The 105,214-nt window shown below is 36.1% G+C and overlaps 5 protein-coding genes across 8 annotated transcripts; 1 reads left to right on the top strand and 4 right to left on the bottom strand.

Annotated features, from left to right (window-relative positions):
- Positions 1 to 341: 341 nt before the first annotated feature.
- On the bottom strand, positions 342 to 12,730 carry ppef1 (protein phosphatase, EF-hand calcium binding domain 1). 2 transcript variants are annotated; one of them, XM_067387217.1, is made up of 17 exons: positions 12,676 to 12,730; positions 12,399 to 12,431; positions 9,511 to 9,638; positions 9,343 to 9,403; positions 5,886 to 6,055; positions 5,069 to 5,183; positions 4,578 to 4,624; positions 4,239 to 4,405; positions 4,004 to 4,040; positions 3,109 to 3,258; positions 2,470 to 2,844; positions 1,747 to 1,932; positions 1,281 to 1,423; positions 1,067 to 1,173; positions 822 to 985; positions 634 to 718; positions 342 to 541 (listed from the first exon to the last, which is right to left on the bottom strand). In XM_067387217.1, exons 1-17 carry the CDS (start codon positions 12,728 to 12,730, stop codon positions 342 to 344), a joined length of 2,223 nt encoding a protein of 740 aa, XP_067243318.1. The 2 variants fall into 2 exon arrangements, with proteins under 2 accessions (XP_067243318.1, XP_067243319.1); XM_067387218.1 differs by lacking the exon at positions 12,399 to 12,431.
- Positions 12,731 to 17,533: 4,803 nt separating this feature from the next.
- rs1a (retinoschisin 1a) lies at positions 17,534 to 21,216 on the bottom strand. Its single transcript, XM_067387219.1, has 6 exons — positions 21,162 to 21,216; positions 20,882 to 20,907; positions 20,681 to 20,804; positions 19,065 to 19,206; positions 17,879 to 18,074; positions 17,534 to 17,686 (listed from the first exon to the last, which is right to left on the bottom strand). The coding sequence occupies exons 1-6, from the start codon at positions 21,214 to 21,216 to the stop codon at positions 17,534 to 17,536; spliced, it is 696 nt and encodes a 231-aa protein (XP_067243320.1).
- Positions 21,217 to 26,039: 4,823 nt separating this feature from the next.
- On the bottom strand, positions 26,040 to 61,583 carry cdkl5 (cyclin dependent kinase like 5). The gene is made up of 18 exons (XM_067387220.1): positions 61,510 to 61,583; positions 60,207 to 60,485; positions 60,036 to 60,070; positions 42,478 to 42,523; positions 41,706 to 41,842; positions 41,486 to 41,606; positions 40,068 to 40,127; positions 38,987 to 39,077; positions 36,834 to 37,023; positions 35,079 to 35,159; positions 34,727 to 34,893; positions 33,415 to 34,443; positions 32,857 to 32,962; positions 32,058 to 32,163; positions 31,256 to 31,379; positions 30,557 to 30,662; positions 27,277 to 27,492; positions 26,040 to 26,685 (listed from the first exon to the last, which is right to left on the bottom strand). The coding sequence occupies exons 2-18, from the start codon at positions 60,268 to 60,270 to the stop codon at positions 26,308 to 26,310; spliced, it is 3,057 nt and encodes a 1,018-aa protein (XP_067243321.1). The 5' UTR covers positions 60,271 to 60,485; positions 61,510 to 61,583; the 3' UTR covers positions 26,040 to 26,307.
- Positions 61,584 to 67,927: 6,344 nt separating this feature from the next.
- Positions 67,928 to 96,055, top strand: scml2 (Scm polycomb group protein like 2). 3 transcript variants are annotated; one of them, XM_067387221.1, is made up of 13 exons: positions 67,928 to 67,965; positions 68,073 to 68,143; positions 68,446 to 68,680; positions 69,755 to 69,843; positions 70,109 to 70,352; positions 81,918 to 82,216; positions 83,091 to 83,202; positions 83,458 to 83,661; positions 84,485 to 84,661; positions 87,900 to 88,025; positions 90,407 to 90,649; positions 94,296 to 94,459; positions 94,584 to 96,055. In XM_067387221.1, exons 3-13 carry the CDS (start codon positions 68,482 to 68,484, stop codon positions 94,704 to 94,706), a joined length of 1,980 nt encoding a protein of 659 aa, XP_067243322.1. In that variant the 5' UTR covers positions 67,928 to 67,965; positions 68,073 to 68,143; positions 68,446 to 68,481; the 3' UTR covers positions 94,707 to 96,055. The 3 variants fall into 3 exon arrangements, with proteins under 3 accessions (XP_067243322.1, XP_067243323.1, XP_067243324.1); XM_067387222.1 differs by having other exon boundaries at positions 90,407 to 90,640; XM_067387223.1 differs by lacking the exon at positions 84,485 to 84,661.
- A 2,594-nt stretch (positions 96,056 to 98,649) lies between these two features.
- si:ch211-161f7.2 (retinoic acid-induced protein 2) lies at positions 98,650 to 100,033 on the bottom strand. The gene is made up of 3 exons (XM_067388834.1): positions 99,967 to 100,033; positions 99,769 to 99,850; positions 98,650 to 99,718 (listed from the first exon to the last, which is right to left on the bottom strand). The coding sequence occupies exons 1-3, from the start codon at positions 100,031 to 100,033 to the stop codon at positions 98,650 to 98,652; spliced, it is 1,218 nt and encodes a 405-aa protein (XP_067244935.1).
- Between the last annotated feature and the right edge of the window lie 5,181 nt (positions 100,034 to 105,214).

Genomic DNA, 105,214 nt, shown 5'->3' on the forward strand with positions numbered 1-105,214 from the left:
TACAACAGAAATGACTCATGACTCAAAGTGAAGTCACAATTATAGGGTTATGCACTGCCAAACAATTATTCTGCACTTGTGAATTATAGTGCTACACAATAGCTGTGACTGTATTTAATCTGTGTATTTTTCAGTATATTTTAACATTTTACTTCAAATTTATTTAGTAAAGTAAGCTTGAAACCTCTTACCTTTTATGAAAAATGCAAATCCTGGAAAATGATGTAAAATGACGTACTATGAGTAACTGCTTATTGCATCCATGAGATGTTAAAAAAATAAAGATGAAGTGCCAAAAATGATTTGGAATTCTGTCTTGTCTGTGATCTGATCAAGCAGAATTAACCCTGCTGCTGCTCTTTGACATCTAGTTTGTGCACCACCCTGAAAGCCTCCAGGAACTCATTAAAATCAATGCTGCCATCTTTGTTAAAGTCTATGCTTCGAGCCATGTCGTCTATCGCCTGGTCATTCACAGCGACCCCCAAATGAGAACTGAAGAGCTTCCAGGTCTGACGAAACTCCTCGATGGAAATCTGACCTGTGTGTAAGCGTGGAGAAGTGGGTTATAATTAGCATACAATAACCAGCATTATAATTTCATTAAACAGACAGGAAAAGTGTGACACCAACCTGAGTGATCCTTATCAATGATGTTAAATATTATCTCTAGGTCAGTTCTGTACCTATAAAGAGTTTCAGCCAAGTTTGGCGTTACCTAAAATCAAAAACAAAAAATCCAGTTCAAATGCTGAAAAAAAGATTTTGGTCATACCGTCAAACCTTACAGAAATAAAAAAAATATAGATTAAGATGTTGACCGGAGGGATGGGCTCTCCAGGGCTGATGTCTTCGAAACAAGATGCATACTCCACGTTGCCATCTGCACCAAGACGGGCCAGGCGTTGGCGCAGAGTTCTCCACGGCAAATCCAATCGCAGAACAGACTCCACCACCTGAGCCCACTCGCTAGTGGAGATGCGGCCTGTGAAAGACAGAAAACATCATTTTATTTTAGTAACATTTCAATTAAAATATAATATAATGTAATATAATACAATACAACCTGTGTTGTCTATGTCATACTGTTGAAAGGCAGCCATCAGCTCAGATCGGTGAGCATACAGCTTCTCTTTCAGAGCCCTGAGTGCTGAACCTTCTGCTACACGAACCCTAAAACAAATATGTTTGTTAGAAGGGACACTTCCTCAGAACCTGACACACATATTCATATACTCAACACCTATTTGTTATTGAAGGAGGTGAGTGAGTGAGAGTACCTCTGATGGAGGGTGAGTTTTCTGGTGCTTCGACTGACTTGATACTGGAAGAAGCGTGGGACAAGTTCAGGCCCCAGTTTGACATACGCTCCACGGTTACTGCCCTCTTCATAGTAGTTAGATGCAGAGAAAATTGTGATAACCTTTAATAAAAGGAAGACAACTGCTGAAAAAAAGGCTGGTACTAAAAATATAAGAGTTTAAAGACCACATGAGATCAAAACTGAAGTGTTGTGGTGTTTCATCCATGTCTGTTTGCTTTGAGGTCATCCATTTGCAAATGTACTGTTAAAAGAATATATTCGCAAATATTACCACCATTTTACAGGACTGTAACAGATCTTTTTTATAGGAAAATTGGATACATGCAAATATATGCATTTATAAAGAGAAATGCAGTACAAAAATATAAAAAGTGATGTTGGCATAATGACAAAATGGAGCATGTTTCAATGACCATGTTCACCTGACCATTGTGGCAGAGCTCATATCCCTCCTGTTTGCACTCATGTGACCTGATAAGCAGACAGAGGCCGTGTTTCTGCAGCAGCGTCTGGGTAACGTCCGGCCCAAAGTAAGAGCCTCCACCACGAAAAGAGTTCGGACTGCAGCCGTTCTGATTTTTAGGGTCACTCCAAAGGATATCAACAACCTGTATCAGACAAATTAAAACCACTGTTCAAAAATGCTATATAGTATAAAAATAAAACTCAAAGAACAGAATTTAGAATTGAGCATAACTAGAACATTCTATATATACACACACATTATAGAAATACTACAGACATTTCCATAACTTTCTATGACTTTTCCAGACCCGCACCATTTTGAAATTCCCTGATATTTCCAGGTTTTCCAGGACAGTGGAAACCCTGTATGATACAAGTTAACTTTATATTCCTTGGCTATGTGGTTCTTGATTTATGATTTCTAAGCACAAATCCCAAGCACCATGCTTTTATAATTCATAAACAACTTATTTTGTGGAAGTTCTATAGGTTGGTGTAAAATTCTTACATCTCAGAACAGTTTTAAATGACTGTTTTGACAAAGTGAGTCATATTATGTACCGGAGCTTTAAGCCAAATGGAGTTCCAAGGCAGAACGTTTTCACATCCAAGATAGAAGCTATTTGTCACACACTCTCACCAACAAAAACACTCATTTGTTGGGAACCATTTCAACTCACTTGCTGCCATTCCAGTTCTTCTCGGGGTGGCTCAGGGGGCTCTAGAGAGACAAAGGAGTCCAAGAAGGGCACCTGGAGCACATCCGTGGGGCTCGGCAGACTGGGGGAAGGAGGAGGTCGACGTGGAGTGTTCCGCGACGAGACACGGGGGGAGCACTTGGATGATGAGGAAGAAGAAGATGAGGATGAAGATGAGGAGCAGCTGCCCTGCTTGGTGAAATTCTTCTTCTTCCTGCGGGAGGCGCGGCTGGTGCGGCCTGAGGAGCGAGGGCTGTCCAACCTGGATCTGCCGCTGTGTCTGCTGCTGCTGCGACTGCAGGCGCGAACGTTGAGATGATCAATGCTGCGTTTGGGCAACCTGAGAGCAGACTTCACCTGCAAAGTAGACATACATGAAAGAGACATTCTGCTTATTAAAAGGATACTTACCAAATAAATAAATACATATTGAAATTATTTTATTATATAAGAAGAAAGAATATTAATCAGAAGATGAATAAAAGACCTGATTTATGGGTCTCAACTGTGCTCAAAAGGTTCATAAATAAATGGACGTGAGCTATAGATTTAAACCTAAATAATTATATTATGTAAGAAGAAAGACTATAAATCGATCAAAGACAATTAAAAAAAACCTACTTTATGCCTTTCAACAGTGCTCAGAAAGTCCAGATCAGTTTTGTCCGATATGCCACCATGAACAATAAGGACTTTGTTGTCGATGACAGTTGCAAGAGGAAGCAGGCTGAACACATCCTGAAGAAGTTGAAGGATTTCTCTGCCATGAGTCTATTGAAAGAGCAGGAAAAATTAATTAACATTCATTTAAATGTCCAGTAGGTGGCAGTAATGTCTAATATTCAGAAAACAGAGTCTTTAAGCAAAATCTATTAATATTAATATGTATAAATGTTTTGATTATAGGTATTTGTAAGTAATTAAGTAATTCAATTTAAAAGAATATATATATATATATATATATATATATATATATATATATATATATATATATATATATATATATATATATATATATATATATATATATATATATATATATATATACACACACTTTTAATACACACACACATATACATATATACATATATATATATATATATACATATATACACACACATTATATATATATATATATATATATATATATATAATATGTATATATGTGTGTGTGTATTAAAAGTGTATATTATATATATATATATATAGGTATATATGTATGTATATATGTCTAGGTATATATATATATGTATGTATATATGTCTACTTATAGGTAAGTATATGTAAGTAATTGCTATATATATATATATATATATATATATATATATATATATATATATATATATATATATATATATATATATATATATATATATATATATATATATATATATATATATATATATATATATATATATAGCAATTACTTACATATACTTACCTATAATCAAAATACTATTACACAACCTCTTTGTTTTGCATAAGACATCAAACTTAAGCACACATAAAAATCTACCTTGTACTTCTGCATGACTTCTCTTGTGAATCCGTATCTGCAAGAAAAAAATGTTTTTTTGTTTTTAATTCAGTTTGGAAAAAAAAAAAAAACAACTGAGGGCATCCAACTCGCGGTATACCATAAAAATTATGTTTTTCCCCACCAGAATGTATTGACCATGGAAGAGCTTTTGATTGGTTTATTAAAAGTCATGCCTTCAGTAATCCTTTGAATGGGTGATCTAGCATGTTACCTGAGGTTCATAATGTGGTCCTCATGGTTGCCTCTGTTCAGATGCATGTGGTCGGGGTAGAGCAGTAGGAAGGCAAACAAAATGATGATAATCTCTGTAGATTTCTTTCCTCGATCCACAAAGTCTCCATTGAATACGTAGGGGTTCTCAGCAGAGGGCAGACCGTTCTGAGTAATAAGGCAATACATCTTTATGTAATAAGTCACCAGTGATGCCCAAGTGGCTTTAATGAACTCATTCTCTGGCTTTGCTTAGGTGCATTACCCCTGCGCCACCAATATACTGAAATGCAATCACTAGAAATGATATTCTACGTCTAAACAATCAATCTGCATTTACCTTGTAAAATATAAGCAGTAAGTCATCCAGGCTACCATGCAGATCGCCTGTGTGAAAAAGAAAAGTCGGCATATAAAAGATGTTTATCATTCCAGGAAATAAAAATCAAATATTGGTATCAGGGATGAAAATATGCAAAATAGAAACCCTTTAAGTGGAATAACGTGATCTTTTAGAGTATTCCAAGATGGGAATTCAGTTATTCATGCATGCTTTTCTGTACTAATTGAATCTGGAGCGCTGTTGAGAATGAAATGGTGCAGGATGGCTGTGATGAGCCCATTGAGGTACAGTGAAGTGCTTTATGAAGTGCAAAATAAATAAGCACTCATTCATTCATGCTGTTATCACTTTCTTCCAAGCAAGAAATCCGAAAAATATTGCACATATCTCAAATGCACTGCTGCAACTTATCAGAGATGGATTCTTTAGAAATATCAATTATATTGAAATGACTATTCTAGTATTTTACCAAACACATAGCGTCTCACCACAGATAGTTATTTCTTTGGCATAAGATGTCGACAGGTATATGACATTTGGCATCTGTTTCAAGAACTTCTTTGTTTCATATAGTAACTGCAGCACATATTTCCCATGAAGAGTCTGAAATGAGATGTAATCATATATGTACATGTCAATGCATTATTAACTTGGTTTGCAGTTCCTAAAATAAACAGCCGAAAGTTTAGAATAGCAGACAAAGCTTTGAAGCTTTAGTTAAGCTTATGTTTATCAAAATATATTTTTAAAAATCATCTTGGAAAATAGGTTAATAAATATACACTTCCATTTAAAAGTTTGGGGTAATTGTAAACATATTACAAAAAATATAAATATTTAAAAATAAATCTATGAATTGATAAAAAAAAATCCTGAAAAAAAAGAAAAAAAAAATCTACCACTGTTTCCGCAAAAATATTAAGCAGTACATTGATAATGATTAAAAAATTCTTGAGCACAAAATCAGCATATTAGCATGATTTCCGAAGGGTCATGTGACACTGAAGACTGGAGTAATGACTGCTGAAAATTCATGAAAATTAATAAATTACATTTTAAAATACTCAAACAGAAAACTATTATTTTTATTATTTTAAATATACACCATCTACCTTGCACACACTGCAATGACCATTCAGTGTTAACATAAAAAAAAAGCATTCTGAGAAAATAAGGTACAATATAGCATATATAATTTAGCACAATTTGGAAAGCATTTAATGCTCGCTAGACAGAGATAAATAATGCACAAGATGATGTCTCATATTTTATCAGACGATTAGTGAAAGTTTTATGGTGTTGTACCTGCTCCTCTTTAAAGGCACTGAGCAGGGCATTAGTATCAGTCACGGTCAGGGGGAAGGAGAGACGAGGGCCGTTGTACGACTCCGGCACGACAATCTGCTCATGCTTCAACTGCCTGACCTCCTCAGTTAAAGGGTCAACCACAGAGTCCAGGAGGTGAGAGATCAAGTCTGGAGGAAACAGAACATGACCATATGGGAAGTATAAAAAGAAGAATCATATTAAACAAGTATCACATACAACTTATTTAGTACGAATTGGTGTAACAGCAAAGCAATCAATTTTCTGGTACTTGGATAGTGGAAAGTGCTATGGAAAATGCATTATCTCTGGAATTAGTCTTTTAGACAGATTCAGTGATAAAATTATTCCAACCAACCATTTAAAATTAAGTAGAAAAGGCAAAATGCCATTAAAAATAATGAAAAACCAAGAAGAAATAGTCGTTGTTGGTTACAGGACCCGAATCAACACACTTTCCCGTATAAAGTCATAAAAATTTTAACCATTAACATGTCATGTGAGAACTATCCATTAGTATAATCTGTTAAAACATAAGCCTGATAAATTAATGTAAATGTGAATCACGAAACACTCTGGAACATCAAAAGGTTTGTGTTATTGTTAAGCATGGCTGAGCATGTGGCAAAATGAGCACACAGGAACATCAATACAGGCAGACAGGCAATATCGGTTTCAGTTTTCAGTTATTAAATAAATGATTAATTCTCAACCTGGAGTCTATTATGAAAGGCCTATTTTGATTGCCCATCAAAATACCCAGCACACAGTGCCATAACACAATGTACCATACTTCAATTTGCATAGCGTCTGGCCCTGCACAGGGATTTGAGGACTGCTGACCCATTGTGTCATTCTTCAAAATGTAAATTTGCAGTGTTTCCCATGAATTTATGCAGCGAGACTTGAATTTCAGGAACAGATGTTTGTATTGAAGAGAGAGCAAATGCAGCATTATTTTTTCTAGCCTTGATTTAGCCAACATCTCCAGGAAATCATTCACTGCTTCTTTAGATTGCTACTGATAAATAAGCAATATTAAGCTCTATTTGGTTCCACATAAGGAGCTCTAGTACACTCCTGGGCAAAAAAATGGGCCAAGCACTAAACTTTTAATTGTCTTAACCACAAATTATTGGTAAAAAAAATTAGGAAATTAGCTAAATTCAAGCAAATGCAAAAAGCCATTATGGTCTCAGAAAACCTCAAAGACAGAATGATTTTTAGCAGAATATGGGAAGTTGTGTGTAGAGTGACGAATCACACTGAAACACGAGTTACATGGTGATGCTCCAGAGCGGTGTCTTTAAAAATTTGGTGAGAAATTTGCATCTCTACCACAGTGAAGCATGGATGAAAAGGAGTCATTGTGTGAGGATCCTTTTTAGCTGCTGGTATTGGTGAGCCTCACTGTGAAAAAATCATTTAATGCTTTGGAGTACCGGAGAATACTGCAGAATGATTTGCTTCCCACAACTGAGAAGTTATCCAAAGACTGATCAGTTGTTTTTCACAAAGACAATTCTCCTGCCCAAACTGCAAAGACAACTAAGTAGTGGCTTGAGAACAAGTCCATCAGGCTCATGTTTTGGCCTGGTCAGAGTCCAGATTTGACCCTATAGTGAATATTTGGTCTCACATTAAACTAACTGGTAGACATTTTTCAGCTACTGTTTGAAGCCATTAACACTGAATGGAAAAACACTGACTCTTCTTCTTATAAAAAGCTGTATGCAGGTTGGGGAAGGCTATTCCGTGTGAAGTTATTTTACAGTATTTTTGTGCAATTCTTGCTAATTTCCTGTCCAGTGATTTGTGATTAAAATGGTTAAGACCATTGAAAGACTGCTAAATATTTTGCCATTTTTGGCCCAATCTTTTTTTTTTCTTTTATGCCATCCAGGAGTGTACTATCTGCTAAAATGAGAAAGATATTTACATTTTGTAGTCTGTAATGCTGTGGCAGAACTTTCCTTTTAAGTATGTAGGTTCATAAGTGAGAGAGTGCAAAAATGCCCAGATATGGGATCAAGCCAATATTCAGGCACAGAAAAAAATCTTGCTAAAATCTGCTAAAGTTTTTTTTTTTTTTTTTTTTTTTCAGATTTTGGGTAAAAATCTGCAGATACAGTACCATTCAAAGGTCTGGGGTCAGTAAGACCGCACATAATTTTTTAAAAAATACTTTAATTCAGCAAGGATGCATTTAATTGATCAAAAGATATTTGTTACAAAATGCAGTCAAATGTTTTTTGAGTACCTAATTATCATATTACAATGATTTCTGAAGGATCATGTGACACTTGTATTCTGAAGTAACGGTTGCTGGAAATTCAGCTTTGCCATTGGAATAAATTACATTTTAAAATATCTGAAAATAGAAAACAGTTATTTCCAATTAAAAAATACTGTTTTTAATGTATTTGTGATCACCTAAATGCAGCCTTGGTGAGCATAAGAAACTTCTTTCTAAAACATTTTTTTTTTTTTTTAAATCTTGCCTTGTCTGCTTAGTGCACAGGACCAATACCACATGTTGAAGCTTTACTATAGCTGTGATTGCAGACCTTTCGATATTAAACCTGAGATACTGTACACTTTAACATACTTCCTAATTGACAACAGCCAAAGATTCTGGAGCCACAGAAACAAGAAGCTGAACATGATTACCTGACATGACTAGTCATGTGCACTCTCAGCCCACTCAATGGGAACTGATTAAATGCGGTTTTCTCCAAGGAAAGCCAATTTAGCATCATAACAGGCTGAAGCAAAGAATGTGAAGAATATACAATAGTGAAAAGAACATTCAGTTGGTCAAAACAACTCAGTGTACCCATGTTTTCAGTACCATTACGGTTCTTCAAAAACATTGTAAGAACATTCTATTCAGAGTTTCTCTCAAGCTTTTCCTACTGTATTCTCTGTGATCTTATTTGGGATCTCTGTGATCTAAAGATGGGACTAATTGTCTTCTGTAATTCTGCACTTTGGATAGCTGCCTGTGGAGGCTGGTTGCTGCATTTCTGGCTCTCTCTGCATTACCACAACTCAAAATGGGATCTCCCAAGGTTGCTAAGCAACTGTGTTTCCATATAGTGTGGTTTTGGAATCACTGAAAGGATAGGTGTGCAATCCTCAAGAGGGAGACTGTTTGATGCTAAGAGTACAAGGGGCTTTCCAAAGGTGTGTCGAGGGACTGCCAAATTCAGATGATGATGTGAAAATCACTAAATATAATTCTATTTGGCAATATCAAACCAATATAGCCTGACAAACCACCATGGCTCAACCAATAGTGAGTTCAGGGGACTGTTTGTCCAACCAATAACAAATGGTGGAGTTTGAATTGTTTACACAGCTGGATTTGGTGATGCAAAAATGACACATTTTAGCTTTAAAGAAAGAAGCTTTATATACAAAAACACTTCATTACCTGGTCCATTCCCATTTATCTGTGTGAAGTTGTCCAACATGAAACTGAAGAAACTGGAGAGCTGTAAAAATCAAAAAGATGCAAACTTGAGTCAAAATGAACCATCCAATCATCTTGCAGAAAAGCAGAGTTTTAACGTGGCCATGAGAACGAAGTGTTTTTTTTTACCTGTAGCTGGTCCTGTTCCCCTGCATACTCAATGGACTGAAAGATGTTCCATGTATAGCGTCTTCTCATCTCCAGGCGAGCAACATAGCGTCTGTACCAACGCTGGATGAGTATGGCAGCTTTTATGGCTAAATATGTTAAGAACACACAAAGAAGTGGCTGATATAAACAATCCTTGAAGCCATAGTTGTGTAACCACAGTTTTAAGACAAAGATTAATTGGGAAGAGAAATGCCAGCAATGGTGGTTTTCAATGCACCACATGTGCACATTTGTAAAAGCAAATACTTGTAGCTGATTGGTGTGTTCTAATAAGGACAAATCACTAATTTCTACCTGCATCTATGCATACTTCCCTACTTAAAGGGATAATTCACCCAAAATCGATTTACTCACCTTCAAGCCATCCTAGGTGTGTGTATCTTCTTTCAGACAAACACAATCAGAGTGACATTAAAACACATCCTGGCTATTCCAAGCTTTATAATGGTAGTAATTGGGGCGTTGTATTTTGAAGCCCAAAAAAGTGCATCCATCCATCATAAAAGTAATCCACACAGCTCCAGGGATTTAATAAAGGTCTTCTGAAGCGAATCAATAGATTTTGTAAGAAAAATATTTATATTTATACTTTATCCCCCAGTTTCACAGGCAAGGCTTAAGTTAGTCCTAGACTAAAATGAATATTTGAGCTGTTTTGACTGTATTTAACTTGCACTGACATACCTTAAAATATGTCAGTGCCATTGATTTGTGTAAACCAGTACATTTATAAAAGCTACTTAAATACGCTAATTGAACTAGGCCCTAATCTGGCTTAGTCTAAGCCTTGTCTGTGAAACCAGGCCTATAAACAAAACACCGGACACAAATTAGAAGTGTAAAATGAGAATTTTTAAAAAGAAATGCCGGAGGATTTCAATATAAGAGAAGGAGCTTGAGTTTGTTGCACAGCCCTATTTGTTTCGTTGGGTCATACGTTGGGTCAGAGGTTTCTCTTTTCCCGCAACTCGATTTGCATTCGGCCGTTTGCCGGAAGCTTTTTATAAAGTTTAAATATCAATATTTTTCTTACAAAATCACATCGCTTCACTTCAGAAGACCTTTGTTATAGATTACTTTTATGATAGATGGATGGAAGTTTTTTGGGCTTCAAAATACAATGCCCCATTCACTACCATTATAAAGCTTGGAAGAGTCAGGATATTTTTTAATATAACTCTGATTGTGATCGTCTGAAAGAAGATATACACCTAGGATGGCTTGAGGGTGAGTAAACATGGGATAATTTTCATTTTTGGTTGAACTATCCCTTTAATATGCAAAAAGCGATATTGGGTCTCATTCATGAAACACGAGCAGAACGAATGTTTGTGTAAATCGTGTGTAAAGTGGTTCTGGCGTAAATTTTCGGATTCATTAAAATGTTCGTATTTTCCAAATGTTAGTTGGTACGAAAGAAATCTACACCTGCTCCCAGCCACGCGTAAATAGTGCATTTAACATCCGAACGTTTTGCTCATTAATAAGGTTGCATTTTAATTTACCTTAATAAGGTACATATTTACACAGCATTTTGAAAAAATATTATATATAGTAATTACATACGTTTTTTACTTTTACTTTTATTGTGAGAGCCAGTAATAGCGTCTGCAAACGGAGCACTTTAATCAAATAATTAATTGATTTCAATAGGGCTGGGCAAACTAATGGCCCCCTTAATTGTTATGGAAATTGTTTCCTATAAAATGGCCAAAATCCTTCGTTTGGTGTCATAATAAGATGACCATATATGGTTGTCAGTTGGATTTAATGGGTGGGGTTTATGGTAGTTGAGAATGAGCGTGCACGCGCGTCCCATTTACGACTGATTGGAATTCATTAACACACACATTTCACTATCACTTCTGACATTTACGAAGTATTAGTGAATCAGGAGAAGAGTTTTCGGGAAGGTCTCTTTACGCGCAAATCACTCACATATTTACTCGTATATTTACGAATGTTTCATGAATGAGACCCAATATGTCTACATATGCAGTAGGCATGAGACAAGACCCAGGATCATCTACTACATGCTCTGAGATTTGTAAGTGTGTAACCACTGGACACTTTGCTATTTTTTTAGTATAAGTGCTTTGGTATAAAGAAAAGTGCTCCTCATGGTTAAATTATACTTGTTATATATATTATTTTTGAGAACATAAAGGTCAAAGGACAACGTCAACAGATGTAGTATGTCCATGAAAGATTTAGAAATTTCTTGATTGCACATATACAGAGAAATTAAAGATGATTGAAACCAGTCCACCATAGCAACCCTGCAAAGATGTACTGTACTGTTGCTACAGCTGATTCTCATTTGTCTTATCAAGTTATTCACGTTACCATGCTAACATCATCCTTTAATGCACATACAGCTCTTGGTACAGGGACACTTGCATCTCTTCCAGAACACTTGAGTGCAAAGACTGTGCTAAAAATAAACCTTGTCTCAGGGGGTTCATATCACAGGTGCTAATTAAAGAAGTGCAAGGAGCAGTTAAGGAGAAAGAACACAATACAGCCATCAGAGACTAGGCTTTGCTCAAGAGTACACACCCATAGAGAAATTATGAGCTGCGTTTGAGAAGGATGGAAGAATTGCTCATTCGTTTATTTAATCTAAATGATCACACTCGTGGGTTTGTGCAAACTGGATTTAAACCTGACAAAAGTCATGCTGGCTATTACTTTACCTCAAAAAATATGGTAAACCATCTCGTTCTTTTAAAAGTATGTAAACATTTCTACATTGCCGAAATCGTGCTTTCATGGCAACTAGTACTTCTCTATAGCCACAAATGGGACACAGACAGTGATGACAGATGCTGAAGAAAGTGCCTTACTCAGAGCTGGGCTGGGCTGCTTGATGGAGCCATCTGTGTGAGAGGTGATTAAATTAAATTGAGTAATTTGAGTAAAACCTTGGGGGTGGAAAAAAAAAAACAGGAAAATATGGATAGAACTGGGGACTAAATGCAATGCAAGCACTGCAATATTTTTCAACAAATAAATAATGCAAACTTGTTGAAACCGGGGTTGTTGCAAAGGGGAGAGGAAAAAGGGGTTAAACTTATATTGCAAATGACTTTAAAGCAATAGGGATAGAGAATCAATATTTACCCGTTTCTGAGGGACGTGTTTGGTTCTCAACGGCAATGGATGTGCCGCATCCCATGATGGTACTGCTTGCTTCTGGTCATCAATCTCTGAAATTCTTGAGGTTCTCTTCTTCATTTAGTATCCAGAAATGCCTGTGCAAAGACATAATACAGAATAATTGTTAATGAAATAGCTTAAACTTCATCTGCACCAAGACTTTAACATATTCAGGTTTGGGGGTAACAAATGCAATAGTTTCACAGTTACAAAAAGAAAAAAAGAAAAAAAAAAGTTGAAAAATACATTTTAATTGAATACAAATTTTAGTATTGAAAAGATGCATCCTCATGGCTATTGTTACCACTAATAAGAAAACAGACTTAATATTTAATTTCAGTGCTGTTTTGATGTTCATGATGAAGTGAAATGGCATTAGAAAAAAAGCAGTACTGTTTGGAACTAATCCAGCATCACAATAATGTGTCTCTGTAGAATAAAGCAACAAAAGATACTTACTGCAAATCATGCTGGACTTTAATCTGTGCCCTGAAGAGCCTTTCAAAAGGCCCTTTTAACACTGATCAATCTCTGGGAGCGGGCACAGGGAGAGAGAGGTAGACTGTTGATTGTCATCTTCACAGCGTTATAATAGATTAATAATATTAATAATAATAATAATATTAATAATAATAAGTAATTATAGTTGACTGAAGTTCTGTCTCACCAAAGATGCTTAATATTTTTAAGTTACGCGAAACTCTTAAATAGGTATTTAAAAACATTATGAACAGTATTTATTCCTTAGCAACAAAAAAGGAAGAACAAAAACGCAGGAATAGGAACGCAGGAACATAACAACGCATAGGAAACGACATGCACTAGTTACCTTTCCGTTGTCCATCATTCAGTACGACACGCATATACGTTGAGAAATTAGGGTGGCATAAGACGTTTATGATGAACAACATTCTTCTTCTTCTAGTGTTTAATGGCGGTTGGCAGACCAACTTAAAAAAAAAAAATCAAACATTCATTTCCGAATGTGGAGGAACAAACACCACAGGTGTCAGATGAGGCTAGCTTGCATGAAACGCCGAGGCGGTTTTGTTTGACGATGTGAGAGCACCTCTCGCTGACTCGTGAGTCTAGTGAGGGGGGTTTGATTCACCCCGGTGACTCGAATCATTTGGATCAGTTCAGTAAAAAGAGTCGTTCACGGATCAGTTGCGACGAACACGGTGTATTTTTGAGTAGTAAATAAATCATTGAATTGACAATAGCTGAATATGTTGTCGAGCCATAGAAAAATACAGTATTAAGTCTAATAATAGTATGAAAATATCCTTCTCATTTTAATTATGTGTGGTCATCAGTTGTGTTTACAATTTCATCTTTCACCTTTTTTCTAACCAGGTTGTGAACGAGATTGATTCAGGTGACGAAAAGAAAAAAACGTTCTGTCTGTCTGTACGAATTCGTTTACGGTCAATTCAGTCTCACCTTAAAGGGTTAGTTCACCCAAAAATAAAAATGTCATTATTACTCACCCTCATGTCGTTCTACACCCGTAAGACCTTCGTTCAAGGTCCAAGGTACTAAAAACATATTTGAAACGGTTCATGCGAGTTCAGTGGTTAATATAAAGTGAAGAGTACTTTTTGTGCGGCAAAAAAAACAAACTAACTTTTCAACAATATAGTGATGGGCCGATTTCAAAACACTGCTTCAGAGCTTTACGAATCGAATCAGTGATTCGGAGTCAAAATCACGTGATTTAGCAGTTTAGCCGTTTGATTGGTGATCCGAATCACTAATTTGAAACAAAAGATTCAAAGCTCCCATTTTTAATAATAATCCATCTCACGTGAGAAGTCTGGTCTTGCATGCGTGATATCGCGTTTTTTCCTTGTCACATCTCGCGTGTGTTTGGTTGTGAAACGTAGTTTGTGTGCCAGACAGAGTTGTCAGCGATTCTTCCTATTGTAAAGTCATGCAGTGTGAAACCTTCTTTCGCCGATCCATTGTGCAGTGTGAACACAGCAGCGACTGATGGGCAAGATAGTCATGCAGTGTGAAAAGAACAGTGACCCGACTACTTTGAAAATCGTGCAGTCTGAACTCGGCTTAAGACCTTCGTTCATCTTCGGAACACAAGATATTTTAGTTGAAATCCGTGAGGCCTTCATAGGGAGCAATGACACTTCTCTCAAGATCCAGAAAGGTATTAAAAACATTTAAATCAGTTCATGCAAGTACAGTGGTTCAATATTAATATTATAAAGTACTGCTTCAGAGCATAAATGAATCAGTGTATCGAATCATGAGCCAGATCGCGTGTCAAACTGCCAACGGCTGAAATCACGTGACTTTGGCGCTCCGAACATCAGATTTGATACGTTGATTCATTTATGATCCGATGCTTCCTGAAGCAATGTTTTGAAATCGGCCATCACTAAATAAGTCGTTATTTTGTTTTGTTTTTTGGCACACCAAAAATATTCTCGTCGCTTTATAATATTAATACTGAACCACTGTACTGTACGCACATGAACCGATTTAAATACGTTTTTCGTACCTTTATGGATCTTGAGAGGAAGTGTCATTGCTCCATATGCAGGCCTCACGGATCCATCGGATTTCAACTAAAATATCTTAATTTGTGTTCCGAAGATTAACGAAGGTCTTACGGGTGTGGAATGGCATGAGGGCAAGTAATAAATGACAGTTTTCATTTTTGGGCGAACTAACCCTTTAACAGCTCACATTCAAATTCTATTGGTTTGTCAATCTTTGACGACAGGAAGTTAGTCACGCTATTTAAAAAGGTAGATAGAGACTCTACACGTGAAATTAAGCAAAATGATTTTATTATTTCAACAAATAAATATTTACAAAATCAACTAAAATAGTTATATACATTAAAAGCTTCAACTAAAAAGATCCAAGGTTCAGGCGCCAGCCAGCGCAGCGGGATTTCTGCGGCGTCTCAGTTGATTCCAGGCCTCCAGAATCTCCCTCCGCGTCACGATTCTGTGGCGGCTGAAACAGGAGAGACGCGCGGCCTCTGACCCCACTCTCTGCAGCAAATATCTGCTTACGCCCCTGGACTCATGGACGCTTCTTACTGCTGACTGGAATTAAGTTGTTTTATGTGCAGTTATTTCAGGTAAATTTTCAACGAATGTTTAGTTATTTGTGGACCTATAAAACATACCTGTTGTCGGGCCGTGTACATGAACGCAGCGTGTCCTCTGGTTCTTGATATGGAGCTTCTAGATGCAGTGCACCGCTTGCTTTTAAGACCAGGCGCTTTCATGACGGATAGGGCAGAGAGTATACAACAGTCGCTGAAGCGAAACTACAATTTAAAGTATTTGAAATCAGTCCCCTAATGACTAACAAGCAGGTGCATGCCTTCTCAATTTGACGTGAGCGCATGCGCAGTGGGTAAAATAATAATTTAACTAGAAATGGCTTCCACTGAAAGCGCAATTTACCTTTGCAGCCATGAACCTTATCTTAATCTCATTTCAGCACTTTTTTTTTTTAAGTACAAAAGTACAATTAGACCACTGGGTTTAAATGACACCTTTCGAAAAGGGGCTAAACACTATGAGGGCATTCAGTAAAATGACATTTTAAACATCTTTATTTTTCAACATCACTTTTTTATTACAATTAAATTATATGTTTATATTATATAGCAGCGAATTATTAAAGATTATAAAAAAATGCATAAAATATGATGCAAATGTTGCATATCAGGGTCATTCCACTAAATCGGTGCCTTTTCAACTTTGAAAAAATTAAAAAATAAAATTTTTAATTTTTAAAAAAATTATATCTATGAAATGAAGATAACTTAAAATGACAAGAAATTGTATTGTGCCATTTCAGGCTATATAATTTTTTATTTTATTACTACTTTTCTTCCTCATGGTTTGATATTTTTGTCAACCCTGTTACAGACATAATCATCACTATATACTACAGTTTTAATTAGAACTATGTAATAGTTTTTACATATATGAGCAGTATTTTTGTCCCTTTTTTCACTGGGGTTGTTTAAAATTTGTTTTTGTTTTTTAAACAAATCTTATATTTGTCATTCAGATGACCAAAAACATCCTAATTTTGAAGGCTGATCAGCTGTCAATTAAGAAAAAATATATAATTTACAAGAGAGATATTAAAAGAAGGGCAAATGCTTATTTCCCCTAATAATATATTGTATGTTGTTCCCATTCATATACATTTTTATATATTGACAATTTTTATGTATATTTATTATTGATTTCTATAGTATCCAAATGAACTGTTGGACATACACAATGCACAGAGAGAGACATTCTTTATTCAAGGTTGTGGTTTCTCAGGTAAGCCACAAATACAATTAATCAATATAGGCTCACAAAAAGGAATTGGACATAACAGTGGGAATAAAATACCCTACATCACCATCACAAACCACATCAGATCACACAATAACAACATTCAGTACAACTCCACAAGATCTCACCACCTCTCTCCAGATAAGCTAACCTCTGGTTTAGCCATATTACCAAAGTTGCTGCCTCTGGCCTGAGCTTGCACCAGGTACCCTCTTTTATATCTGATTTGCCAAAGCAAAAAAAAACATTTTTATACATAAATCGAATACAAAATGACAGGGAAAAAAATGTAAAGAGAAAAGGAAAACATCTTTAGCACAAATAAATGTAACTAACACAATCTACTGATAATTTCCTCCTTGAAAATACCATAAAATAGAAACAAGTGCAGTGAGTTTATGCAGTGATGTTCACTTTGGCATGTTGTGATACAAGAAAGGGGGCAGTACAGGAAATAGTTGGGTATGGCTTTGCTGGAGTGTTCCAGATCAGGTGCATTTATTCGTGCATAATAGCAGCTCCAAACGGATGGCGATGCGAGTGTGCCAGCCAAGAGGGATGATACGGATGTAACGTGCTACGATAGGTGGACGCAGCAGGTTCTGGACTGTGGAAGAACGGTCAGAGTTTCCATAGAACACCTGAGGAAAAACAAGTAAGTGTAGAAAACATAAAACCATGGACTAGACTGAATTAGATACTTCAGTGCCATCTTTACAAGTTGCAATACTATAATTACAGTGACAATAATTATTTAATCCTTCAAATAAATAGGCAAAGTGATTTTTGTCTTGAACCCTCATTATTCCAGAATGGGCTGTTTGTCTTCTTACCCTGTTGTTTCCAGTTTGGTCCTTATAGTAGATCCAGTTGAGTTTCTCATTGGTGCGGTACTGCACAGAGTACTTGGTAACCCACTCATCAGAGTCACAGCGCCCCTGGGTCAGGATCCCAGAAACCACTTTGACCGCCTTCAGGTCAATCTGAAGCCACTGGTTAGTATCCTGGAACTTAGACAGCCAGGCACAGCTGGGACATATAGTCAAAGTCTCTTTAATAGCGAAATCTCTAAAACTGCTGGTCAACAGTATGTTTCAATAAGTATAGCATTCAAACGTTTGGGGTCTAAAGATTTTTTTAATGTCTTTTATGCAAACCAAAGCTTATAATATTGTGAAATATTATTGCAATTTAAAATAACTGTTTTCTGTTTTAATATATTTTAAATGTATTTTAATTCTTTGATGTCAAAGCTGAATTTTCAGCATCATTACTCCAGTCTTCAGTGTCACATGATCCTTCAGAAATCATGATTTGGTGCTCAAGAAACATTTATTATTATTATCTCTTATTATATAATTATTATTATATCTTGAAAACAGTTGTGCTGCTTAATATTTATATATAAAGGATTTTTGATCATTAGAAAGGTCATTATATAACAGCATTTATTTGCAATAGATTTTTTTTTTTTTTTTTAAATGTCTTTACTGTCACTTTGGATCAATGGAATGCATACTTGCTGAATAAAAGTATTAATTTCTTTAAAAAAAATCTTACTGACTCCAAACTTTTGAACAGTAGTGTAAGTAAACATTTATTTATATAGCACTTTTTAAAACAACTAAATGGATGGAAATAAATTGCATAAAACATGGTAGACCATTCACCTAATGTAGTTTGCACTTAGTACACTGAAAAAAAAATTTCACAAATATTTACAAAGAAACAGCAAGTAACACATTGAATTAAATGTGAAATTTTAAAGTATAAAGACTGAAATAGTATTTTCTTGTAAAAAAGTAATCCAATGATCTTTGTTTTATTTATAACCGCAAAATATAAGGATTTAGTATTTAGATTGTTTTTACTTCAATTTTTAACAAAGTTAAATTGTTTGAGGAACATGTGAAATCAGCAGTAAAAAGTTTATTTAACTGTATTTTATTCAATTTTACTGAAAAGATAAGACTTTCTTTCTTACAGCCACCATACTGAGCAGTATTTCAGAGAACTCACCCAAATCCTTGGCTGTTGAGCCTTGCCTTGCTTGCAATCCAGGAGGAGAACCAGCCTGTGTACTGGTCTTCATTAGAGCAGCTCATCTGATCTGAAGTCACAGATCCTGCCTCAAAACCCAGGGGCTTATGGTAGGGACACTCTGGACAGTAAATTAAGAATAGTTTTCTTTGCATATAATTTGAAGTGAAATTATAAATATGCATCGGCTCAGTTCAGGCTTTCTGACTTTGAATCAGTAAAACGTGGACAGGCTCATTCAACAAGAGCCTGCAGGATGTCCGACATGTCTGACAGAGGGCTTAATGAAACATTAGTCATGCGATCAGAGAGATTTCTTTGTCCGGCTGTTATAAAAAGGGAAATGGACAAAGCGTTAATCTGGCAGCTCTGTAATTCTGTGCTTCCACTCGTGACTTTACAATCCCAAAAGCTTTAGTTCCCCATAGTGAAAGATCAACATCCATTAAGACTTAAGTTGACAGATGGTCACGTTCCACACTTAAGCTCCAGTCCTACATCAATGTTTTTATATAACAGTCCCTCTTTTCAAGGATATAGGATACTCTTTTCGACATACCCTCCTCTGGTTTTGATTTGAATGAAATCAGATGAAAGTAAAAGGCATTCTGATTGAGAAATCATGAACTTTGATCTGAATTTCTTCTTTTTCAGAGAAAAAGTGTCTTTAAAAATGTCTGCAAAAGTCAACACTTAAAAGGGACAATTAACTCAAAAATCTTTAATCTACTCGCCCTCAAGTTGTTCCAATTTTGTTCAACAAGTTTCTTTGTTCTGCTGTACACAAAGGAAGATATTTGGAAGAATGTTTGTAACCAAGCACATCTCGCCCCCCAGCAGAACAAAGAAATTTATTCAGGTTTGGAACAACTTGAGGGGGAGTAAATGATGACAGAATTTTCATTTTTGGGTAAACTATCCCTCTAAGGGTCAACATAATGGGACTATGAACCTGCATCCTGTCCATCACTGTGATTCTTAAGCCTTTCATTTATTTTTTCATCTCAACTTTCCTCCTTTTCATTTGATTCTAACACATAATTCCCAGAAGACTCAGAACACAAGCTGGTCTGTGTTAATGGAGCATGTCTGCCCTGTGGTGGTGTGCCAATGGGATGCGGTGATGGCACACATGGCCCAGGTGAAGCTGCAACCAAATGATTAATGACTTTTTGCACCGCTGCAGGCGGGGGCTTGTCCGGGAGCCAGCTCATTCACACATGTCCTGCCTTCTGTTTCCAAAGGGCACCAGCTAGTGCTAACTAATCCATCCATCTCAATTCCCAAAGAGTAATGTTAGCGCAAAGCCCCATTCAGAAGTTTCACTCTCCTGACAAATCGAGCATTTCAGTGGTATTTGATTCACAATTCACCCAGTTAACTGTCCTATTTAGGTAATGAAGGAAAATGATTCATTATATATTTGTTTGACACACGTTTTGAACCAAAACACTTCATAGTGGCAGAGCCGAGATCATTCAAAACTAGGACAAATGATGAGAAGTCTACAAAACAATCACATTAGTGCTTATTACATTCTATTAAATGCTTTTTTTTCTCTCCCATATTTCATTCAGACCGTTTTTCTTTCTTACCTGGCATGCAGTCCATCTCCTGCGCCCAACTTGATGAAGAACCCTTGGAAAGCAGTTTGCTAGAAGATTCATCGCAGTCACACTTGCAGGTTTTCTCAGCCCATGTGTCGTTGCCCTCGCCATCCTAAGCACATATCAACATAGTTATCAATATCTTGTCTTTTAATTGCCTTTATGCCAATATCAAATGTTTTTAATTACCTCTTGCGCTTGTAACCCAACAAAACCTGGGAAAATGTGGAAGAGTAAAAGACTTTTATTATCTCATTAGGCTAAATGAACTGTTAATACAGGCTGAATAGAATTTACTAAGATTTAAATTCACATTATACAACTATAATTCACAATCATTTTTCTTTATATATTTAGTTTAGCATATTTTTCAGTGTTTATTTGATTTAAATCTGATGCACTTTTTAAAAATGTAATCATTTTCTGTGAAATTAATTTCTGCTAATTTAGTGAAAATAATGGAACATACCTTCCGACACCAGCAGGATGGCTAACAGTAACGTGTTCTGCAGTCTGTACTCCATGATGGTTTATTTTTCGAGTGGTGGACCACCGCACTGATATTAAAGGGGCTGGATTACTGTAATCCACGGAGCACTAATGGCCTTATCTAATGCCCTTTATCTCAAAGCTCCTCCCTTTACTGTTAAAAGCTAGTTTGAAATTGTTCACATCCTAGTCCGACCATTGTCTGTTAAAAAAGAGAGAAATAGCCAAACGATCCCAGATTATAAAGCCGGACGATCACCTTCTGTGACCCAGTTAATGGTTCAATGCATACAATTAACTCAATTCAACTTCCCTGGCAATCTGTTGATGCAAATCACTACATACAATATGCCATTTCATGGAGAGGCAAGTCGAAGGCTGGTTTCTTTCTTTTCAGTGTCGTTTTTCTTCTGTAATTGCTGCGATAAATTATCCATTTATTATTTACCGGCCTCCATTGTTTTGTGTCGGTGTTTGCAATGAAATGATGCATGCTAGAACATAGTTGGGTAGACATTGTTTTAATTGTTATTAATTACAGCGGAATATACATTATAAACGCTGTTGGAGTCAGACATGCCTGGACTTAAATCAAACAACGTTAGGGTGCTGTTTCCCACTTGTACCCTAAAGAGAACACACAGACAAATAGTCTTCACAAAAGACATAGACAAAGTGCTGAGTGAGTGGTGATGATTATGTTCGAGCTAAATGTTGTGCATTGGTGATGAAAAAGTTATAAGCAAATAACTTTCCGTTTACAGACTCAATCGAATCGGATAGAAGCAGGCCCAGATGGGAACTGCAGACTTTTATCACATTATATGTGGTGATTTTAGGATAGGTAAAAGCATGTTACACATAACAAAAAATACAAGACACTTATTGGTAACTGAAAGGAACATTTAAAAAGTCAAAATCTTAGCAGTGAGGGATGTAAAGAACATTGAAGATCTGCGCGGGCCTGATAGATGTATCCAAAGTGATGGCTGTTGTCTAAATGGAAGTCACATTCTGATTGGTTGGTTGTATTGACAACTGCTGTATATTGTTCATGTCAATCCTGTCAAGCAGAAAGGGTAATACAATTTGGGGATGGACCATGTTCTCAATTCAGCAAACAGGACTGCGAAAACTCAGCAAAACAGTTCAACATATAATTAGGAACAGTCTTAACATTTAAATAAAACAAAAACAGATGTCTTTCTAAGTACATTCTATGACAGACTCAGAAGTCAGTCCACTAAAATAAAGAGAATGACAGATATACATCTGCGAATTCATGGAACAGACAAATTGAATGCTCACATGACAGAATAAACGCTTTTGTTCCTGATAGATTGTAAACCTTTGGCCTTGCAAGACTTCACAATGGCTTTAATTGGCACAACAACTGCTTTAGACACAAAATGTGGCAGTGATTTCAATACTTAAAGGTGGAATAAACATTATGAAATGTCTAAAGTAGAAAAGAGAGACCTGTTTTCAATATCCATGAAAGATGCAAACTGAGCCTTATTTGCATTAAAGGCTTACATTCTTATGCAGACGTAACTGGTAAACTGATAAAAGAGTTAAATACATTACATTCTAAAAGGACACAGCTTTTACTCATTGCCAAGCCAGAGAGAGAGAGAGAAAAAAAAAAGAGAAAACGAACAGCCATACGCAAATGTGAGAGTCAACGAATATTGACTAATTGTCTAATATATTTAATCTATACTCTGGGATGAACCTGAATATTTGTATCGCTGCATTCTACAGCTGACAATGAAAAGTAAATGGGCATCCTCTTTGGATGATAGATGCTACAAGCCAATATAAGACAAGCTGTCTATGGCTATTAAACCATGACAGATGAGTTGTCAGTACCTGCAGGTATACTTCAGTATGGCAGTGAACCAAGAAACACTCAGAAACACCTTCACAATATCCTTCAGCATACATTTAAGGCAGTCAAAACCCTGCTCATTCAGTCATATAAGGTGAATGAAGGTAAAGTGGGACACAATTTGTCAGTGTCATTTTTTTTTTTTTACATTAATATTAGGTTCCAAATGGCTAACAATGTTCAGAAAAATCCACTTCACCTACATTACCGTTCAAAAGTTTGGGGTTGATTGTTTTTGAAAGAAGTCTCTTATGCTTACCAAGGCTGCATTTATTTGATCAAAATACAGTAAAAATAGTAATAATGCAAAATATTATTACAATTTAAAATAAGTTTTCTTTTTTATATATTTTAAAATGTAAGCTGAATTTTCCACAGTTAATTTTTCCATTTCTTATTATTATCAATGTTAAAAACAGTTGTGCTACTTAATATTTTATTATTTTTGTGGAAACCATGATATATTTTTTTCTCTTTTCAGGATTCTTTGTTGAACGGAAAGTTCAAAAGCATTTATTTGAAATAGAAAGAGAACATTATAAATGTCTTTACTGTCACATTTGAGCAATTGAATGCATCCTTGCTGAATAAAAGTATTCATTTCTTTCAAAAAACAACAACTGACCCCAAACTTTAAACCGGTACTGTATATTCACCCTAGCTAGATCACACGACTAACAGGCTCCATTTTGACAAAAATGTTGGTAGACGCAGCCCTTGGGAGATCAGTTTGCTATTTTAACACTTAAAACGAGCTTTCAGAATATTTTAGTACGCTAGTATGGTGGCATGTTTTGCCCTGATCTTCTGTTAGCATGATTCTTTTAAAAGTAAAAAAAAAAAAAGTGACAGTATATAAAAATCAAAACAAAGGAAATTCAGAATCAGTGACATTCTACATGTTTCGTAGTGGGTTAACAAGGCTGGTCATAGATTACCACTCGCAGGCGACCTCACCACAGCTGGCGACAACCAAACTGTTTATCTTAGCAGTCCTAACAGCTGGCTGATGGGAGGATTACCTGGCACCGCGGAGACAGACTGTGCCAACGTACTGCAGATTAAAGGATGTCAGAGCGTTTATGGACAAGGTGTTAATCCAGTAGTGATGGAATCACATTCTAATGCTCAGGAAGGATGAAATACTCTCAAAAGAAAAATCAGCAGACCGCATTACTCAGGAACAAAGTGTTTCATGTCACTAAAAGTAACCTGAAAATACTCAACAAGAAGTTCCAGAAAGTGACTTTCAAACTTTTTGAACGAGCATAGAAAAGATTCACCATCTCTTCCTACAAAAAAAAAAATCAACAGTTGCATGGCAGTTTAACCATGAAAGACAACACAGCAGAACATAACTGAACGTAATGACTGAAAATTATCTACGCATAGCACACTGAAATAGTGCTGAGACAACAGAATCAACAGAGATACAAGAACAGATAAAAAACATGACTTTTTGATGTAAATGCCTATAATCCTAAACAATACTGTATTGACTGTACTTGAATGCGTAACTCGAATATGGATAATCTTAATCCAGTCCTGTGAAAGACAGAGCTCATGTACTGTAGGTAGATAAGGTAGAAGTTTTAATCAAACACCATATCAACACAAACACCTGTGAGAAATGTCTGTTTAAAGTGCACCATTGAAACAATACTATTTCAAAAACCAAACAGAAAAGTTGTTTTCGTAAAAATATTGAAGAACATATTTCACTAGAGTTACTGAAAATGCTCTGTCTCTTTTTTGGGGGGGGGGGGGGGGGGTTATGAGCAACTTCAGTTGTTGAGCAAAGTGCCTGTCATGATAATAAATGTAAATAAATAAAAATGTAATACTCCGAAGCAACTCTATGAAGGATGTTAAATTCACCTCAAAGTCATGCTATATTGCTCTGTTTGCATTGGTATTCAAATGCCAGGAATCCTTAATAATACAGCTATTTTGCATATTTTATATCCATCTAATTTCAATCTGTATTTGTAAAATATAATTTGATGAAATGTAAAGCGAAAGCCTGAATGGAAATGTGCTGCGTTTCAGGGGCCACTCAAAAATCTCACCGCGTCTCCCACCTGCGCTCCCCGCTAACAGATCAATAACTGCATTACGTCTTTGAAACCCTTTTACCAGGTCCCGAGGCAATGCTTTTATCTCTTCAAAAACATGCCGTTAAACGGATTAAAATAAAACCGCCAGTTATTCAGTTTGTTAAACGAATCATGCGCACATGCACCCGAATCCCCGCGAAGCGACCGCTGGAAGTCACGTCAGGACGGAGATACAGACTTGACTCTCACAACCTTGAGCAAAGCTGCTTGTAAACTCTCACTCGTGCCACAGGCAAAGTCACACTTATTCACCAGCTGGTGGGGTCTAGATCGCAGAGGGAGACACGGAGAGGCCCTAGGCCCTCTCTGCTGAAATTCATTATTCACAGGAAATCCAGCTCTTCAGGGATCTGGGCTTTAATGAACTGACGCCAAATACAAGCACTATCTGATCTCAGTGTTTAGGTTAGTATCCCGTTTTGAATGCCAAGCTCATGGGAAACAATGTAAGACACCGGCTACAGGTAAAGTGAGACAAATAGCCATCATGGGACGTTGATTTAATGGTCTCGCAATGAAAGTAACACCGAACCTGTTTAGGAAGCATCAGTTGTCTGTTTTATATAGGGATGATTCAATAACCTGCAGTATGAGTGTGAAATATAGACCTAATCTGCACTGAGAATTCATATCAGAAAACAATGCTCGATAAAGAGAGGAAAATAATTCAGAAACAATAAGTACTTTTGTTACCACCATAAAATGCACTCTGTACATTATAACTATTAACACACCAATAATTCATTAAATAATCTCCATGAAATATAGAATTATTACACATTAAATATTTATACATTCTCGTGTATAAACTAAAGCTCTTACAATTCCACAGATTTTTTTTTGTGTCCCCATCCCTAAGTTTCCATATACAAATACATAGATTCATATCATCGTCAATAAGATATATTCAACAGAAAACTGAACCCAGATGTAATGAACAATAATACAAATTCTATCAAATGTGGATGCTTTAAAAAACAAATCTGAGACATAACTATTGCCACCTTCTGGCCAGAAGTGGCATTGTGTACCACTGTATGAACAATAGCATTCCATAGGTAGCCAGGAAGGAAAAGGAGAAACCAAGTACACTAGAGGCCACAAGGGGTCCTCCTCCTCTAAAGAGCCGTTTCTTTCAGATCGTTGAGGTTCGGCATTCTCGCGCGAGCGGCTCTGGTAAAGCCGATACCGTTCTGCCCACCTTTGTTTGCCAATTGGTCTGGGTACGGTGCGCCCTCGGCCCGATTCAGAGCGGAGACGTGCCAGCTGGACTCGATCTGCCCTGGCAAAGGGTAGTTGTGGGGTTTGCGGCTCTTGGTATTGGGGGTGACGCTGCCTGCTGGGTGCCCTCTGACCTCGTTCAGGTTCCCTTTGGTAGGGGGGTTGGGAATGGGCTGGAAGCGCAGTTCTGCCGAGCGATCGGGAGGTGGGGGCTGATTGGACGTAGCAGGAGAGGAGAGGTGTAGGAGCTTCCGCAGGGATTTCAGAGGCTGGTTCTGAAACGGGGAAGCAAGATTAAAAATTCAAGTCTGTGTGTTTGGGTTTGCAATCATAAAAAAGATCAGGGAAGTTAATGGATACACATATTCAGCAAGGATGCATTAAAAGATTAGTTCACTTCAGAATTAAAATTTCCTGATAATTTACTCATCTCCATGTCATCCAAGATGTTTTTGTCTTTCTTACTTCAGTCGAAAAGAAATTAAGGTTTTTGAGGAAAACATTCCTGGATTTTTCTTCATATAGTGGACTTTCACAGCTGCCAACAGTTTGAAGGTCCAAATTGCAGTTTAAATGCAGCTTCAAAGGGCTCTACGTGATCACAGCCGAGGAATAAGCTAGTGCAAGACGAGCATTTATAGTGAAAAAGTATATAAATTATTATTATTTTTTTTAGAAAATGACCATCGTTTCACTAGGTAATACCCTTATTCCTCAGCTGGGATCGTGTAGAGCCCTCCAGTTTGAACTGTTGAAGTCCACTATATGGAAAAAATCATGGAATGTTTTTCTGAAAAACCCCACACTTTTGAACAGCAAGAACAAACAAACTATTTTACTATCAGATGGTCTGAAGTTTTTCTTACCTGAGGCTGCACATCTGGTTGCTTTTCGGGCGGCCAAGTGTTGTCCCTGTCACGATCGCGATCCCTCTCGCGGTTTCGATCCCGATCGCGCTCCCTGTCCCTTTCCAGGTCACGTTCCCGGTCGCGATCTCGGTTGCGGTGTCGACTGCTGTGATGAGACGAAGATTTGACTGGTCTCTGTATCACTAGCTGCTCCTGCTGGGCCTCACTAGGAACCTGGCACACAGATCAAACCACAAAACCAGTGAAATCACCTGAACGTTGGGATTTATGTACAATTTCTGCCTCTCCCAACAAAAATTCACCCATAATCACGTGCATTAGGCCAGAAGACTGGAAACGTTCCAGAATACAGCCCTGCGAACCAGCTCACAGCCTCCATTTGTTTATGACAGAAATAATTTAAGAATTAAAAAAGGATTTAATTCCAATGACCAGCTGTTTCTGGAGAAGATGGATTATTGAAGATAGATAAAGAGCTGAGTGTTTCGGGACGTGTCCAGTTTCTGACCTTTGTACCAAAATGTGCAAGTGTTTTTAAGTGTGTGTGTGTACAGAAGACAGAGTTTGTATGTTTGAAGACATTTTTGACCACTTCTCCTACTCTCTCTCAGGTTCGGAGAATGGTAGATGAGAAAACGTGCATCCTCTTTGAGCAGGCGCTGCTAAAGACGGTCATGAGGTCTAACATGCATCTAACAGAACACATGCTGATGCTTTTGCGATGCTAGCAGTAACCTAAGCGATGATGTGTAAAACACACAGTACCAGATCTGTTACTTCAACAACTAAAAGACAAATTTCTTTACCTAACGTGGTCTGAAATTCATTATCAATGATTCACTATGTAAGACAACATGGAATATTAAACTGAGGTTGTCTGTGCCGCCAGCTTTTGAGCCCATAAATTAAATGCGTGTGGTGTGTGCAAAGATGAATTAGGCTTATTTAGGTTTTGGCTGTAAATTAAAATTGAATATATTAATTTACACATTAGCACAATTAATTATGTAAAAATAACACGAAAGAACAAATTATTTTTGGTGATTTTCTACAATTTACTCATCTGACACATTAATTGTATTTTCATTCGTACCTTTTTTAGGGAAAAAGCCCTAGAATGAAACTATATTTATTGAGGCAGATGTGCATATATATATATATATATATTATATATATATATATATATATATTATAAAATATATACTATAAAATATATACATTGCCCAGCCAAAAAAAAGTCACTGTTTGGATTTTAATAGGCAAATACTTAAGAGTCTATGGATGGGTCATTATTACAGTGATTATTATGTTTCTAGCATGTTATATGTTTGTCAATGGTTCTTTTAACCCTTAAAGATGGAGTGTGTAGCTTTTCATTTCTTAAACAACCATGTATCAAGATGTATTATGGCCATATTCCAGGATGACAATGTCAAGATTCATCAGGCTCAAATTGTGAAAGAACTCTTGGGAGGGAACATGAAGAATCATTTTCACGCATGAATTGGCACGGACCTTAACCTCGGTGTAAGTTTTTGCCATGTGCTGAAGTAGACTTTACAGAGTGCTCACCTCTTGCATTGTCAATACAAGATCTTGACCAAAAAATGATGCACATCTCTATGGAAATAAATGTTGTGATGTTATTTCCATCAAGAGGTGCATCAATTTTTGGTCAAGATCTTGTATTGACAATGCAAGAGGTGAGCACTCTGTAAAGTCTACTCCAGCACTCCCCAGAGACTTTCTGTGAAATTAAGGTGTGGACTCAGAGGTGCCAATTCATGTGTGAAAATGATTCTTCATGCTCTCTGAACCATTCTTTCACAATTTTAACCCTGGTGAATTTTGACATCCTGGAATATGGCCATGATGTGTCTTCCTACATGGTTGTTTAAGAAATGAAAAGCTACACACTCCATCTTTAAGGGTTAAAAGAACCATTGCTAAACATATACCATGCTAGAAACATAATAATCAATGTAATAATGATTCTTTCATAGATTCTTAAGTATTTGCCTATTAAAATCCAAACAGCAACTTTTCACATAAATAAAAAATCAGCCTATAGACTGAACAGGTAATACACATGTGCATGACGTCACAGTTTTCAGAAATTCACGTTTTTGCAGTTTACACGAAGACGATAAAGGTATTGTTTTCAAAAACTTGCTCTTTGAATCTTGTTTACAAAAGTTTGCATTTTCAGACCCCCCAAACATTGTTGGCCAAATGAACGGCCAAAACATAAAAAGTTTTCCGTTTTTAGTTGAAAACAGTGTTGTGTAAACAGCCCTTTAGATTTACCCACAATTTTTGAAACTGCATCTATCTAGAAGTTGCTAGAATGAAAATACACATTAACATAGATCTGGACCTGATGTTTTACTTGTTAAAAAAATGGCTCTGGAAAAAAAAATAAAAAAAATGACAAAAAGACATCCAGTCATAGAACACCTACACATTTAGCATGACATGCAATGGAGATGTTTATTTGGTAGAGCGGCGCGGTTTTATGAGAGCAATACCATGGGCTGCGGGACAACAGGGAGCACTTTGACAGAAGAGTTATGCTTTAAGCTATTCTTTGAGTTAAAGAGGGGGAAAAGGCTTTTCTTGATGCTCGGGTTCCTTCCCGCGTTGCCGTCCGTCTGCAATATAAGACGCACAAAACCCCAGTGGCTCATTCTATTAACACCAAACATCTTTTGTTGTTGAATACAGCAGATGAACATACGGTCCTCTGGCTCAATATTTGTGGACAGAGCACAGTAGAGGCAGATTCTGCCACACACATGCTGCTCGGGTCTGTAATGGTCTCCATATGGCTATTATGGGGAAATACTACTGAAGGCACTGAACTGCACTGAGAGTCATGTTGGTTGGATTCTGTTGGGCATTAATTGGACAATGGAACAAGTGGACGGCCTCCTTTTTGGGATGATACGCCCACTTCACCTTCCTTTTCACACTGAACGCTAAAAGGGTAAAGGTTGTCTATCAATTTAAGCCATAAAGGGAGACAGTATTCCTCTATCTTATACTACTACCTTGTGTATAACATACATCATTTAAGTTCAATGACTAGCAGACAGACATACACAAACAGCAGCTAAGCAACACGTATACATGTGAAATAATAATAATTAAAAAAAATGCACACACAAAAAAGGTCTCCTGGCTAAAGCATTACTCTCTCCTTACTGCATTTGATAAAATTTTTGACAGTTGAAAAAGAGAAATGTAATGAGTAAATGAATGAATGGGACATTCTTACCGGCTGTGACTTCTTCTTTTTCTTCTTTATGGCTCGAAAGAAACCTTGTTTTTCTTTTTGTTTAGGGACCTCGGGTGGGTTCATGACCATGGCCTCTGAATTATTCCTAGAAATGAAATCATTAAAAGTTGAATCTCACAAAGAAATGCAAAGAGCTCTGGGTCAAACTTCAAAAAAATAAATAAATAAAATAAATGAAATAATAAAATAAAATGCACATAGAAAAGCACATCCCTGTCTAAATTTTCAAATAAAAATGTCATTGTAATACAGACATGAAAATCCAGACTTTTTTTTTTTTTAAAGCATTTTTTGTTCATGTGTTTGTTGGTGAAATAGACATGTTTTTGATGTCTATTTTAAGACTGACCCTATTACATAAGAAATGAACAGCCATATTATCTGAGAACTGGATTATGAAAGCAAATCAATAAAAACACACTAAAATTATAATACATTTCTGCCTATGACCAGGTTTGTTGAATTTAGAAAGAATGCGAAGTGGGCATGCTTTATTATTTTCTGCACCCACTACATATTTTTACCTTGATTTTCTAGTTTTTTATTTGAAACCAAATATTTAATGTGGTCACTTCCAGCTTATCAAAGTATTTCATCTAACAGTGGATGTATATGGGCACAGACTGATTTATTTGTCTCGATTGAGGGTGTGCTGCCTCAACAAGCGTGTGTGCTCACCAGGGGTCAAAATTGGTCTGACGTTTAGGGTGGTTCGTCATGGCTGTGCTTTCTGCCGCCACCGCTGGTACTCGGCTCTGTCCGGCGCTTTCATGGAACGAGTTGTCAGGTCGAGGAGAGGGGACTGCACAAAAGGACAGAACAAATAAAAGCTAGAATCAGTGCTTAACTCAAATATTATTATTACACAAATAAATAAATACATACATACACTAGCGTTCAAAAGTTTGGGGTGAGTTTTTATTATTATTAAGAAATTAATACTTTTATTCAGGTAGGACACATTAATTTAAACAAAATGCTGTACTTTTGAAAAAAAAAAAAAAATGTATAATGGTTTTTACAAAAGTACAGCTGTTTTCAACAATAATAATATAAAAATGTTTCTTAAGCACCAAACCAGCATATTAGAATGACTTCTGCATGACTGGAGTAATAATGCTGAAAATTCGTCTTTGCCATCACAGGAATATATTACATTTTAAAAAAGAAAACAGTTATTTTAAATTGTCATGATATTTCAAAATATTACTGTTTTTAACTAATCTTTGGTCACATAAATGAGTCAAAAAAATTTTTTTTTTTTTTTTTTAATTCTTACTGACTCTAAACTTTTAAACCATTGTGTACATAAAAATTTAAAGTTTTTTAGTTAGGAACAAAACAGCACACCAGAATCCCATCCTAACACCCCAACATATGCTTTTCAAAACAGTAGTCAGGCATGGTATTTTAAGAATGATCAAAATGCAGAGATTAAAACAACAACTTAGCATCTTGTTTCAGTTAATTTTTAGGGTACCTCTGTAAAAGCTTCCCACTCTACGAGGCATCGAGTCACTGTAGATGATTCTGTTCTCCTTGGACGAGGTTCCATCCTCCATATGAGTGTCATGGTACATCCCAGCCTGAGTTACAAGAGGATGGTCACACTACAGGACAGTATGAGACTGTAGTTCCTACAACTTTCTGTACATAGTGTTTTACTGTAACTGAATATTTGCTTGGGGAAAAAGGAATGATTAAGAAAAAAGAAACAGAGGTTAAATGGATAGTTCACTCAAAATTGAAATTTTTTTGTCATCATTTACTCACTTTCATATCATTCTAAAAACTTTCTTTCTCCGATGGAACACAGAAGCAAAGACTTTTGGCTTTGGAATTTCAGTTTATTCCACTATTGTAAGGCATGGAAAATATGCTGTATATATATGCCATATGAGTCACTTTTTAATTCTGTTTCCTTTCTGAAGCTTGAACGATTATTTCCCTACATTGCAATTGCATGACAGAAAAAAGAAAGTCAAATTTAGAACAACATGATGGTGCGTTAATAATGACAAAATTTTTATTTTTTTATGTGTGAACTGTCCCTTTAATTGAGAACCTAGGTATTTAATGCTGAAGACAGGAGCTAGCAGTTAATGTAGTGACATGAACATTTACAAAACATCCATATCAATGGTCTGAAAGCTAAATGTGATTTGCTTTTATGATCAATGCATTAAAAAAAAACAAAAAAACAAAGCGGCATGAAAAACAATAGCATCTTGTGAGAGTGTGAATGGATGCGTTCTGAGGGTCCTGTTGAGACCTCGGACCTCGTTTTTTGGGCGTTGTGAGTGGAAGGAAGCTGTGTTGTCCCTCGTAGAATCTTTAATCGGGGGGCGAGAATGAGGCTTCTCTTTGGGAGACTGGTCATTCTGCAGACATAAACACACAGCAAAATAAGCAGACACTGGGAGACACTGGGAGTGTGCATGTAATAATCAGATAGAATGAAACAAAATGCATGAATGCAGGATGCAGCAGAGCCGTATCTTAAATTAGATCACATCCACACACGCAAACATATCACAATCGAATCTCCTGAAATTATTATGGCGAACAAGCCCTTTTTGTATTATTGCTGTTTGCGAACGGTAGAGAAAATTTGGGAAAAAGTAATATCAGACAAAGATGGACACATAGATAAGAGAGTATCCTCAAATGCTAATCAAAGGAACCAACAGAGATTAGCATTTTAGCGAGATCAACGCCTAATACACCACAGGACACGGAGATAAAACGAGAGCAGGTCACTGACCCTGCTCAGATCTTGCGTGAGTTCTTCTCGGGAGGAACTGGTGTTGTGGCGTGGGAGTGTGCGATGCTGGAGCTGCGGCGAGAGGAGCTGTAGGCTGCTGGCACGCGTTGGCACTCCCTGCCCGACCACCAAATTTGTCTCCTGGCCGTGCGGCCGGTGTCGCTCTCTACGCACGTACATGGAGTGGCGATGAGGTCGCTGCTGCGAGGAGAACGGGCTGGTGTAGCCGAGACCATAAGGATAGGATTCATGTGGTGAGGGCAGATTGTGTGGATGGCCCCCTGCTCCTGCGGCCCTGCTTGGGTCCAGAGTGTCAGAAGCCTTCGGTTCATCCGGCGTCTTTTTCCGTCCCGAAGAACGTCGTGAGTCTAGAGTACCCCCTTCTAGGCGCGTGTTCCCTCGGCCACTAGGGCTGTGGCCCTGCCGCTCCGCTCCAGCGTGCCGTTCACCTCTGGGGCTGCCAGGAGCCGCGTTTAGATCTAGACAGCTGGACGGGAAGTAGCGGGAACCTGAGCCCGATCCCACCATGGGATCGTCCAGGTGGAGTCGTGTCTCTGCGAGATTGTTCACGGACTTGGCATCATTCAGCGCCCCATGACTCTTGGACAGGCTGAGGAAAGACGAGGAGCTTTTGGAGGAGGACGTAGAAGGCATGGATCCGTGCGAGGATTCCATGTAGTTATGGCGACTGTGCTTGTCCCCAGACTGCAGCGTGCTGGTCTTCCCTTCCAGGAAGGATGAGTGGCGGCCTGATTTGGACGACTTGAGGTACTTGCCTGTAGAGGTGTCCCCTCCTACAGTGGCACCTCCAACTTTAGGCCCCAGGTTGAAATCAAACTCAGTCTTTCCCTTCGAGTCTTTAGGGCTGAGGAGGTGCGGAAGGTTGTTGTTGGCCAGATCTTTGCTGCAAGAGGCTGAGCGGCTCAGGGTCTGGGCCTGGTAGCTCTTGGGGTGTAGCGTGGGACTCAGGGTGGATGAGGTTGGCATGTTGCTGCCGTTCAAGAAGCTGTCGGTGCTCCGGTGGAGGTCCTCATGGCGTGGGAGAGACGAGCAGTCCTTGCTGTTAGCGCGCCGGTGACCTGAACTCTTACTGCCGTGGCTCCTATAGGGATAAACACGAAATGTTTATATTCTGGACATTCTTTTAACCAAAATCAAGAGTTGCATCCTGGGGTGATTTTTAAATGATATTGAAGGAGTGCAGTACCATTGGGTGGTAGGTCTTTCTGTCTTGCCTTCATAATATCTCGTCCCTACTTACTTTCTTACTTGGGAAACATGTTATGAAACAATCATCATTTTGACAATTGCATATGCTGCCTCTATTTGCACGAAAATAACACATCTCACCTTTAACCTAGTGTATAGAAGTAGCAATTACTGACCGGCTGGGTATGGTGTTGTCTCCGTGGTATGGTTTTCTCTTCGAGGAGCGAGGTGGGGTGGGTGATGGGGCAGCTGGCCGCTCCGGCCCTCTCAGACCCTGAAACACTGGGTGGTTCAGACACTGTTCTGTCAGAAAGCGTTCGGTGGGGTTCAGGCACAGCAGGTTCTGATACAGTGAAAAGAGAATGAGGAGAGGCATGCCACAGTAGAACAATAAAAACCCATTCAAAGTCAGTCTTAAATAACACTTTGCACTTGGGGGTAGTATGACATCTGCAGTTAATTTTAAAATAAATCCACACCAAATAGACCACAACCATGTTCTCTAATGAGTGTTGCAGACTGCATTACCTTCATTAAATCCAACATGAGTCCATTGATAATGCCAAGGTACCTTCTATCAAGCGTCTGAGGATGACTTACAGAAGGAAACTGTCACAAAAACACATACATACATAGTTAAATGCAGACAGAGGGAGAACTAAAGAATAGAGCAGAAGAATTGCATATATCATTACAAATATGGAATACTTTGGTTAAATGCATTGAGCGGTGAAATTCTACTAACTATAAGTAACTTTTCAACTGCATGTCAAATAACTCATTAGAGTATTAGTAGACTGTAGTAGAGCCCGGGACACACCAAGGTGACGATTGGCCGTTGGGCAATGTCAGACCATGTCGGCCGACTAAGTTTTCCCGGTGTGTTCTGCACTGTTGGCTCTAGTCGGACCCCGACAGACCAACACCGATTCTATGTGTTAAAAAACTGACTTCGCTGTTGAAGCACGAGAATAATAGCAAAACAATGAGCAAACAAGTCAAGGTGGTACAGACAGAAGGCTGTTCTAATTTTACACCATGTACCTGAGTGTTCCTGGGTGAATGTTTAATATTAACGTGAGCCGAGTGGAATATAGAAAGTGATCAGAATTAATGTTGTTTACGGTTTGTATTTCTGCAGCCTGCAGTGCCAGTGTTGTGCCGAATTTCGACCCCTGCCAGATTATTACCCCCCTAGTATTGGTAGGTTTAGGAGTAGGGAAAGGGGTTAGGATTAGGTGTGGGATTAAGATTAGGCAATCAGGTAGCAACTTCAACAAGGGCGGTAATAATTAATTTGGCAGGGGGTCAAAATTCAGCACAACACGGGTCTCCCTTTCTGAACAATATACAGCGGTATATATAGCTGTCTCCTTACATGCAGGTGCAGGACGCAACAGTCGACTGTAGTGCAGTTTTTTTGCCCCGGCCGATGCAGGTGATGCAAGGTGAAAGCACAGTCTGCATTTATCAGTGCTAGTTCTTTGGCGTCGATTTAGTGTGTCCCTACCTTTAGGTTAAGGTTAGGTGTTAGGGTTCGGGTTAGTAGGATAAGTTGACATGTAGTTGTAAAGTTACTTATATTTAGTTTAATGTCTGTTGGGGGAGCATCAAAATAAAGTTTAAGCAGATATTAAGCATACAGTATACTAATGCTCTAATGAGAGTTAGTTGATATGTACTTATAGTTAGTAGGGTGTCTAAAGTGGACCATCAAAATAAAGCCTTACCTTTAAATACACTGCATGGCAACATACCAATTATAGGCTGACTTTCTTTAATGGGCTAGATTTCTTATCTTTAAGCTAATCTACAAGTAAGATAAAAGAAATTAAACTTTTATATTCATCCATTTATAAGCAGCAAGGTAATTAGCTAGATAATATATAGTCAGCTAGTCTTTACTGAAAAATAAATGCCTACAGGGTGAAAATTAATTGAAAATATGGCGAAGAAAAGAAAAGGTCTAGCATAATTTATTCTATGATCACAAAACATAATTTAAAATGTGACTTGAGTCTCGAAAAATGTCCAAATACTTTTTGAGGGTATGTACTGCATGTGTGAGTCTATGTGCATGTGTGTGAATATTATGTACTGTGATCAGCCCTGTCAAGGCAAAGCCAGTTGTGTTTCACACTGGCACACAGCGATACATGAGTCATAGGCAGCCACTTATTCAGAATACTGGGATCCGTGCCATAGGAAAGGAGAGGAGAGAAGAGGCGAGGAGAGGAAAACGCAGAACAGGACAGAGGAGTGAATCAGAAGACAGGTCCTTACTCTTAGTCCGGCGAAACGAGGGTTGTTGTAGAACAGCTTCATCTGCTCTGGTGGTAAGGGGCCCAACACCTTTTGAATGGTGAAGAGCTGGTCGATTTCACTCTCGCCTGGAAACAGGGGCTGCCCATCACTCAGTTCTCCCAAAATACACCCCACTGACCACATGTCCACCGCCTTCCCATATGGAGCTCTGCGAGAGCCAAGAAGACAAATATAAGTCAAGCAATGACCTTCATTTGAGTTTTCCATTTCCTTATCGATAATTTTTATTTCAAATACACATCGTTTAAACATTCAAGCTGTTTAAACAACTATATTAGTAAAGTAGTTTGATTGTTTTTGTCTTTCATTGACAGACACAAGACAAAAAACAGTTTTCTTAAGAAAACGTACAGTGCTTGCCCTTGGAAAAGCTGCTGTCACCAGAGCAGAGAGGTGAAGGTGGTTGCCAGGGTGTTTCTATGCAGTTGTTATGGCATTTAGAGGGGCATTTTTTAGCATGTTGCTTTGTGGTTGCTAAGATGTTCAGAGTGGTTTCTTTTTTTTAAGCATTTTTTTTAAATGTTGCTTTGTAGTTGTTAATGTGTTCTGGGTGGTTTCTAAGGTGTTGCTATGCAGTTGCTATGATGTTGGGTGGTTTCTATATAGGGTTTTGCTAGAGTGTTCAGGGTTGTTTTTATGGTGTTACTAGTATTTTCTGTGTGGTTTCTATTGGGTGTTGCTATTTGGTTGCTTTGATGTTCAGAGGTTTTTTAGCATGTTTTGTGGTTGCTAAGTTGTTCAGAGTGGTTTCTTTTTTTTTAAGCATTTTTTTTAAATGTTGCTTTGTAGTTGTTAATGTGTTCTGGGTGGTTTCTAAGGTGTTGCTATGCAGTTGCTATGATGTTCCAAAGATTTTTTTTTTTTTTTTTTTTTTGATTTTTTTTAGAATAATGCTTTGTGATTGCTGAGGAGATCTGATGGGTTGCTAGAGAGATGATTGCTTACTGGCCCAAGACAAAAGAGCCCACACCAAGTCACTATAATGTTCTCAACAGGGCCGTATTACAGAAATTTCCTATTTTAATTCTTGACTTAAAATTTGAAAAGGTTCTGCATCCTAAGTGAATAGGATAGCATTCTAACTTGATGTTTCTGTAATACAGTTTCCCTAAATATAGCTCCTTCAAAGTAAAGGACCATTTAGACCAAGAACGATAACTTTAAAGATGACCATTACAGCGTCCACACCAACACACAATATTGTTCTGTTTATTATAAGCACATGCTGCAGTTATGTTTTCTGGTAATTGAAATGCTTGCACTCTTTAAAGCAGGATGGATTCTGATTGGCTGTCAATGTTTTTATTGTTTATCAGATGGGAAAAAAAATCCTTGTGAAAGTGATTCCAATTATATTGTTTCTCTGTGCCGTTATTGTTATAGTTGTGATGTGGACTCTGCTATTTATAAAATGATATCTTTATCGATATTGTCCTTGGTGTGAAAGGGGCCTTTGGTCTAAAAAACACCTGTTTTATCATCTGAAGTGCAAAAATCATAAATCTGATTGCTTAGAAAAGTAATAGCAATACTTTTCAAAGCTGCACATTCATGTCTGTAGCGTCTGTAGATTTACACACCAAAGTGTCATGCTTAGAGTTAAGGTTTTGTTCAAATCCCTAACTCTAAGTTTGAACAATGGCACCCTTAATAATGAAAGAGGGATGAGGAGAGATGCATGCAGAGACAGAGGCAGATAGATAGACATAACACTGAGACACAGATCTTTGCACTAACACACAGCAAGAGGGAGGGAGAGAATATTTGTGTGGGTGGAATTTAAATGGTGAGAGTTTCAAAAAATGTTCCACTGCATTCATCTAGTCTAGTGGCACACACTAGAAAATAACGCTTCAATGGAGACAAGGACAAATAATCATGCACCTCACTCCTGATGTCACATCTAATGGATATATCAAATCAACATTTTTAAAAAGGATGTGCCCTCAATGCATATTAGCACTTGTGTTTGAGGAGGATTTGATTTTTTCATGCCTTTTGGCTTTACAGAAAAGATTATTTTTCATTTTTCAGATATTATGTCTCTGGAAACAAGGTGTACTAGAAATCCCCTTGAAAATAGAGCAGGAAGTACATATATCAGGACTTACCCCAGGAGCAGTTCAGGTGAGCGGTACCACCTGGTCGCCACATACTCAGTGTAGTTAGCATCGCTGCCTTCCGAGAGATTGCGGGCAAAGCCTAGAGGGGATGACCAGCCCGGATAGACAGATGAAGGGAAAGAGGAAAGCGAAAAGGTATTTGGCATGAGCAAGACTGCGCACAACATTCAGAGATCTTAATTAATCTTGCCATATTCTTCCCTCTAAAAATAAAAGTCTGTAGAGTGAGTCATTCTCAATTTCCATGGCATTCGGTGTGGAGGCAAAATTTAACCCTGAGTGAATAATATATACATTCCATCAGGAGCAGAACCTGGCGGCTGGGAAGTACAATATGTGATTTATCAGGTATGGAGATGACAGCCTGTGTTTTGATTGTATCTTCTAGATTCACAATACTACCAGCCAGTGCTGGGGAAGCTTCTTTGAAGCTGATTATCAAGCTACAAGCTACTCATAATTTAAATTACAGTCAAGTTATCATTTTGAAAAAACAGAGTATTTAACTATATTGAAGCTGCTGGGCAAGTTCAAAGTTATTTCAGGAGATAATATTGCTAATACATAAAATATATAATTACATTTATAATTATTCTAAAAAATATATTCATATAATGTGTCTATATTGTTAATTAATATAATTATATCACCTTAATTTATAATTCACAATCTGCACTACTCTTTAAAAAAAAAAGAAAAATGGAAAAGATAGTTACAACTGAATAAGTTACTCCCCAACACTGCTAACAATGTCCTTTTCTGTGATAAGAGTGGATATTTCAGTTGTCTTCCATTTCAGTCTATGAAATCATATATCTGGGACGACCCAAAATCAACTTAAAATTTGCATTACAGAGAATAAGCCCTTTCACTAAAACCTTTCCATACTGTGTGATTTGGACTTTAATTCCCTTCCACTCAAATCCAATTTCAGATCTTTTTTTTTGTTTTTAGACGTCACACCGGGACTCATGACGCCTGGAAAGGAGACCGAGCATTCAGCGAGAGAGATCAGTGTGAATATGGGGGTGGCGGGTCCTGAATCAGACGAGTGAAAGCCTCTGCTCACCAAAATCACACAGCTTCAGGATATCATTGGCGCTGATGAGGAGATTTTCAGGCTTGATATCTGCAGATTAAATAAAAAGGATGGATATTTTCTTAGTAAGCTCAATTTGTGTTCACGACTCCATTTTGTACACAAAGATTACACAAGCAATAAATAAGAAATGTTGAAAATGACATAAAATAAAGCCATGACAGATCTTATCATATTTGATTCCTAATGATCTTTAAATCCCAACTTCCTTAAATACTTCAATAAATTACAAAGAGAACTTCATAACAGAAAAACCCACATACTAACATTAAAAAACACACACATATACAATTTGTAAATTTTAAAAATCTATTTAATCTATCTATGCTATCTATACAGGGGCGTAGTTTGTGTTTGGGGGATGGGGGGGAGGTAACCCCCCAATATTTAAATCCATCAGTTATAACCCCCCCAATATTTCAACATGAAAATCACAGTAGATCTATACTAACATATGTATAATTCATTTATTTTGTAACAATAAAAAAAATTACCCCCCTTCCAATGAACCGATTGGTAACACCCAACCAATGCACCAAAAAATGAAGAGAACCATTGCCCAGCCGACTATATTAAACTTCTGTTCAAAGAGGGACGTTAAAAAGAATAAAGCATGTACTGAGAAGGAGGTATGAAAACATTGTAATAGCTAAGTACACTCCACATATATTTTAACTAGCTAATCCATTGCAATTTAGCCATAACTATCAGTGTAACTGTAACCAATTACTAAAACAGCAGTCTATTTTGTTACTTCATTTTTCAATAGCATCTTATCAATGACAAAAGTATGCACATTGGTGTTTGTTTTCTTCCTTAATTATCTATTTGAACGAATTGGCTTGAATGAACGATTTAAGTAGTTCACTCATTAAAACGTTGAATCGCTGCCACCTACTGGCGGTTTCAAATTATAACAATTTCTTTCTTTTTAGAATCACTCCGTTATGTTAGAATTTGATGAATGGTTATACATAAATTGCATAAAGTTATGATTGATAGATTGATAGATAGATAGATAGATAGATAGATAGATAGATAGATAGATAGATAGATAGATAGATAGATAGATAGATAGATAGATAGATAGATAGATAGATAGATAGATAGATAGATAGATAGATAGATAGATAGATAGATAGAGAATAAATAAATTATCCAATAACGCTACACATAAAACAGATTTTTTTTAAATTAAAAAAATAATAACAGGCAGCATACCAACGCTCAACCCCCCCAATGTTGAAACCAAATCTACGCCCTTGTATCTATATATGCATTTTTATGTTTTTAAAAGGTACAAAGTACAAGTTACCTTTAATATAGTGTCAAATAAATGAATATAAGATAAATTAAGAAATCTATAAACAATACAGAGATTGGCATACCCCTGTGAACAATCTCATTCTTGTGGCACCAGTGAATAGCTTTGATCAGCTGAAAGATGTAGCTTCGTACTTTATCAGGTGGCGCACCATTGGGCAATTCCTCCAACAACTCAAGCATATTCTGAAATATATAGCAACACACAACACATCATTATCATCATGTCATTTGAACTACAATTCAGACAAGGTATGAAAGTAAAAAAGTCTGTTTTGAGCTGACCTTCTCCACATATTCAAACACTAGATAGAGTTTTCCCCGTCGACGAAAAGCCTCTTTCAGTTCTACAATGTTGTCTTGCTTCAGCGTACGGAGCATCTTGAGCTCTCGTAACGTCGTCTCTTTAACTTCCTCATTCTCTGCGGGAACACAAGGGGGTTAGGCAAGATTGAGAAGGGGCTAGAGTTTTCTAGAGTAAAATAAATGTGCTATAGAGCTCTCAAAGGAAGGTGACATTATAAAAAGGCACTTCACACAAATAGTGTACACTTTGGGGTGCCATTACCTTTTTAAAGTATTCTCATGTCTTTTTGTTGTGAAAATTAGATAAACTATCATTAAACTAGCCTAGCATGAAAAGAGCAAATGTCTATTCCCTTTTAAAATGATGACATCAATTGGATCCTTTCTACAGCCTGATGGGAAGACAATCTCATGCCACTTCCTTGAAAGCTCAACAATTATTTCTATAAAATATAAATATCAATTTAATCCAATTCAGTTACTTTTTTAAGTTTTTATTCCATGCTGTTTTCTATAAAATAAAAATCACAGAAATCAGGTTTAAAATTGTATTTATATTTTGTAAATAGAAAAATTCAATCATGGTGTAAAGCGTATATACTGAATAACAGGCACTTGGAGTCTGCGATAAATAATGTAAATTAAACTTTATGTCATGGTAACCATGAGAGAGTTATAGTTCATTTCAAAGTCTCCAACCAGTAAATTACGTGGATGAAAAAGCAAGCAATTGGTTGTAGCAGTCTTTTACCTTCACTGTCCTTGAACTTCTTAATGGCCACAAGCTCTTTTGTCTCCTGCAAACCAGATATGTAAATCAGTTTGAGCGCTTTCTCAAACACAAGCTTTATTTGCAAGCTGTTAATGGACTCAATATGTAAAACAAACAACTGAGAGTTGCACAAAAGAACTGAACCTTAGACGAACCACTTCCCGGCTGTATCAAATAAGCCACAAAGGGGTATTTTTCATGACAAAGCCCCTGACAATGCTTCCGCTAAATGGAACAATGTGCCCGTTTTCAAAGAATAGATAATAATTTTATATTAGGATGTCTAATTATTAGGCGGAAGTATTGCATGCACATATTTAGCCATGTGTTCAGCAGCCCATGTGGTGGAGAAATGTTCACCCACTGTCAGTCACACAGAGTCCCTGTCATCTGTGGTGTTGGACGGAGCCTCTTTTGCCTATCTTTGTCATTCAGAGCACTCAATTTGCACTACAGCGCCCTTCACAGTGAAAGCATTAGCGGTATGATCACGCTAGCTGCTAAAACCCATCCATTTATCACAATTCTACACAGTAAACACTCACTCAGGAGAAATTCCAGCCAGTATTATAGACTTTAGTGCCCAGATAAATGGATATTAAACCATTATTCTTCTGGAGTCTGTATTTTCTGTTGCCTGTGTATTTCAAAAGCAGTATAACTGACAGCAGCTAACAAGTCTGATATAAAGAGAAACATCTAAATTGAGAGAATTATTTGGCATAGCTACAGTGTCACAGAAGGGTTGTGCAATACAAGAAACACATTCTATTCAACATGTTCAACAAAAAAGTACCATGGTTTTACCATGTTTTTGAACATGTACCAAGGTTATTCAATGGTACTCTTTGAAATACTTAAGAGGGCCATGTAAATACCATTACATGTGAATATGGTATTCAACTAGTATTATGGTATAACCATGTTTTTTCACATGTCCCATAGTAATACCATAGTATTTTTCCAAGTACATTGGAGTAACATGTAACATCCGATGTTAAATGAATATGGTATCTTTCAGTACCATCGTATACACTGTATAAATTGTACTGTGGTGCTACCATTTTATTTTTATTTTTTTTTGGAACCTGGTACGGTACTACGGAAGAGGATTAGGACCAAGCAATAATAAAAAAAATAAAACCATCTCGAGATTAAAGTTGTTAAATTTTAAGAAATTGAGAAAAAAAGTCGAGATAAAATGTTGAGAATAAACTCATTAAATTACAAGAAAAAAGTTGTTAAATTACGAGAACAAATTCGTTAAATTATGAGAAAAATTTCATTAAATTTCGAGAAAAAAGTTGAGATAAAATGTTGAGAATAAACTCATTAAATTACGAGAAAAAAGTTGTTAAATTTCGAGAAAAAAGTCGAGATAAAATGTTGAGGATAAACTCATTAAATTACGAGAAAAAAGTTGTTAAATTTCGAGAAAAAAGTCGAAATAAAATGTTGAGAATAAACTCATTAAATTATGAGAAAAAAGTTGTTAAATTACAAGAACAGAATTTGTTCTCAGAATTTAATGAGTTTTTTCTCGAAATTTAACAACTTTAATCTCAAGATGGTTCCACTGATACCACTGAATATATAATCATAATATAACAGCATAATATTGCAAGTAGGCCTACACACTTTCAAATGACAACAACCATTGAATTCTTCAGATCATGGAAATGAAGGATCAAAAAAAATTTAATATCCTAAATAAACTTGAATAAATGGTAAATATAGTCTGAAAAAGTGCAAAGTAACAAGTAAAAAAAAAGAAGGCAAATGCACAAAAGGCACTATGGAGATTTTACATTTACAGATTTTTCCCTGACCTTCTTTTCTCAATAAAGTAATGGAGCACTATTGCTGAAAACACAAACCCTACTTACAGTAGCAGTCAGATGTCCGTATGAACAAAGACATTTATATTTGCACCAGAACAGTGGATTGTGGCTTTGAAATCGAGAGCATTCAGACTTGTTCTTCCAAACTGTCTGTAGTTGTCAGGAAAACACTATAACGCCTTTTTTCACCTGTCAATGACTGCTCTGTGTAGAAACTGCAGATAACAGCATGATCTGCAAAATGTTGGTGACATTCATTATCATGTAAGCATAATGGGCGATATATTATGTCACCAAAAATTATTGAGGTCATGTGCATATATTGCACGATATACTGATTATTGATCGATATATTGATTATTGCGACAGGCCTATGGAGTACCATATCAAAAAAAACCTATACCATACATACACTACTTTACTTCAAAAGTTTGGGGTCAGTAAAATATTTTTGAAAAGAAATTAATACTTTTATTTAACAAGAAACATTAACATTAAATTGATCAGAAAGTGACAGTAAAGGCATTCATAATGTTACAAATATTTCAAATAAATGTTGTTTTGAACTTACTATTCAACAAAAAATTGTGTTATGGTTTCCACAAAAAAAGCAGAACCACTGTTTTCAATACTGATAATAAGAAATCTTTCTTAAGCAACAAATCAGCGTATTAGAATGATTTCTGAAGGATCATTTGACACTGAAAACTGGAAGTATTGATGCTTAAAATTCAGTAAAGGAATAAGTTACATTTTAAAATATATTAAAATATAATATTTTTTATTAAAATTATAATATTTCACAATGTTACTGTTTTCACTGTATTTTTGATCAAATAAATGCAGCCTTGCTGAGCATTAGAGAATTAAGAGAGACATAAGAGTATTACTATCTGATAATATCACTGTATACTATCTGATAACATCACATGGTACCGCTACAGTACCTTTTTATAAGGGTTATCAAGTCAACAAGCAACAACAATGCACATTTTTCTGATTTCAGAAAATCATCCAACTAAAAGACATGTTTGTCAACTCTTGGATGAAATCCATAAAATGCCCAAACCCTGCAGATTTCAGCACATTGCTGAGGCTTGCATTTGAACCAGCTGCAATTAAACTGAAAGAAAATCCCAACTGAAACTCCCACAACAAGGCTGGATCCAGCTAGCACTACCTGACGCCTCCGGTCAGTAGCAAGTGCCTCGAAGGCTTCCTCATACTTCTCCTCCGCAGTGGAACTACAAGTCATTTTCACTTTAAGCACAGCTTGTCATGAACAGATATGATTCATGATCAGAAATGATTAAGAGGCACAGCATGCATGTGGGGCTGGATAAGGGAGTAGCTTTTCCATATTGAGTTACCCGGACTCCTGCATGGGCTACTTGCTGAAAGACCTGGCTGCTTTAATTACACTGCATGGTCAGGCTTTCCTTTGGTATTAAAAGGATTTTTGTTAGCATAGTACAGTGGCACAATGTTCCAATATGGGGTTCAGGTTCACACTGAACAGGAAGTCTCTTTGAAATCACAATCAGAACAGTTCTGCAGGATGTTGTGCAGAATAGCATGTATGGCCCTGTCTCCGAATACACCTACTTCCATAGTACGAAGTTTGCAGAAATCTGCACATTAAATGAGTACATTCGGTATTATATCTGTTGACATTCTGAAGTATACAACCAGGGAACATTAAGGTAAAAAAATACACATTTCAAATCCAACATGGTGGATGTAGTATGTTTAAGAATGTATTTATAATAAATACTTGCATATCTATAGATACATTTGCATATGACTTCCTCCAGAGCAAGACATCAACGAATAGTTATACATCATCGCACCATAGGCCACGCCCACTGGCATTCAGTTGCCTAATCGGTGACATTTGCCTACACTGGATGTGAGTGTCACATCGTGTCAAAAACAAACAGAACCCACAATCACTGACGCTGTCTACACTGGATACAGTACATAGATGCGTGTTCAGTTTTTGGCATACTCCACGAACTTGAGTCTGTCAACAACAGGACAAATGGAAGAGTGAAAGAACATTTGTGTTGACGAGTCCAATTTAAATCGCTCTTTTGCATCTCTGTATGGACTTTAGGAAGATCCCAGCATCAGAAACTGTTTCCAATGAAATGATTTTAGCCAATCATAACATTGGCCATTTACTGACAAGCCTTAAAGGAGCCACCCCTTAAAAAACAGATAATTGTTGTACAAAAGTTTATTAACATTATGAATTAATCTCAAGGAATATATTAAAATAATTAAAAAAAAATTATGTCATGACCCCATTAGGTTTTCCCCCTTTAGTATTTTTATGTGCTTTTGCAATTTTTTATTTTTTTTTTACAATTTAAAAAAAAAAAATACTATTTAGTTTTAATTTATTTTTAGATCCATTTTAGTTTATTTATTTGCAGTTAGTAGTAATTTTAGTACTTTAACTAAAAATATTCTTAATGATGCCTTGGATACTGATTGAAATACAAAGTTCTGTCATGAAACTCTAGATGGCACAACTCAACCTGCTTGCAATTACATCATTCTCTATAGGGCACAGCTGATTGGTTCCAGCTGTATCAGTAGCCAATGAGTTTGTGTGCTCAACCTTAAATACTTGGTTAGCATTTGCCTTAGCAGTGCAGCGCACTTTCAGAAACCCTCCACCTTCCCCAGCTCCACCTGTATAGATCAGCTATGGCTAATTCATGCTATATTGTACAGCAGCAGCATGTCTTGCTTGCTCACAGCAGCGTTTTTTTTATTTTATGCATCGGCAGTAGCAAGTCCCGAACTTGCTCTGAGGCAGCAATAACAAACAGCAGCACCGGCAGCGTAGCAGATCTATTCCACCAAGACCAAATATATCAACAATGTAATTCAAATTACCATGCTAAACACTCTGAGAGTTGTCATGACAGAAATAAGTTTTACATCTAATATTCATATTTTATTTTATTGCTGCATTATTTCAATTAACAAAAAGTTTTAGTTTTTGTTAACAATTATAACCCTGGTCCAATGTCGTCTGGACCACACTGACTTTCAAAACATCTCCTTTTGTGTTTCACAGAAGAAAGAAATGCATACAGCTTTGGAACAACACGAGGGTGAGTAAATAATGACAGAACTTACATGTTTGGGTCAAGTCCATACTATACTTTAAGTGCATAATATGAAAGCACAGGAATTAGGATGTAGTCTGTATCCTACATTCAGGGTGGTGAAGAAAATTCATTATAACCTGTAAATATTTGCTTTCGCATTATATAACAAACTGAAAAAAAATGTGACATCATTTAGGAATCAGATATTTTTAGTTTCTTCACTTACTTGACAAACCTGTCTGTCTCTCTGAGTATATATAGGGGGGTGAATGAGTCATGGACAGTGAAGAAAGCGGAGGGGTTGGGGAGATCTGAAAGGTGTTTATGGAGAAGCTGAGACTTTCACAGCTTCAAAAACCCACCACACACACAGCGTCCGTGTCTCATATTTCAAATAACCATGGAGACCAACCCATAATTCTATTTACAAAAGTGCATATGCGCTAAAAATATGCCTTTACCTTCCAGACAGAATCCTGTGATAATACAGAGTGACATCAAACAATGACATATCTGATATTTGGTGACAGGTAATCCGATCTTTAGCTTGTTGTTTCCGTTTTGGATTACAACATGTTAATGTATAGGTCAGGTGTACTTGTGAAAGATGGGCTGTTGACTTGGTTTGTTGATGGGAAGCATAAGGGCCGCTGAGGGACCGATGGGGGTCCAAAGCACTCAGAGCAGTCAATATATCATTACGGTCACTCATGAGGGGGTCCATGAGAGCCTGCGTGTCTATAACTCTAGCAAGGGCAGATAGTAGGATTACAAGCGGCAAGCTTGTTGTTTTAATTCCTTTAGCTTCACAGCTTTCTTCACGGCCATTGTGCCATTCAGAGGGTGGGAGGTCGGATCATTTGAGAGGGTATTTTTTTTAACATGAGAGCAGAAAGTCAATAGTTTAACTTTACAGAGGCCAGTGCATAGACATGTTCTCACTAAATGCATGGTACTGTTACTGTAATTTGTTTAGGAAATAATTAGATGCCATTTTAAAAGCAGCTAAACCATGAAACAGAGCAGAACACAGTCAGTTCAGCCAACTTTTAGTATCGCTTACTTTAATAACGATGTTGGCATTCGTTCTAACATCCGTACGGTTGGAACAACTATGCTGTTGAAAAACAGCACGGATCTAATTTCATATTGCCAACAAAGCTGGCGCAACCTTAATTGTCCTTGCTGCTAAGACAGGAAACAAAACATTTATCATGCCAAGCTGGGTTCTGAGCTGGCAAGGTATCGTGAACTCAGGCCATGTCTGCCTCCAGGAGATACACAGTAGATCACAGCTGAATTTGATATCTTCCCCATTCATGGGGTCTTTATTAAAGAGTCATCTGTATTAAATCCTCTTGCTTTTGTCAGCACTTGTTTAAGGGAACTCTATAAGGGAGAGGTTTTTTTTGGCTGTAATGAAGAAAAAGAAAGAGTGAGAATTAAAATATAAACTATAGTAATAAGTACAAATTTTGGATTCCAATTCACTACTGTTAAAAAGTTTTTGAAAAAAGTCTTCTATATGCTCACCAAGACTGCATTTATTTGATCAAAAATACAGTAAAAACAGTAATATTGTGAAATAATATAAAAAAAAAATATTATTTTTTTAAATAACGCAGATTAATCCATTCCGTATTGACCTTTGTACCTGGAGCCGTTCTAGCCACCATTCGACTGTAAAATGAAGGAGGGAGACGACTTCTGCGCTGACGGACAGAACGAGCAGAGCTCCTCCCTCGTGCGCGCGCACTCTCTCCGTCTTCAAAGTAAGCACTGTCTTTGCACTCTCTCTACCTCACACATAATAATCTAAATCAACTGACATAATGCTAAAAGTTCGTAAGACCGAATCCATGTTTCACGAGGCGCATTCGGAGAATGTTTTTCCTGAATAACCGTTGGGTGTGAATAGCGCTCAAAAGAACGTCACCTCATCTTCTCTGACAGGCGCCCTGCACATGCAGCTGACATAAACCACACTTTCAGTAAACAAAAAGAAAATCCTATCCAGTGGTGAAGTGTTTTTTGTGTTGACAAAACTTTTGCGATATCCTAATAACAGTCGTGATTCGCACGCAACTCGTCAACGTCCGCTAATGTCCAATTCGAGACCTAATGACTCATTTGAACAGATTAATTTTAATGAATCATGACAACAACTGATCTGTCCACACGGTCTATAATGAATCATTTACTCGAACAACTCTGAAATGAGAACATAAGTGTGCTTACCCCATTTAGCAAGAGTGGTTAGTAAAATTAGCCTTAATAATCCACAATATTTTCAGGTTATTTAAATGACAATGTGTAGTAAATTAGGCCTACCTATAAAATCAGTTAGTTTAGACTGGAGTGAGGTGAAACCAGAACAAAGCAAGTTGTTGTTAGCTAGGTACATTCAATTGTATATGGTAGAAAATTATATTATTAGTTAATATAACTTCTAAATGCTACTTTTTAATACTTTTCAGGTTTAGCAAAAAAGCATCTTCTCTTACAAAGCTATAAAACCACTTTTTCTTTTTTTTTGCAAAGAGGGCAAGAAAGAATTACAGTGAGAGTGACGGGTACTTTATTGTCAGTATCAGGCTCGCAGATCACATGGGTAGGGCACTTTTTACTGTTTGTGTGGATGACCATGTCTGTCACCACCAAAGACCATTGTTGACCCAGGAAAAACCCTGCATTGATTCATTTGAATTGAAATATTTAATACTTTCACAGCAAAAATTATGTATGCGAAAAGCTGGATTTTCAGCATAATAAATCCAGTCTTCAGTGTCACATGATCCTTCATAGATCATTCTAATATGTTGATTTGCTGGTCAAGAAATATTTCCTATTATTATCAATGTTGCTTAATATTATTGTGGAGACATTGACATTTTCTACAGGATTCTGTGATGAACACAAAGAACAACATTTATTTGAATAAGAAATATTTTGTAACATTAAAAAATTTTCTTACTGACATTTTTTTCTGATTAATTGGCATCCTTACTGGCATTCTTGCTGAATAAAAGCATTAATGTTCTTAATACAAAAAAAAAAAAAAAAAAACTTGCTGACCCCAAACTTTTGAATGGTAGTTTCTGATTTAAATAAATTAAAAAATAAAACACACACACACACACACACACACACACACAAAAAAAAAATCTGTTAAGTGAATTTGGACATCACAACATTATAATGTACAGTATGAAGAATGGGTATTAATTTTTGGATTAGCTAAAAATTACAAAAAATATTTAAATAAACTTAAATGTTAACTTTAAGTCAGCAATGGATAATCTAATTTGGAAATTATGAAGACAAAAACTTGTTTTTTGGAAAAACAAGCACTGATGAATTGTGCAAAATAAAAGCAGGACTATAAATAGTGTAAACTTTGATTTCATGTAATTCAAAGGAAAAGTGTATCTAGCATAGAAAAAAGAGGACCAAAAAATGGCCTCTCTTAATGCATTTAAAAACTGCAAACAAAACAACATTGACCCAAAAAGATTTTACTGACCAAGCTGATTCAGCTTTTTTCACCGGGACAAACGCTAAACTGTCCAACAATCCTAAATGGTTGCGTAAGCTCTGGGCAGTAGACTATACAGCATTTCATGTTGTCTTCCATAAGATCCATACAATGGAACTGGAGTGTCCCACATATTGATTGTGTTCCATTGACTAAACAGCTGTTGTTCTATTAATACCACAGACATGTTTACATTAGACACATGGTGGGGCAGCTTAGCCTTGAGAGCCACACAATGACACAGGAGGCACGTTTAAGTGCTAAATAATATCCTGTAAATGGATATTAGAATCCATTTTAAGCCTTCATGATGTTGTCAATTTATTACCAGGCCTGACGCTGGATTTAAAGCACCATTCCTGCTCATAAAATAATGTAAGCACTTGGGTGAAGGAAACGAACACTATTTAATTTATAACATGGACTCAATTGTTGGTTGCAGATTAAGGTTGGCCTGACAATAAAATTAATCACTGCTCACAATTTAATTTGTGTTGGCAAATCTGGTGCTTTAATATCCTTAGCCCTTAGACTTACATGTTTTGATGACTGGCTTAAATTGATCAAAAATGTATAAAAAAGAAATTATGTATTATGTTTGCAAAAAGCCAAAAAGATATCACACCAAAAAATGAAATTATCTAGTATACCATTCAAAAGTTTGAAGTCAATACGATTATTGTAACATTGTATTGTAACATTAATGTTCTTGATCCCGGACGAGTCCCAATTTTTAAAGAAGTCTCTTATGCACACAGAGGTTGCATTTATTTGATCAAAACTACAGTTTAACTACAGTAAACTAACAATTTCAAATAACTGTTTTCCATTTTAGAATATTTTTCCTGTAATGGCAAAGCTGAATTTTCAGCAGCTATTACGCCAGTCTTCAGTGTCACATGATCCTTGTAATATATACAGATTTGCTGCTCAAGAAACATTTCTTATTAACAATTGAAAACAGTTGTGCTGCTTAATATTTTTGTGGAAATTTAGATATATGTTTGATGAATCGAAAGCTCAAAAGAACAGCATTTATTTTAAATATAAATATTTTGTAATATTATACATGTCTTTTTCCTGTCACTTTTGATTCATTTAATATGACTTTGATAAATAAAAGTATTAACTTCTTTAGATTTTTTTTTTTTTAATATATGTTTGGGATAAGTGATTGGGTTAAAATTATTGGGCACCCATAAAGGGATGGTTCACCCAAAAATGAAAATTCTGTCATCTATTACTCACCCTCATGTTGTTCAAAACCTGTATCAGTTTCTTTCTTCTGTTGAACACAAAAGAAGATATTTTAAAGAATGCTGGTTGCTAAAGAATGTTAAAGAATACAGTTGATAGCATCCATTGACTTCCATAGTATTTTTTTCTTACTATAGAAGTCAATGGCTACCGTCAACAGTCTGGTTACCAACATTCTTTAAAATATCTTCTTTTGTGTTCAAAAGAAGAAAGAAGCTCATACAGATTACAGTACAGTAATGACAAATTTTTTTTATTTTTGGGTGAACTATCCCTTTAATGAATTTAGAATTTTAGAAAATAAACCCTATCCAGGATGTTCAAGGAATATCAGTATAGTTCAGTTATCATACTTGATCATCCAATCCACAAACAATAAAAACATTCCAAATCAATCTGTTATCCAGCTTCACGTCCAAAACGTTATCTTTCCTAACAAAACAATCTCTCCATCTTGGCATTTCTGTCACACACAATCTCACCCATGGTGCCTTGCACAGTCAGTCCACAACCACAACCAGTGTTCCCACTCAAGGTGACCTATTTAATGCTAATGCACACTCACGTCCCCTCTTTCTCCTCTGCCCTCAATTCGACTGATACGCTACAAAAATAAATATTCCTCTCCAAGGGAACAAGCTTTTAAATTCAGATGATCCCCGTCACTCACATGACTGCACAGGCCTCACGCCTCTGAAGAGACACCCTTATTGAGCTTCACATCAACAGCAAATTCAAACAGTCATTTAATAGATCTTAAAACATGAGATGTTCAAATGCTAATCAGTGTGGGTGTGATTGCACATTGCTGACAAATAAATAAATTGCTGCCTAGCTTCATGCATTTGATGTCTTTTCACTCATTTTAATGAAGCAGGCTTGAAAACAACGTGCAGAGATGCTAATAGAATTTAAGTGACCACTGCACTAGACCGAAGGACATTCAGACTATCTGACTGACAAATACACAAGGGTCATATGATGCTTTTTACCGTTTTCATGTTCCTTTAGTGTGTAATGTATCTGTTTGTGCATGTATAAGATCTGCAAAGTTACAAAGCTCACAGTGAAAGCGATTAAGTAACACTGCTCCAGACCTGCCTAAAACACCTTGATTGAACTCTAGATAATACTCCTGCAAACGTCTACATCACAATGTGAAATATTAGCATAATATTAGCGTAACTGTGCAAAACCCCTTTGTTTGGCCTTGCGAAAATGGATCAATGGTTAAGATTTATTTAGTTACCTTGTGTGCAACGCATTTTATGGACCTGCAGAGCATTTTCTCCAAGCTTCCTGAAACTGGGCAGTGTTGGGGAAAGTTACTTTTAAAAGTAATGCATTACAATATTGCGTTACTCCCTAAAAAAGTAACTAATTGTGTTACTTAGTTACTTTTTATGAAAAGTAATGCATTGCTCACCTGGCTTGCTTGGTTTTTTTTTGTTTTTGTTTTTTTATAACAACAATAAAAGTTCTATTTTTGGCAAATGTTAAGGTCCTTTCACACCAAAAGTGAAATAAATAAGCCTCAGGCTAAAGGAAATGCATATTTATGCCTGTACAGTAGAGGGCGCAGCTCAAACAAACCTTTCAGCTGTGCTGCCATTCTGGATTAAAGAAGAATAAGATACAGGAGAAGGAAGTTAAATCTAATCTAAAGTAATTTTTGCTTTTTAGTATGTTGAATTAGATCATTGAAGGTCAGCAGCAAAGGCATTAGTTAAAGGTGCCCTAGATTCAAAAATTTAATTTACCTCTGCATAGTTGAATAACAAGAGTTCAGTACATGGAAATGACATACAGTGAGTCTCAAACTCCATTGTTTCCTCCTTCTTATATAAATCTCATTTGTTTAAACGACCTCCGAGGAACAGGCGAATCTCAACATAACACTGACTGTTACGTAACAGTCGGGGTGTACGCCCCCAATATTTGCATATGCCAGCCCATGATCAATGCATTAGACAAGGGCAGCCAGTATTAACGTCTGGATCTGTGCACAGCTGAATCATCAGACTAGGTAAGCAAGCAAGGACAATAGCGAAAAATGGCAGATGGAGCAATAATAACTGACATGATCCATGATATCATGATATTTTTAGTGATGTTTGTAAATTGTCTTTCTAAATGTTTCGTTAGCATGTTGCTAATGTAGCTACTGTGAAATGTGGTTAAAGTTACCATCGTTTCTTACTGTATTCACGGAGACAAGACTGTCATTATTTTCATTTTTTAAACACTTGCAGTCTGTATAATGTATAAACACAACTTCATTCTTTATAAATCTCTCCAACAGCGTGTAATGTTAGCTTTAGCCACAGAGCACTATCAAACTCATTCAGAATCAAATGTAAACATCCAAATAAATACTATACTTACACAATTAGACATGTTGCATGACGAACACTTTGTAAAGATCCATTTTGAGGGTTATATTAGCTGTATGAACTTTGTTTATGGTGTTTAAGGCAAGCGCGAGCTCTTGGGGCGTGGAGCACCAGATTTAAAGGGGCCGCGTACCCTGAATCTACGCATTTATAATGATAGGCAGTTAAAAAACAAAAAAACAAAAAAAACAATGGGGTATTTTGAGCTGAAACTTCCCAGACACATTCAGGGGACACTTAAGACTTACATTACATCTTTTGAAAACATGTTCTTCGGCACAGGGAGATTAAATACATAAAGTATATTTGTGTAATTTAATATTGTTCATTATTGAAGGATTGCTTGTAGTTATTTGTAATGCGTTACCCTCAACACTGAAACTGGGAGAGCACAACACTGAATATACACACCTAAATAAATAAGAAATATACACTTCAGAATGTTTTTAAACTAGATTTTATGTTGTCACTTCAGGACAAAGTTGTTACAGTCAAGAAGACAAATTATAGCGTTATTACATTGTATGTTAAAGGTAAGAGAGTTACAAAATAAAAAAAAAACACTGTGAAACTTTCTGCTCAAGTTGTGCTTTCAAAGTTTGTGCCGCTAGATCTGCTTGATCATCCACATTTTCAGAATATCATTCAGGCTTGAACTGATATGGTAATACCAATGAAATTATTAACTTTGTGTTTGCAGTTGCTTTGCAGCCTTGGAAGCTGAAGCTCTCAATTATGATAAGGGACGTTACATTTTTGACACACGCCTGAGGTTATTGGCTAATCACAATGCACTGGGTCAGCTGGCCAATCAGAGCACTCTGGGCTTTTCAGGAGGAGGGGCTTTGTAGAAATCAGCGCGTTACACACAAACAAAATAATGAAAATTATATTAAATAGCATCATAAGACACCTTTAATTACTTTTTTGTATATTTCAAATGCAAAAACTACTAAATAAAAGTTACACAAGATTATCTCAACCAAAGACAAGTACAAACAGCAGTTTTTGTGTTTGGCCAAGCACAAAGGGCCTTTCATGGCCCCTACTCGCTGGGATAACATCACTTGGGTGGACTTGAGAGAAACAATAGAGAAGCCTGTGCCAATAGTGAGAAACAAGAGCGTTCTCAGTGAAGAGGGAAGAGCTGAACTTTTTAAAGGTCTGCTGGTACAGTTTACATCTCAGAGTATTCTAGAGAAGTACATACCGTAACTAAATGAGACACAATGAATATTTCTTTGCAAAATATAAATATAAATAAATAAAATATTAAACCTAAGATGTTGTTTTATGTTTATTCATTTGTTCATCACTGCATGATATGCTAATCGGACAGTGTTTCGCTTTGTAAAAACCACTATGACTCTTTCTGGAGTTAATAATAACAACTCATCTCTCCAGTTCCTCTATTAACAGTCACTTATAAGACAAGCTCTAAACATGCACCTTCTAGTAGAAGATTCAAGTTTTCCCCAAGCAGGCACAGATTTAATTTCTGCCTATTAAATTATCGAACGTGCAATCTCCATTGATGGATGTGTGACGATGGGTTTTTTGTATGAATGCACAAATGGATTGCTTATTTGAGGATGTGGGGATTTGGGATGCAAACTGTAGCCGTGTATAGTCAAATATGAGAATGGGATGTGCTTCATCATTATTTTTTAATATTGATGTTTGTTTCAATATTGTACAGTATAAGTTTGTATGGATGAATTCTGTTCTGTTCTGTTCTATTCTATTCTATTCTATTCTATTCTATTCTATTCTATTCTATTCAAGCAATATGCAAAAGTGTTGAATATCTGCATGGCTTAGTACAACAGCACAAAATTACAAATTTGGTATTGATTGCTTTTATACAACAGTTTTATAATCAAGAAGATAATATTGAGTAACTTACATTTTTGACAATTTTGGGTTCAGTAATATATATTACAATTTAAAAGAAATGTTTTCTATTTAAATATATATTAAAATGTAATTTATTCCTGTGATGTCAAAGCTGAATTTTCAGCATCATTACTCCAGTCTTCAGTGTCACATGATCCTTCAGAAATCATTCTAATATGCTGATTTGCTGCTTAAGAATAATTTCTCATTATTATCAGTGTTAAAAACAGTTGTGTTGCTTAATATTTGTATGCAAACTATAATAATTCTTTTCAGGATTATTTGATGAATAGAAAGAGCTGCATTTATTTTGAAATAAAATTTTTTGGGGAACAAAAAACCTAATTTTCCCCAAATTTTTGAACCATAGTCTACATGAAAATTGTTGCAATAGAAGCCAAAGCAGAATTAAAGTATATATTTACAAGCAACATATTGGAACAGCTCAAACACAGACAAACAGTGTGAAATAAACACCCCAAAAAATTCCCAGTGCTGTTATAAGAATTATCAGCACTCTTGAAATGGAGAACATCCAATCAAATGAATTGACTAGAGCTAACTTTATTCTATTCTGTTCCATTTTATTTTATTCTATTCCATAACAAAATCACCCAATGATAAGCAACAACTCTACACAACACCAAAAGTCACCAACAAATTTAATCTAGTCACCTAATGAGGTTTATCAGCCTTATATAAGAATTGAACATACTGTTCTTAATCAAGTATATAGCGAAATCCAAGTTTAGCACAGTTTCCTGGTGATCAGTGCTATTCTGGATGTCTGTAAATAGATTGTAGGCATATTTGCGTTGGACAATAATGATAGGTGAACGAGAAATAACACAGAAAACAACAAAAAAGAAACAGTCACTCTTGATTTGAGCTGCAATTTTGAATGCATTTAATGAAGGAGGGAAAGCGCTGACTGACCAATTACTAAAAGCACAAGCCTGGATTTCTGTTCTGGCACACACCGAGGCGTGTACTTGCTGCTGAATTTATCTGTCTCATTATCATAACAATGATGCATGGGAACTTGGAGTGGAACAATGTAATTATGCACGGAAATATGATAGGTTTATTTCCTTTCTATCATCAATTCTCGGCCATTCTAATCCACACTAATTATTTAACATAACTTCTGTCAAAATCAATAAATACACCCATAAAGACACTGAACATATGCAACTTTACATGATTAAGTGACAGTTTAAACAAACAAACTTTTGACTTTCATTTTGACCTTTAAACTGTCTCCGGAAAGATATATGTAACCACATGAATCTGTAGAGATAAGAGCATGAATACTGCGCATGGTATCAGTGTAACTCCGAGGTGTGTGCGTCGAGGTCAGTGAAATCTAAAGTGTAATGAGCCCTGACCATTCTGTTGCACTGTACTGTCATTCATCATCTAGCCAGGCACCCAGCCACACTGCTGTTGTCTGCCCAGGCGTGAAGACACATCCTGGGCATGCAACCATGACTCAAATACCAACAGCATCGAAGACACACAGAAAGGGACTGTGAAAACAACCTTAACAGACAGGTAGTTTTGATAATAACAAAATTTTATCTCGAATTTTGATTTATATGAATGTGGTAAAATGTGTTTAAGGGCCTGTTCACATCAACAATGATAACTATAGTGATAACTGTATTTGCATCCACACCACGTTGTTTATTTTAAGCACGTGCTGCAGTTTTGTCATCTATTGCTTTAAAGGGGAACAATAATGCCCCTTTTACAAGATGTAATATAAGTCTCTGGTGTCCCCAGAATGTGTCTGTGAGGTTTCAGCTCAAAATACCCCACAGATCATTTATTATAGCTTATCAAATGTGCCCCATTTGGGTGTGACGCTGTTTTTGTGTGTCCCTTTAAATGCAAATGAGCTGCTGCTCCGGGCCCCCTTTCCAGAAGAGGGCGGAGCTTTAACAGCTCACGCTTCAGTTGCTCAACAACAACAAAGCTGGAGAATCTCATGCAGCCAAAATGACGATTGTCAGAAACGGTGTTCATTGTTCACACACTGATGGAGAGACTCAGGAAGAAGTTACATCTTTTACAATGCATCTGGACATTTCTGAATGGTTAGTGGATAAATTTATGTAGTTGCTGTGGAGTTGATTCAACATATGCCATCATGTTAATCTTTTGTGCAAATCCAGCATTGAATTGACCCTCTTTTTTGAAGCAGTCTGGCGTAAAACGACAGCATGGTAACAACACTCTACTACAACAACTCTTCCTCTTCTCTAAAGCAGCCCAACATGGCCTCACTCCCTTTGTTGTGTGCTCCCAGGGGCAGGGTTTATGTAAATTTTGGGGTTTGTGCTGTCACTAACCCGGGAAGAGGCTCACTGTAGTCCCTACCAGCCGTGATTTCTGTAAAAGAAAATATCTCCCTTTGCATTGAACTTTGAGCATCGTAATTTTGCAGATTTTAAAAGTAGGATGGATTCTGATTGGCTGTCAATGTTTTTATCGTTCATCAGCCAGAAAAAATGGTTCTGAAAGCGATTCCAATGGTATCGTTCTCTGTGCCATTATTATTATATAGTTGTGGTGTGGACTCTGCTATTCTTTTATATTTAGAATGATTTTTAGAACTATATCTTTATTGTTGTCATTATAGTTATCATCCTTGATGTGAATCTTAAATCTTATTAAAAATATCCTCAAACTAAATCTGGTATATGCACTTTAAAGACTGTGTCATTGATTCAGTTCAGACTGAATTTTGTATATCGAACCGACACATCAATAGCAGTGTCATAGGCTAAATCCTCTGGATAAGCATGTATAGAAGCTAATGTTTAAAACACACAGAAATCACTGCATAATGGACGATACAAAAAATGGCCTGCACCTCCCAACAGCACAGCAGCAATTTCAATAAAAGCAGTTTCTACTGGTTGAAAATACGCCCATATTTACCTTATTGTTAGTCTAGCGATGTTCGACTGTCTGAAAATGCCTCCCAAACAATGAAGCAAATCTGCCAACTAGGCCACAAGCAATACATTTGGAGAAACCCACAATTTTAAAAGAACCAGTTGCTAGGGAACCATGCCATATTACAATTGAAAATATATTTATAAAGGAAATATCTCGACAAATGTACAGTTTAAGGTGTTTAAACATGTTGTGCAACTCTTCTGGGAAAGTTACAGTCACAAGCCCATAAAGGTTAAGTCAGTTAGGCAGTTTTTCTTCTTACGGGGAAAATGAGAAACTAGCCTCACCTCTACAAATGACATTACCTGAAAGGAATTTTTGTTTTCTGCATAAACAATATAGGTCTATAGGTGATCTTCATCCAGATGGATATGAAGTATATATTACATTTCAATAATTATCTAGTTTCCAAAACACATCTAATTTGCATGGATCACATAAGCTTTACAACATATTTACATAGGACTTTCTTCAGTTCTACTTAGCATGCTGACCAATAGCTTTCTGCATAAATATGTCTTACCTTGTGTCTGCATTTCAGGACCACCCCATAGGCTCCTTTGAAAAAGAAAAAAAAAAGGAAAAGCTTTGTATGTTCAATTTACACAGTTTACAGCTTACGCACAAGCAGTTGCTTTATAAGCAATGACATTATTCCTCTTTACTCAATGATATTAACAAAAGATGCACTCACCTTCTCCTACAATCCCAAGGACCTCAAATTTATTCATCACATTACCGATGTCAGGAATCTTCATCAAGTCAAAAGATGGTGAAGTGGTGCATGTCTGGGCTGAGAGGAGCGGAGGGCCAGAGGATGGGACAGAAATCGGTGTTTGAACGGGTCATTGCAGCAAAAATCTGCTCCCGGTTGGTCACAATGCTCTTCTCATAATCCACACACACACACTGACACACATTCCTGCAAACTAATACACTACGCACACACACACACACACACGCGCTTGCTCACCTGAGGAGGAAGAGTGCAGAGATTTTGCAGAGAAGAGGTCAAATAGAGTTATTCATGCATACCGTATCTATATCATATGTGGCATATCTAATGTATATTTCACATTAATATACATCATATGTATGATGTGGTATAGATAATGTTTACAGCATATTTCACATGCATATGCATGAAATGACATAGATTACTGCTCACATTCTCTCATTTTACTGAGAATGAATATTTTTAGGATTGTCATCATTATAATAAACAAGGGTCTTCAAGACGGATTATTTTCCAGTAGTTTTGGGAATAGCAAAACGAAAGCTCTGAAAGAGATTTACAGGTGGGTGAACAAGGACAGCCTGAGAATCCTCTGCCAAACCAGAAGTCAGTGATGTAATGTGCTGAAAACACAGATGGACATCATCTCAATCACCTCAGATGTGCGACAGGTATCATCTGCCTTTTATTTGTGGGCAGTACCCGTTGCTTTTGCACTAAAATGCATTTCCATATGCGTTTCGAAGGTCATGTCGTGATACCGACAGCTACTTGTATGTTTGTGCATTGTGCATAAAAGCGGCGCATGTCTGCATCTGATGTGTTGTGCGGTATGCGCGTGCGTAAGTGTGTGCGCGCGCTGGAAATATTCGTAGGTGGATGAAAGTTCTATCATTATTTTAAGCATCTTATCCACCTGAGAGTATCAAGAAATGACTGACAGCCCACAGCACTCACACCCACTCTTAAATGAACAGTAAAAATACGGTGAGGTAAAAAAAAAAAAAAAGGATTTTTACAAAGTACCCAGCCAATATAAAGACCATTTACATAACCAATACTGTCTTAAACGCACGACATAATTGATAACAGGTGACTTCGGTCTCCTGGAGTGTGTGGGAAGGAGGTGGTGTGCGTGTTTGTGCGTTCACATCAGAAACACCAACGATGTAACAGCCACAAACATCTAACATCCAACGTAAAAACCAAGCGCATTGACAATATCGTTCATTTATAGAAGAGCTCCAGTCAGAATACTCACTTATGTCCAAGACGACGATGCGCAAACTGTCCTCTCGCCTCGCCAAGTAACGATGTTTTCATTTTCACCTGCAGTGGTAACCCATCATCACAGCTGCAACAGTATCCACCTTCATTCTGAGCCATTGACAACCTAACAAGGCGAACTTACGGATCGCAGTATGGCGAAGGCTCGGTTCATGAATATTAAGCACGTCACGCTGACGTTGCCTGGAAACCTTGCAGGAGCGTACAGTCACGTAAGCTAGTTATTATTCATGAGCCAGGCCTTCGCAGTAGTAGGGTGTATAAATTGGCGATGAGGCGAAGCGGCACCAAGCTGAGTGAGTGGCGGACTGTTCACACCAATAGCGTCCGAACCGAACCGTTCTCTGGCCAATCACAATGGAGGAAAGCTCAGAATGGTCCAGAAGCGAAGGATCGTGTTTGGCTGGGTTCGGTTGAGCAATGATAATATGCATTCCTGCTCGGATGTGTTACATTTCATACATGCATACATCCAAATTGATGTGCTCGTTTGGCGAGGCTGTGTGTGTGTCTGTTGTGAGTGTGTGTGTGAGTGGGCTGAGCTGAAAGATCAATTCAGCAGACAGCTCACACTGTTTATTCTGCTGAGAAGAGAAAGAACAAGCGTATAGATCATGACTAAATTATTATATGTTTCTATCTATCTATCTATCTATCTATCTATCTATCTATCTATCTATCTATCTATCTATCTATCTATCTATCTATCTATCTATCTATCTATCTATCTATCTATCTATCTATCTATCTATCATTATTGGCATTGGATATGTGTTAGCCTCTATGTTTTTAACTTGTGCCTTTAGGTTTTTCCTTTTTGCATGTAATCTCTGACCTAAAATTGCGACTGATCAGTTTTGTAGCTATAAAATATTTATTTGTTTGTATTATTTATTTATTATTATTATTCAGAGCATTTTAGCAGAATGGAATATTGCATAATATGTGACTCTATATTCAAAAATGCTGAGTTCTTCTGGAAAAATCAGCAAGAAAAATTTAATATAGGAAAACTCGAGACAGGCAGGCTGATTGACTGCATGGAGTGATTCTTCAGGAAAAGCGCGTGGTGCCACCTAGCGATATTTCCATCTGAAAACTATCACATGCAATACATTAAACTTAGAAATAAATTAATAAAAAAGTTATTATTTTGTGTTGTTTACAGAAGTCACGCTTATTTGTGACCCTGGACCACAAACCCAGTCATAAGGGTCAATTTTTTAAAATTGAGATTTATACATTATCTGAAACCTGAATTAACAAGCTTTCCATTGATAGGATAGGACAATATTTGGAATCTGAAATCTGAGGGTGCAAAAAAATCAAAATATTGAGAAAATCGCCTTTAATGTTTTCCAAATGAAGTCCTTAGCAACACATATCCATTCACAAAAAAATACCTTTTGATATATTTGCGGCAGGAAATTTACAAAATATCTTCATGGAACATGATCTTTACTTAATATCCTAATGATTTTAGCATAAAAGAAAAATCTATCATTTTGACCCATATGTAGGCCTATTGTTGGTTTTTGCTACATACCCGTAGTACTACTTATGACTGTTTTTGTGGTCCAGGGTCGCATTTAGGCTAATGTGAACCCATTTTACACATGAGCAAAACATTTTTTAAGTTATAAACAGATCATTTGAATCATTTAAAACAATACTTAGATGTGATGATAAAGTATTATTAAACCAGATAATGAATGCTCAAATAGACTACCTTAAAGGCTACAATACATTTTTATAGTTAAATTATGTTTAATTGTAACTGCAATGGACATTAAACACCTTCATTTGATATTCCTCACATTTTTTTCTAACACAAATAAATAATATGTAAGCAAGATAACACATATCCACTTAAATTTCATTCAACATCATTTTTAGAACGTCGCTCGAATTCTGTTCAAATGGGTTCAACGTGCATTTGTAAAGGAATTCTGGGAGTTTGAAATTCAGTTTCACCCATACAAGATGATCTGTAGTTCTTCGATATTCCATTGATAGAAATTTCAAGGCACAGATGCTGCTGGACATGCGCGGATGTGCGAAACATGGCGGCCTAGGGTTCCAATGGAAAGTAAAGCAGAACAGCAGCACTGTCCGACCTTTCACGGTGAGCAAACATCCGTTTCATATTTATTATATTAAATTAATTGTGCTGCGGTGTATTATGAATGTATTCGCTCGTTTAGTATCTCAGTAGTCACACTGGTGCGGAAGGTAAATGTATGTTTACATATAGGATGATGTTACGTGCGCGCGCGCGTTGTGTTTTCTTGCGTCTGTTATTCCCTGACCTAAAACAGCTCGCTGCCTCTCTCTAATTGGCACACTGGTGTTGAGTGCATGCGAAAAGCTATTTACACCGCATAAAAAAGTATGTCAGATATGTGTTATGTATTATATACATAAATTTGCTTTAAAAAAAGCAATAACAATAATATTTAACAATCTACATGTTTATGACACTGGCATCTGTTCCACCCGTGACAGAAGAGCAATTCACTGTTTATGTGACACTCATTGTTTCAGTTTTTTTTTATTTTGTCTCAGTAAAATGTATTAAAACAATTTACAGATGCAATTTATTTTTAACATGCTTATTATTTAATTCAGTTAAAGGTTATTTTCAGTGCACATTCATGTGTGTGGAATATACTGGGAAATGAATTCTAGCATTTTGACACATGAAAACAGAGAAAACAACATAAAAACAAAATATAATTTTCTTTTATTTATCAGCACTCCTTAATGAATCCATAACTTTTTTCCCCATCACATAAATGCTTGATATCAGAAAAATTCAATTACAGCCAACTCTTGACATTCTCTTCATCTCACTCATTTGTGAGTTCAAAATATCCATATTCACGCCCTCCATGCTTTAAAGCAGCCATGTCTAAAGAGAAAGCTTCCTGTCTGGGGGGTGTGGTGCAAGGGCCTTGAAAAGACAGACAGATTGAGAAAGACCACAAAATGTAGACATCATCTGTTAATGGGAGGTGTTGGAATCCTTTTCATGTACTGCTGCAGACTCCCACAAATGTACACTGGCTATTGACCTTTTTACGGCGGTTTGGAATCTTTATGACGAGTCACTGAATGGGATTCACAGCTTAAGACAGAAGAATGAGGAGGGGGAGAGAGAGAGAGAGAGAGAAAGAGAGAGAGGCTGTCTGCTATCTAGACAGAAGTGGCTGGTAGTTTCAGAGCAGAAACATTGGTGTGACATTAAAAGGATTGCATCATTCTTTCCTCACGAGTTGGACTTGTTTTCAGAATTGTCTTTGGGACTTATTGGTTTCAGCATCATCTGGAGTTTTTCGCTCAATCCTTTGGCTGGATAAGAAAGTAAGAAACAAAGCAAAAATACATGTTTTTATTGCATGTTTCTTGAAAAAAAAAAATCCCCAGATTACATTTATATATCCCTATTTTAGACATTTTATCCTAATTTAATATTCGTGAATATATTTAAATGCAGTGTTGTGTGTAATGCATTACTAAGTAAATAATTACTGTAATTTAATTACTTTTCCCTTGAAAAAGTAAAGTAAGGGATTACTGGTAGCACTTTATTTTATAGTCCTGTTCCCCATGTATGTACAATGTACTTATTACAGTAATAACTAGGTACTAACCCTGAACCTACCCCTAAACCCCATGTAGTTAAGTTATATTACCAGTATTTTCTTAGGTAAGTATACTGTAAGTACACATAATGTAAAATAAAGTGCAACCGGATTACTCCTAATTTTTCTGAAATTGAATGACTTCTGATTTGCATTATATACTGCATAGACTATAGAACAATTCTATATAAAACAACACTGCTGCATTTAACATCAAAATTTTGATGTTTAAGAATATTTTATTATTTATTTCACAGAATTAAAAGAGCAGTTTCATGTTTATCCTTGCATTGTTCAACTGATCGAGGTTGATATGGGATTTTAGAAAATAATTTGTAATAATAAGTAATGCCAGTACTTTTTAGAGAGAGTAATTAGTATCATAATCTAATTACACTGTTGAAGATGTCATTAGTAGCTAATAATTAATTAACTTTTAGAGTAACCCAACACTGTTTATGTAGTTGGACCTTAATAACCACCTGGTGCTTATATAGTACTGAATTCATTTTAAAACCTGAAGCTTAGAATAACTTAATTGGTTAAGCAAATTAGAGTAGATTACAATTTATTTATTCTCAGTTCACAAATATTAAATATTGAAGGCTGTAGTATTTTAACATTTCACTTTTGCATATTAAAAAAAATAGTAGGCTATTTTAGAAATGTCATTTATTTGTTAATGGAATTAAAATGAAAGGCCAACATCCCATTGTTTTTTAGTTAGCTTTGTTAAATCCCATTAAGAATCATTTAGTGGACTAACAGAGGAATAAAAGGGAAGTCCCTCATCCCACTGTCAGTTTGCACAGGACGTCAGCTGCAGCCAATTTCCCCCAAACTGAGATGTGACTTATCACTTGCTGAGAGAGCCAAGGCTTTGATCAGAGAGCCCAGGGTCCCTCAGAAGCTCAGTAACTTATTATGATGTCAAATAGAAGAAAAGCTTTTCTTAGTCGAGTGCTTTGATTCTCCAAAGGTATTTGTGATTTAGTGATAATCTTTTTTTGCTTAGTACAATGTTGGTGGAATAAATTGCACTCAGATGCCAGTAGGGAGTATAAAGTATAATCCCTGTCTTCCATAATGCTGTAATATGGTTTCCGGGACGAGTTCATGAACTCTGGGCCAAAGCTGATCTCTCTAGTGATAAAAGAGGAGACTCTTTTTAACAGATAATATTATCTCACTAAAACGGATTGGAACATAAGTTTTTTCTTTGAAAGAAGTCTTGCTCACCAGGGCTGCATTTATTTGATCAAAAATACAATAAAACAGTAATATTTTGAAATTATTACTATTTAAGATCACTGTTTTATATTTTAATGTTTAAAATTAAAGCGAAAATTTCAGCCTTCAGTGTCACAATATCCTTCAGAAATCAATGTAATTTGCACAAATATATATTTTTATTATTTGAGTAGAAAGTTCAAAAGAACAGCATTTATTTGAAATAGAAATATTTTTAGATAATGATAAAAAAAAAAATCATAAATGTAAAATGTCCTTCTTACAGGTAATTTTGATAAATTTAATGCATCCTTGCCGAATTAAAGAATTTAATTTCTTTCACAGAAAAATCTTACTGACCTCAAACTTTTGAATTGTTTTTTGTTTGTTTTTTTTGTGTTTTTTTTTTTTTTTTTCATATTTTTTCCTGAAGATAGACAAACATAATAGTGATAAAAGCCAAAATATTAAATAAAATTGATGAATATACTGTTTTGTAGAGGGGGTCAAATTAAAAAAATCTTTCTTTCAGTATCTTCATTGGATCTCAGTATTTCTCCATGAGTGAATTGTTAAATTGTACACATTTTCAATAGTCAAAAACCAAATATGGCTTGGTTACAAACATTTTTCCAAATATCTGCCTTTGTGTTCAGCAGAACAAAGAAATGTATACAGGTTTGGAACAGCTTGAGGGTGAGTAAATGATGACAGAATTTTCATTTTTGGGTGAACTGTCCCTTTAAGCAATTTTCTTTTGGTATGTCCCTCTATGGTTTATTCCCATACATATAGGGATCTCAATGTGGCTCCATGTGCAAATTGTTGAACGTTACCCACTTTCAATGGTCGAAAACCAAATGTGGGTGACTTTTCAAAACAGCTGATACTTATTGTATTTAAAGATGAATGTCCGTCCGAAGAACAAGAAAGAAAGAAACAGAACAGAATTTACTAATAGTCCTACCAATCTCTGTACAAATAAAATAATGAATCCCCCCCCCCACAATCCCCTTCTACAAAATAGTGGTTTACTCAATAAATATTCATCCATGGCATTTATGATTTTGGCTTTCATCACCATTTATGTTTGTCTTTCTTCAGAAAAAAAAAAAAAAAAAAAAATTAAAAATTTGAGCCAGGGACCTCTAGTTGTCTAGGAATGACCCAACTGTATTGCTATTAATTTCTTTTTCTTTCTTTCTTTCTTTCTTTCTTTCTTTCTTTCTTTCTTTCTTTCTTTCTTTCTTTCTTTCTTTCTTTCTTTCTTTCTTTCTTTCTTTCTTTCTTTCTTTCTTTCTTTCAGTTGGCTGTTTAGGATCTGTCCAGTTTCTGTCCACTTCATGTGGTGCTCCAGGTCATCATGGGCAAAACCCATCAGAAAGGTCAAAACTGCTTTGTCTGCTGTTAGTCCCTTTTCATAATGAAGTAACTTAATTGTTATTATTCTCTACTTTCTTGATTGACTGTCTTTTTAATTGCAGACAAAAAATACAGTAATAAGGAAAAGTCAGGGAGGAATAATGAGGATTCACTCCCTTCACAAAAGCTCACTGGTACAGCCTACTCTTTCTCTATTAATCTGTATAGAAACAAAAACATGTACTGTTTACTCTAGCCCCTATTTCCTGATGTACATTTGACTCCCCTGCTCATTCCTCAGAGCCGTTCAGCTGGGAAACATACTTGAGAGAGACTTCAGCCTGTCCTGCTTCCCCCAGCTGTTTCAGACAGGTAAGTGTCTTTATGATGCTGCTTTTCTGCCAATATTAATGAGTCTGGATACCAAAGATACCAAAGAGTGTGTGTTTGTATGTGTAATATATATCGGACACACACACACACATATATATATATATATATATATATATATATATATATATATATATATATATATATATATATTATATATGTGTGTGTGTGTGTGTGTGTGTGTGTGTGTGTGTGTGTGTGTGTGTGTGTACTATATGCCAGTATTCATATATTATTCACAGTATTTCATTAACATTTCATGGTAATGTTTTCTCTTTCTCCAGTCCAGAATCCCTCCCAGTAATGATTTTAAAGTAGGAATGAAAGTGGAGGCTTGTGACCCGAGGAATTCCACCTCTGTTTGCATCGCCACGGTGATGGGGTTAATGGGTGTGCGTCTGCGGCTCAGACTGGATGGCAGTGACAACACCAATGACTTCTGGCGATTGGTTGACTCCTCTGACATTCAGCCTATAGGCACGTGTGAGAAGAGTGGCGACATGTTGCAGCCACCACTGGGTAAATTCTGCACTGAAGCATTCTGGGATATAAAACGGCAAAATAAGATGCATTACATAAAAATCAAACATTGTTTTCCAACTAAAATAATGTAAACACAAAGCTAAAATATTAGTGTTCAGAATATTAGTGAAAAGATTCGACAAAATACAGTTTAGCTCTGAATAAATTGGTTTTGAGATCAAATTGTTGTCAATTTTAAGCGTTTTGTGGAAAACAGAGATCCCATGTGATAGTTATATCATTATCATGATGTCATGTTTAAGGGGAAAAAAAAAAAAAAAGCCAAGTTGATAAGAATCTAGTAATATTTTCTTCTTTAAAGAGGTCCATGATTATGATTTCACTTTTTTAATTTTAGTTAGTGTGTAATGTTGCTGTTTGAGCATAAACAACATCTGTAAAGTTATGATGCTCAAAGTTTAATGCAAAGGGAGATATTTTCCTTTACATAAATTGCTTTTTAAGGACTACAACAAACGGCTGGTAGGGACTACAACAAGTTTCTTCCCAGGTTGGTGACATCACAAACCCCAAAATTTACATAAACCCTGCCCCTGGGAGCACACAACAAAGGGGGTGAGGCCATGTTGGGCTGCTTTAGAGAAGAGGAAGAGTTGTTGTAGTAGAGTGTTGTTACCATGCTGTGTTTGACTCAATGTAAGGCTGAACACCGTTACTGACAATCGTCATTTTGGCTGCGTGAGATTCTCCAGCTTTGTTGTTGTTGAGCAACCGAAGCACGAGCTGTTAAAGCTCCGCCCTCTTCTGGAAAGGGGGCCGGGAGCAGCAGCTCATTTGCATTTAAAAGTACACATACAAAAATGGCATGTTTTTGCTCACACCCAAATAAGGGAATTAATAAATAATAAATGATCTGTGGGGTATTTTGAGCTCAAACTTCACAGACACATTCTGGGGACACCAGAGACTTATTACATCTTGTAAAAAGGGGCATAATAGGTCCATTTTAAATAAAGCACAATAATGATTTGAAAGTGAACTTTTTCCATGCATACAATATGCTTATTTTATATTCTGTTCATAATCTATTGCCTGTTTATATATCTTCAGGGTTCAGAATGAATGCATCTTCATGGCCCATGTTCCTCTTAAAAACATTAAGTGGGGCAGAGATTGCTCCAGCCTTAGCCTTTAAAAAGGTAATTGCTTCAAATGGCAAACCATGTTAACACGTTTTTCATGGATCTATGAATAAAGAAACAGAAAGTGGAGAGTTTGTTGCACAACACAAATTTGAATAATGTAAAAAACCTTTCAACTGTTTACAGCTTAGCGTAAACATTGCTTTTTAAAAAATGAAAAAATATCTTTCTCATATTTTGAAGTATCAAAATTAATTTGCTATATAGCATATTTTGAAATTAAATTTGTATATGAATGATCTGTTTCCTGTGAATGCCTCAGGAGCCGTCTAAACCCACTCAAAACTACTTCAAACCTGGTATGAAATTGGAGGCAGTGGATCGAAAAAATCCCTACCTCATCTGTCCGGCTACCATCGGAGAAGTGAGAGGGGACAAGATATTCATCATGTTTGATGGCTGGAGAGGAGCGTTTGATTACTGGTGCCTGTATGACTCCAGGGACATTTTCCCTGTGGGCTGGTGTCAGCTGACCAACCACAGTCTACAACCTCCTGGCAACTGCTGTGAGTACAGTCTCTGACCACTAGGGGTCACTACAGTTTTGTTTTGTTTTTCTTCAGTGTGTGTACAGAGAAATGTCATTGCCTCATGTTGTTTGGGAGATGTATTGGGGTGGGGGTGATGTGATCAAACAAGACCTTTTTTCTCTATAAAGTTTAAAGTCTGTATTCAAATATTTAGTGACTTCAAGTCCAAGTGAACAGTGACTTTGGCACAATTTTGTAGTTGTTTGCTTGATGATGAAACATTTATAATATATAACAAGTTTTCCAAGGTAAAATCATTTAATTTGATAAATTAATAATTGTTTACAAAATGAAAATAGACACTTTTTTTAATAAAAAGATTGATGTTTAGTGTTTATTACTATTATTTTAATAGATCATTGATGTCAAATGTATAAGAACTGCTATAGTTTTTCAAATGTAAGAGATATAAGCTATAGATTTTGGCCACAGTTTATACATTTTAAAGGCTGTTCACACCAAGAACAATAACTATACTGAAGATAGTAAAGATATTGTTCTAAATATAAAAGAATAGCCACACCACAACTGTAACGAGAACGGCACAGAGAAACAATATCGAATCACTTTCAGAACAAGTTTTTCCAGCTGGTTATTGATAAAAAATATTGACAGCCAATCAGAATCCATCCTGCTGGAGCTCAAGCATTTAAAGCTGCAGACTACAAAAGTGTGTGTGTGTGTGTGTGTGTGTGTGTGTATGTGTGTGTGTGTGTGCTTTTGTTTATATTACATTGTGGGGACCAAATGTCCCCACGATGTAATATAAACCTGAATTCACCTACATCATGGGGACCAACCACCGGTCCCCACAATGTAAATTAATTAATAAAAATACTAAATGATGTTTTTGTGAGAAAATAAAGGAGTGCACAGTTCCCTGTGATGGTTAGGTTTATGGTTAGGGGTAGGGTAGGGGGATAGAAAGTACGGTTTGTACAGTATAAAAAGCATTGCGGCCTATGGATAGTCCCCACAATTCACAAAAACAAACATGTGTATGTGTGTGTATACAGTCAAACCAAAATATATTAAGGCACCTTGAACATTTCATTCATTAATAAAGTTTATTCACTATAGTTTAAAAAAATGGTAATAAAATATGACATCTCATCAGAGTTAAACTGTGTCAGAACAAAATAATCTTAATTATGTCAGAGAACACTTAAGCAAAACATGGTCAGGTCAAAGTGTCTGAATAATTTTTGTTTCCAAATTTTTATCAATTTTACTGGTAGTCCACTGTATGAAGAGTTTTTGGGTATAATATGTCAGTTTACTTTATTTTGCTATCCTCACTTACATAAATGAACTATAGTGTCCTGCACCCACTAGTAAAAATACATAAAAAATATCTAAAATGTTTTGGTTTGACTGTATATATATATATATATATATATATATATATATATATATATATATATATATACACACACTCACACACACACACACACACACACACACACACACACACATATACATACAGTGGGTACGGAAATTCAGACCCCCTTAACTTTTTCACTCTTTGTTATATTGCAGCCATTTCCTAGAATCATTTAAGTTATTTTTTTTCCTCATTAATGTACACACAGCACCCCATACTGACAGAAAAACACAGAATTGTTGAAATGTTTGCAGATTTATTAAAAAAGAAAAACTGAAATATCACATGGTCCTAAGTATTCAGACCCTTTGCTCAGTATTTAGTAGAAGCACCCTTTTGATCAAATACAGCCATGAGTCTTTTTGGGAAAGATGCAAAGTTTTTCACACCTGGATTTGGGGATCCTCTGCCATTCCTCCTTGCAGATCCTCTCCAGTTCTGTCAGGTTGGATGGTAAACGTTGGTGTACAGCCATTTTTAGGTCTCTCCAGAGATGCTCAATTGGGTTTAAGTCAGGGCTCTGGCTGGGCCATTCAAGAACAGTCACGGAGTTGTTGTGAAGCCACTCCTTCGTTATTTTAGCTGTGTGCTTAGGGTCATTGTCTTGTTGGAAGGTAAACCTTCGGCCCAGTCTGAGGTCCTGAGCACTCTGGAGAAGGTTTTCGTCCAGGATATCCCTGTACTTGGCCGCATTCATCTTTCCCTCGATTGCAACCAGTCGTCCTGTCCCTGCAGCTGAAAAACACCCCCACAGCATGATGCTGCCACCACCATGCTTCACTGTTGGGACTGTATTGGACAGGTGATGAGCAGTGCCTGTTTTTCTCCACACATGCTGCTTAGAATTAAGTCCAAAAAGTTCTATCTTGGTCTCATCAGACCAGAGAATCTTATTTCTCACCATTTTGGCAAACTCAATGTGGGCTTTCATGTGTCTTGCACTGAGGAGAGGCTTCCATCGGGCCACTCTTCCGTAAAGCCCCGACTGGTGGAGGGCTGCAGTGATGGTTGACTTTCTACAACTTTCTCCCATCTCCCGACTGCATCTCTGGAGCTCAGCCACAGTGATCTTTGGGTTCTTCTTTACCTCTCTGACCAAGGCTCTTCTCCCCTGATAGCTCAGTTTGGCTGGACGGCCAGCTCTAGGAAGGGTTCTGGTCGTCCCAAACGTCTTCCATTTAAGGATTATGGAGGCCACTGTGCTCTTAGGAACCTTCAGTGCAGCAGAAATTTTTTTGTAACCTTGGCCAGATCTGTGCCTTGCCACAATTCTGTCTCTGAGCTCTTCAGGCAGTTCCTTTGACCTCATGATTCTCATTTGCTCTGACATGCACTGTGAGCTGTAAGGTCTTATATACACAGGTGTGTGGCTTTCCTAATCAAGTCCAATCAGTATTATCAAACACAGCTGGACTCAAATGAAGGTGTAGAACCATCTCAAGGATGATCAGAAGAAATGGACAGCACCTGAGTTAAATATATGAGTGTCACAGCAATGGGTCTGAATACTTAGGACCATGTGATATTTCAGTTTTTCTTTTTTAAGAAATCTGCAAAAATGTCAACAATTCTGTGTTTTTCTGTCAATATGGAGTGCTGTGTGTACATTAATGAGGAAAAAAAAAGAACTTAAATGATTTTAGCAAATGGCTGCAATATAACAAAGAATGAAGAATTAAAGGGGGTCTGAATACTTTCCGTACCCACTGTATTTGTATTTGTGAGCAAAAAGCAGTGACACTGCAGACTCCTAATTCTTCTTGACAGCAACTTTTATTTAACATGCGTACTTTGCTGGACTACACATATCATTTCCTGATGTGTCGTAAATCTGGGATGGGATGGTTTATCGCTGTCTGTTGGTGCTGTTCAAATGTTTAACCCGTGCTTAAGCAGTTTGTGTGGCTCTGGCAGAATAATTGATGTGAAGTGAATGAAAATTGACTTCTTGATGGATGGTGGTAGTTACGTGTCTCCTATCAGTTCTTCCTCCTCTGAATACTTTCGAGGCATGTTTACTGCTCTCTTCCTGCTTTTACCAGAGCGGACACAACCAGACAGAAAGGATATTGGGTGTTGGGAGAAGTTTCCCATTTATCCTAGTCAGACATAAGGTTCTTTAAACAATTCTGGAGAAACTGAGAATCTGTGGTCCTTTTTTCCCATTATTGTACAAAAGCTATTGTTTCACATACGTCCTGATGCACTGAATTGAGAAATTGTGTGAGATAGCCAGAGATTTTTGGAAAATACATTGAGTTTGATATAGTTCGTTCTAATATTTATTTGTTTGTTTTGTTTGAAAGGCATTTTGGAATATTTCTCCATTAAGATACTGGTTGAAATAATATGGCCAAAATAAAGTGATTGTGTCTTTGAGACTCAACATAGTTTAAATTTTCTCACAGCCATCAGTTGGCTTTTCATTTGGAAGTGTTGTAAATTATTGACAGAATGATTACAATTCACTGCACAAGTTTTACGGAAAATGCTTGGATCAATCCATGACTCAGCAGTAATTTATTGTCTGAATGATTTAAAAGAGCTTTATTCAACAAAAGACTCCTGCTTTCAATACAGCATATATGACTGTTCTTTTAAGTTATGTTTTTTGTTTGTTTGTTTTTTGAGTGCTAAATTTAGTAAGACCACGTAGACTCATTTTATACAGTCAAACCAAAATGTATTCAGGCACCTTGAACATTTCATTCATTAATACAGTTTATTCACTGTATGTTAAATATCAAACTGTGTCAGAAAAAAATAATCTTAATTATGTCAGATAACACAATATGTCACAGTTTACTTTATTTTGCTATCCTTACTTACATAAATGAACTATAGTGTCCTGCACTCACTAGTAAAAAATACATCAAAAATGTAGGTTTGACTGTACATAAATATGAAAAAGCAAATGGTAAAAAAATAAATTCTGATGATATTTTGTAAGTTGAATGGAGGCATGAATGCAGAAACTAAGTTTATATTTTCCTTTCAGTTGTGATTTGTCTTAATTTGTCTTGCATAGTCGTTTTAACTGATCATTAGTGAATACCACCTTTCTAATGAGCAATAGAATGTGAAGAAAAAAAAAAAAACATGCCTGTTGGTGTTTGAAGGATGTCTTATTTTTTTTTCTGTATTTCTAGTTTTTCTTGTTGGGTTTTACCTCGGGCGCAGAGCACATTGTGTGTGCGCAGATGCGCATATATTAATAATGTAGCAAAAAACAACAGTATTAAGTGCTCAGTACAAAGGGAAGGCAAGCTTTGGACACAAGACAAAGGATTAGCTTGCGGTTCAGATCTTTTGCAGTTAGTTACAGATAAATGAAGCATTTAATTATTCCTAAAAAGAAAAGTGTTCTCAGTTTCCCTGTAATCTGAGAAGACTTTGGAATATCTGGAGTGTGCTAGAAAACATCTTCTGAGAGTTTGTTTTGCAGGTCGTCAGTTCAATTTATGTTTCTCATGTACTATTACGAAAGAGCTCAAAGATTCAGCCTCTGGCTATGCCACATAGGAAGCACATTTATAACAGCGTTTAAGAAAAATTGTCACATCGTCACACATTATTTTTTCCCCCATCTCAGATGAGAATTTGATACAATATTTAAAAAAAATTCCCCACTGAGTTTGGCGTTTTTTAAATTCTTTGGATTGAATTATTCATTTAAAAAGCAATAATCAGCCTGTCTACTAATGTGCAGAACAAACTTTAATGGCTGAATTTAATAATTCTTTTATTTCCCACATACCTTCATTTGTTTATATATTATATTATATTGTTTCCTTTGTAATAATTTGGGAAATTGCTTTTTAAATAAGAATAAAATGCTTTTGTGCAGAGCCTAAAATAATAATCCTTTACAAGTGTGATTATGTGGCATGCTTTGCCTAAATTACCTTCTTCATGCCTCATTTTAAGTTATTTTAGAGGTGTTTATTAGCACTAAATATATGCATTCACCTCTGCTCTTGTTCTCACACCTAAAGTGAGAACAACAGGGCACGTTTTCTTAATGAGAGTTGGTGCTTTCACACATCTCACACACTTAGGTGGCTTAATGCATTTAAAATAAATGTGTGCGACAAAGCAGACAAATCCAATTTGCTCTGTTTGTGTATTTGAAATAATCTTCACTATACACTTACCTCCAAGACTTAAACTGGGTTTGTTTGGCTTTCTGAACGGGGTTTGGGATTAGCCTACGTCCGATACCAGATTGAGATGTGGGTCCCAGACTATACCCGCCGAGTGTTTAAGAAAGCACATAAATGCTTTCAGCAGGAGCATCATTCATGCCTCTTTGGACCCGTTTGCTTCAAACTGGGCGCTCTGAATCTGATCTTCATTAACCTTTTACTCCCTTCAGCCCTAAAAGCCTGGGAGGAGCTTTGAAATGGCAGGAGACTGATTAGTATGGGATGTTGAATTTAAATGTGATAGTTTGTCAGAGTTAACAACAAGCCCTTTTGTGCCCGAGTTAAATAACATTTTAAAAAATTGACAGTGATGTCTTGTTTTTTTGTACATGTGGTTTTAAAAAATATATATATTATTGGTAGTAGTAGTAGTAATAGTAATAATAATAAAATAATTATTTATAAATGTTACATCAAAATGTAGACTAAATCAGAAAAATACTATTACTACTACTACTAATTGTTGTTGTTATTATTATTATTCATTTTTAATATTTAGTTTTAACATTTAGTCTACATTTTGATGTAACATATATAATTACTTAATACTCATAATTATAAATAATAATAAAATAATGATAATTATTATTATAAAATATTTTTATAAATGTTAAATCAACATGTAGACTAAATCTTAAAAATCTTAGTCTTAAAGATAAATTATATTTTTATTTAATAAAATACAAATACGAATAAGCTCTTCTTTGATATAAATATTAAATATTTTATTGAATTTTAATATTAATGTTATTTGGCGCCCAGTTGAGGACTGTCAACACTGGCTGATAACATGAATACCCCGCCCCCCCACCGTCTCCCTTCTCCTGCTCCCCCGCCTCCTCCTCCACTCCTCGTCCCCGCCTCCATATTAATCAGATATTGCCCGATCAGGGCTCCACCGGCACAGGCTTTGTCATGCGCTTCTGCCGCTACCGCTGCTGTTCAAACCGGGTGCGAAAGTGAGCGCGAGCTCCGGTGGTTATATTGCTTTAAAATCCGACCTTCTCAACCAAGAGAAACATTTAAACCGGATTCGTTGGAGCACAACGCGGATATAGTTGAAAGTTGGCGTTTTGGTGAGTTCCTCTGGCATATTCCGAGGCTTTTGTCTCTGATGTCTGTTGCTTTGTTTTAGTGGCTTGTGCATTTAGGTCACATGAGTTTAAATTGAGTGTATTTTTTGCAAAGGTTTCTTTCATGTTGCGTTCAGTCATGCTCTTCCTCTTGTAGTGGACTAACACTTTAATTTCTCTATTTATGAAAAGCATTCATTGAGCTAAAAGACTATGGCAAGCCGTTTTGGTATTTATTTCGTTAAACCAACCAGTATCTTTGAGTAGTGTTTGTTTATTTACAAGTAACGTTAATACAATAGTGACTGGTGTCTTTTTCAAATTCACTAGTAACTATTAATTAGGTATGAGTACTTACTCAAATAGTAATTAGTATCTATTCAGTTAGTCATTATGAATTTTTATACTGTGAATGCTTGAACACACTTCTTGCATCTTGCTTTTATTGCAGTATGCAGTGACTAGTCTGAATGGCTACTACATGGTTTAGTTAAATCTTATTGAACTGAATAGATATCAGCAACATTTGGAATATTAGTCTGAAATGAATAGTTAATGTCTGAAGCACAGATCACTATGGAATTCCATAGGAAAAATCTGTCACAGTAATGAAGGAATAGTTAGTTGGACGATTATGACCTCAAATCAAAACCTTGATTAATTGAACATTTTACCTCGATTATGATTAATGAATAATTATTTTGTTTCTGGGTTTTTTTTTTGCCCTCATAGTTCACTTACAAGGTTTACACTGTAAATATGATTGACTATTAAAGATGGGATATTTTTTCCTTTTGAAAGAGTGATCTGACATAACAGTTCACTTTCAGCAGTTATTTTATCTATGGTTTATAACATTTCTTACAGATTTCTGCTTGTTGTAAATCAGATAAATATAAATTAGCACAGTACCAGTACGAGCGATTGCGTGTGTGAATTATACCGTCTCTCTATTAATTGTAAAGCTGTGGATTGTAAATAGTTCCTTCAAAAGTAGAAAATATATGCTATAATAAGTTTTGAGTTTCTAAGATAATTTAGTGATAAATCACAGGACAGCGCTAACAACTAATTTCTGCCTTCCTGTGTGCGAGTGATCTTCACGTTTTGCGCAGCTACTGTTTGTATGAGTGTTCGTGCCACAATGCGGTAGGGCTGGGCGATATATCACATGAGATTGTCACGCGCATTTCGTCAGTAAAGCCGGTTCCCTGATTACCGCTAAATCGCCATCACCTGCTTTCAAATGGAGCGGCATTTAATAGACAGAGCCGTAGATCACTGACAAGCTACCCAATATCGCGTTCATTATCGCAGATGAATCGCCTTCGATAATGAACGCGATATTGCGTAGCTTGTCAGTGATCTACGGCTCCGTTTATTAAATGCCGCTCTCATGTGATATATCGCCCAGCCCTACAATGCAGCTGTGCGAGCATGGTAGCTCGATATAATAATACACATCCGATCGTCTAAAATCGCTTGAATGTCCAAACTGGCAAACCTTAAAACATATACAACTGACAAAGTTTAGTGAAGACGCAAGGCTCACCGCTCGCGCACCGTCTCTGTGTGTTGACTCAGCATTCACCTGCATGTTGACTGGACGGGGCAGAGTCACATGGCTACACATGCGGTAGTATGTTTTTAAGTGGGAAGTATTAACAGGATTAAAAAAAACGAAATTGCGACATGGGAAAAATTACATCGGTTAGAGATTCTGAATTTCGATTTCGATTAATTTAGATTAATCTTACAGCTCTAGTTATTTGTCAATATACCAACAACTCAATAAGTATTAGCATGCAGGGAATAAGTATTAGCGTGCAGTAAATAATTAATAATGACCAGTTCAATAGATGCTTATCACTGATGGATTAATTACTAAGATGCTAGTGACTATTGGACTACTTGTTAGTAATTAAAAAAGAAGTACCAGTAACATAAAATGGATAGGATTAAATGATAAAATGGCTTGCCACAAAAATATTTTTTATATTCCTTTTGAGAAAAAGGTAGATTAAATTGTATATATATGTGATCAATCATAAGGTCATCTATTGATAATTTGACTAAAATGTTTGTTGATTTCTGCTTTATGTTTTGTGCTATGTTGAATTTACTTCTCACTTTAATTTAGCAAGATAATAAATATATATGCATCGGTTATATTCATTTAAAAACTGATAAGCTAACTTTCAGCAGAATGGAGATCTGGTAGAATTACAAAGGTAAAGCTAAGATAATTTTTGTTTTTTTTTTGTACAGAAGCTGTACAAATACTTTAAAGGTTTAGTTGAACCGCTGTAGCTGTTTTGACTTTAGCTCTTTAACAGATTGCATTGTTTCATTAAATTGCCTGGGGCTTAGGGAACCCTATATCTCCTTTTACCACACACACACACATGCATGCGCACAGACACACACACACACACGCTCACACTCTTTTTCGGCGTTACTCCCCCACAACATGTGGTTCTAGTTCCTGCTGAGTTGAAGCCGCCGTCAGCCGTAGACAGATTGCCCGGGCTTTCGGGTCTTGTGTGGGGCGAAATGTAAATATTGTGGAAGAGATGGAGTAATTAGACTGGTTTTGCCTGGACACTTTTGTTCCACATCAGTCGCAACCTCTCCCTGACCAGACGGCCAGAAGGGTGTATGTCTGTGCACTGGGAGTCAACTTGGAGGTCACTGGGTCACGCTGCAGCAGACCGTAGAGATTCAGCCACTGGGTTAAAAATGCATTGGGTGATTAGGTAAAGTTTGTTTTTACATTGTCCGTGACCAAGCTTCTGAAAGTTTTTTGTGTCTGTTTTACATGCCCATTGTGCATATGTGCGCTTAAGCTTGATTCCTCACGTGCCTACTTATATTCATAGGATATTTGAATGAGAATCACCCACTTCCCGACCTTCAAATGAATGAAAACACTTCCACTCCTCATTAAACGTCTGCGCGGCTCAGGCTTCATTTCTCTTCCCGTTTCCCTCTCGAGGCCCTGGAGAGCAGCTGCACGTAGGACTCTGTGAAAGCTCCCAGATGTACTTAGCAAAGCCGGCTTCTGCTGACCGCCCGTTAGCCGTCTTGTAATATGAGAAGTTTATCTGATCTTAGAGATGGCCCTTACAGAAGCAATAATAGGGGGATTTGGTGGCATTGGTCTAAAGCAGGTGTGTATGTGTTGTGGGTTTTCACTCCAATGTTGTTTGATACTTTAAAAGCGTCAACTTGTGCTTGTGTGTTACATCTTCATTGATGATTTTGTTGATGCTGAGCTGCAGATATTCATTGTGGGTTTTTGAGGAGACTGAAAAGAATTTGTGGACATTTAGATTATTTGGTTTGCAAGGAGTGTGTGCAGATAATTTTTTTTTATTAACAAGCTTGCATTGAACTTAAAATGAACTTTATAACTAAGAGCAGTGCCTATTATCTTTTTTATTTTTGTTTTTTTTCTTCTGTCGTTTCTTGTACATCTGCTTGGAAAACCTTTTTTTTTTTTTTTTTTTTTTTAAGAACAGATTTAAAAAAAAAATCAGTAAATTACAGATGCTGCCTTTTAAATGCTTTACTCATGCAATACTTGACATTTTTTTTTTTTTTTAGGAAATATGAAGCGCTTTAATGATGTAGGGTGCTTCAAACAAAAACCATAAGGTGCTCTATTAAATGAGACTATAAAGTAGGACTGCATTTTAAACCAGCAACAAAATGAATAATACATTAACTTGCCTGCTCAGAAATATTCATAGAAAATTGTTTGTTGCTGTATGCAAGATAAAATTGACTTGGATTCAGTTCCTTCCATAGCCCTTACATACTCGTCATATCTTGTCCCACAGCGTGATAACGCACTCATCCAGGTGGAGAAGGGGGTTATTCTTTCTCCCTATAATGAGGATTACCTGTTGGCCACAGAAAAGAGGCCTTTGACCAGAAAGCCAGTGGGGGGAGGCCCACAAAACAATAGGGTGCTGAAAAGCACATGCCTCCTGTGGGGCACAATGGCCAGCTGAAACAGTCTCTCACCGCTCGGTCTTAAAGAGGATCCCTAGACAACTCAATTTTTTTGCTCCCCGTTTTTAAACAGCCGCTTTCATGGCTGTAATGTGATGCTTCTAATATGCAAAATGGCCTCTGAGGAAGAGAATTCTTCAGTATGAAGAAGCGGTCAAATTCAAAAGGAAAAGATCAAAGTTTGTGGCTTTCCTCATTTAAACTGCAAAAGAAGTGACATTTTTCTCAAATTCTGTGTGTATAGTTGATTTTTTTTTTTTCTTTCTTTTTTTTTCATTATAAAAATCCAAAGATAGCAAAATAAATTAATAAAGTATGAATGCCTTTAAGTTTGTGTTGGGACTTGGGAGATGAGGGTTTTTTGCATTCATTGCATGTTATGTGATAGCCAATGGGACGATGCTTTGTAAGACACAGATGGGTGAAATTATTGCAGTAAGAGCTTGAATGTCAGTATAAATCATCATTCTGCTACATTCTAGTAACCACTTGAATGATGCTAGTGTCTAACCAGTTGATTTTAGTAGTATGATTGAAACCATAACCATGTTCAAAATACTTTCTCTTACAAAAAAGTAATTGTAATACTTTAATATATACTATAGTACAATATGATATAACCATATTCATATACTATGCATGGTATTTATTTACATTATACTAAAAGCTCTTTCAGGGATTTTTTTTTTTTTTTATGTCCAAAAAATGCTGTAATACCATTAAATGTAATCATCAAATTAATTGATATTTTACAGTTGTTATCATTAGATTCATATTTTTAATTAGCATAATGTTATTTGATTTGTATAATATTATTATACTTTAAATAACCTTTCATTTTTTTTTTCTCCCTCACCCTTAGTCAATTTCCCGAAGACTCTTGTTCCGGCATTGGGCCAGTCCAGTCATTCTTGGCGCCCCATGCAGTCCCCGTACCGCTTGCCGCACCCTCTGCCCCCTCTGCCAGTGCGTAAAGGGGTAAGAGGGAGGAGACCAAAAAGCCAGACCATCGCAATGCTGAAAGCAGCAGCCGAGGCTGCAGCAGCTGCAGCCACCACGTCACCTAACGGCCAAACGCAGTCAAACGCAGCCAAGAGTCCCATGAGCTCACAGCTCACACCCAAACCATATAAAAAGAGAGGACCCAAACCCGGCAGCAAGGTACAACTGCTTTTTTTTTTTTTTTTTTTTGGTCGGATGGGCCAGTTAATAGGTTTAACTGGAGATTTATTTATTTTGATATTTACAGTTACAATCTTAAAGGGATAGTTCGCCCAAAAATAAAAATGGTCATTAACAAGTGTTATATATTCATATATATAATGTTAATTGAAATAATGCTGAAATAAAATGCAATATAAATACTAGATTATTAAAAACTTAAATGAAAATTTAGAAATGTTGCACATAACTGGAAAAAAAAAAATTGTTTGAGTTAAAGTACTAAAATTACCAAAACTGAAATTTAAGGTTAAATTAAAGGTAAATTATTAAAAAAAAATATTTTTGAATATATTAAAATCACACATAACAAATGAAAACTGAAAATATAAAAATAAAAGCTAATATTACCATATACTATAATAATTCTATAAATAATACTAAAATAACTGTCATTAACTCAAACCTGTGTGATTGTCTTTTTTTTCTGAGGAACACAACATTTTTTTTTTTGATTAAATCTGATGTCATTGGTAGCCAACATAATGGGATTTTAATGTTATACAAAAATAATAGAAGAGGGAAAAAAAGAAAATCGCCCTGGTAACTGATCATTATGCATCTTTTGTTTGATTTGAGGGTGGGTCATATGTCATGAGTGATTATCTAAATTAAACATTAACACATCTTCTATAATCCTTCCCCATGAATGGTACATTAAACATGCTGGATTCGCAATCAAGATAAGGCCTTTGTAGTCTTCTGCCATTGTTTTGAGATTTAGAATGTGGGCAAACGATAATGGGGTTGTTTTGTGAGTGTGTATTGTTTTTTTTTTTTTTTATGTCTCATTCTTTGTCTTCTGCCTTTACAGAGGAAACCAAAGGTTCCTCATTCACTTTCAAGCCCCACGTTGTCTTCCTCAGTGTCAGTTGGGAGACTGTCTAGTTTACAGACCACAAGAGACTCAGGAGTTGTGTCCACAGGTAGGCTTTTATCTTACTGCTTTTCAATATAGTAAAATGTACTCTAAATGTTAATCTATTCTGTGGTCATGTACGAATTTATTTACAAAACTGTGGTTTTGTGAAATGTGGTTCATCAGGTTGAAGTAACACTTTTTTTCCAGACAAACCTCTGCATCTTAATATTCTACCAGACACGGGCCATGTACTCCTCAATATTCTAGTTTTGCATTGCGTTGTTCACGTCACCTGACCATCCACTCTCGCCCCCTCTAGTTTGTGTGTACGTGAATAAACATGGAAATTCAGGGCCGCACCTGGACCGTAAGCTGTTGTTGCAGCTGCCTGATCATTTCGGGCCGGGCCCAGTGAACACGGTTCTCCAGCACTCGGTCCAAGCCTGCGTGGACTGTGCATTTCAGCCCAAAGATCTGTTCAGCTTCCTGCAGTCTCAGTCTGATGGTGGAGAAATAATCCGAGGTTAGTTTGGATCTGCTTCAGAGTTTGTGTGATCTGCATTTCATTTTAACTTGTCTGCCATTTCTTCTTTTATTTAGAATAAATACATTTAATTTTAAGAAATTTGGAGTTCATTTATTGCTAGCTACTGAAATCTACTTAACATGGCCATGACATGTGATGCTTGTTTTTACAAAGATGAAACATAGTTTGAAGGGAGGGAGTCAAAAGTGCCCCAACTGGAAGAATCATCCACAATCTAAAATGTTTTGAGAGCTGAATGGCATATTGATGTAAGACTTAAGTTCTATTTGAATTAGTATAGTTGAGTGTTATTTTAAGGCTGTCAACATGTGTGTGCTTTACAATAAAGAAAAGGCATGGGTGTGTGACTGACCTGAAAAGTGTGTGTGTGTGCACAGCTGATGTCATCTGACTGCAAGTAATAAGAGATGACATCTGTGTGTAACCTGGTTTGGATCATTTGATTGGGATGTCCCTAGGGGAAGTGTGCGTATGTGTATGTGTGTCTATATTTGAGTGTATGCAGGGGGTGGGGCCCACGCTAGGTCTGTAGAGCCATCTGCTGCAACGCCATGGCCCCTTAATCGGCATCCATTTAGCCAGATCACCCCCCACACACGCACACACTCACACACACTGAAAACAATTTATAAATGCTGTTTAGAAAATATAAGCATTTGGAGGGTTGGGACTAGATTTGTTTTTTTATAGCACACGTAATATTTATGAGAAGCATGCTAAATTATACATTGCATTCTGTGTGACATGTTTAAGACTAATACAGTGTTTTTAATTTTGCACCAAATTTACTTTCATTCAGTTCGCTCTGAAGGAGGAATCCACTACGTCAAGCTCCCAACGGCCTCCAGTGCATCGTTTGTTCTGCGCTTTTTAGAAACACTGTGTCACCATCTGCATTGTGATAACCTGTTCAGCAGCCAGCCGTTCAGTCCACTAACCACTAACACACACACACCGTATGAAAGGAGCAAATCAGGTATGTTTGCATGTTTGTGTCAGTAATTTAAATAAAGCTAAAATAAAATAAAATAAAATATAAATATTTAATGAAAAACTTAAAGTGCCTCTCGTGCTATTTTAAAAGTCTCCTACAATGTGTTTTATTATAATAAAATGCATCAAAAAGCAGTTTAATTTTCTCATTGTATACATTGCAGCATTCACCTCTTTTCTCAGTGTCTGAAACGGTTCAATTTCTCTAAACCCCTCCTTTTTGCGAGCTTCCTCTACTCTGATTGGTCAGGTTTCCCAGTCTGTTGTGATTGGTCTACCGCTTACAGCATGTGTCAGAAACCAAACACCCATTACCATAAGTGAATTTCAGCTCCGGAGGCTTCCTCAGCACTTCTACACACAGTGATACGAACAGTAACAATGGCATCGGTTTTACCATATCAATTCCAAAGCGAGTCCTCATCCTTTGGAAGTGCATGCAAAGTGGATTCTCAATGTCTCGACAACATGAATCAAACTCTTCCAGGACTGAGGGTGGGTCAGTATAGACGTTGATTCGGTGCATACAGTCAGACAACGAATACAGTCAGTCACAGGCGATCCACACTCCAATCCAGAAGGGGGCGCGTGCAGTAATGCCACAGCAGGCGCAGAAGAAGAACAATCTATGCATAGAAATGTTTACGTGTAATCTCTTAACCACAGAAAGACATCATTAAAGGTGCCCTAGAATTAAAAATTGAATTTATCTTGGCATAGTTAAATAACAAGAGTTCAGTACATGGAAATGACATACAGTGAGTCTCAAACTCCATTGTTTCCTCCTTCTTATATAAATCTCATTTGTTTAAAAGACCTCCGAAGAACAGGCGAATGTCAACATAACACTGACTGTTACGTTAAAAATGGTAGATGATGCAATAATAACTGACATGATCAACGATAACATTATATTTTTAGTGATATTTGTAAACTGTCTTTCTAAATGTTTCGTTAGCATGTTGCTAATGTACTGTTAAATGTGGTTAAAGTTACCATCGTTTCTTACTGTATTCACGGAGACAAGAGAGCCGTCGCTATTTTAATTTTTAAACACTTGCAGTCTGTATAATTCATAAACACAACTTCATTCTTTATAAATCTCTCCAACAGTGTAGCATTAGCTGTTAGCCACGGATCACAGCCTCAAATTCATTCAGAATCAAATGTAAACATTCAAATAAATACAATACTCACATAATCCGACGCATGCATGCAGTATGCATGATGAACACTTTGTAAAGATCCATTTTGAGGGTTATATTAGCAGTGTAAACCATAGACTGTAAAAAAAGATGGACGACGCGACGTCGCTTCCTTCCATTGTAATGAACTGAAGCCAAAATGGCCGACCGAATGGGCGCTGACATGTTACGCAATACGTAAGTTTGGAGCCTGGGCATGCGCAGAAGGAACCGTCAGTGGAGCCGGAGGCGGAGTCGCGATATCAAACTTCCGCCCAGACGACTGCGTCATCATTCATGTATTTTAAATAGACTATAAAAATTATATACAATTTAAAATTCTACCTATAAAATAATAGGCTATTCTATTTCTAGAGCAATAATACTTTTAAAACAGCAAATTCAGTAGATAAAATCAATATAATATGCCACTAGAAACAACTCTAAATCGTCAGAAACGGTCCTGCCATTTTAAATCAAGTTCAACTAATGTTACAGGAGATCGATTGCTGTAATTAGAGTAAGCTATCATTAGTTTTGTCCTGCTAATTATTATTTTATACCCATAAAAATAATAAGTAACTGCCAGATAACGATCACCTGCTTTTTCCCGACATTGTTAACATTAGGTGTGTTATCTTAACTAATAACATTTATTAATTAGCTTATAACACCCATATTTAATGTTACAGAAAAAGGTTCAGTGATCCGTCAGATCCTGTAGGTCGGTTAGTACAGTTTACTGCTGAACAACTCATTTTGTTGGTGTTAAATAACAAAGAAATCGAAAATTAACAGTTAGTTAATACATCTTCAATCTCCCCTCGAAGCTCCGACAGTCCTCAGACAAGCTGAGCTGTCAATCAAGTTCGAATCATGACGACACGCCCCGTTTTTATAGCATCAAATTGCTAGCTAAAATCTAAATCATCACAAAAACGAACAATTGAATATATATCAGTGTGATAACAACTACCTTAAATGACCAAAACCATTTTTCATAAAGTTTTATTTGAAGCAGAATTTATTTTTAAGTTTTCACTGAAGTCTCATTCGACTGCATTGAGAGGGCGGGGTTTATGACCTGTACTGCATCCAGCCTCCAGGGGGCGATCAAAGAGCCCGTGGCTTCACTTTTCAGAACGTATGAGACACACCCGGTGTAAACTTTGTTTATGCACTGTTTAAGGCAAGCGCGAGCTCCGTAGGCGGGGAGCATGAGCATTTAAAGGGGCCGCAACATGAATCGGCTCATTTCTAATTATGCCCCAAAATAGGCAGTTAAAAAAATGAATTTAAAAAAATCTATGGGGTATTTTGAGCTGAAACTTCACAGACACATTCAGGGGACACCTTAGACTTATATTACATCTTGTAAAAAAACCTTCGATGGCACCTTTAAAACGGCTTCAGAATAATATTTCACGTAGCATTACATTTACCACAGGCAAGTCATTTAGTGTCTACAGCGTGTTAGTTCACTAGAGAAATTAACTCTAAATGGGAGCATTTCACTAAATATATGCACTATATTAGCTTATATATTCATTATATTTACTTTACCTTAATTATTATCTTAATTATTTAATGTTTAAATAAATTTGTCATGAAAACAAGTTAAGACAGTAAATGTGCAAATGATTATATTTCAAAAATGAATTGGATTAATTTTACAATTATATTTAAAAGTTAATGCAAAACCTGCCTTATGTGCAATCTACATGTTTTTTTTTATTTGAGTGTTGATTATTATATCTAAAAATAAATGGCAACTGAATTTAATAGTTTGGGCTCTGTTGTTAATTGTAACCTTTACTATTATAAAGAGATAATAACCTTTTGTCATGCACTTTGATCTTTAAAATTTGCACTCAACAAACCACTATATTAAGGTGATAATCGAAAAAGCATAATTAGGGCTTTATTTAATTATTTATTTATTTATTTACCGAGTCATTTTACTAAATCTAGCTTGTGATTTTTAAATACTGTGGTCTTCCAGAAGTGATCTATATCTGCACTTTTCCTCTGTTGCAGTGAAAGAAGAGACATCAGAAGCTTTGTCTGTAGCGCGAGGTACCAGACGTTTCAACCGAGATTCAGCAGCCTACACCACTGCCCTGTCACCGAAACTACAGAGAACAGAAGCTCTGCCCTCAGACGGTACGATCCGTTCAGCTGTTCTGAGTGTTTTTGCTTGTTGTTATCTGTGAGTGAATGATACCAATTGAGTATGCCACACTAGCTGCAGCAGGTCTTGGCCAATTCTGATTGGGCAAACTTAAAGTGAACGGAGGACGGGGTTTTCTTTAGGTGGAGTTAGACGCCTCTGTTCATCTTAACGGCACAAAATAAAACTATTAATAATGCAGACAGACTCCTAATTAAATCGTCTACATTGTAACTAATTAATTGTCTGATTTTAATTGGGTGAAAATATCCTGCCAGTTTGGCTTATTTTTTTACTGCTGTGGGTGATTTTATAATTTGCCAGACGTGGGTGTTGTGTGTTCAGCTCTCACTAAATGTCTTGTAGATAAAGCTCATGGACACAATTTGAAGATGAAGATAATTTTCCTGTGTTGTGTTAGTAGCTTTATAAAATTGCTAGTAGTGTTCATGTGTATTCGAGGACAATAATAAACTCTGAGACTTGTTACTACTTGTTACATCAGATTTCTATTCATGCAGAACACAGGAATCCTGTACTACATTTATTTTGGTGTGAGTTTGTTCGTTAAATGCTGTAGGTGTGTAGACTTGTAGTCTTGAGCGTATGAGTAAAACCTTCTATAACTCTGTAATTGTTTATAAACTTCCAAAAGTGTGGACACAACTAGTCATTCTTGATTATGACCATTTTCCACATTTTAAAGTCTATGAAAATGTGAATATATCAACAAAAATGTGACCAACTATCTTATATTTCAGCTTTATAAAAGCAGTGACAAGTAGCCACAGCTTCATTAAGTACATCCTTTTTAAACGGTATATTCATCCATTCAATTATGTAAAATTTGTCATGAAATTCATATTTAGGCGCAATATTTCTCAAAACTAATTTTAAACATTTAGGCGTAGATATTCATAGATAATTTTACATTGTTACAACATGTTTCTATTTTAAATAAATACAGTTCTTTTGAACTTTCTATTCATCAGAGATTCCTGAATAAATATTGTTTCACAGTTTCTGACTTTTCAATATTTGATAAAAAAAATAAATGATTTTTGAGCACCCAGTTAGCATATTACAGTGGTTCCCATACTGGGTTACGTGAGATGACAAAAGGGGGTACGCGAACAAAATGCGGAGTAGTTCATTTAATTCTACATTAAAATAATATTAAAATAGAGCATGTATTTCTAACTGCCAAAATGTCGTAAATCCAGTACATTTAATCAAATTACCTCATTATTTGCAGTCAAACATAACTATCCACACAAGCAGCATGCATATGAGAGATTGCGTGCCGAATCTGCTGCCATAAAAATCGCGCTAAATTACTGCCGTTCTCGACAGTTCACCTTTGTAAAAGTGGGGATTTAGCACTTACTCGCATGAAGAATAAATATAGACACAGATAATGGATTAATTTTGATTTAACACTCAAACTTTCTCCGGTACAAAAACATACCTTGTGTGAGTTGTATCTAATGATGATAACGAGCAAGAATGCAATTGTTCCCAAATATCCACATGACTGCAAACGTGACATTATTATACAACAGGTCAAAAAACAAAACGTACATTTTAAACACGGTACTGCCAGTATTTACTCTATTTTGCCATGAAATAATAACGAAAACCACAGCAGAACTACAACACACGTCTGTGTTTCGCGAACAATTCTGCGAATTGTGAGAGTCGATTCAATGATTCATTCACAGCCACTTGCTTCGTTACTGAATGAATGACTCGATGACTCACTCATAAAAACAGTGACTTGATGCCACCTACTGTCGGTTTTAGTTTAATATTGAAAAGTTTTACGTAGTTTTACCATTATTGCATATTTCTCTATTGAACATTTTTATTTAAAACATTATTTATTTTATAAAGTTATTCATAAAGGTAAAAAAAAAATGCACTGCAAAATTAATTTAGGGGGCAAATATTGTCCCTTAATGGTAAAGGTGTGACTGCAGTCGAAGTGGAAAAGAGGGGGTACACGGAAGGATGGTAATGCCTTCAGAGGGGTACTCCACTCAAAAAAGTTTGGGAACCACTGGCATATTAGAATGATTTCTGAAGGATCATGTGACACTGAAGACTCAATTCAGTTTTGCCATCACAGAAATAAAATGCATTTTAAAATATATTAAAATATAAAACCAGTTATTTTAAATGGTAATAATATTTCACAATATTTAAACTGTTTGATCAAATAAATGCAGCCATGGTGACCATAACGGTCTTCTTTAAAAAAAAAAAAGTTAACTACCTTACATTTTTGAATGGATACATGTATGTATTTCAAATCGTATATTGCCAAATAATGACCTTGGGTATTAAAACATTTCACTTCTCTTCTTTGTGACAGAAACCATTGCCCATGCTGAAAATGGTGCCACCACGGAACAGCAGTTCTCAGAAGAGTCAATGGACTCTGCCTCCAATCCTGTCGCCCCTCGGCCCCCCGCACTACGGAGCACGTCTGACTATCACCCCCCGACCGGAAGCAGCCCGCACTACCCCTCTCACCCCCCACCCCTCCGCAGACTCTCCTCCAACCCCTCTGAGCTGGGGCCTGCACGCGCACACAGACGAGTGGAAGGTAGGCTATGTAAGAACGCTTTGTTTAAACACCTTCTCACACACACACCATTAATAACATGTGAGATTGCTTGTAAATGACCAGACTTGTTTATATTTATTTATTTTAAATAGCCCTAGTGCACTCAGATTTATAGGTAACACCTTGCACTCTTTCATAAAATATAGGTATGTATATGTATATGTGTGTGGTGTGTGTGTATATACTGTATGTAAACATTTATGTAATTCTAAACAGATCATTATGCACAGTTAGAATTGTCATGAAACTTTGAACTACTTATTTGTATATAAGCATTGATTTGATTTGATTTATTAATGATGGTTATGTAGTTGTCCAGACTTGTTTAATTATTTATTTTAAATAGACTCAGTGCACTCAGATCTATAGCTAACACTTAGTAATAACTCCTTCATAATATTATCAATCAGAATGAAACGGAAGTTGTGGTAGTCTTTCATTCCCTATTGTGACGTATGTGAGTGAAACGACTTCACAAACAGGGAAAAATGTAGGGCGGGACTTGATTTTGTCCATTGGGAATTGATTGGATGGTTATGGTTTACGATTGCTGCGATCTCATATTGACAGCTTGCTATTGTTATCTCGGGATTGACATGTGATTGACAGCTTGTCCCGCCCTCATGCCAGTAAACATATCATCAGAGAAGGGATGTTGCTGCAAGAGGGAAGTTATTTTAAATAAAGATTACAAGGGCACATGATTTTTATTTATTTTTTTATTTTAATTTTTTTAAATAATGTGCAGATAAATCGTATATTATGTAATATAAAAAATAATATAATATAATATAATATAATATAATATAATATAATACCACAATTTTCCATAAATTCAAATTTTAAATTATGATTTCAAGGTGATATTTATATAATGCTTAATAGATCATTTTTTCATGCAGTTATAAATGTCATGAAACTTTAACCTGTTAACTGTCACCCCCACTTTTTTTTCTTTTTTTTTTTAGACAAGAAAATGAACTATCCAAACTTAAATGGTTGTAATTCAAGAATACTTTGGAGTATAGACATAAGGATGGTCTTGTTTTAAAGATGAAATTTAGCAGATTATTGTAGAAGTGAAATAACTTGTATAAGTGAAACAGAAAAAAGTCATAGAAGTTTAAGTTTATGAAAATGTAAAATGTAAAAATATATTTTATATAAAATATATATTTTACAAAACAAGTTTGACTCTAAAACTGCAAGGAAATCAAAGCCAAAAATCTGAACAAGTTGTGTTCCAAATTTCAGGTTGATATCTCAAAAAATTAGCTTTCAGTAAGATTTTGTTTGGGCGCAGTACCACACTTTTTCACTAGATGACAACAAACCTCCATTACTACGGAAGAGGATTAGGGCCAAACAATAATAAAAAAATAAAACCATCTCGAGATTAAAGTTGTTAAATTTCAAGAAAAAAGTCGAGATAAAATGTTGAGAATAAACTCGTTAAATTACGAGAAAAAAATCGTTACATTTTGAGAAAAAAAAGTCAAGATAAAATGTTGAAAATAAAGTAATTAAATTACGAGAAAAAAGTCGTTAGATTATGAGAACAAATTCGTTAAATTATGAGAAAGTCGTTAAATTTCGAGAAAAAAAGTCGAGATAAAATGTTGTGAATAAAGTCATTAAATTACGAGAAAAAAGTCATTAGATTATGAGAACAAATTTGAAATTTAACAACTTTTTTCTCGTAATTTAACAAGTTTATTCTCAACATTTTATTTCGACTTTTTTCTTGAAATTTAACGATTTTTTTTCTCGAAATTTAACAACTTTAATCTCGATGGTTTTATTTTTTTTATTATTGCTTGGGCCTAATCCTCTTCCGTACATTACTGACCATATGAAGGCCCCTCCATTTCCATATATGGTTTGAGTGATCTGAACCATATATTTCAATTATTTTCATAAAATTTATGAAGTAGACATCCTATATAGAAGTAGTATGGGAAGTTTGGCAGAATTTGATATGAATTCAGCCTCTAATAAACATAACATGTATGTGGGTTATAGATCACCGCCACAATCATAAATGTATTTGTTTTTTTATTAAAAACATTTTGAGAAAAAAAATGCTCTGAAAAAATTGAATGGATGTTATCTTTTGAACTCTTGACATTTCAACCAATCTTTAATGATTTTTCATGTTCATCGCTATTTCAAAATAAAGGTCTGAACATGCCTTATGAGTATGAAAATATGCTTGTTGCAAATTGATAAATTACTGCTCCTCTGTAATTTATTTTGAAGATCAATATGAAAACTAGAGATTCTAAGCTTTCAAATGATATATAGTTTGTCAAGATTAGTTTAGGTTTAGTATAGAATATTGCTGTTTTAATTATGTAGTGGCTGTGGGCCAGTGACCGTTAACAGGTTAAATTACTGATCTGTATATAAGCTTACATGTTTTTGATGATTTATTAATGATAAATTTGAGTTACTAATTTATTGAATCATTTTATTCAATCAAGTCTTTTAGGAGTTTTGAGCTTTTTTTTCGTGTCTGTGCTTGTTGGCATTACTCTTGTGTTTGAGCCCTAAAAGCAGAGCAGTTTCATTGTTCAACTCCCTTAGAATGCTTTCAGTCTGGCAGCTTGGCTTACACGATCACCGTTGCTCTTCGGAGACTTGGATCTATTTCTATCGTGGGATAAACACCCATATCAGTTCCGCACAGAGTGCTTGTGTGAGGACCAGATGTATTTTCTCTAATCAAATGTCAAATGGCACAATAGGCTTTGATATGGATTAAAGCCTGTTAGCGGCTCAGGGGACCATATTTATTTAAATAGCATCTCAGAGTAGGAGTGATGTTTGGGGTTCAGTTTTACTTTCCATATTAAAGCAAATGAGAGGACCGTCAAGGAGGCACTGATTCTAGACCAGCACTCCTAAAATTATCTTTTTATTTTCTTTTTCTTTTTACCTGCAGCATGGAATATTTTCAGTTGTGGACTATTTGAAGCTAACATACTATTCTTATTGTTTCTGCTATAAGTGAATAATATTGTCATAATGTATGTAATTTTTTTTGTCATAAACATAATTTCATTAGTTCAATAATCAGGTATTAATAAATGATTATTCATGTACCCTTGTTATTAAAGGAACACTCCACTTTTTTTGAAAATAGGCTCATTTTCCAACTCCCCTAGAGTTAAACAGTTGAGTTTTACCGTTTTCGAATCCATTCAGCCGATCTCCGGTTCTGGCGGTACCACTTTTAGCATAGCTTAGCATAGTTCATTGAATCTGATTAGACCGTTAGCATTGCGCTTAAAAATGACCAATCAGATTCAATGAACTATGCTAAGCTATGCTAGAAGTGGTACCGTCAGACCCGGAGATCGGCTGAATGGATTCGAAAACGGTAAAACTCAACTGTTTAACTCTAGGGGAATTGGACAATGAGCCTATTTTCAAAGAAAGTGGAGTGTTCCTTTAAGTGTTACCTATTTTGTCATGCAAATGTATTTTGGTCCCCCTGGTGGCAATTATTATCATCCTATACTTTTTTTGTAGTTGGCATATTTATAACCCATAACTAGTATTGTTAATGTGCTATTGTTTTGCCATCTTATGGATGTTTGTTAATCTTAATCTTAATTTGTGTGTTTACTAGCTGCTAGCTCAACTACTGGTCCTGATCATCAAGCAGCAGAGAAGGATCCTTCCAGAACGTCCAATAAGTGTCCGTCATCCTGGAGTATAGAGGAAGTGATGCAATTTGTGCGCGATGCCGATCCACAGGCGCTGGGCCCACACGCAGAGCTCTTCAGGAAACATGTGAGATGATTTTCTTGATTTCTTTTGTACTTTTTTTTTTTTTAAGTTCAGACATGCATAGCTTTTTCAGAACAAGGTTTATATTATATAGTAGATATTATAAAGGATTGATTGTTTTCCACAGGAGATTGATGGCAAGGCCTTGATGCTTTTACGGAGTGACATGATCATGAAGTACATGGGGCTGAAATTAGGTCCTGCTCTCAAACTTTGCCATCACATTGAGAGACTCAAACAGGGGAAATAGTGTCTGGAAACTTCTGAGCAAAAACACAGAGGATCCACTAGAGGGCAACGGAGGAAAACGCAGGTCCACTCAATTTCAGAGTTGACACCAGAGACTTCAGTCAAGATTCATGGATATTTATTACCCATGACATGGATGGTCAAAGGTCTAACATACTGACCTACTTCACCTGTACTTATTCCCGCTGGGAAAAAACTGACCAGCCAAATATTTTCTTTTTTTTTTTTTGTGGCAAAAACAAATGCAAATATGAACATCACCAGATTGGCTTTTCAAAGCTGCCTAACTTTGCATGGATTTTGTGTGCAACCATTGTGTACAAGGATGTTCACAATGGCTCTCATCTAGAAACAAATTCAGTGTAAAACTGCAGCTACAGATCTCAGTACCTCAGTGATGATGCTCTGCGTTTACAGACAATGGTGGAGAAAGCTGAATCCCAAAGGATTTCACTGTGTTTGTGTTGTCTGTCCGGTACTGTCTACATGCACAGACAGCTTGACAAATGTTCACTTTCCACTGTATTTTACTCTGTTTACGTCTGTTGAGGATGTATTTGAATATGAAGGGTTTTGGTGCCAGTTAATCAAATTTAATTGTTCATCATTTGGTATTATTTATTTAATTGGACTTATTTTCATTCTTTTTTCTTTTTCTTTTTTTTTTTTGCATTGCAATCTAAATACAGTCATATTTCAAAATGTACTTCTGTTTCATAAAGTAACAGGAAAAAATAAATTATTTTTAAGTGATATAAACCAAAAATGGTTTTGTTATGGTTTATAAAAAGGCACCAATTTCACAAATTTTAAAAGCACAAACATTTAGTTCTGACTGTTATTGAATTTTCCTTACTATTGCTCTTTAACTCAAGATAATTACTCAGGACACTTGTACAATACATTTTCATTTATTCATATTTTGTTGTCATGATGTTTTTTCCCCTCTAAAAAACTGACTATATTAAATGTCCACACCAGCACTTCAGGTGACCCCCATGAAGGCGGACATAATGTCACATGGTCCTGAAATTTAGAGGTTTATCTGCATGGAGAATGAGAATGATGTATGGAGCATGCAGCAATTCCAGAAATGTATGCGGTTTTGTTTGTGTATCATACAAATGTGTATTTAGTTCAGTATTCTATCATTCAGTGCATTTTTTTTATTTTTATTATTATTATTTAATAGATAGAAACTGTTGCCTTTTGAAGCGCATCGTGTCTGTTTATGTAATTGATAACGGATATTGTGACTTTGGGGGATGGAGCCTTTTTGTTATGATACACATTTATATACATACATTTTTAGCTCCTTTTTAGATACACTGTATTTACTTTGCTTTTATACTCAGGTTGAAATATTTTGTATTTACTTATTTGAACACTTTTTTACCATTTGAATAAATAATTTGCATTTATAAAGTTGTCATTTTCACTGTATTTTCAGAGAAGTATTATTTCATTAACCCCTTAAGCCCTGAGGGTATTTTCAGAGTCTTTTCTTTTTTCTTTTTCTTTTTGAGTGACGCACAAAAAGTAAATACTCGTAACTCCAAAACTATAGCAAGGTACGGAAGAGGATTAGGGCCAAGCAATAATAAAAAAAATAAAACCATCTCGAGATTAAAGTTGTTAAATTTTGAGAAAAAAGTTGAAAGAAAATGTTGAGAATAAACTCATTAAATTACGAGAAAAAACGTGTTAAATTTCAAGAAAAAAGTCGAGATGAAATGTTGAGAATAAAGTCATTAAATTATGAGAAAAAAGTCGTTAGATTATGAGAACAAATTCGTAATTTAACGACTTTTTTCTTGTAATTTAACGAGTTTCTCAACATTTTATCTTGACTTTTTTCTCGAAGTTTAACGACATTTTTCTCATAATTTAACGAATTTGTTGTCGTAATTTAACGACTTTTTTCTCAACATTTTGTCAACTTTTTTTATTTAACGATTTTTCTCATAATTTAACAAGTTTATTCTCAACATTTTATTTTGAATTTTTTCTCAAATTTAACGAGTTTTTTCTCGAAATTTAATAAGTTTATTCTCAACATTTTATCTCGACTTTTTTCTTGAAATTTAACAAGTTTTTTCTTGTAATTTAATGAGTTTATTCTCAACATTTTATTTAGACTTTTTTCTCGAAATTTAACAACTCTAATCTCGATGGTTTTATTTTTTTATTATTGCTTGGCCCTAATCCTCTTCCATAGCAAGGAGAGTCAAAAGGTTTGTATTGTTTTAAAGGAAACTTATAAAATTAAATAAAATTTGGACATTCTCATGCTGAGAAACTGCAAAAAAAAAAAAAAAAATCTCTACATTTCTTTCTAATGTAAAATGGAATATCTCATGAAGGATATAAGGTAGCTGGATAATTCTTTTTTTTTTTTTTGCTGATGTTCCTCTATATGTGAGCTATATCTTTTTCTGGTGATTGCATGAAGAAATCAAAAGTTACATTTGGAACAAAGGTAGGAATTTAAAAAAAAAAAGTTTTCTGAGTGGCATGCACAAAAAATGACTCATAACTCCAAGTCTCTAGCAAAGAGAGTCAAAAAGTTGGTATTGTTTGAAAGAAAACTTTTTATATTTATAAAAAAATAATAATAAATTTGGACATACAAATGCTGAGAAACTGCTGATAAATACAAAAAAATAAGTCTGCTCAAGGGAAATTTTATATATATATTTATTTCATTTTTGACATGCAATAACTTAGAAAGGAAGGACAATTCATTTTTTGGTGATGTTCCTCTATATGTGAGCTGTATCTGGATCAAATTTTATGGTGATCACATAAAGAAATCAAAAGTTACAGTATTTGGAACCAAGGTGGCCTTTTTGTTTTGCCATTGGCGCCCCCTGATGGGCATTTTAAAAATCGTTCTTTCACGTGGAGTAACTCGTGATAGACGCATGGGATTATGTTGATTTTGGACTCAATTCAATCGGGAGCATCCACTGTAAGTAATGAAGTTTAAATTTTCTACAATCTATGCATGTATCATTAAGTTGTAAGCTAAAATGCCACGTTAGTTAGCATCTGTGCACCTGTGGGGTTTTATGTGTCATCATTCCGTGAGCAATATCTCGTGATTGTCTTATTGGATTACGCCATTGGACTCGTTTTAATCTGCTGTAAATAATGATGTCCAATTTTCCACAATAGGAGCATGTTTCATGAAGTTACGAGCCAAAATGTGACAAATGCTGCATAGGTTTATTATGTATATGAGTCTTGCAGGGTTTCACGTACAAAAACTTGCTTAAATTTAGTCAAAGCCCAAAACAATTAGCCTATTCTTGTTGTATTCTACTCCGTGAGACCTTTCAAGTGACATATAACACATGGTTATCTGAGCTGTATGATGCTTAGAGTACATAAAACAATTTATGAATTTTTTTTTTTTTTGTACTATTACTATTATTATTATTATTATTCAGCAAATAACTCAGCAGTACTTAGGAGTTAAATCAAAGTGGCAACATTCATTGTTGGTCTATTTTTGCTGCGCTGCTAACGCTCAATTAAAGTGAAAGAACACCTTTGATGGACAAAATAAATATGATTTCACACATTTATTCTGTGCTCAAAATGCACAGAATAAGCATATCTAGTGTTTTGTTTTGTTTTTGTTAACAAGAATTGGAGTATGTCAGGAAAGAAAATTAATATTAAAAAATATTTGTAGAAGTTTTACTCATTTAAACTTGTTTTTAATTATTCAGTTTGGGTTAAAGTATGGTGTATTATAAAAAACTAAAGTAATTAGCCAGGAAATATGATATATAAACATTATTTTAGTTTTTTAGCATATACATCAGATTTTAATGCTCTATATTATGCTACACTTTATTATAACATGGTTGCCTTTTGCGTTTTGAAATAGTCTGCAACACAAAAACTAGTTCTATATACCATGTGCTTATTTTCGTCTATTTTCTGGGCAGAAAAGTCAGATTCTGTTTCTTATATGTTTTCCCATACATTTTTTGTGACCAGTCCCTTTTGAAATGTACACTTCTCTGTAGTTCACTACAAAGAGGGTAAGCTCTGGATGATCTACTAGAGCTGTCCTGTGGCCCATTATCCTGGCTCCTGTCTGGTTTCATGGGGAAGTTTATCATGTAGTCCTGTGAGAAACCTCTTCGTTTGTCACAGAAAGGGGCAAGAACGGTCTCTGTAGGCGACACGAAGACTTTGACTGTTTGAGTTGAGTGCACAATCCTGCCATTGTAGTCTTCATACTTTGAATCTGTGATGTTGTTTCCATTGCCTTCATGTATTTCCCCTTTGTATTGTGTGTTTTGTCCATTCATATCATCATTCCACCATCTACCATTTGAGCTTACCAAGGATAGATCCAGTGGTGAATTTGGTGAAGCAGATAACAGATGTTCCCGCTTAGTTTGGGTTGCTTTAAGTGAGAGGTCTAGCACCTCGTCCTGAGACTCTGTTGGGGTGTGTGGAAATATGGGGTAGGCCATGCTATTGGTACAGTAAGAGATTGTAGGTGAGGTTTGCATGCTTTTGTCAATCATATAACCAGTTCTGGAAGTTTTAATAAAAGCTTTTGAGTCTAAACTCGGATGGATTTGGATAGGGATTGGGATTGGTATGGGCAACGGCACTGGTAACGGGACCACAACTGGATAAGGTACCAACAAGGTTGCTGGAGGGATCAATGAGGTCATTGGTGTGCTAGTGGGCTGAACAGTTTCATGTTGCAAGAAGTTTGAAGTTAAAGGGTTTGGCTGGTCTTGACCAGTGAATTGATTCTCTGACAAAGCATAATTGGTCAGAGAAGGTTCTAGATCTTGCAAACATGTAGCAGTTCCAGGGTTTTGAAACACTGGTACGTCTGTGTTGTAAACCCAAGCTTCTGGTTGACTCAATAGCAGATTTTCAAGCAAAGCACTTGTCTGAATATTGGGAAATGGACGAGAGTTTGAGGAAGGTGGAAGATGGGAGTTCAAATGCTGATCAAGGACCATGGCTCTTGTGCTTGAAGCAGGCACAATCAAGGGAGAAAACCTGACAAATCCCCAACTAACGGAAGCTGAACAGGCAGTACAACAAGCCTGTTTCCAAGACTGACAGACTGCAGCAATGTGGTCACTTCGAGAGCAAGATTCACTGAGTGTTCATCAGAAGGAATGAATTCAGGTGAGTTTTTTGTGGATTGTTCTTTGGAATTGACTTACTGATCCATTATCATCTGGTATTTCTGTGTTGATCTGATGTTTCTTTACCTCTTTTCTTTGAGGGCCCTCCATTGTAGACATAGAGTTTCCACTCAAAAGAGATGCCAAACTTCATAAAAGTCCTTGTGATTGAGCTCTGTGTTTCTGGTAGGGGAAAAAAGAGGTATCATCAAAACGATGTTTTTGCATTCCGTGTCAATGGATGACTTAAACAAGAGACTTGCAAATATAAACAGCAGAATTATTTATAGATTCTTCTGTTGATTTACAAGAAATCTCAAGGACAACAAAGTAATTTGCTTCGTTTAGTGAAAAATGTTTCCAGGATATTGTCTCCGATATTAAGTCACCCCGAGGACAAGCAGGGCAGACAGTTAATCCATAATAAAAAAGCAAATCCCTTTAGCGCGCACACACACACAAAATAAAGAGTATAAACATTTCACGCAGCCATCTTACTGGTGTTTTTTTACGTACAGACAAAAAAAGTATATTATAAACTTGAGTTTGTGCATCAGGGCACAAATGTATTTTAAAAATATAAAACAATCTCTCTTTCTGTAAAAGCTTCCAGAGAATTTTGGTATAGTTCATCCAAAAGCAAAAATTTTGTCATTTACACTTTTTAAGTGGTGATGAGGATGACATGAGGGTGAGTAAATGATCATTTCTGTCTGAACTATCCCTTTAAAGGCAGCTCTGTGATTCACAGAAAGCTATTCTGAACCACACGTTTTATAACAACAAATTCTGTGCAACTGCAAGCCTGATGCATTTTATGTTGTTTCAACTTCCCATTTTCCATTTGGTGGACTAGTTTCCACACTGGAAAGAGGCACACGATCATTCCCCCTCCTCGAATGGTGTCTCCAGCAGAGGAGGTTAAGCCCAGGGTAATAGTCCATATGTAACTGTTTAGTGGCTGAGGAGCCATGCGGTGCATTTGTCTACACAAATACATTCACACATATAAAATAGGAAACATCCCCAAATAATCTGGCCACTTTCCACTGCAGCATTAATGTAATACATAAATCAAGCTGATGATAGTTCAGATTGCATTAGACTTTCCTGCTAAATAAATATTTTTGGTCTTGCTGTATGGGATATTTTCTTGTGGCAATGGTCAGAAAATGCAGTTTGAACACAGTGGCCTCACACTCAAAAAGAAAAAAAAGATTTTTTGATGCTGTTCAGTTTATTTAAACAATTTATTTTGATTCAACAGCATTGTATCAGGTTTCTGGTTTATATGTGATTGATTCATGTTAAATTGACTTGAAACAATTACTCTTTGACTTAACTTGATGTTTTCATATTGAAATAACGTGTTTCAATCAAGTAAACCCAACCAGGACTCAATCAAACAGGATTTTCACTTCCCATCATGCTTTGCAAAGGGGCTGAACTAGGAGTGTAAATGTTGAAATAAAGTGTTATTTTAAGCAGTTTTTAGGAAGATGAGAAAATGGAAAGACTTTTTAATGTTTACTGTTCTATTATGTTGGTATTTCAAAGTTTCTGTTAATTAATAGTTTTAGGGTTACCATTGTGGTGAACTGTTGCACTTGTGCTTGGGTTGAGGACCTGCTAACAATCTTTTGAAGTTACTTTAATAAGAATATAATTGCTGTGGTAGTGCTCTGGGTTGCATTTCCCAAAAGCATTGTAAGCCTATGTTGATTGTAAACCCATTGCCATCAATGGATTTATGATCAATTTGGGCTTTACGATAAATCCAGTATCTCATCTAGATTTCTAACACAGATTTTCACATAACTTATATAAATCACAAAGTTAAACAAGAAGAGTTAATTGTTAAAATCAATGTATATTAAAATGTATTTATTTATTTATTGCTTTTTATTTATTTTCCAAAACATTGAAAATTAGTTGGGCTGACACTATTAAATTAAGCTGTGCCCAACCATAGTAAATAAGTTGAATCAACCTTAATAAATTAAGTTGACCCAACGTAAGCACATTAAATTGGAATAACAGAATTGCATAATGCTGAAATAAAGCAACTTAATCATATGGAAATCCTTTCCATGATTTTTTTTATGTTCGTTCAAATGAAGATGTAGTCGACTTAAATTCGGACAAGAGGGCCTGGCGATGTTCATCCGACAGCTTAGCAATCCCTGCCATATTGAACTCGCCGGAATCGCCTTCAGCAAGGTCCGTTTTGGTTTCTTTTCTGCTTTATTTTCTCAATTTGGAGGTCATGGTAACGAAAGAGTATAAATTTCGTCCATGTGGTCAGTTTGAAAATGAAATAAACATAAAGTGGCTCAAACAAAACAGTAAAAGCGGGAGCCTTCTGCCTTCCGGAAGTCAACCCCTTATGGGATATTTTCATTCTAGTCAAACTAGATGGGAAGTTAACATGAAATAGGCAATGAGAAAGAGATACAATATTCAATCCAAAAATTAACATAATGTTCTTTTGTAATCATTAAAAATTCATTTTATATTTTTTATAATTATTATTAATATTATTAATAGCACCGCAACTGAATCTACAGTGTGAAAGAGACAGTCGTCCTCTTAAACAGTGCAGTCTGATTCCCTAGTGAATGACTTTAACGAGACAGCACTTTTTGTGAATCAAATATACAGCGCAGAGTCCGATTCCTGAATGAATGATTGTTTTGTTTAGTGAATCGCTCTTCAATAAACTCTGTTTAAATGCTATTCTTCAGAAATTTGCAAATGAATAAAATAATGTTATGAAATTGTCATCCATCTCTATTTGTGCAAACCTTTGGAAAATAAACACCATTAAAATGCTTGCCAAGAATGATAAATAAATAAATTGGGATCTTGAGCAGGAAAATTACAATGTCATTCACTGGCTTTGGCAATGGTTAAACTGTAGACCGAGAACGTTATAAATGCCAAAACCTTAAAAGAAAAAAAAAAAACACAAACATTAAAATTATCTATACAATAAGAGTAATACAATCCAATTTAGTTCATTCTTTTATACATTCATAATGTGTGTGGGTCTCTATAGCTTAACATCGGGGAGAATTTATTGATGTTTTGGGAAACATTTTAGCATCTCTTTCAAAAGCATTTAGAATGGTTCTGGGCAGTCGATATGTTTTGGGAAATTCAATCCACATAAACGCTTGGTTAGCAATAATATAAATGAATAATATTGAGCAGATGTTAGAGCTGCTTCGGGTTAAATTGCAAAGAACAAATCTGCAAAATGAGAGGAGACAGGTCTTTCAAACTATCATGAAAAGTCTTTGCTTTGACAATTCTTTAAAGATCTGCAGTGGGATTTAATGCAAACATGAATCACATACGGTCAATGAAGAGAAATCCTTTCATTTTTCAGTTTTATAAAATAGGATATCAGTATAGTAGCACAGAAAGGGCACAGAGGCAAATGTCTTTTCAAACCTTCATTTAATCTAGTGAGAAGTTACATAAGCCGGATATGTTCAGTGTCATGATCTAGAGCTAGGTCTAAAACCTCCAGTGAAAATGCTTATGTAAAAATTTCTTTACAAATTAGTATACAAATTTAAGTGAAATGTTGAAGTGGAAAATGTACATGAATTTCAGAATGTCTTTTAGTACTTCCAGGTTAAATATATTTATCCATTCATTTTCTCTTAATTTCTTCATCTATAAAAATGATGGCCTCCATAAGTTTATTAACCTAAACTTTACTTCTTGAACAACATTTCAATCAACCAATCAGATTTGAGGGACGAGTTTACAGTTTATGTCAGGTTTAGGCTTGCAGCCAGGGTTAGGTGCTTCTACATTGGTGTTATTCACCTATCATTTCTCTCTGATTTTAGGGAGAAGTTATGGTAGGGTTAGGTTTAGGGGTAGGGATAGGACTATATTTTCAGACAGGACTGTTGTTCCAGGATCAACAAAATATGTTAATCCAAGAACATGTTTTGCTTGGCAAAAATACAAGTACTGAATGCTAGAGATGAAACCCTTTGACATTGACATTAAATTCTTGCAAACTGAGACACATTTCAGTGAAACTATCAAGTTTGAAAGGCAAGTAAAAGAGATTTAATATGTCTTTAAAATGCTCTTTAAATCTAATTTACAATAATCTGTGAACAGAAACACCCTTACCTTTTTCAGAAGTTGGCAGTTCAGGTACTGTTTTAATCAATCCTATTGATGTTGTCAAATTAATTTAGTATAGCAAATCTCAATCACTGGATAAACAGCAGAAGAGTCGGCTCAGTCTGTCTGATAGCTGCAGATCTGTGAGAAAGCACTCTGATGTAGTGAATTAACTTTAGGACGGCCCATTCTGTGCTGCTGTATCATCTGAAAGAAGAAAGTTTTGTCCACATTATCGACTTGACTACCATTTTAAGTGACAAAACATACAAACTGAACATGCACCAATTTAATTCTACAGTGCAGTTTTAAACTGGGCTTTTTGAAGTTTCTTTTATTAAATTGGGGATCTCGGAGTGTCACTGGAACAAAGAGTTTGTCAGAAGTGATGGTGGTCTGTTGCCTCATGTCATCTCTGGTCTCCTGCCTCTGAAAGACCCATTGTCCCACATTCAGCCTCAAAGACTGCCATGACCTTCAACAATGCTGTGCGCTAACCTCAGGGGCCAGAGGGTCCACCTCTGACTAACACCCTCCAGCCATATCTTGTCCGGCGCTTAATCACTCATCAATGGCTCTTGTCTAATCTCTTATAGAAAGTTCAAAAAGCCTCATGGATCATGAGGGCTTTGTTCACTTTCTCTCAGTGACATCTCACTCACATATGAATACAGTTCAGTTGTTTTTACTAATGTTATAACTGAAACTAGCCTTAATGTGTTCTTATGTTTGGATCTCATTACTGTTAGGCTACGTTCACACTGTCAGTCCAAATCCGCATATTTGTGTATCCGATTGGAATCTGATCTAAAATTATTGACTGTCCACATTATGTATCGCAACTGTTCATATCGCCATTGGTTTCTATGGCAATGACATTGCGTTGGTTGGTACCCATGTAGAAGGCGACGTTCTCAGGACCTTGTGCAACATTCCCTAAAAGTTCTCTAAAGGTGACGAAAATTCAGAACCTTTACAGAACATTCGGGACATTCTTAAAACGTCCTCTTTTGGTAATGAAAGTGCTGCAGTTCAAGGTTCCTTATATGACTTTTGGGGGGCGTTCTCTTTTGGTTATTTTATGGTTGCACAAGAACGTTACGAAGAGAACATTTGGGAAGTTAAAGAACGTCCTATAGTAATAGTCCACTAAACATTACCAGAACGTCCTGAATGTTCCCTG

The sequence above is a fragment of the Chanodichthys erythropterus genome, chromosome 6 (genome assembly GCF_024489055.1).
Source record: "Chanodichthys erythropterus isolate Z2021 chromosome 6, ASM2448905v1, whole genome shotgun sequence".
Classification (NCBI taxonomy): Eukaryota; Metazoa; Chordata; class Actinopteri; order Cypriniformes; family Xenocyprididae; genus Chanodichthys; species Chanodichthys erythropterus.

What these genes read in the sequence shown, in the direction of transcription:
- ppef1 (XM_067387217.1), bottom strand. Translation starts at nt 12,730, where the DNA reads ATGGGATGCGGCACATCCATTGCCGTTGAGAACCAAACACGTCCCTCA. An exon ending in GATAAATGGGAATGGACCAG is followed by an intron (nt 6,056 to 9,342) that starts GTAATGAAGTGT and finishes TGTTTCCTCCAG; the next exon opens with ACTTGATCTCTCACCTCCTG. An exon ending in AAGAACTGGAATGGCAGCAA is followed by an intron (nt 1,933 to 2,469) that starts GTGAGTTGAAAT and finishes TGTCTGATACAG; the next exon opens with GTTGTTGATATCCTTTGGAG.
- rs1a (XM_067387219.1), bottom strand. Translation starts at nt 21,216, where the DNA reads ATGGAGTACAGACTGCAGAACACGTTACTGTTAGCCATCCTGCTGGTG. An exon ending in TTGGGTTACAAGCGCAAGAG is followed by an intron (nt 20,805 to 20,881) that starts GTAATTAAAAAC and finishes ATATGTGCTTAG; the next exon opens with GATGGCGAGGGCAACGACAC. An exon ending in CTCAACAGCCAAGGATTTGG is followed by an intron (nt 18,075 to 19,064) that starts GTGAGTTCTCTG and finishes TATATGTCCCAG; the next exon opens with CTGTGCCTGGCTGTCTAAGT.
- cdkl5 (XM_067387220.1), bottom strand. Translation starts at nt 60,270, where the DNA reads ATGAAGATTCCTGACATCGGTAATGTGATGAATAAATTTGAGGTCCTT. An exon ending in CACAACGCCCAAAAAACGAG is followed by an intron (nt 32,164 to 32,856) that starts GTCCGAGGTCTC and finishes CTTGTAACTCAG; the next exon opens with GCTGGGATGTACCATGACAC. An exon ending in AAAAGAAGAAGTCACAGCCG is followed by an intron (nt 27,493 to 30,556) that starts GTAAGAATGTCC and finishes TCTGTGTGCCAG; the next exon opens with GTTCCTAGTGAGGCCCAGCA.
- scml2 (XM_067387221.1), top strand. Translation starts at nt 68,482, where the DNA reads ATGAAAGTGGAGGCTTGTGACCCGAGGAATTCCACCTCTGTTTGCATC. An exon ending in CATGTTGCAGCCACCACTGG is followed by an intron (nt 68,681 to 69,754) that starts GTAAATTCTGCA and finishes ATATATCTTCAG; the next exon opens with GGTTCAGAATGAATGCATCT. An exon ending in AGAAGCTCTGCCCTCAGACG is followed by an intron (nt 88,026 to 90,406) that starts GTACGATCCGTT and finishes TCTTTGTGACAG; the next exon opens with AAACCATTGCCCATGCTGAA.
- si:ch211-161f7.2 (XM_067388834.1), bottom strand. Translation starts at nt 100,033, where the DNA reads ATGAAGTTTGGCATCTCTTTTGAGTGGAAACTCTATGTCTACAATGGA. An exon ending in AGGGCCCTCAAAGAAAAGAG is followed by an intron (nt 99,851 to 99,966) that starts GTAAAGAAACAT and finishes ATGAACACTCAG; the next exon opens with TGAATCTTGCTCTCGAAGTG. An exon ending in GTACTGCCTGTTCAGCTTCC is followed by an intron (nt 99,719 to 99,768) that starts GTTAGTTGGGGA and finishes GCCTGCTTCAAG; the next exon opens with CACAAGAGCCATGGTCCTTG.